The 138,923-nt window shown below is 60.6% G+C and overlaps 3 protein-coding genes across 4 annotated transcripts in view; 1 reads left to right on the top strand and 2 right to left on the bottom strand.

The window, feature by feature from the left end:
- The window catches only part of TBC1D22A (TBC1 domain family member 22A), a 260,473-nt gene extending 253,557 nt beyond the window's left edge, over positions 1–6,916 (bottom strand). For both annotated transcript variants that reach the window (XM_065945555.1, XM_065945561.1), the window contains exon 1: positions 6,673–6,916. In XM_065945555.1, the coding sequence (XP_065801627.1) occupies positions 6,673–6,734 (62 nt within the window). In that variant the 5' untranslated portion in view covers positions 6,735–6,916. The remainder of the gene's footprint in view (positions 1–6,672) is intronic.
- Positions 6,917–33,432: 26,516 nt separating this feature from the next.
- Positions 33,433–72,334, top strand: CERK (ceramide kinase). Its single transcript, XM_065938853.1, has 16 exons — positions 33,433–33,619; positions 34,007–34,125; positions 34,248–34,544; positions 34,698–35,430; positions 54,338–54,451; positions 54,868–54,990; positions 56,423–56,548; positions 57,771–57,834; positions 59,624–59,769; positions 62,095–62,169; positions 62,681–62,833; positions 64,655–64,760; positions 66,313–66,389; positions 67,062–67,267; positions 67,962–68,173; positions 70,298–72,334. The coding sequence occupies exons 1-16, from the start codon at positions 33,433–33,435 to the stop codon at positions 70,368–70,370; spliced, it is 2,811 nt and encodes a 936-aa protein (XP_065794925.1). The 3' UTR covers positions 70,371–72,334.
- Positions 72,335–74,660: 2,326 nt separating this feature from the next.
- Positions 74,661–138,105, bottom strand: GRAMD4 (GRAM domain containing 4). The gene is made up of 19 exons (XM_065945516.1): positions 137,919–138,105; positions 108,698–108,908; positions 105,748–105,868; positions 93,151–93,271; positions 89,524–89,585; positions 87,757–87,889; positions 87,349–87,374; positions 86,730–86,821; positions 85,214–85,305; positions 84,066–84,114; positions 82,849–82,920; positions 82,456–82,499; positions 82,275–82,384; positions 80,175–80,329; positions 78,894–79,038; positions 78,285–78,378; positions 77,583–77,667; positions 76,891–76,959; positions 74,661–76,718 (listed from the first exon to the last, which is right to left on the bottom strand). The coding sequence occupies exons 1-19, from the start codon at positions 137,945–137,947 to the stop codon at positions 76,614–76,616; spliced, it is 1,815 nt and encodes a 604-aa protein (XP_065801588.1). The 5' UTR covers positions 137,948–138,105; the 3' UTR covers positions 74,661–76,613.
- Between the last annotated feature and the right edge of the window lie 818 nt (positions 138,106–138,923).

The following is a 138,923-nucleotide window of genomic DNA, read 5'->3' as shown; positions in this document are numbered from 1 at the left end:
AGGGAAGACGGAGCAGCCACAGAGGGCATGCTTGGGGGGTGCCACTCCCCAGCCCGGGTCTCCGAGCCCTCCCTCGTCTGAGCTGCTCTTAGCCAGGAGGGGTCCCCCGACGGGAGCGGAGAAGCAAGATGTGGGGAGATGTGGGCCCAGCGCTTGGCCTGTTCATTTCCACCCACGACTGCCGTGCACCATCACGACACTCGGAGGAGAGAAATACTTCCTCCAGCTCTTGTCTTTAAAAAGTTTAAAAAACAAAGAACAAGTCCAAAGTCATCAGGGATTTATTTTTCTTTAAGTCACTTTTGTTCTTATCTAAAAATTAACCCAAAAGGGTCCAGATTTCCTACATTAGGCAGAAATATAAGGTGAGGAGGAAGGGAAATTTTCACTTTAAATTTAACTTTTTCAAAATGTTTCCAGACAAAACAAAAGGCATTTAATAACATAAAATGTGACACTGGAAAACAAACCGTATATTTAGCAGAAGCCCACCCTCAGGTGTGTCCACGGCGCTCATCAGAGCAAGACCACCTCCACTCACATGGGGGTGGGGGGCAGCCAGAGAAACCCACTCCCCTGGAACACAAAGTCGCTGCCAGAGCAGACTCCCAGGCTCCCCGTGACGGGAAAACAGGGACAGACAGACAATCCGAACAGCCGCTTGGAAAGCACAGCAAGAAAACTGCCCCAGTTTATAAAATTTCAGGCCGGGGGCTGGGGAATCGCAGCTCGGCACCCCTGAGGAGACAGGCAGGGCCTCCCCGTGGCTCCTGGACCCCAGAGGACAGAGCAGACCCCTCCCAGCTCAGTCCCAGGCCCTGAGGACTGAAGACGCTTTGCCGAGGTTACCAGCGAGGGCGCAGCCCGCCCAGCCTTCCCACTCAGCCTCCCCAGCACATCTGCTTGACCCCTGACCGCCCCCACGGGGCTTTCCTGCAGCCCCGGGAACAAATGACCACAAGCTTGCTACCTTACAACACACACTCATCATCCCAAAGCTCTGGAGGGCGGGTCCCCCAAGACTAAAGTCATTCTGGAGGCGACCCTCAGAGACCCACCTCCCGCTCACCTGGTGTGTCAGCAGAACTGTTCTCAAATAGATGCAGGACCAAGGTCCCCATCTCCCTGGTGGCCGAGAGCAGAGGAGGCCCCCAGCTCCTAGAGGCCCCCACGAGCCCTGCCTCGGGGCCCCCTCCTGCACCCTCCAAGCCAGCAACCACAGATCGGACAGAGCCACGTGCCCCGTCTCCGACGCCTTTAGGAGCTGCTGGGACTACAGTGAGTCCCCCGGAAGCTCCAGGACAACTTCTCCATCTCAAGGGCAGCTGATGAGCGACCGTAATTCCACCTACGACCCTGATTCCCCTCTGCCATGGAACCGATGCTTCACAAGCTCTGGAGGGGAGGACGCGGACATTTTGGTGGGGGGGGCGGATCATTCTGCCAACCACACTTCCCTCCTCAGGCCAGAACCCTGGGGGTCACCCCAACCCAAGCACCCTGCCCATCAGTGACCCCTGCAAGGCCCGTCACAGCCTAGGCCCTGAGCCTGCTCTCAGGAGGACGATGGGGCCTCACCACTCACTGATGGAGGCCAGGACCCAAGTCCTCTCCAGGCCCCGCTCGTTCCCTCCTCACCTCCTCCGCCGAGTCTCCCTACAGGAATGCCCTGACCCTGACCCGCACCTCCACGTGCCAGGCTTGCCCCTCCTCCAGCCCTGGGTCCCTGCTTAGGCGAGACCTCCTCTGGGGGACCCTGCAGACTGACTGTGCATCTGATGTTCGCCGGCCCCGAGGCCCACGTCCCTCTGCTCAGCGCGGTCCCTGGCACGTGGAAGATGCTCCCGGCACTTTCTGAACGAGCTACCTGCTCAACACGCCTCCCTGCAACTGCGGTGGCCTGTGGGATGAAGGTGGAGCCGGCTGGCCCATTCGCGCAGGGCCCCCTCGTGGCTCTGAGTGCTGAAAGCCGACGGCCGCCAGAGCCGGGACACTGAACTGTCTTCCGCCCCAGATCCAGCCGAGCACCATGACCATTCCACCCGCAGTGGGGGCCCTGAGCGCCCCCCACTCACAGACGTCGCCCTGCACACTGTCAGCAGAGCACACCAGGCAGCGGGCGGGGGGGCCAGGCCGAAGGGCAGTGTGTGTTCTCACACCCGTGTGCGAGGGCTTCGTCGTGGCATTTAAGGTTACATGTGGCAAGAACGCCAAGGCCAAGAGCAGGAGCAGCAGCGCCGCGCCTCCTAACTGGGCCCCGGTTCGCCCACAACAGGGCACGCAGGCCAGGCCACGCTTCGGGCAGAATCCTCCGAAGGCCCCTCGCTCAGAAGGAGAGACCCAGAGCCCCGCCTCCAGGCCTTGCACCCCATGACCGTCCCCCTGAGCCCGGCCCACGGCAATGGTCATACGGCCCCCGCGCCTCCCCCTCAGACGCACACGAGCGTCGCCCCCAAACCAGGGCCTCTGCACGTGCTCACGCCTCTACCAGGACCACTCCTTTCCGGCCGTCCCCGAGGCCTGTTCCCGCACCTGCTGCAAACCTTGCTGAGATGTCACCCGCTCTGGGAGGGCTGGCCCGGCCCTCGTATCGTCCTGAGACCTCCCTGCCCCCCAACCGTCTGTCCCTCTGCCCTTCGTCTGGACTCCAGCCATCACCCCCGACAGTTAACGCGCTCCGTAACGCATCACTCTCCGCCTCTCCCATTCAGCTGTGACGCGCTCCGTAACGCATCACTCTCCGCCTCTCCCATTCAGCTGTGAGCACACAGGTTCTTTTGTTCACGGATGCATCTCTAGTACCTAGAGCTGTGACTCACACGTAATATGGGTTAAATAAATATTTGCTGAATCAGTAAGTTATCAGGCTCTCAGAACGGGTCCAAGAGGCCCCTCTCCTTCTCACTTGAGAGATCAGGGCTCGGCCCAGCAAATGTCCTCCTGGAGGTCACAGGCACCAAGGTCTAGTGCAGCTCCCACGTCACACAGGAGGCCACGGACGGCCCAGAGCAACAGGGCCCAGGCGAAGGTCACAGAGATGGCTGAAACCCGAACCACCCAGCTCCTAGTCAAACGTCTTCCCATCCTTCATCCAGAAAAGAACTTTCTAAGGAACCACCAGCCAAACACACAACCTAAGGCCCAGAGCGTGCGCAGAAGAGGGAGCTCTCCCAGCAAGACCAGCGCAGGCAGCGTGAGACGTTGGCCAAATCACTGGTTCTCTCCAGGCTCATGTAGGAAACAGTTCAGATCAACCACCACTTAGCTGATTTTGCAGTAACAATGCAAGGGTGAGTAAGGAACGCTCCCTAAGCGCGCAGAGCCCACTGGCTGGTAGAGAAGCCAAGCCCTTTCCAGCAACACTGAGTGTGATGCACGAAGGGGAGCTTCAGTCCAGACCGCGTAAGACAGGCAGGCTTCACCGGGAGGCACACCGCAGCGAGTGTTTTAAATCCTTAAACAGAAAGCTGGGCAAGAGAGGGAAGGGAGGGAAAGAACATGCCGGTCAGTTACAAAAGCACGAAGCTGACAGAGGCATCACACAGCAGGTACAGCAAGGAGCCCCCAGGCCCGCAGCACCACTGGGGGCAAAGCTCAGAGCAGGGAGGGGCGGGAGACGCGGCTGACGGATCGAGCAGGCTCGGGTCATAAAGGGCCTTACACGTCCTGCAAAAACACCAAGGCTTCTCTGCACGGCACTTCCGGGAACACCACCACGCCTACCTCAGCGAGGCCCAGAGTGTGCTTGGAGGACAGAGTGCGTTTTATAAACTCTAAAACAGCAGAGAGGGACTTCCCTGGCGGTCCAGTGGTCAAGTCTCCACCTTCCAACGCAGGGGATGCCGGCTCGATCCCTGGTCGGAGAACTAAGATACCACATGCCTCATGGCCAAAAAACATAAAACAGGAGCAATATTGTAACAAATTCAACAAAGACTTTTAAAAATGCAATAAACTGCCAGGGAGACAAACACGTGCAGAGTGCTAGGAATAGGGCCTGGCAAACGGTGACCGCAAGATGAATATCAGCCACTACTGTCAAGGAATTGTTCATTATAAAGGGCTGTGCCATACAAAGAGCCTTTGACAGTTCTGTATTTTGTGGTGGGTGTATTCTTCCACCTTCAGGTTTCTCTGGGTTGGGGCCCACACTCAAGAAAAAGCTAATTACAGGACCCACTCACAAAAGCTGACACAGCGGCTGGAATTGGCGAGGATCTGACCACGCGGCGCTTGTGCAGGTAAAGCAGGTGCTCGGCCAGCGATCCCCAAGGGAAGGCTTTGGGGATCCTCCCTACATCCTCCCTACATCTGCTGACGCGGAACAGGCACACCTCTGCAGCTCCTCCCGACACCCGAAACGGCAGCACCGCCAGAGGCGAGGCCACAGGAGGCAAGGGGCCCGCGGCGGCCGTGCAGCCCTTTCCTCACAGGCCAGCCTCTCCTCCCGGCCCTGCCCTCTGCAGTGACGGCCGCAGAGGATCACAGACCCCACTCCGAGTCTGGAACGATCTCAGGGAGCTGTTCTCAACAGTGCCTCCGGCACAGCACAGACTCAAAACCCCAGGAACAGGCAGGCCTGTCTCTGGTGATGCAGGATTTCACAGAAGAACTGAGGACAGCATCAAGTTCCCGTGGCTGCCACAAGCAAGTACCACAAACCTACTGGCTGGAGACAACAGAAACTTATCCTGTCCCAGCGCGGGAGGCTAGAAGTCCAAAGTCAAGGCCACGGCCTCTCCCAAGGCTCTGGGAAAGGACCCCTCCCTACCTCTTCTAGCATCTACTGGCTGCCGGGAATCCGCAGCTTATCTGGTCTGTAAAGGCATCACTTCAATCTGCCTCCACCATCCGTGCCATCCTCCCTACATCTGTCTCTCTGGGTGCAAATTTCCCTCTTTCCCTAAGGACATCAGTCATTGGACTCAAGCTCTCCCTAATCCAGAATGGCCTCATTTCTCATTTGAACTCAATTCCATCTGCAAATACTTTGTTTCCACATAAGGTCAGGCTCACAGGTTCCGAAGACCTGAATTTTGGGAGGGACCCTATTGAACCCAAAGTAAAGTAAAGAAAAAAAAAAAAAAGTAAGTAAAGTGAAGTCGCTCAGTCTTGTCTGACTCTTTGCGCCCCCATGGACTGTAGCCTACCAGGCTCCTCCATCCATGGGATTTTCCAGGCAAGAGTACTGGAGTGGGTTGCCACTTCCTTCTCCAGAGGATTTTCCCAACCTAGGGATCGAACCCGGTTCTCCCACATTGTAGGCAGACGCTTCACCGTCTGAGCCACCAGGGAAGTCCCACTGAACCCAAGATAAGGACAAATACCCAAGAGACACAGTTATGGACCCAAAGGTTTATTCACCATTAGAACTAATACAGAAGCCCCATTACTCTCCTGCCTCAGTTGGTGGTTAAGAATCAGAAACCATTTAGACTGAGGAGGTACCAAAATCTCAGGACCTAAAAACAACACACAAAATTGTTCTGCCACGTGGCTCCTTTTCCCTGAGTCAGTGCTCTAGAGCATCTGTTCCTGTCACCACTAGGCCCTCCTACTCTCTCTTATTTCAGAACTTTCACATCATCTTGGACCCTAACACTGGTTGTGATGAAACCTCTTGACTGTTCTTCAAGGACCATCCTATACAGTAAAACAGGGTCTTTGGCCAACTTCAGTGACCCCTATCCAAAAATCACTGTTCTGGGCAGACAGTAACTCAGCTCCTGCTAACTCCCAGACCACTCTGAAAATTAAGCCTTTCTGACTGGACACAGTGAATTCCAAAGTTTATAATTCTATCACTCCAACAAGTGCTTATTATGCAGCCTTAAAAATAAACTGTGCTCATGAATGATTCTACTTGGAGTTAAGACCACAATTCTTCACTTTCAGTATCTGAGACTTTTAGTTTGCAAACGGGACCGTGTTTAGAAATCCCGTAGCTTGTTTCTCTCTAATCTACGTTCAGCAGCAGCTGATTTCTTCCTAAGTGCTTTCCGAGTCATGTCTCCCTGTTTCCTTGGGGCCCTGGCTGGGCAGGGCCACACATCAATTACAGGAGGACTTTGGAGCAGTACAGCTTCCAAGGTGCACCCAGGTCACTGCTGGCACTTATTTCAAAAAAAAAAAAAACGTTTTTTTAATTGTCTTCCTGATGTTGACTCAAGACAGGAGTTGGGTTTTGAGGCCAGAAAGCTGGGAAGGTGGAAAGTCACAGGGAGCCTCAGAGTACTTTTCCTAGCCCAGGGCAAAAGCAACAAAACCCACAGGAGACTAGAAGGCCAATCCAGTGGGTCCAGGCCACCACGCCCCTCTGCAGAAGCTCACCCGCCCTGCGGGGGCAGCCACCCGGCCACTTTCCGCGTCCCACCGACTGCTCGCGGCTCCAGAGATGAGGTCTCTCCTACGTGCAGCCCTGGCGGCCGAAGAGTTTCCGAAGAAGTCAGCCTGCCGGTCTCAGGACAGACACCCTCCCCTCTGGCCCCGCTCCTACCTGCAGCCACGGCCAGCTCCCAGACCCCACGGTCCGCGCCCCTGGACACCCTGGGCAGTCCCCCCGGAGCTCCGATCGCCCCTTCGCACCCCCGATTCCTCTCGCAGCCCCCGGGGAGCCGACGCGCGCCCTGACCTCTGACCCCTGACCCCGACCCGGGGCCCCGTCACACCCACCTGCCCGGGACCTTGCTGCTGCCGCGCTTCCAGAACTGCTTCCTGGCCCCGTCGCTGGCCATGGCCGCTCCTCATCGCTCAGACCCACGGCCCCGACACCCCAAAGGGCGGCCAGCCCTCTGCGGCGGCCCCTTCCTGTACCCCGTTTGGCTTCCCCCTCAGCGGTCCCCGGGAGTCCCCGAAAATGTAGAGCGGAGAGGCTCTTCCACCTCCCTCCGGAAGTTGTGCCTCCGCACGCCCGGAAGTCCCGCCCCCGTCCCCGGAGAGCGTGACGCACGACGCGGGCGCCCGATGTCACTACAAGGCGCCTGCTGGGGGCGGTGCTCTGGAGACACTGGAGTTGGGCTGCTCGTTAGTCAGGACGGCTAGAGGCCCCGAGTTCTTCTCCTGAGAGTCCCGCCGGGCGGTGGTCCTCACCAGAGGGCGAGACAACGCGGGGACCGAAGGCACCCGTCCGCGGGGGGTGGGCGAGGGTGTGACTGTCGCGCGCACTCGAGGGGGACCGGTAAACACCCCGTGGGTGACTAACTCCTGCAGGCACGGCAGGTGTAAACCGGTGGGTGTAAACTGCAGTCACGGCCGGTGGGCGAGAGTCGTGGCGAGGGGGACGGGCTTTGTGAGGGTCAGTGGGGGTGGGGCCGGGGCGGGTGAGGGACTGGGGGGCTGGGGGCGCTGGGCGGGGAGGAGGAGGGATGGGGGTTGGGCCAGGCTTCCCGAGTAAGAGGTGCCCCTGAAGCAAGAAGATGCCCCACCTCAGCGTTGTCCACGGGCAGGTGAAAGACATTCTGGTTTCAGAGACTCGGTTCAGTTCAGTCGCGTCCGACTCTTTGCGACCCCATGGACCGCACCACGCCAGGCCTCCCTGTCCGTCACCAACCCCCGGAGCTTGCTCAAACTCATGTCCATTGAGTTGGTGATGCCATCCAACTCAATGAGTCATCCTTTGTCGTCCCCTTCTCCTGCCTTCAATCTTTCCCAGCATTAGGGTCTTTTCAGATGAGTGAGTTCTTCGCATCAGGTGGCCAAAGTATTGGGAGTTTCAGCTTCAACATCAGTCCTTCCAATGAGTATTCAGGACTTAGTACAAAAGAAGAAATGAAGATATTAATCTTTATGTTGGTTACACGTTAAAGTAATGTTGTTTTGTGTGTATCGGATTCAATAAAATGTATTGCTGAAATTATTTTCACATTCCTTTTTCCTTTTTTTTTTTTTTTTTTTTTTAAACATGGCTCTCAGAGCATTTGAAATCACCTATGTGGTTTGCATTGTATCTCTATTAGCCTGTAGACCTAGCCTGAGAAGTCAAGGACTGGTATTTCCGACTGGAGCATGGCTTTGGGGAGCCCCTTGGCAGACCTCTGCCAGTTCTTGATTAGGTTCTCTGATTGACATTTTCCTTGCTTACTGATAAGTAACCTTGATTTAGTACTTGCTGTGTGGAGGGCATTGTTGGGTACTATATGTGTATTATCTCAATCACATGACAACCAGCTCCTCAGGAAAGGCCACCACGGCCGGCAGAGCAGAGTGGCTCTCTCAGATCCCTTGTGACACCCGAGTTTCCTATCCTGTCTTGCAGTAGCAAAGCTTCCCACTGCCCTTGTCCCCACCCTGCGAGTTTTCCAGGTACATGCTGATTCTGTGTCCCTTCACACAGAGCCTGTAAGATCCTGCCAGCCTTCTGCTGTTAGAACTAAGCAGTGAAAAGAAAGTGAAGCCGCTCAGTCGTCTGACTCTGCAACCCTGTGGACTGGTAGCCCAGCAGGCTCCTCCAGCCACAGGATTCTCCAAGCAAGAATACTGGAGTGGGTTGCCATTTCCTTCTCCAGAGGATCTTCCCGACCCAGGGATCGAACCCAGGTCTCTCACATTGCCGGCAGACGCTTTAACCTCTGAGACACCAGGGAAACCCTACAGCTAAGCAGTAAGGCCTCTCTAAACCTTTGTTAAAGGGATGACAACCATGCGAACTCTCCAGGGATCCCCTCCTGTCACAGCCATAGCATCTCTCTGAGGCAGTGCTGATGACAACGTCAACAGACCCTCAGGGCCCCTCTGCTGCAGAGCCTTGGGAATGCCCACACACACACCCCCCGCCCACTCCCCGTCTTGTGCGTGCATGGCCTCTTCTAATCTCCAGAGAGCTCCTGATAAAGCTCTGCGGATGTGGAGGGACCCCTCCTGGACAAAGCCCCCTGGGACCCTCACCTGGCAGGACTTGGGGAAGCCCCAGGGATCTCTTCCAGCCCCAGAGCCTCCCCAGAGATCTTTCTCAGAGCTCAGCTCCTTGTCAGGATCCCCTCCCGACGGAATTTTCACCAACTCAGTATAGCTTATTGCACAAATCAATGATCAGGGCCACAACGGAACTAAGATACTAGCGTTTAAGAAGGGAAACACAGCAGTCAGCGACTGGTTGGGTGTAACAGAACATTTTGGGTTTGGCCACTCCTCATGACTTACCTCATGCTTTCCTGGCTGCTGCGTGCTAGGAGAGGAAGGCACAAGGAGAAACAGGCTGACTTGAAGGCTTCAGGACTGTCTGAGTTACTAGTGCCGCCAGCGGAGACCTCAGGGCAGGCCAGGTTTATGGTTGGCTTAGGACACGTCGGGTTTGAGGTTGAGACCTGAGGCCTCAGCCAAGCAGTTGGTGAGAGGGCCTGCTCATCTCCAGATGAGGAGACGGGGTTACCCAGGGGAGGATGGGCCGGGGAGAAGTCCCAGAACCAGTGGTCAGACGTAGATCAGCATCAAGAGCAGCATAATTGAAAACCGAAGTCAGGTTAGAGGTCGTCTCCAGAGACGGGTTCAGACGGGGGCCATGGTAGCGATGCATGTGCAAGGAGTATCTGGAAGAAGGCCCAATGGGGAGGGCGGAGGCGAGGAAGGGGACCCGGGCAGGCAGCACCCAGGACAGCTGCACAAGCGCAGAGTGAACGAGTGAGCTTTTGTTCATCTCGGCAGCAAACATAAGAGGCTTCCTCTCTCTGAGGTTTAGGCAGACATAAAGTTAAAGCCAGGGACATAGCATTTCACACTTAACAGATGGCAAAGTATTTAAAAATCTGTCAATGCCAAAATCAATGAGCTTGTGGATTTATGAGCAGCACATAAATCAGAATACACTGATTCACTGCTGGTGGGCGCGCAGATTCATTCAATAATTCCGGACAGACATTAGGCAATTTCTAGTAGTTGCAGGTGCGCGTATCCTACAAGCCAGGTGTGTACCCTCGAGCGACTCGCCTGTGTTCAAAGGCAGGACTGTTCATTACAACGTTGCTGCGGGGGAAAGCTGATCAACTATACAGTTATCCGAAGAATGCTCCATGGCAGTAAAAATGAAAGATTACTTACAGCAACATAAATGGATCTCACAAGCAATGTTGAGGGAAAAAAAGTTGAAAATGCATGTGGTATGATACCACTTAATTGCCTTTTTTTTTTCCTGCAAGTAAAACCATGCTAAAAGTGTAGTTGCCTGTGGGTGTTGGTGGGGACTTTGATCATTGAGGAATTTATAGAGCCTTCCTTGTTTTATGGGCTTCCCTGTGGCTCAACTGGTAAAGAATCCCTCTGCAATGTGTGAGACCTGGTTTGATCCCTAAGCTGGAAGAATCCCCTGGAGAAGGGAAAGGCTACCCCCTCCAATACTCTGGCCTAGGACTATACATGGGTCACAAACTGAGCGACTTCTCACTTCACTAGGGCTTCCTAGGTGGCGCTAGTGGTAAAGATCCCACCTGCAATGCTGGAGACATAAGAAATATGGGTTTGATCCCTGGGTTGGGAAGATCCCCTGGAGAAGGAAATGGCAACCCACTCCAGTATTCTTGCCTGGAGAATCCTATGGACAGAGGAGCCTGGTGGGCTACAGTCCATAGGGTTGCAAAGAGTTGGACACGACTGAGCATGCAGTGTAACCCTGCTGACTTACAGCCACCTCGTTTTATGCTTCGTTTCTTAAGGCAGGTGGACTATGGTTGCTTGTTTTACTCTTTATGACTTTTTGCATGTATAAATTGTTTCATAGAGCATAAAAATACAATGACGAACGTCTTACTCTGTCACGCACTGAGCCACCTCAAACGCTTTCTTGGAGAAGGCAAGTGTAAACAACACAGGAATGAAGGAACGGCACTCACTGAGGCCCGGAGGAGTCGGGGCCACTGATGGATCTGTGGCTGCCGTCTCAGGCTGAGTAGGTGCGACGGGACGAGACGCAAGGAGCCTGCTAGATTCCAGGTCGAGGGAGCATTGTTGCTGAGGCCAGAGGAAGCTGGGTGCTCCACAACAGGTGGTGGTTGGGGGTAGCTAAATCTGTGACGAAGGTTGGGTTCCCCAGCAAGCAGGCGGTGAGACATATTTGCATGCAGGTGGCTTGTTGGGGAGAAGTTGAACTGGGAGGGGCTGCAATGGAGTCCCGGGCCAACCCCAAAGGATGGCCCCCGGAGATGTCTGAATTGAAGGAGCAAGAGGAGGCTTGCTGAGAGGGTGCTGTCCCCAAATGCCTTCTGCCGAGGGCAGTTCCCGAGGAGGGTCTTAGCTCCCAGCCATCAGCAGCCAACGCTGCCCCCGACGAAGGGAAGCGAGAGCCCGGGTCCTCGGGGAATCTGGGTGTCGCGATGCTCTCGAATCCGCCGCAGCTCGCCCTTTGCACCGCTCAGATCTGCTAGCCTCACAGAAGTTCAGCATCTAGGAAGACGTCTCCAGGACTCCAGTTGGCCCTTTTTCTGGTAAAGCTTCCAAGAGGAAGATTGACATGATCCTGAAGCCATGGCGGCCACTCGTCCTGTCCCTCCAAGTTACCTGCTGTAGACTCCAGCCTCCCCCCAGAAGCACCTCTGCTGTTCTAGGTCCACCACCTGCTGGCGTGACCAACTCTCATCCTGGAGGCTTCATTTGGAGCCAAGGTGGCCGAGGGCGCCCTTTCAGGCCGTGGCTGTTCCATTTGCCCACCTGCCATTAAAGGCAGAGAGACACCCCAGGGGTCCCTGTAGGTGCCAAACACGTCCTCGCTGCCCCTGCCACACAGGAGCATCCCTCCCTCCCCCAGTGGCCAGGGGGAGACCTGTTTCCTTGCCTGCTCATCTCTGGCACAACGTGGGGCAGAGGACGCAGCTTGAATTGTAGTGAGGCTCTGCTTGTGTCTTTCTCTGGAAGCGTTCCCACTCTGGAATCCGGGTCCCTTCACGGGTCAAAACTCCACGCAGAGCGGACACCGCATCCCGAAGGCCAGCGCCCAGGGCTTCATTCTCCGTCAGGACGCAGCCCCTGGGTGGTGGGAACATGTAGGACCGGGGGTCTGGTGGCCTTGGGCTCACTTCCACCCCATTCTTGGCTGTGAGGTGGGACCCCTGGACCAGTGCACAGCTGTGCAGGTCTCCCGTGGATGCATCAGGCACTCTGAGAGCCACACACGGGAGACGCATGCAGATCACACACAAAGACCAAACTTGAAAATGCCCTGAGCAGACAGAACCAGTTTAGTCACACACGCAAAGCTTAAATTTAGTTTATTTTCCAAGACAGGCAAGACTAACATGACCTGGGTCACTTCTTGCTTGCTCATCTGAGAACTGTAAGCGAAACCTAAGCTGTTCCCCAAAATTGAGATGAGGTAACCACAGTTCAGTTCAGTCGCTCAGTCATGTCTGACTCTTTGCAACCCCATGAACCGCAGCACGCCAGGCCTCCCTGTCCATCACCAACTGCCAGAGTCTACCCAAACACGTGTCCATTGAGTCGGTGATGCCATCCGACCACCTCATCCTCTGTCATCCCCTTCTCCTCTTGCCCTCAATGTTTCCCAGCATCAGGATCTTTTCAAAAGAGTTAGCTCTTCGCATCAGGTGACCGAAGTACTGGAGTTTCAGCTTCAGCATCAATCCCTCCGATGAACACCCAGGACTGATTCCTTTAGGATAGACTGGTTGGATCTCCTTGCAGTCCAAGGGACTCTCAAGAGTCTTCTCCAACATCACAGTTCAAAAGCATCAATTCTTCAGCGCTCAGCTTTCTTTATAATCCAACTCTCACATCCATACGTGACTACTAGGTAACTGCAGGAGACATGAGTTTGATCCCTGAATCAGAAAGATCCGCTGGAGGAGGAAATGGCAACCCACTCCAGTATTCTTGCTTGGAAAATCCCATGGACGGAGGGGCCTGGTGGGCTACAGTCCGTGGGGTCGCAAAGAGTCAGACACCACTGAGGACTGAGAAACAAACCACTAACCAACTCCCTTTCATGTAACAAAATTGTAACCAATCGCCATGAAGAATAAACAGTCGAGCCTCCAGCGAGAGGTAAGCTGCTTTATGACTGCCTGTGGTCACAGGCACCTCTGCTGGCCTGCGTGTACCAGCTGCCTCCCCCAAACCAATCCTGAGCTCTGGAAATGCCACACTAGCCTGTTAGTAAGCGCGACCCTTGGTAGGCTGGCAAGGGAGAGGAGGAACAGCAGCACCTCTCGCCCCACCAACCCAACTCTGGCAGGGGCCATCTGACAAAACGGATTTGACAACCTAAATATGCTCCATTGTTTAACAGTATTTTTTAATTGGACAAAATGTATACCATGTCTGACACAGTGTTAAAATGTGTTAACATGGTGCTAAATCTTATCAATGAGGAAGTAAAAGACCCTAAGAGGAGACAGTCTGATTTTATAATTAAGTATATGTTTTAAATATATACAGCAAAGGACACAGTCAAAGAAGAAATGCAAGTGGTAAATGAACAAATGAAAACAGGACTTTTTAGTAATTTTTGAAATAAAAAAATAAATACCACTAATCAACAGGCCACCAAAGATGGACAAGGGTGATGCTGGTAACAGTGTCAGAAAGAGGTGTTGGTGGAGTGTAAACAGATGTCCCACTGGTGAAGCACAATTTGATAAGATGAAGGAAAGGCCCAGAGAGTACACACACGCTGTGATGCTCTGACTGCTCTTCTAGGGATTTATCTAAAGGAAATAGCTGGACAAACGAGTGAAGATATATACAGGCTCTCTGTTAATTATTGAAAATGGTGAAAAGCTGGAAACAATCTAAACGTCCCACTCCAAATGAAATGGGTTAAATGAATTATGAGACAACCAGTACAACAGTGCAACCGCTAAAAATCCATCTTCATTTTTTTTAACAAGGTTGACAATTTATTGTTAAGTGTAAGAGGCAGGTTACAACATTTATTGGGAGAAGTTTAGCGTGTAGACCCAGAAGGAAAATTCTAGAAGGTCACCGAGTCAGCTAAGATGCTTCCAGGTGAAGAAAACATAATTCAGCTGATGGAAACACTAAAGAGGATTGATCAGTTCAGTGCCTAGAAAAGTCCAGGTGTGAGAAAGGCCTCTGACCCCATGCAATCCAGGTGGCAGATCCGTTTCTCTGCGGCGGTCTGGATCCTGTCCCCGCTCTGTGGGCAGCCTTGGGTCTCAGGCTGACTTCCGTCATCGTCACAACTTGGCTACCGGCAGCTGGCACGGCTACAGGCGCCCTCGTTCACAGCCAGGGACGTGAGAGCTCGGCCCCGCCCAGCTGAGACCTGGGCGCCTGCTCTCCTGTAAGCAAGCCCTTTGTAAAGGCGGGTGGCCTCGCTCCGGTTGGCTTAGGTCAGTCAGGGCCCACGCCTGGAGCAAGGCTTGCGGTCAGCCGCCCCCAAACTCTGTGACCCTTACAGAGCGGGGCGTGGGTGGGGCGGGTGACCGCACGACATCCACCGCAGGAAGGCCCCCAAAATGCTACAGGGACTGCCCTGAGCAGAGGGACCACAGGGAGTTGTTTGTTTGGAAGTGTTTTGTATTTTAAGAGACTCAGAAATATCTTTCAGAGAGGCTCGCCTTGCTGTGAATTACTCACCCAACTTTACGCCAAGAAAACTCCCTCCTATCTGGTTCTAGCCATACCTTTTATGAGCTTCAGGGAAGCTTTGTGTCTCGTAGGAGTCCTTCCCTCACCTTGCTGGGTCTCCGTGTGTTTTATGTAAGTGGGATTTGGATATTTTTGCCTCGGATGCAGTCCCCTCCGCCCCATGAGATAATCTCTTGTGAGTTCTGAGAGTTTGTCTTCCTTTTTTTTCATTCATAAAAGAAGGTGAGAACTTTTTTTTGATGTAAACAAAGTAAGAAGGCTAAGATCATGGGGGCCTTGGCTGTTGAAGAGCAGGGATTACCAGTGGACTTTAGGAAAGAGAGTGACATGAGCTGATATGTGACTTAGAAATGACCCTCTGGCAGTGGAAAAGGCCCCCCGAGACCGCCCAGCACCCCTTCTCCTGGGGCCCCTTGTCCCCACACACAGTGTCTCTGTGGGTTGCCCTATCCTCTTAAGACCCTGCTCCCTGGCCATAGCCCTGCGGGGCAGCAGTGGGCATCTGACCTGACCTGGGTCGACGTATCCCTTCCCCAGGACGGCTCTGAGATGGGAGCAGATCACGGGCCTCTTTCTCATGGCAGAAGCTGAGAGAGCTCAGAAAGGCTGAGGCCGTCTTCTCTGCTGTGCAGGGGGTGGGCCGGCAGGTGAAAAGACAGAAAAGCAGCGATGACAGCTTTCAAGACCCTGGGTGCGGAGGTCTCAGAGCCCCCGCTCGCCCCCTGTGCTACACTGACATCCACCACGCCTGCAGCGGTGGCCCTGGGAACAGCGACCGCCCCACTCGGAGGAGAGCGTGACGCCAGTCCTGGACGGTCTCAGAGCCTGGGATGCATCAGACTTAGTCCGGAACCCACAGCCACGGTGACGCAGTGGGTGTGGGGGCAAAGACAGCCGAACTTCCCTGTCCATTTCTCTTGTAGCTGAAAAAAAAAGGCAGATTGAATTTTGCTCACATTTAGCATATGAACTAATAGAGGTCCTTGCATCATATATCATGTGTGTGCTCAGTCGTGTCCGACTCTCTGTAGCCTCCTGGACTGTAGCCCTCCAGGCTCCTCTGTCCATAGGATTTTCCAGGCAAGAACACTGGAGTGGGTTGCCATTTCCTCCTCCAGGGGATCTTCTCAACCCAGGGATCAAATCCGCATCTCCTATGTCTCCTGCATTGGCAGACGGATTCTTTACCAGTAGCGCCACCTGGGAAGCCCTAGCATATGAACTAATAGAGGTCCCTGTATTTATAAATCAGCATGCACATTCTGGGATTTCTGTTCTTTTTTTTCTTTAACTGATAGGGAAAATAAAGTAGGAAGACCCCTGCTATAAACTGCTCTTTATTTCTACATCATGTTTTCTAATCTGCAAAATGCCTCATCCACCTCCTGCCTGCTGTGTCCTCTCTGGCCAACGGGAGTGCTCCAGCTCACACCCAGCTCAGTTCACTCGCTCAGTCGTATCCGACTCTTTGCGACCCCATGGACTGCAGCACGTCAGGCCTCCTTGTCCATCGCCAACTCCCGGTGTTTACTCAAACTCATGTCCAACGAGCCGGTGATGCCATCCAACCATCTCACCCTCTGTTGTCCCCTTCTCCTCCCACCTTCAATCTTTCCCAGCATCAGGGTCTTTTCCAATGAGTCAGCTCTTCACATTGGGTGGTCAAAGTATTGGAGTTTCAGCGTCAACATCAGTTCTTCCAGTGAACACCCAGGACTGATCTCCTTTAGGATGGACTGGTTGGATCTCCTTGCAGCCCAAGGGACTCTCAAGAGTCTTCTCCAACACCACAGTTCAAAAGCATCAGTTCTTCAGCGTTCAGCTTTCTTTCACACCCAGGATTCCTCATTATCTCCCGGAAGAAGGCTCAGTGTGGACGCCGTTCCCCGAGCAGGGTCTGAGCCCAGTCTTGCTCTTGCAGCTGCTCCGAACATTTGACAATTTGCTTGAATTGATGGCTGTGGAGTTTTCTTCGATGCTGTTTGCAAAGGCCTGGGTGGTTCTTCTTCTGGGAGCCCCCAGAAGTAGGTGAAAGCTGGGGGAGGCTGGTGGGCCAATGTGTTTGCCTCCAGGCTCCAAGGTTGGGGTGAACTTTACACCCTGGAAACTTCGATCTGACCAGGTATGTGGGGGAGGGGAGGCAGAAGGACAGGAGACCTGCCAGGCCAGACAGGAGACACTCCCGTGCGGGGAGCAGGACACCCCTGGGAGTGTCATTTGGTCCCTTACATCCAGACACCGGGAACAAAATTAAAATCCTAGGATCAGGTCTTTAACTGCCCAGTTCTGCAGTTAGAGCAACAAGTCCCCAGGGATGCGTTGTGGGGTCTGCACCACCATTCCTCATCATCCTCCCGCTTTCCGGACGACCTGGTTCTTCCAGAGGAGGACAGTGGCTGCCCAGCCAGCTCCCACCGGGACATCGCGGGGGGACGGGGACCAGCCCTTCTGGGGCAGGGACTCCCCAGTGATGGATCCGAAGGCAGCCCTGCGGCACGGCTGCTGTGAAGTGACCCGAGGGCACCCTCCAAGGGCCTTCTGCCCACTTCAGCCCCTCCTTCACCGCATGGCCCAGGGCAGACTGGACCTGGGCTGGAGGAGAGGAGCCCAGGGTGGCCTCGGTGCAGGAATCCCGGGGCGCCGCCTCGAGCGGAGTGAGTTGGGTCCTTCCCCTCTCTCCTGTTTCCACATCCTCCCCCTCCCCACCCCGCTCCACCAGGGCCCCCAGCCCACACTTGTTTCCCAGACCCAGGATGCACGGAACCTCTGCTGGAGGCCCGTCTCCCCTGTGCAACACCTTCCAGTCATCTCTAGATGGCGCAGAGTGAAGCAAAGATTCGGGCCACCGGCAGGCGGGGCATGAGGCGGGGCGGAATCAACAAGCCGGGAGGCTGCTTGGGGTGCAGCCTGGTCAACAGGAACGTGCCTGTGTTTGAAGTGAGACACCTGGATGGCATCCCAGGGCCCTTGCCAAAGCCCTCCAGGCATCCCCAGGTCCAGCGGCCTGCTCTGCATCCCTGAGCCCAAGACTGGGCACACTCCTGCCCTGGCCTTGAGCATCAGGCCATGGCGGGGGGGGGGGGGGGGGGGGCGGTGACCCCGGCCGGAGTCCAGGCCCGAGAAGGCGGACAGAGACGGGACTCCAGCCAGAGTCCACGAGGCCAGGCTTCCTCTCACCTGGTGGGCCTGGCAGCTCCCGAGGGCCCCAGGTGCCGCCTGCAGAGCCTCCTCTGTGCCCCTGGGCTCGAATTTGTGGGTCCATGATGCGGGCGTCTCTGCACGCCAGCTCCCTCTCTTCCCGTGTCACTCTGCTAAGGGGTCATGAGGGCTTTTTGGTAGGACCACCATCCCGGGTGGGCTGCATAAGGCTTGGAACCCTGTCATCTCTTTCTGGACCCTCACCCCAGCTTGGCTGGGGTGGATCTTGGCCGTGGCAGGATCTGCTCGAACGCAGAGCTCTTGCTCCCCGATCAGGCCACAGAGTTTATCATTCTCAGCGTGGAGTCTAGGAGAAGCTTCTCCGCTGGGGCAGGAGGTGGCGGTAGCACAGGGCAATGCCTGAACAAGTCCCAGCCCTCTCTGGCCTCACCTTCCCCATCTGTAAAATGGGGTCATAATCACCACCCTTCGTGTCTCCCTGGGCTCTTCTTAAGATCAAGGGGAGAGGGAGGGAGCCGGAGGGAAGAGTGGGAAGGCTCAGGGGGTGGAGTCGGGATGGAGGGAAGGAGGGCTGGGAGCAGCGGGAGGCGTCCTGCTGGGTCCTGGTTCACACCTGCTTCACTCGCCTAGCATCCCAGCATCCCGGCCTCGCTGCCCTGGGCTTTCAGCCAAGGCCAGCACCGTGGAGCCTGGTGGAGTGCGGCCCTCCCCTGCCCAGCCCACTCCCCTGCTTCCTCATTTCCTCGGTGACCGCTGTCAGTCACTGACCCCAGACGCTCCTCCACGGCTGCCCGCCTCAGCCACACCCAGAGTTCCCCAGCCAGGCGTCCAGCCCGTGGCCTGTGGGAGCCCAGACGGGTCTGAGTCACTGCACCCACAGAACGGAGGAGGAATCCAAGCATTCAGAAACTGGGAGGAGAGACGGTCGCGCTTCCCCCAGCTGAGGAATCCGAGCTTCCGCACATTAACCACCCACGGAGGCAGCGCTTGCCTCCCCAGCCCTGGTCCTGGGCCCTGGAAGGGACCCTGCCGTGCGGGACACCAGGAGCCCAGAGCTCCCCTCGCTCCTCTCCCCTCATCTCCTGGGCACCCCCGAGTCACCCTGTGCGGCCAAACCTGTGTCACCTGGCCATGCCCCAGTCCCTCTCTGGGCCTCCCCTTCCCCATCTGCAAAATGGGCAGGACGACGCACAGGTTCCTGTACAGATCAAAGGAGGCAGCAAGTGAGAAACTGCCTTGATGAGACGCAGGCATCCCCCAAAGTCAGGATTCTGATCAGTTTGGAGACCTGGGCTCTAGCACTTGGGAGGTGCTCTGTGAACACCAGAGAAGTCAGTTTACACAACCCTACAGCCCTCGCTTCTCAACTGCAACCAGATTGTCCTCGACCAGGCCAGGCTCTCCGGGAATTCCTGCCCCGCCTGGGGGGTGGGGCTTGGTGGGGGGTGGGGGTGGCAGTTGTGATGGGGGCGGAAATCAGCTAGCCCAGACTTGCAGGCCACTCACCCCCGTGGGAGAGGGGCCCCCCAGAAAGGCCCCTCCTTTACACGTCTTCCTGTGGATCTGAATTCACGCTGTGACACGTGGTCGTACCAGCTTCAGCCTGTTTTCTTGTTGGAAGAGGAAGAGGGTAGTGAAAGGGTGGATTTCCTTCTGCAGAAGTGCAAGCCGGAGACAAAGCAAGCCCTGTGCCCCTGGCCTCAGCGCCCCCCACGCGCCCCGCCCAGGGGAGTCATGGAGCACAGAGGACAGAGGTGTTGGCAGACAGTGGGCCCGAGGCCTGGGAGACTTGGACTGCCAGAGCCCCCGGGGTGTGGGGGCGCCTCCGAGTCCTCACTCTGCACCCCCACTTTGTGGGTGGGCGACTGGAGGCCCAGAAACCAGTGCCACGGCTCAGTCTGAGCTGGATTCCCCCCAGCATCTCTGACGGCCCACCTCGAGCTGTCTCTGCTGCCCCTCCTCCACTCTGGAGGAGCAGCGGGGGAGGACGGGCAGAGGACCGCGGGTCGGAGAGACATGGCAATGGCCCCAGGTCCCCGGCCGGCCAGCAGAGCAGCTTGGATCAGAGCAGGTCCTCAGCCTCTAGCAGGGGTGTCTGCCCACACCAGCTGCCGTGGGTCCCTACGAGGCTACGAGGCTGGAGACAGTTGGGAAGGCAGAAACTGGCTCCCGGCAGCAGTGACCTGGTGCCGGCTGTGTGCCAGGCCCCGTCCGGGCATCTGCTCCTCAGCCAGCCTCTAGGGCAGGGCAGTGAGCAGGGGGTCCCCTGGGCCCAGGTGCAGGGCGTGTGCAGAGCCCGGACCCCAGATTCTGGACGGGACGGGGAGAGGCAGGGCTCACCTCATCTCCCCCAGCAGTCTCACCCGGAGAGTGTGAAAGAACGTCAAAATCCCCCCCCACTCCGCCCCCCACTGAAGAAAGCAGGGTCTCTGGGGTCCCGCCTCCCCTGCCCTGAAAGGCTCTCCCCTTCCCAGGCCTATGGACAGGCAAGAGGTGAAGCCGGAGCGTTCCCAGGGATGGGGCGTTTTCACAGCCCCACCCTCCAGGGAAGGAAGACTGCGTGTGGAATTTTCCATGACCCTCCGGCGTCCGTCCTCAGGGAGGCAGCCATGGATTTGCTGGCCCCGGCTGCACGAGCAGCTGCTAATTGGCGCTGCCGGTTCTATTTCTGCTCTGATCCTAATGAGGTGACCCGACCGTGCCGCCTGCAGGGATCCCAGCTGGCGAGCTCGGTGGCCCAGGGCCTGGCTGCACATACCTGGACTGGGACTGCCAAGGTGGCCGCCTGCCCAGGAAGGAGAGATTCGCCGGGACCTGGGGCTTCTAGGGCCAAAACCAGGGCATCGCAGGCCAGCCGGGGGGTGGGGGGGGGAGGGTGGGAACAGAGGATCCCGGGAGCCTGCTCCGTGGGGCAAGTTCCTGGCTGAGCTGGGGTTGGGCTGCTCAGAGTAGAGACAGGCAGGGGGCAGGAAGTCATGAAGCCCACTCCTCTCAGCCTCACAGCAGACCCCAGGCGGGCGCTCCCCCAGGTTTGCTGCGGAGCCAGGCTGGGGCCTCCTGAGTGTGTGATGGCCCAGGGCACAGGCATCAGCAGCGATGATGTTCAGAAGAGGTTCCTGAAGGTTTCTCCCAGGGCCGCCTTGGGGTCCTCATCGCCTGCCCTGAAGCCAGCCTCCCAAACCCAGGGCCTTGCCAGCCCCGCTCAAAGTGACACCTGCTGGGTTCCCGCGCCGGGCCTGACGCTTCACACTCCTCTTACTGTCTTACCGACCGAGAGTCCTTATGATGCACCACCTGCTCTGGTTATGAAATTGTCTGAACCTCACTGCGTCCCAGGAGGTGGGCTTTAGGGCTGCATCTGCAGTGGAGGAAACCAAAGCCCCGAGAGAAGTGCTTTGTCTAAGGCAGCGCTCTCTGCGGAGGTGACATTTAGCAATGTGGACATCTTTGATTCTCATACCTGGGGCGGCTCCTGGCCTCTGGCAGGTAAAAGCCAGAGATGCTGAACATACTGCAGTGCACAGGGCGGCCCCACCGCGGAGAATGACCCCAGAATGACCCGCTTAGCGTCAGTGCCAAGGTGCAGAAGCCCGCCCAGACTTCCTAGCTCCTCCGGGGCAGAGGGGCGGATCTGAACCCTGAGCCTCCGGCCGCTTCACGCTCATCACCCTGGAGACACCTGTGTGCAAAGTGTCAGAGCAGGCAGGTGGCGCCGGGGCTCCATGAGGCCAGTCCACCCTCTGCGGGCTCCCCTCCCTCCCCCTCTGGTCGGGCCATCTCAGTTTCCTTCAGGGGCTCCTCTCCAAAGCCCCCTCAAATGTGCTCAGTGACCACACAAGTCCTCACCCAGCAGGGAGCCTTCCGAGAGGGGAAGGGGCGCCTGCTGCAAGGTGGAGTACAGTCAGGGTACCCCAGGATTGTCCCCAATCCTACTCCTGGCCCCCCTCTCTTGCTCGGGCCGGATCCACTCCCATCTGTTCACCGAGGAGTCTGGCCGTGACCTCCAGCCCAGACCCACGCACACCATTGCCTGCCGGAGCCCCACAGGGGTCGCCGTGTCCAGACTGCTCCTCCTGCGTCTGCCCACCCACGGGACAGGCGCCCGGCCACCCTGACGCAGGGCGCGGTCAACCCAGAGCCTTTGCTCTCTGTCCCGTCAATCACCGTGTCTGTCACTCCTGTCTTTTGACCACCTTGACCTGAATCTACCTGTCTCCATGTCTGCTGGCACCCTGGGGACGGCCTGCTCTCCTGTATGGACAGCTGTAGGAGGAATCAGCTCTAATTGTGATCAAGCATGCGTAGCATAACATTCACCATTTTAGCCATTTAAGAGTATATGACTCTCGGACTTCCCTGGCAGTCCAGTGGTTAAGGCTTCATACTCCCAAAGGAGGGGGCAAGGTTCAACCCCGGGTCAGGTAACAAAGATCCCACGTGCCACACAACGCGGCCAAAAAAAAATAGTGTACAATTCAGTGACATTTGGGACATTCACAACGTTGGGCAACTCTCACCTCTATCTAGTCCCAGAGCATTTTCCCCAAAAGCAACCCTGAACCCAGCAGCAATGACTCCCCATCCTCCCTTCCTCAGCCCCCGTCAACCACTGATCTATTTCTGTTTCCCTGGATTTGCCTTTTCTGGACATTTCATGTCAGTGGGTCATACAATATGCTGTCTTTTGTGTCTGGCTTTTTTTCACTGAGCATGTTTTCACACTGCATCCATGTTGTATCAGTATTTCATTCTTTTTATGGCTGAGTGGTATCCCATTTCATGGATATGCCACATTCTGTGTATCCGTTTACCTACTGATGTGCTTTTGGGTTATTTCCACCTTTTGGCTACTGTGATTAGTGCTGCTCTGAACGTGAGTGTACAAGTATCTGTCTGAGTCCCTACTTTCCTTTTTTAAAGTATTTATTCATTTGGCTGGGCCAGATCCTTAATTGCAGCACGCAGAATCTTTTAGTTGTAGCATGCTGGCTCTTAGTCACGGCGTGTGGGATCTAGTTCCTTCTTATTGCTGTTGTTCAGTTGCTGAGTCGTGTCCAGTTCTTTGCGACCCCATGGACTGCAGCACGCCAGGATCCTCTGTCCTCCAGTATCTCCCGGAGTTTGCTCAAATTCATGTCCACTGAGTCAGTGATACTATCCAACTATCTCATCCTCTGTCATCCCCTTCTCCTCCTGCCCTCAATCTTTCCCAGCATCAGGCAGGGTCTTTGCCAATGAGTCAGTTTTTCGCATCCCGTGTCCAAAGTACTGGAGCTTCAGCTTCAGCATCAGTCCTTCCTGTGAATATTCAGGGTTGATTTACTTAGGATTGACTGGTGTGACCAGTTCCCTGATCAGAAATCAAACCCAGGCCCTCTGCATTGGGAACACAGAGTCTTAACTGCTGGATCACCAGGAAAGTCCCTAGTTCCAGGTTTCAAATAATTGCTGAATCATATGGAAATCATGTGTTCCTCTATGTTTAACTTTTTGAGGTACAGCCAACCTGTTTTCAACAGTGGCCGCCCCAATTTATATCCGTAGCAACAGTGTATGGGGTTCCAATTTCTCCTTAGCCCAACCAACACTTGGTATTTTCCATTTTTTAATTATAGCTTCCTAGCAGGCTCAGAGGTTAAAGCATCTCCCTGCAATGCAGGAGACCCGGGTTCTATCCCTGAGTCGGGAAGATCCCCTGGAGAAGGAAATGGCAACCCATTCCAGTATTCTTGCCTGGAGAATCCCATGGAGGGAGGAGTCTGGTAGGCTACAGTCCATGGGGTCGCAAAGAGTCGGACACGACTGAGTGACTTCACTCATTCACTCACTCAGCAGATGTAAAGATATATATGAAAGTGAAAGTCACTCAGTCGTGTCCAACTCTTTGCAACCCCATGGACTATACAGTCAATGGAACTCTCCAGGCCAGAATACTGGAGTGGGTGGCCTTTCCCTTCTCCAGGGGATCTTCCCAACCCAGGGATCAAACCCAGACCTTCCGCGTTGCAGGCAGATTCTTTACCAGCTGAGCCACAGAGGAATGTGGTATTTCACTGTGGGTTTGATTTGCTTTTCCCTGAGGACTGATGATACTGACCGTCTTCTGGCCATTTGTAAATCTTTTTTGGGGAAATGTCAGCATATATTTGAGATCATCTAGCCCATGACTCTTCATGTGGTGGCTATTTCAGATCTCAATCCAGACAAGACCAGTGTCAATCTGGTTTTGTGAAAGCCTTTCTACAGACCCCAGCGTCAGACTCTGGAGCTGAGCTTCCTGGGACTCTGACTCACCGCACCTCCCACGTGTGTGCTGCCGCCCTGGCCCCTGCCGTGGACAATGGCAGACATCACCAGTCAATCATGGCACTCTTCCCCTGCCGTGGACAACGGCAGATGTCACCAATCAATCACGGCACTGGAAAGCCCAGGGATTTTATTGCCCAAGCAATTGGGCAATTGGACTGCATTCCTGCCCGGGAGGAGTTCATCCAAGAGGAGAAGAAAAAGGCATGAGTGGACTCCCCATTTTCGGGTACCGAGGCAGGAGTCTACACTGAGGACAGCAGCCCCCAAAGAGGGGGTCTCTCTTGAACCCAAGGGGGCACGGAGGCCGTGATGGGATTTAGTGGCTGGTTGATAACATCCTTCCCACATTCTGAACCACGTGAGAGACAAGACACAGAAGTCTAACAGATGAAACTGTCAGCTTCATTACTGATAAAGCCAGCCTGACCCCCAAGGAGACAGCCCTTCCTACCCACTGGAATGTGTTGACTATAATAACGTTCACAGCCCTAAAATTGAGAGTTATGCTCTATTTGGTGGGAATCTTTGGAACTTCAGGCTCAGGAGGCAGCATCTCAAGTGACCCTGAGAGAACAGCTCTGAGTAGACGAGAGGAAGACCCAGGTTAAATAAAAGCTTTACAACAGGGGGCAGGTAGCCTGAACATCAAAAGATGATGGTTAGTTAAGGAGAGCCAGGTATCCCAAGTCAAGGAGCTTAGTGCTTTTCTGTATATGGGAAGATGCAAGAGCCTGGGCCCCCTGACATCATTCCTCGCCTCTCTGGGGCCAGTATCCTGGGCTTCCCCTGACTTTCCTCGGGGCTCTGCTTTGGGACTGGCTTGCACGCTGGCAGGTATTCTTTCCTTCCTGAGTTTGCTCAGGGCCACCAGCTCGTGTTGAAGCGCTGCAATCGCTGGTGACTGGGACGTCCTTTGTTTACTGCTATGGCAAGAAATAGTCCATTTCTCAGATGGCTATAATCAAAAAAACCGGCGGCAGCAAGTGTTGACAAGGACGTGCAGAGTGTGGAAGCCTTGTGTCCTGCTGGTGAGGATAAAATGGGGCAGCTGCAGTGGAAGAGTCTGGCGGGCTCCTCGGCAGTCGGGCACAGAGCTACCACGTAACCCGGTGATTCCACGCCTAGGCGTGTACCCGAGAGAAGTGACAACATGTTCACATAAAAACTTGTCCATGAATGCTCACGGCACCACAATTCACCGCCAGTGAAAGAGTGGAAACATCTCAAATGTCCATCAACCGATGAATAAACAAAATGTGGGCTAGTCATACCATGGAGTATTATTTGCTTATAAATTACAGTGGGATTTATTTTATAAAATAAAATAGAATGACACAGGCTACTACATGATGAATCTTGAAAACATTACGAAAGGTGAGAGAAGCCAGTCACACAAGGCCACGTATATTATGTGATTTCATTTGTATGGAGTATCCAGAACAGGCAAATTCATAAAGACAGAAAGCAGGCTAGTATTTGCCTAAGGGTGTGGGCAGGAAAGGGAAGGAAGTGGGGGTACACCTGCGGGGTAAATAAAGAATGCTCGGCCATCCACCCAACAGCCGCTGGGGCTGCTTGCCCTCCCCCACAGAGCACCCTGCAGGGATTCATAGTTAAGATGCGTATCTAAGGACAGATTTCCGTGAGCCCAGACTCCCTCATCTCCCCATACATAGAGAAGAGCTAAATTTCTTAAGATGTCTGATTTGGGGCTTCCCTGGTGGACTCAGTGATGAAGAACCTGCCTGCCAATGCAGGAGAATGCAGGAGATGTGGGGTCAATCCCTGGGTCAGAAAGAGCCCCTGGAGGAGGAAATGGCAGCCCACTCCAGTGTTCTTGCCTGGGAAACCCCATGGACAGAGGAGCCTGGTGGGCTACAGTCTGTGGGGTCGCGAAGAGCTGACTTAACAACTGAGCACACACACAGACACTGAGGACTTGAGTCTAGAAGGCAGGCTCTCGGATGGTTCTGAACAACTGTCTCAAAGAAGGTAGGAAGGAGCCAGGATATATAGGAGGTTTTGCACAAAAAACAAAAACAAAAAACCCAAGTAGTCAAACATCGAAAGATTAATGCTGACTAAAGAAAACCAGACACCTTAGGTTTTGAATTGAGCACTTTACTAAGATTGGAAAGATGTAAGAGTCTGGGCTCAGGGAAGTCACACCACTGATCTGCATCTTAGCGACCTTTTCTCCATCCTGAATCCTGTCCAGGCGCTCAGTGTTGGGGGCAGGGCTGCAGCGGCCGGGGGCTAGATGGTCACAGCAATCCTTCGCTTCCGTAGAGGGCAGGCAGCACGTTACCTCCATGCTCTGCTTAACCCAGACTCTCCCTCCCATCTGGGGCCCTGGCTCCCACGTGGCGTCTGCCCACACCTGTGAGCCCGGCAGCCTGGACTTTGAGCCACGGCCTCTGGCGTGACCACCAAGCCTCCCTTGGGCTCTGGCTCTTGTCCAGGCTGAATCCGTCTGCATGTAGTACATTCCTGAATGTTATTTTGTCCTTGCCTCTCTAGAAACCTTTACAGTCTTCTCTCTGCCACTGGGGGGCATATATACCTACTGACTGCAGCTGTGTACTCATCAATCTCTATCGTTGAATAATGACTTTTAAAATCTAGCCTCACTTCTGTGGTTTTCAGTTAGACGTCACAAATGGGCTGGTCTCTGAAAGCCTCCAGGCTTTCTTGTCCTGCCAAAGGTTTTATATTTTGGATTGAAGTTAGTAGTCAATATTTAAAAACCATAAGGTTACACACACACACAAGTGTGTTTCTGGCTTCTCTCAAAAACACCAGCAATCTGACAGCAAGAGTCCCTGTTTCACAGGAGCTGAAGGGCCCTGTCATCTTTCAACAGGAAGGTGAGTCTGGTGTCTCAGTCCCCACCACGCCCTAACGTTTGCCCCAGCCACTGTTTCTATATACAACCTCTGATTTAAACTCAAATTTGCCTCAAGTTGAAATTGCTCCATTGACTTTCCCGTGCTCGCATTTTCATTCACTCAACAAACACTTATTTGAAAAGTAGAGAGTTTGCCGAGGGCTTCCCAGGTGGCTCAGTGGCAAAGAATCCATCTGCCAATGCAGGAGATAGAAGAGACCCAAGTTCTATCCCCGGGTGGAGAGGACCCCTGGAGGAGGAAATGACAGCCCGCTCCAGTATTCTTGCCTGGAGAATTCCATGGACAGAGGGGCCTGGTGGGCTCCATGGGGTGGCAGAGAGTCGGACACGACTGAGCGACTGATGCACAGAGCTTGCCAGGTGCTGTGTGGGCACCAGGGAGACAAACGTGAAGATGAGGCCCTCGCCTGGTTCACCCCCAGCCTCTGCCCATCCGCCCTCACGCCTTCTCACAGCCTCGCCCTTTACGATGCAGGTCCAGTAACCTCCCCTGACCAGGAGCTGAGTCAAGAGCAGAGAAGCAGCTGGGCCCTGAGGGGAGACAGACAGAATTCAGAAGACAACTGGATTTCCATTTGAAAAGGGTCCCTTTGGCCGCTGAGCGGGAGCTGGAAGAGCAACGTGTCCAGGAGGCTCGTTGGATGCCCTCTCCTCCCCAGGTTTGTTGACTCTTCTGACGAGTCTGGACGGAATTGTGGATCTCAGCTCCTAAAACCACAGTGGTTTCCTGCAAGGAGTCCTGGGGATAAGATGCAAGACTTGGACATCTCCCTGGACTGTCTGCCCACGTCCCTCATCACCTTCACTCTGAATGGCAGCTTGGCAAGAAAATGACCCCCGTGGGGACAGCTGCCTTTCCCCCCAGCCACGCAAACAGAGCTCTGAGACTTCGTAGCATCTGAGAAAGAGTTTAAAGGGTTCTTATGTATCTTTTTGTTTGGTTGCTTGAGGATTTTTTTTGGATGTTTCCCTAACACAAACGGATGTTACAGCACTCTGGCGGCTGATGCGGGAGTCTGTCTATAGAAACAGACCATGCCTATGTCTTGGCTCAGACAAAGCAGTGCTCACATCCCACTGAGCCTCAGGCCCCTCATCTGTAAAATGGGCACAATTGCCTTCATCTCCAGGGAAGGCCATGAACCGGGTCCCGACTGACACAGAGCAGGCTATGAATAAAGGTGGGCATCGCCGCCGCTGCAGGACTTTGTGACTTCCCTCCGTTTCTTGTTATTAGTCTCAGTCGTGTCCAGCTCTTCGCGACCCTGTGAACTGGAACCTGCCGGCCTCCTTTGTCCATGGGATTTCCTAGGTAAGATTACTGGAGCAAGTGGCCATTTCCTCCTCCCAAAGATTCAACCCGCATCTCCTGCATCTCCTGCATTGCAGGTGCATTTCCTGCCTGTTCTGCAAGTTGTGAAATGCATTACTCCATTTGGACCTTCATCCCTGATCCTTCTCTGGGGCCCACAGGGAGGCTCGTGCAGGAGGCCCTGCCGGACTCTGCTCCTGGGTTGGGTCCCTGCACCTGCCGGGGCCTGGCTCACAGTAGGGCCCAGTGAGCCTGCGTCAGTGGGATGGCCGCTTGCCTGGACTTCTCAGAGGTTGCTGCCCGTCTCTGGCCTCAGTGACTCCATCTGTCAAGGAGGTGGAGCACAGTGGTCCACGGTCCCTGATCTGAGCCTCGCGCCCTGAGCTCACCATTCATGCCCCCTCCTCCCTGGTTTTCCAGCTTCTGCTGCACACAAACCGTGCATGCGAGCTTTTTATTTGGTGTCCTCCCACGCACGCCGTCCTCTGGCCAGCTGCCACTGCTCAGCGACGTCTGGCCGGGTTTGTCTTGGTTCCACTGACTTCAGTCGTTCTCTAAGGTGCCCTGGCAATTCAATGTCGTCTCTGATTCTCCTTCTCTCCCCACCTTTTTTGTTTGTTTGCTTGTTTGTTTTGTTTTGGACTCAACAGTAGAATCTTTGTGCTGCAGAACTTCCGGACTGAACTCAGACTATGTTTGTTTTTTCTTCATCTTTAAGATCGCCTTTCCTCCAGAAGGCATTACTTGCGTTTTCCTGGGTTTATCTAAAGCCAAGTTTTCTCCTCCCCCCTCCCCACCTGGGTTCACAGGCTCCAAACACAGCCCCATCCCCTGACTTCTGTCCCCAGACCCACCCACCTACTCCTCCTGGTTCATGGACATCACCGTCGCCCTCCCCTACTGCGTGGCTCACTCAGATCATCTTTCCCCCATGTCTTTGCAATTTCCTCTAATTTTTTACGGAGCTTGGATAGAAAAAGACAAATACAGTGTCTATCCAGGTGCGCTCTCCAGCCTTTCCCAATCAGACTGAAGATCACGGCAGACGGCTGTCCTGTGCTGTCACCGCCTCCGCCACGTCCCCAGCAGCCCTGGGCGCCACGACAGGTGTTCCCTACCCCAGTCCACTCCACCCGATCAAGGCCACTCTGCCAGCCCGGCTGCATGCTGGGCCATAGATGTCACCTGACCGGGAACCTCCCAGGGTCCTCCTCCCCCGACCCCCCAAGGCTGGACACTGTAGCAGCCCCCCTCCAGCACACACACAGGAGTCAAGATCACACTGTGGGAATCAGAAGTGGACTCTCGGCAGACCTGGGGGAGGCCTCCCACCGCCCTCACTGAGCTCACACTGCCTCTGAGGAGCCCAGCCAGCCGGCAGGCTTTCCCCCCTGCTGCAGAGATGGGGAGGGGGAGTCTCCCCAGAGTCCAAGACCCTCCCCATGGGGGATCTGGACTTTTCTCCAAGACAGCCTACTGCAGCGCAAACAGCACACCCCCACCTCTGACAAGGCGGACCCACTCTCAGGGCCTCTGGGCCTGGTCCCCCTGGCAGAGAAACCCAGATGTTGCTGACAGGATGGCCGGGTTGTCTGAGGGCACCTTTTGGGCTGCCACCGCCCCGCGTGTCACTCCGTGTTCCTCCCCTCACTGCTGGGTAACCCTGGCCCTGACCCCGCGGAGGCCGTCCCCTCCCCCGCAGCGCAGGCTCATCCTGGAGACGAGATGAGCTACTGCTGAACACGGCCAGGCACCCTGTCAGCGCCTGACCCAGCTGGCTCACCTGAGCCGGCCTGGGGGCCCATGGGGCCCAGACTGAACCCCGTCCTGGCCTCAGAGCCCTCCCCTGGCACGCTTCTCCCCATGGTGCCCAGGGGTGCAAGCGGCCTTGATCCTTGGCCATTGTGGAGTTATCCTCGGCTAGCCCCACCCCCCAGCCAGCCCTTCCAGCTCAGGTCCGCCCTCAACCACCACCCCCGAGGGCCACCACCCCTGAGGTCACCACCCCCGAGGACCACCCTCCACGCCAGCCCAAACTCAGGGCTTTCCTGGGTGGGCAGACAGCCTCGGCAGTCCGCCCTCTGGGAGTCTGGATGAAGACCCACAAGAGCAGGTCAGGCAGGACGGTCCTGTGTGCCTCCAGGGGTGGCCCTGCTGGAGTGCCAGGGTGGGACCCACCGGGGCACAGGCTGACCTGGAGTGCCCTTGTCCTCACATTCCAGAGTCTCCTATGTCGGCGTGGCCCTGGGGCTCCCAGCCGGCTGGTTACCTTTCCGTAGAATGTGAGCAGGCCAGGTTAGTTCGCGGCCTCAGTCTTGCCGTGTGTAAAATGGGGCTGATGACTCCCACTTGCAGAGGTTGTTACTGTGTCACAAGAGCAACGTGCGTGCATGCATGCTAAGTCGTTCAGTCATATTCAACTCTGTGCAACCCCGTGGACCGTAGCCCGCCAGGCTCCTCTGTCCATGGGATTCTCCAGGCAAGAATACTGGAGTGGGGTTGCCATGCCCTCCTCCAGGGGAACCTTCTCCACCCGGGGATTGAACCTGTGTCTCTTACAGCTCCTGCATTGACTGGTGGGTTCTTTACCACCGGCGACACCTGGGAAGCCCCCACAGGAGCAATGTAGGGACGTGCATGTTTGTAACTTATCAGCTTACTCTCCCCTGGACATTTCTTCCCGGCAGTCAACCTTGACCCGCAGCAGTTGGAAGCTCTTCCTCCAGGACGAAGGGCACAGGGTGGAGGGTGGAGGGTGGCAGGTGACCTTGCTGGCAGCAGGTGCGGCTGGGGAAGGAGTTCCCTCCACACCCCGCAGGGTTCTGATGTCAAGTCAGGTGCCGACTTCGTGGGGAGGAAGCCTGGGAAGATAAGCAGGCAGCTGTCGCGATCCACACAGCCAGGGGCTCCCAGGACAGCAAGGAAGTCGGTCAGAGGTCATGGAGTGGGTGGTGCTGGAAGATGCTGGTGGTACCAAGTCCCCGCAGGTGGCCAGGGCTCAGTGGGCCTTGGGCAGGAATGAGCCGGCGGGCAGGACGCTCGTGGGCCCAGACAGTGCCCCAGAGACCAAGCATCCCACGAGTGAGGTGACCTGGGCAGGCACAGAGCAGTCCAGGGGGCGCTGGCCAGGGCTGGCTGAGGCGTCCAGCCCAGACAAGCTGGCCGCTGCGGGCTGCAGGGCAGATGGGCCACCAGGCAGCCGCCCAAGCTGGCAGCGGGGACACGGGACAGGGCAGGTGGCGGGGCCTGGAGGGCCAGGGCTGCAGGCTGCCGGGCTGAACCCTTGCCCTCTGTCCCAGCGGGCTGCCAGGGCTCGTGGAAGCCCCGCCGAGGACCGGCCAACTGTGCACCCAGCGAGCCAATGACAGTGTGCCCGGCAGAGCTGCCGCGGAGAGGGGCCAGGCATGGGCAGCCCAGAGGCGGCCCCCGCGGAGAGCCCCACTGATTCAGTCGCGCTGGAGGAGACCGCCAGCGGGACTTCCCAGGCAGACGGGCGGGAAGGGCATCCGCCCAGGGCCCCGCACGGGACAGGTGAGCGGCGAGGCGGCCGGAAGGCCAGCCAGGGAGCTGAGGGCACTTCCTGAGCAGAGGGCCACGCCGCCCCGGCCGTGCGAAGGTCCTAGCTGTCTGCTCCTCTGATTCCTCTCTGCAGCCAGCTCTGGGGGGCACATCAGGGCCTGGGGCACAGCAGGGGTGGGGGCGGGCTGTCAGTGGCTCTGGAGGTGAAGCCGCCTCCTTCTTCCCGGCCCCCAGCACTGTACCCTTAGGGGGGGCCTGACCCCCAGCCCAGCCCTCTCCCCATGCAGCTCAACCCCAGGAAGTGTCTTCTGGAAACCTTATTTCTATACTTTCTCCCCCATTCAAGCATGGGGGTCCTGCATTGGCCAGGCCCCTCTCCAACCTGAGGAGGACAGCTCCCTGGCGTGGAGGGCCCCAGGAGAGCTTCGCCAGGGCTGCAAGATGCCACAGACTGGGCAGCTTAAACAATAAAAGTTTATTTCCCCAGTTCCGGTTCAGAGAACCTACAAGTCTGGGGTCAAGGCGCCAACAGGCTTGGCTCCTCTGAGGCCTCTCTCGGTGACTTGCAAGTGGGGCCTCTTGTGTTTGACCCTCTGGGCACCAGCACACCCAGCGGCAGTGTCCAGATCTCCCCCTGCTAAAGCCTCCGGTCACGCTGGACGGGGGTCCACAGGCCACATCTCACCTTAATCACCTCCACACCCACCTCCTGAGGTCCTGCGGGGCTAGTACCACAGCGTGTGGATTTTAGGAGTCACAGCACCGCCCACAGCAGCCACTAGGAGGCCCTGGCCTGGGCTGTGGTCTACCGAGGGAGGGGGAGGCGGTCCCTTGGGGCCCCCCCAGTGTTCTGTACTTGATGCCGGGACCTCCCCAACGGAGGAGATGAGGGTGGGGGGCAGGGGGACCTGAGTCCTCTCTGGGTGCCCCCTTGGCTGCAGGACTGTACGAGCTGACCCATGGCATTCAAGGACCCTACATGAGTGGAGGGAGGCCCAGGCAGAGGTCCCACGGCGGGGCTGGCATTTCTGCGTCCCTGCCCACCGGCTGGTTCCTGCCATAGCTCTTCACGGTTCTTGCTGTCATTCAGTCATTAAGTCGTGTCCAACTCCTGTGACCCCGTGGACTGTAGCACACCAGACTTCTCTGTCCTCCACCGTCTCCCAGAGTCGGCTCAAATTCATATCCATCGAGTCGGTGATGCCACCTAACCACCTCATCCTCTGTTGTCCCCTTCTCCTCCCCTCAATCTTTCCCAGCATCAGGGCCTTTTCCAGTGGCTCTTTGCCTCACATGTCCGAAGTACTGAAGCTTCAGCTCATCAGTCCTTCCAATGAATATTCAGGGTTGATGTCCTGATTACACTTCAGGGCAGCGGTGCAATACCACCCCCGCCCGGTGCTGGCGCAAGATTTCCAGAGAAGTTTCATATCCAGGTTTTCAGAGCTGTGGGAGGGAGGGGGCAGGACAGGCCTTGCTGCCAAGGGCCCTACCAGGCTGGGAGATCAGGTACCGCATGCCCAAGGGAGGGGCTAGAACCCGCCCCCGCCCTCTGCCCTGTCCTGGCTCCTGACTCCCTGCCCCAGGCTGAACGGGGGCTGGGCTCCAGCAGGAGTGAGTCACAGGGAGCTGGCAGGATAAGACCAGTACGTGTGGCTCCCTGGTGCCAGGCATGGGCAACAAGGCCGCGTGCCCGCCCTTCTGCCATCTGAGGGAAGACGTGTGCAAGAGCAGCCAAGGAGAGCTGGGGGCAGGCGGGGATGGAGCAGCACAGGTGGTTCAGGCCTCTGGAGCCAGACCTGTCACTTCGGAGTCTGCTGCTCTGAACAGCAGCTTCTTCAGTGATGAGTCTGGGGCAGGTGCACTCACGGGACAAACGTGGGCACCCCTATTACGTGCCCCAGTGTGTTCAGGGCTGGCGCCATGGGGCCAGGCAAGTCCATGTCCTCATGGGGCTGAGGGCAGGGCGGGGGGCGGGATGTGCTCTGAGAGCGGGGCTGGAGCCCCGCTGGGCTGAGGGGGTGGTCAGCGAAGGCCCCCAGTGGACAGGGGACGGTGGAGCTGAGCAGGAAGGTGAGAAAGAGTCCGGGGGTGCCAGGGTGGTGCCTTCTGGCTCAGAACAGGAACCCCCTCTCCCTGGGCCTGCTCAGGAGGGAGGGGAGGGCTCAGCGGCCCCCTCCAGCTTCCTCCCAGGTCCCTGACGGGGAGACCTCCTCCAGGAAGCCCTCCTGCCTGCCGGCCTGCAGGTCCCTCCCCTCCACTGGTTCCCCAGCACCCCAGCCTGTGCAGGACGGCTGACCTCGAGAGCCTGGGCTATGGGACCCTGAGCTGCTCTTGGCAGCCCCCAGCCCAGACACATACCCCAGTGGGCAGGAAGGCTATGTGACCTTGGCGGTCAAGACCCTGGCGGGCCTCTGAGCCGCGCCTCTGCCATCTGTGACCAGGACAGGCCTCCTCAGGGGCCCTCTGTCCCGTCTGGGTGTGCAGGCCCGGCAGGGCCCTTTGACTCAGACTGCCAGCCTCACACGCTGGCTCCATCTCTTCCTGCTCAGCCCTCAGTGCCTGAAACTGCCCCCCTTAGGAATGGGGGGTCCTGGAGCACCCCGGGTGGTCATGATGATGGCCCCAGAAGCAGAGGAGGTGGTGTCCACTGCCAGGCTGGGGCCAACAGCGTCCACACCTCCCGAGGGTGCCTGCCAGGTCTTCAGGTTTATTTCCAAGAGGAGAAGACGGGGATCCAAGGTGCGGCCCGACGCCGGCGGCCAAGCTGCCCAGCGTGGCCGCGTGAGGAGGGGCAGGTCAGTCTACGCCCACCCGAAAACCAGGCCCCTCCCGCCGCACGCTCAGGACCGCCGGGAAGCATCGTCTGCGCGCCTGGAGGGCGCCGCCTGTCCCCACGACCGGCCGGGGAAGCGCTACTGAGCTCCACGCCCCCAGGTCACTCTGACCCCGGGACCCTACGGTCGGCGGCCAGGGGACGCCGCCTCCTCCCCGGTCAGAGCTAAACCCCAGAGCTCGGCCGGCCCCCTGGCGCCTCGCCGCAGCCCAGCGGCGTCCTCGATCGCCCGCCCCCTCCTCTTTCCCCGCACCCCGCCCGCCGCCTTCGCCTCCCTCCTCCTCCGCGCAGGCCCCTCCTCGGCTCCTCTGCCGGGAGCCCCGCGCCCCCGGCCGCCTCCCTCCTCTCCCCGCCGCCGGGCCCCCACTGGATCCCGGAGCCCTCCTCGTCCCCGGGGTGTGCCCCGCCTCCCGCGGCCGCCCCCGTCTCTCCGCGTCCGGCCCCGGCCCGGCCCTCCGCCCCGTCCGGCCGCGCTCGCCGTCCTGCGCGCGCTGCCCGTGGCCCCTCCTCGGTGCCCGCGGCCGCTCCGCGTACGGGGTGACGCAGCGCCGCCCGCCCGCCCGCGCCCCGCCCGCGCCGCGCCGCCGCCGCCGCCGCCGCGCCCCGGCCGGCTCCAGGGGGCCGCTAACGGTCCCGCGCCCCTCGGCGCCGCGCGCGCCCCCAGCCCGGCGGAGCAGGCGGCGCCCCGGGCGCCGGGCGCGATGGGGGCGGCGGAGCCGCTGCGCTCCGTGCTCTGGGTGAAGCAGCAGCGCTGCGCCGTGAGCCTGGACCCCGCGCGGGCGCTGCTGCGCTGGTGGCGGAGTCCCGGGCCCGGAGCCGGGGACCCGGGCGCGGGTGAGTGTCGCCGCCGGCCCACGGGCTCGGCCGGGCTGGGGCGGGGGGTAGGGCCCCAGGGAGGCCGGCGGGCGGGAAGGGCCAGGACCCGATGACAAAGAGCCGGCGCTGGGGAGAGCCGGGGGAGGGGGGCGGCGGGGACGAGACCCCCGAGGGCGACGGGCGCGGGGTCGTGACGGCCCGGGGAGGTCTGCGGCCTGGGAGGTGTCGCCCGGACGGGGCCGCCTCTCTGGGACCCGCCTGCCGGCGTCTGAAGGGCACCATTCGGATCGATTGTGAGGTTGGTGACGGAGGGACCCCGAGGGGGTGCCGGCGGCCCGCGCCCGATGTCAGTTTAACCCGATCCAGAGCGGGGTCCGGAGTTCCTGTCCCCGCAGTGAAGCAAGGGCTGGTGACCTTCAGTCTGGGATGTGCTCCCTGGGGGGAGGGAGAGGGGGGAGGGGGTGTTCATTTTGCTGCAACAGGCTGGACACACGACCTGCGGAGGCCCTCTGATTCGGGGAAGCCGTGGTTTAACTAAACAGGGCGCTGTCTGTCCCCAAGGAGAAGGGGCCAGTGGGTCCCCTGCCGAGCTGCCCCGCGGCAGGAGGATGGGCAGCGGCTTATGGAGATGTCAGTTGGCCCTGGGCAGGAGGGGGTTACCTGATGGGCCTGGTGGGACAGTGACAGCTGGGAGGCCTGCCTGGCAGAGGCAGCCAGGGCAGGGGGCCGGGGGTGGGGGTGGCGGCTGGCAAGCCTGGGTGTGTTCCCAGTGGCTGGAGAGCGTGGGTGTATTTCCATCTCATTGACTCCTCTTCAGCAAGTTTTCGTGGAGGGCCTGTCGTGGCGGGCAGGGCAGCGCGCTCACCCGGGCTCACCCCATCGCAGTGGGGCAGTCTCCATCAGAGGGAGAGACGGGGCGTTCCGGGGGGGGGGGGGACACAAGGCCATGGACGTGAGAGAAGGCGGTGGGGCGGGGGTCCCGGGACTCCTCACCTGCAGGGCGGCCCTGAACCAGAGCCCTGCCGGGGCCTGTGCACCCCCCGGCGAGACGGTCCAGGCAGCAGGCCCCCAGGGGCCATGGCCAGAGGCTGGCCCGCAGATCCGCGCGGGAGGTGGGAGGTGGGGAGGGGGACAGGGCTCTTTGGGTGGCAGGGGCTGAAATGGGGACCCCGGAGGGCTTTATCCATCTTCACCTGGTGAAAGGCACCCTGTGGGCCTGGCGGGGGGCAGACAGAGGCGGGACAGGGACCCGCAGGCGGGAGGCTGCTGGCCTTGCCCAGCAGAGGGGCGCTGAGCAGGGCTGGGTCTGTCCGCTTAGAGGGGAAGGGCCAGCGGAACGGGGGTCCAGGCTGGTGCTTACTGGAGTTGCAGGATGAGCGGGGGTTTAGTTCTTAACTGGGGTGCGGGGTAGGTCTGGATTCTCTAGTGGACATGGTGCGTTTGGATGCCCTTTAGCTGCCTTGGGGGCAGTTGGGCTGCTGCACTGATCTGCGGGGGCTTTCCCGTCCCTGAGGTGGTATGGCTCTGGTGGGGGCGGGGTGGGCAGACCCGGCCAGTGTGCTGGGGCCAAAGTCAGGGTGGTCTCGGGCTCTTGCTTTGCAGCCTGGGGGTCACCGGAAGCATGGTCTACAGAGCGCTCCTCTGTGGCCAGTGGTCTGACTTCACCCTTCCTCCAGCTTTCTGTTGTCCCCTGGGGAGGAAGTGTCATCCTAGAACATCAGCCCCAGCCTCCTGGCACCAAGAAGCAGGTCTAGGTCTCCCCTGGCCTGGCCCCGAGGGCGTTTGAACTTCCCTGTGAATCTCTCTGCCTCGGGATGGAGCGCTGCCACTTCACGGGGCTCCTGGTGCTGCCGCGTGCTCTGTCCTATGTCACATTCACACACAGCGCATTCCTGCTGGGCAGCTTCTCCTGGATTTTACGGAGGAAGAGGCCGAGCCTCAGGAGTGTCAGAGACCGGCCCAGCTAGTGGCTGAACCGGCGTGTGAAGCGTGGTGGGTCCGATTTCAGCCGCTGTGCCGGGTGCCGTGGCCTCCTTCAGGCCGCAGCGGCCACGTGGACACCGAATGCACCCCGCCTGTCTGGGGCGTCTGGGTGGGGGACTCGCGTTGCCAGGCTTTCAGCGTTGGCATCCTCGGCCAGCTGTCATTATGGTTTCCGGCCCCCAGATTCTGGGTTTTGTGCACTTTGGGTCAGCCTGCTTTTCCGAGCTCCTCACTTGCACAGCGGCCCGCCTCTTTCCTGAAATGGTGGTTGCTTCCCTCTTGCAAACCCTGAGGGCCTTCGTGTATGGGTTCACCTGGAGCTTTCCTGAGTGGTGTACAAGAGATGGGTACCTCCTCCCTGGAGAGGCTGGCGCTATCAGAGCCCTGCTCCCCCCACCCCGTGCCACCCACCACCCTGGAGGCCCTGGGTCAGCTGCTGCAGCTCAGGGGGCTCCTCATAGCTGCTCCCCGAGAGGAGCCAGGCCCGAGACAGGTGACCCCATGGCCGAGGGCAGACGGCAACCAGTCCAGGGGGCGTTTCAGAGTGGCAGCACCCGGCCCCGCCGCAGTCCCAAGTGTGCCTGTGTGCGGGGTGGATGGTGGCCTGGCGGGGGAGGGAAGGGGGGAGGGCTGTGCAGAAGCCGAGTGGACTGAGACCGCCTCAGAAGAAGGACCGAGGGGGTCCCGGGGCTGGGGCCACCGTGGGCAGCGGGCGCGGCCGCCTTGTCTGACCTACGCAGCTTCTCCAGCGTCGCTCCTGTTTCCAGAAGGGGAAACACGGGAGTTGTGAGTGGGTTGCGATGGACAGTATGTCATGTACACAAGGGAGCCGGCGTTTAATCCAGGTCCAGGCTTCCTCCTCGGTGGGGGGCTCTGAGCAAAGGTAGGACCAAGAACCGGGAGGCAGCGCCTTCTGGACCCCGCGAGGGCTGCTCTCTTAAGGAAGCTGCGAGGCTCCCCGGCACCAGCCCAGTCGGAAGTGCGGCCGACTGAAAACAGGAAACGCGAACCAGCCTTCTCACGGTGGCTCGGGCTAGCTGAACCTGAAACAGGCTGAAACTGTACCCAAGTGTACCCCAGGGCCACGCAAAACACGCTCAGAGAGACTCTGGAAGCGTTCCTTTGGAGTTGGGGCTGGGACGTGCACGCGTGTGTGTGTGTGTGTGTGTGTGTGTGTGCAGCCTGGGACGTGCACGCGTGTGTGTGTGTGTGTGTGTGTGTGTGTGTGTGTGTGTGTGTGTGTGCAGCGTGGGGTGGAGCTGGCGCTATGCCCACCCTCCTCCAGCAGCTTCCCTCTCCCACTGAGGATGCCCCGGGTTGCTGGGAAGCTCCTTGGACAGGTTACCGCTGTATTTACAGTCCAACACCCCTGCACCATGCTCATGAAAACAGGAAAGCCACGGACACTTAAAACTATTTTTTTTCCTGCTTATGAAGGTAATTCATGTTGGTTTAATAAAATCCAGAAAACACAGAAAAGCACACAGGAAAAGAATCACCTGCAGTCTTAACCTCCAAGAGTTAAATAATATTTGGTGTTGGTCTCTATGTAAGTGTGCGTATTACTGTTTACTCTCTTAAAACATGATTTTTTTTCACATTAGCTTTATTGAGGTGTAATTTGCATACAATGAAACTCACGCGTTTTAAGGATGTAATTTGGTGAATTTTTGAACATTTAGCCTAAGGAAAAAAGACTAGTATTTAAGACTGTGTTTTATACTTTAGGAGATATATTTTCTGTGTGTTTGTTAAGGTACTGATGGCAGGTTTTTTTGCTTTCTGTCCCCGACCCAGTTTATTTATCCTCTCGACTGGTCTAGAGTTTTGCACAGCAGACGTTTCTAGAGAACCTAGTTGCTCTCTGCCTTTCGCGTGCTGTTTTGTGAACATGTGGATGGGTCCGGGGTAAGGTGGCCTTGGGCATCCTTGGTGGCTCAGCTGGTAAAGAATCTGCCTGCAATTAAGAAGACCCCTGGGTCAGGAAGATCCCCTGGAGAAGGGCATGGCAACCCACTCCGGTATTGTTGCCTGGACAGTCCCCATGGACAGAGGAGCCTGGCAGGCTACAGTCCATGGGGTCTCAGAGAGTCGGGCACGGCTGAGCAACGGCACACGAGCTGGCTTCACCTTCGGGATCGTATCTCACCCTCCTGAGCGCAGCGCCCTGTGCGTTCTCCTCCCGACTCACCTTCCGTCCCAGTTCTCCTGAGCCCTGGTTCCGAGTTTCTGGCACGGCCCACAGGAGACAGCCGGCCGGCTCCTGGGTCTGCGAGCCCCGGCCGTGTCGGGGCTCCACACTCTCCGCTCCCGTGTGGTTCTCGTTAAGCCCCGGCCGGCTCAGGTGCCTCCTGCAGCCCTGCCTCCGGGCTTGCCTTGTCCATCCTTGCTCACTCTAGCCCCTCCCTCGAGCACCTTCTGATGGGTGACCCCAAGGTTAGCGGATGGAAGTGTGGAAAGCACCATGAAGCCCGTCTAATGTAGCCCCAAAGCCCCTGGCTAGGCACTCTCCCCCCTGACCCCCTCCTGGGATGCTTGCCCTTCTAGAAGATTCTTTCACGTGCTGGGCAGCTTGCCGACTAGCTTGCAAGCTGCCTGTGCCTGCCTCACTTTCAGGGCTCCTCGGCTCCAGCCTCCTTGACTCCTGAGGCCCCCGCTGAGCCAGACCGGAGTCCCCACATGACAGGCCTCCTCTCCCCCCGGCCCTCCCCCCACCCCTGTGTTCAGATCTCACCTCTGCTCAAGGCCCAGCTCTGCTGGCACCTGGCCCTTCCCTCGTCTTTCTTTGGATATTTTTGTTTGTCCAGCTGTCTGACCCTCTGTGCCAGCTGTTTCCTTCTGCTTTGTGTTACGGGTTTTCCCTGTTTTCTTTTGTAGGACTACCTGCCTTTTCTCCGCTGTGCTCTCCCGGGGCAGAATCCAGCGTGGGACGGACTCCCTTCCCTGTTTCTCCTCCCCGTTTTCCCGGAGGGCCTCGCGTGTCTGTGTGCGCAGCAGGTGCTGACCGAGCGCCGTGTGAGTGGCTGGCTGAGGGAGGCAGGGCCCGGCCCGCCCCTGGCTGCCTGGAGAGTGGCGGCCAGCTGGGGACTGCGCCCCGGCCGTGGGGGGACGACGGGGTCGCTGGTGGAGAGCGTGGGGGCGAAGTGGCTGCTTGCTGTCCAAGCGTCTGTACTTTTCTCTGGAGGAGTGAGTTTAAAACCACTGGGAGGGGCTGGGAAGCTGAACGGTTTGGGTAGAACCCACAAATCCTACAGAATCCCCTAAACCGTCCCCAGCACACGTCCTGTAGCCCTGTGCTCCAGGGTCTCCTGATACGTCTTACTTATGCCCGGTGATGAGGTCAGAAGTACTGCAGATGATATCAGATTATGTTAAGCCAGCAACCTGCAGAGTTAGATAGGAATCTCAGGATATTTGAATAGGAAATAAATGGCTATCTTGTTTACCTATTTCAGAAGAAAAAAAAAAAGTCTCCTTCCAGATTTGCATATGACTCACTTATCGGAAGAGACATACAGGCTTTTGTGGTTTTGAAAAGCAGCTGTCAGAAAAACAGCCGTCCTGCCTGCCCTCCGTCTCTCTAGGCACCTGCTTCAGCTATGCTCAGACTAGGTGGCTTCAGAGCAGCCGAATGTGGCCATAAATAGCGTAATTACGCTGAGATAATTCCCAGGCTAACTTTTATTTGTTACTCCAAAGTAGGTCAGCAGATGTTTCCTTAAGAAGTCAGATGGCAGAGCTTCTCAAGTGGCTCAGTGATAAAGAATCCGCCTGCTGGTGCAGGAGACTCAGGTTCGATCCCTGGTCCGGGAAGATCGTACCAGCGCAGAGCAACTGCGCATGCGCACTGCCACTGAGCCCGTGCTCCGCAGCGGGAGAGGCCTCCACAGTGAGGGACCCACACCCCACAGCTGGAGGAAAGCCCCTACGTCAGCAAGGACCCAGCACAGCCAGAGATCAGATCGGTGGATAAATAATTTAAAAAAAAAAAAGCCAGATTGCAAGTACTTTAGGCTTTGTGGGTCCCAGCCACTCAGTTCTGCTGCGTTAGTGCAAAAGCTGCTGCAGACAGCATGTGAGTGAATGCACGGGGCTTCATGCCAATCAACCTTTGTTTACAGAGGGGGCAGCATGCTGGATTTGGCCTGCAGTTTGCCGACCCTGCTGTAAACCATTATTCATCACCGCGTTTTCCTGCTCCCTCGTTTGGCGCGTACACATTCAGGATGTGTATTGATTTGGATCAGTTCGTTCTGGATCGGCTCTTTCCGTTGTGTAGTGTCCATCTCTGTCTGACTCTTCTGTTTGTTCTAGAGTCCACTTTATGGGGTGACAGGACCACGCCTGCTCCACACGTCTTTTCTGTCCTTTTACTTCCAACCTGCTCACAACCCTTAGATTTGAAGTGCGTTTCTTTAGACTCCGTAGGGTTGGCTCATGTTTTTTAATCATCTAGGCCAGTCTGTGTCTTTTAAATGTAAACCTATTAGGCCTTAAATCTGCCATTTAATTTTTTGTTTTTTAGTTTTCATTTCTCTGCTTTTTCCTGCCTTCCTGCGAATTGCTTAAAAATCTGTTTATAGGCTTCCATATTGATTTGTCTGTACATCTTCACCTGTTTTTAAACCAGCTGTTTGTGGTGGTAAAAGGTCCTTGCTGTTTTTGAGTGCAGCTCTGTGTATGGCCCGCGGTGTTGGTTTGTGTGTACGAGTCTCATCCCAGTCTAGCGGGGATTTTGCCATTTTACCAGTTTGAGGAAGTGCAGAAACCTCCCCTCTCTCGGCATCACTTTACTCTCCCGTTTTATAGTAAAATTGTCTTAATTATTTCCTCCACATGCATTTGGAACCACATTAGTGTTATAGCTGTATCTTCAACCCTCAAACATAATTTAGGAAAGTCAGGAAGAGAAGGAAATACTGTTGTGATTTCACGTATCTTTACTTACTGTATTCTTTCTTCTGTTTTCATTTCTCTTTCAGGGAATCTTGTTTTATCATTTCTACTTCCTGTATCTGTTCTTTTAGGACAGGTCTACTGGCAATAAGACTGTTAGCTTTTCTTCATCTGAGAATGTCTTGATTTCTCCTTTAATCCCCAAAGGATATTTTTGCTGGGTATAAGATTCTTTTCTTTTCAGTCCTGGAAGAACATTGTGCTGCTTGCTTCTGCCTTCCATGATTTCTGAGGAGAAATCCACTGTCATTCAAAATTCTTTCCCCTGTAGGTAAGGTGGTATTTCTCTTTGACTGTTAATTTTAATGTTTTTTTCATTGTGCTTGATTTTTGGAATCCAGACTTTGATGTGTCTTGGACTGGATTTCTTTGAATTAGTGATATTTGAAGTTTTCTCAGAACTTTGGGGAAGTTTTCAGCCATTATTTTTTGAGCACTTTTTCATCCCCTCTCCTTCTCTACTTCTGGGCTCCAGCGACACATGTTAGATCCTCTGCCATGATTCCACAGGCCCTGAGGCTCTGTTCAGTGTTTTGTTTTTTTAAATTATTTTCCTCTGTTGCTCAATTTGAGTAATTTCTCTTGTCGCATCTTCCAGTTAGTTCACTGATTTTCCTTTGTCTCCATGCTATTGTTGAGTCCACCCATTTATTTTCTGTTTTGGTTATTGTATTTTTTCAGTTCTAAAATTCATTTGGTTCTTCTTTGTAATCGTCTATTTCTTTGCTGAGACTTTTTTCTTTGCTGAGTCTTTGTATGTCTTCATTTAAGTGTGTAGCTGTTCGTGAAGCATTTTCATCATGGCAGCTTTAAAATCCTTGTCAGATAATCCCAACATCTTTGTCATCTCAGTTGTGGCATCAAGCGATTGTCTTTTTTTCCTCTCATTTTGAGATCTTCCTGGTTCTTGGCATGATGATTGATTTTCGACTGAAACCTGGACATTTCTGTCTTACGTTATGAAAATATGGATCTTATTGAACTTTCCTCTTTTAGCTGACTTTCTCTGACACTGTGCTGTCAGGAAGGAAGGGTACTAGTTACTGCCAGATTGGGGAAGAATTCCAGGTTTCCCTCGGCCTCATCAGCAGCCAAGGGGGGTGCTCCCCATTGCTGCGGGGTGAACCCCCCACCCGGCCTCCACTGAGACCTCCTGGCTGGCAGGGTAGGGATGCCCCGTGACGGCGCCATGGACGGCGGCTGGAGGTTGGTGCAAGTCCTGACTCCCCTTGGTCCCCTGACAGCAGCCCAGCAGGGAAGGTGAGGGGCCCCCCACTCGTGCTGGGAGGAGGAGGAAGTCCTCTGAGCCCTGTGGGGCGTGAGGCTCGCCAGCCGCTGGCCGGGGTGAAAGTGCTGGCTTCCCTCACGCCACCCTGGGGGGAGTGTCAGGTGCCTCCCCCGACCCGGGGGGTGGAGGTCTAGACTCCCAGGCAGACTTTGCAGGCGGGGGGCGGGGGGCAGGTTTTCTGGGTGTTTGCTGGAGGAGGGCAGCTCTCGTCCAGAAGTTTCTTGTCTCACTGGGCTCTCCCGCTCCTGGTCCTTTGGCCAGAGAGAGCGACCTTGGTTGGAGGTTTTTGTTTGTACCCGTTGGCATTTCCAGTTGCTGAAGTCTTCAAATCTGAGGTAACGTGAGGCAGGAGGAAACCCAGAGAACTCTCCGCCGTCTTTCCTGCCCCCGAGGGCCCCGGTCAGCCTCCTCCTCCCGCCCGCCCTCCAGAGTCTCCCGGCGTTACTGTCACATGGGACTCCCGGGAGGAGCAGTCTCGCCCTTCATCTCAGAGCAGAAGGCCCCTGTGCTGTCTTTAAAGCATTTTTTCCTCCCTGTTACTCAGAGCAGGTTATTCCTGCTGAGCTGTGGGGCTTCACTGACTTCCTCGTCATAGCCACTCCGCTCCCGATCCCAGCTAGTGGCTGTTTTATTTCGCGTGTTGTCCTTTCAGTTCTAAATTTCCCATTTGGTTCCTTCCGGTCGCCTCTTTTTGTCCCGGGAACTTCTGCCCTTCCCTTCACTTTAGGAGCGTTCAGAGCAGCGTCTCACCGGACCTGGCTCTAACGACCACACTGAAGCTTGTGTCTGATGCTCGGACGCCTGGGGCGTCCCGGGGGGGCGTCCGCCGCCTGGCTTCCCCTGGGCCTCTCAGGGTCGCCCGGTTCTTGGAGTGCTGGTTAATTTTGCAGGCTGCGTATTTTTGATGTTACGTTGTGAGTCCCCTGGAGGGTTTTCTTTTCTTAGGCGGGTGCTCAGCCAGGTTGTACACAGATGGCAGGGGGTGGGAGGGGGCTTTCACACCAGTCCAGCTCTTAAGGCCTCCCTGGTGTTGGTCACTCGGGTGAGGCTGGCACCGGGAGCTGACAGACTCGGCGGTTCAGCTCCCAAGGCCCCTCTGCACGGCCCACGTGTTCAGCTCACGAAGGCCGAGAGGGAGCCGGCACGTGTCCGTCCACCACAGAGCCAGGACGCCCTCCCAGCCCTGCCGGCCGCGCTCTGGCTCCTCTGGACGGAGGGGCGGGCTTTCTTTCTCTGCATCCGGCGAGCTTGGGCTGCCCAGGTGGCGCTCGTGGTAAAGAACCCACCTGCAGGTGCAGGAGACGTGAGAGGATCCCCTGCAGGTGTGGAAGATCCCCTGGAGGAGGGCATGGCAACCCTCTTCAGTATTCTTGCCTGGAGAAGCCCATGGACAGAGGAGCCTGGCGGGGTACAGTCCAGGGGGTCGCACAGAGTCGGACATGCTAAAGCAACTTATCCAGCGTGCAGTTCCAGACCTCAGGCTGCCCTTGGAGCAGAGGTGGAAGTGAAAGTGAAAGTCGCTCAGTCATGACCCCAAGGACTGTACAGTCCATGGAATTCTCCAGGCCAGAATACTGGAGTGGGGAGCCTTTCCCTTCTCCAGGGGATCTTCCCAACCCAGGGATCGAACCCAGGTCTCCCGCACTGCAGGCGGATTCTTTACCAGCTGGGCCACCAGGGAAGCCCCAGAGGTGGGGATGGAGACAAAGGGAAGGCCTGCGAGGGCCGCTCCTTCTGCGGGGGCGCCGCTCCGGCCAGCCGGCCTGCTGCTGTCTGCTTTGGGCTCCTCAGTTAACTGTCTGCCTCCCGTCTTGCCCAGACCTCTTGGTCCCAGGCAGCGGGAGAGGGTGGCCGCAGGCAGCCCTAGAGTCTTGGGCTCGTCCCGCTGACGCCGGCGCTCTGGAACCTGCCGTGCTGGTTGCCGCCTCAGCGGTCGATCTTGGCCGCAGTAAGGGAGCTGTCCTCGAGTTGCCCCATTTCCGAGATGGCAGTCGGGGCCAGGTGGGGGCTCTTCTGGAGCCCAGACCCCGAGATGCTGGGGCGTGCCCCCTGCGAGGACGCAGGTTCTGGGGTTCCTCTCAGCGGTGCCCACTGCCTCCCCTGGCGGGGGGCGGGGAGGGTAGGGATCTTGGCGCAGGAGTCAGGGGTTGCACCTCAGGGGCCAGGGGCTGCCGCTCAGGCCCCCGAGCTCTCAGTCCCGATCACTCGGCCGGGGCGCTTCCCCAGGGTGGCCTGTGCTCAGAGGGGCGCGGGGCTGCAAGGTCGTTGCAGCCTGTCCCGGGAGCCCACACCCGGGGACCCACAGAGAAGCCTGTCCCGAGCAGGTGCGGCGGCAGCGTTTCCCGAAAGGCCCGGCCCCGTCCTGTCGTGGGCGCTGATGCAGAAAAGCCCTGGGGGGTGGCCGGGCCACCTGAGCCCGACGCTGGGGCTGGGGGCACCCTGGCCCCCGCCCACCGCCGTCCGGGTTGGTGTGCGCTGTGGGGTGGGCGGCTGCGCGCCTGGCCATCCGGGACCTTGTAAGAGAAGCGACCCTCAGATGGTGGGGACGTTTCTGCTCCATGTCGCAGCCCTGAAGCCCCCAGTGTCCGCGGGTCACGGCCGGCGCTGGGAAGGGCAGAACGGAGCTGAGACTGGCGTCGCAGCCGCCCCGGGAGCCTCTCCTGGGCAGCCTCTCCCCGGCCTCGTCCGCGGTGCCTCTGGAACGCGCGGCCCCTCAGCCCCCACCCACGAGGGAGGGTGACCGCCTGTCACACCAGCAAGGTCACACTCCCTGGGATGGGGAGGGGAGGCCAGAGAACCGCGTCTCTTGTCGGCAGAAGCCTTGAGGCTGCCAGCCCAGGTTTGGTTACAAAATTTCGGTCCATTTCTGGAAAGGACTGTGTTACAGGAGAAGAGTGTTCAGAGTTGTTAACAGTGATAATATCTGCTAATGGCTTGTACTAATGGCCCTAAGAAATAGATTGCTCTGTTATTAGAAGAAAAATTAATGCTGTACTGAAAGGCGCAGAGAGAGGCACCTTCAAGTTTGGCCGAAGGACCTGAAAGTGAAGAACTGGGGGCAGGTCTCAGTCTCTGAGTCGCCAGGTGTCGGTCACTGAGCCACGTTCCTGGAGAAATGGAAATCACTCACAGTGTGACCTTATGCAGGCTTCCCAGGGGGCCCGGTGGGAAAGAGTCAGCCTGCCAACGCAGGCAACCTGGGTTCAATCCCTGAGTCGGGAAGATCCCCTGGAGGAGGGCATGGCAACCCACTCCAGTCTTCTTGCCTGGAGAATCCCATGGACAGAGGAGCCTGGCGGGCTGCAGTCCGTGGGGTCACACAGAGTCGGACACGACTGAGGGACTTAGCACACACGCATGATTTTATGCAAGGCGCAAAGCCTAACAAGATTACCTGCCCTGATACACCGTTGATAAGGATGGTCTTGTAAGTGACAGCGTACGTCCTTCACCATTAGAGATATCCCAACCGTTTGCTGTACGTGGCTGCTTGATTATTGCTGTTATTTTTTTAAGGTCTTTTTCTTCACCGATCTCTGAGTGGCCCTGTGGATGTTCACGTCCACACCTGGTTGGCGCTCCCACATCCTGCAGTCGGGGGCATGACTGTGGGTGAGGGCACGCCTCGCTTCAGCGTGCATGTGGTGTGTGTGCATCTGGGTGTGTGGCTGTGTATCCAGGTGTGATGTGTGTGTACCCGGTGTGTGTGCGGGGCGGGTAGCAGGGGTGGGGACCAGTGGCTTGGCTGAGGGACAGCAGAGGCCCCCTGTGAGTGTGTGGCAGAGCACACTTACTGAACATCCAGGCAAGTTCTTTGTGATCATACGTTCCGGTAAAGCCTTATAAATCCATCCCTTACTTCTCTTGTGATTTGTAGTGTGTTAGATAAGTTGTAGAATTCATCGTCAGTGAACAAAAATGACCAAAATGAGGGTCGTAGCTGGACCTTAGGTTTTCAAGAGGTTTAATGATATAGAAAAAAAAATCAAAGATGTGTTCAAACGAGAGTTTTTTTCCAATTTTATGAGAAAGTTGCCTCTTCTTTGTCTTCTTTTATTTTGAATTTGCTTAGTTTTTACAGCATTGCAAAAGTTGATACCACTGAAGATTTCCATTTTAAACTTAAAAAATGCGATCCTAAGCTGCACTTCAATCACACAAACCCTAAACTTCAGCACTGTGCCACGTGCAGCTTAACCCCCCAGGGCAGGAGGGCGGCAGGGAGAAGCACTTCTGGTGAGCGAGCGGTGGTTCTGTCTGCCGGGCTCGTCGTCCGCTCCTGCCCTGCGTCCTCCAGCGGGTGATGACTCCTGACCGCATCACTCACGTTTACTCTTGGGACACAAATGGCTCTTTCTGCACGTCCAGCTGTTTTCTTTCTAAACACTTTATCATGGAGGTAGTACATGCTGTTCCATGGAAAGATGGTCTTGTCCTTAATAAACAGAAGCTCTTTAGTTCTTTGTTTTATGACCGAGTTGCCTAAAGAGCTGTTTCTCAAAATCTGTAATGTCTGTAGAGAGTAGTTAAACAGTTTGCTTCTGTTGGATTCCACATTGAGTCTTCTTAAGACCACGGGAAGTGAAGCCGCACTGGGATGAGGACAGAGGACACTCAGGGTGGATGTTTTCAGCGTCCCCGCGGTGTGCAGCAGCAGAGCCCACTGCCCACGCGGGAGGACCAGGTGAGGGCGTCTCTGAGCACGTCCGGCGCTGCCCGCTGGGCATCTGGGAGGTGGCACAGAGCGCGTTCCGTTAGCTCCCTCGATGAGACTTTCTCTCTCAAATGTTCAAGGCCCTTCAGGCTGTGACGGAACACAAGTTCTCACAGCCTTGCGGACTGTCCCTCAGATCACGAGCATCCTTTCCAAGTGCCAGTGTCAGGGCTGCCTTGTGGCTTTGGGTCAAAGTATCTCCCCCAAGCGCGCTGGTAAAATACCTGTCCAGTGGGGACCTTGCTAGCGTGCTCGTCGCTCAGTCGTGTCCGACTCTTTGCCGCCCCGTGGACTGTAGCCCGCCAGGCTCCTCTGTCCGTGGGACTCTCCAGGCAAGAATACTGGAGTGGGCTGCCATGTCCTTCTCCAGGGGATCTTATCGAACCCGGGTCTCCTGCATTGCAGGCAGATACTTTACTCTCTGAGCCACCGGGGAAGCCCAGGAACCTTGCTGCCTGTGGTTTTAAACTCTGGAGACTTGTGAGTTCCGAGCTGTGGCAGGGAATTCTTGGGGAGCCATCGGTTTGAGACGACAGGAGAATATTTTCGCGGCGGTTGCGTCCAAGCCCTCTTGCTGTTCGTTGGTTTTCGCGGTGGTTCTGTGGATGGCTCCGCCACAGCTGGCTCACGAGGGTGTGCGGGGAGCCCAGGTTGGGGGCCCGGGCAAGAGTGTGGCAGGGCGGGTCAGAGCTGGGGGTGCAGCTGAAGGCCCCGTGTGTCCTGTAGGACCCGGGGGACGGCTCTGCCTGGAGCGAGCCGTGGCAGAGGGTGTTCGTTGTTCCGTGACTCCTCAGCTGCACGGCACACGGGTACACATCACACAGATGCACGCGCACGCAGACACGCGCAGAGCCGGGAGGGAGCTCCCACGGGGCCTGGGGGCCGAGCGGGAGGGACGTCTGTGCCATCGGACAGGCGGGGGTGTCAGGGGGTGACACGGGGGGTTTGAGTCGGATCCACTGCACCTGCCTCCATAATTAAGGTGGTTTCACGACTGCACATCCTCCGGGCAGCGCAGAGCGTAAACAACACAACGTGTGCCCGGGTGTCTCCCGGAGGCTTGGGGTCAGCCATGTCTGGTCCCTGCGCCTCGGCTGAGACGAGACAGGGCCGCTGACTGTTCAGCTGGGCCCGCGCGAGTGTGCGCTCAGAGACTGTTATTTTATTGAAGGATGATTGCTTTACAGACTTTTGCTGTTTTCTCTCACACCTCAACGTGAATCAGCCTCAGGGATACATACATCCCCTCCCTTTTGAAGCTCCCTCCCCGCCCCGCCCCTCTCGGCTGACACAGAACCCCTGTTGAGTTTCCTGGGCCATGCGGCCAGTTCCCGCTGGCTGTCTATCTGACATACGGTGATGTAAGTGCCCGTGTTCCTCTCTGCACACATCCCTCCCTCTCCTCCCCTCTCCCCACGTCCGTAAGTCTACTCTCTATGTCTGTTTCTCCATTGCTGCCCTGTAAATAAATTCTTCAGTACCATTTTTCTGGATTCCATATATATGTGTTAGAATATGGTATTTATCTTTCTCTTTCTGACTCACTTCGCTCTCTGTAATAGACTCTAGGTTCAGCCACCTCATCAGAAACTGAGTCAAATGCGTTCTTTTTTGTGGCTGAGTAATATTCCATTGTATGCATGCACCACACTTCTTTATCCATTCCTCTGTCGATGGACGTCTAGGGTGCTTCCACGTTGTAGCTGTTGTAAATAGTGCTGCAGCGAACAGTGGGATACATGTGTCTTTTTCAATTTTGGTTTCCTCAGGGTATATGCCTAGGAGTGGGATTGCTGGGTCATATGGTGGTTTTATTCCTAGTTTTTAAGAAATCTCCATCCTGTCTCCCACAGTGGCTGTACGCTCAGTGGCCTATTAACATCACAGGGCCAAACACTCTGCCCCGGGGGGAGCTGAGCGCCTCCGTTTCTGACCTAGTGGAGGCCAGCGCCTGGTTACCCAGTGCACGGTGCTGGACCTTCCCCCACGCTGCCGCGCCCTGGAGGCCCTGCGGCTCCGTCCCCTGGGGACCCCAGCCCCTGGCCTTCGGGGAGGCGTGCCCGAGGCTTGCTCTTCATGCTGTCGGAGGAAAGCCTCTCTCTGCTGCCGAACTTGGCTCACTGCGCGCCCAGCAGGACGAATGGTGAGGCCCTCTGTCCCTCGAGCCCCGGGGTCTCACAGTGGCAGGGCTGTGACCCAGTGTGGCCACTGCCAGCCCGCACGCTTGCTGAGTCGCTTCTGTCGTGTCCACCTCTTTGCGACCCCGTGGACTGTAGCGTGCCAGGCCCCTCTGTCCATGGAATTTCCCGGGCAAGAGTACTGGAGTGGGTTGCCATGTCCTCCTCCAGGGGATCTTCCTGACCCAGGGATCAAACTCACGTCTCCTGCAGCTATCTCCTGCCAGCCTGGGAGGTCACTGAATCCGAGCTCCCAGAGCCTAGAGCTGAGCAGGGGGCTCCTGCCTGGGTTGGGTAGCCTTGGGGGTCTTCTGCCTCTTGAGTGGTCTTATCCAAGCGTGAAAGGAGGTGGAGGGAGCCCTGGTCCTCCTCCCCCGACTGGTCCCCGGGAGGACAGAGGACTGGCTGGTGGTAGGGGGCAGTTTCCGTCTGCCTGACCCAGTCGCAGGCGCCCCCTTGCACCATTTGTCCCCGGGGTGGCCGTTGCCACAGGCAGAGTCCTTTTCTTCATCTCAGGAAATTAAAAAAATCACCCTGAGAATGTCACTTCGCTTTAGTGGTTTAGTAGAGCAGAGGTTTTAGAAAGGCTGCCAGTAAGACTGCCGTCCCAAGGCTGCTTGACTTGACTGAACCGTGGTTGAAAATCTTTGACTTCTGCTGTAGGTGTGTGTGTTGGGCGGGGCGGGGGGGAGCGATTATCCAGAGTTAAAAAATCCTTGTTTGACCAGAGCAGGTGTCGGCGCTGGGCTCGGAGCCTCAGCTTGCTTCCTGCTTCATGTTTGGAGAAGGGTCGCTAAGTCCACCAGCCCTGGAGGCAGTGGGAGATGCTGGCCAACCTCTGGCAGAACCGGGGCGGTGGGCAGGGGGCGGCCTGAGTGACCGGACCCCAGGGGTGCTGCTGAAACCCTCCAGTGACGAACGGCCCCACCACGAAGAGGTGCTGGGGTGGGGGCGGGGGTGCCCTGGGCCAGGGAGGCGCCCAGGGAATCAAGCGTCCGTTCCAGAACCTTCTGTTCAGAAGTTTGTTTGAAAGGGGACATTGGGTTGTGACTTTATAAGAGGAGAGGGGACGCCCAGGAGCCTCGGCCACTGATCCTGCAACAGGACACAGCCGGCCAGTGACTACGAGGCCGCCTCCCGCTGCGGCAGGAGCAGCTCAGGGAGCGCCGTCTGGGCGTGGATGCCACCCCAGTGGGGTGGGGGGCGCTGCTTGGGGAAGCCGCAGCGGCCAGCGTGGGCGCCGGGCCCTTCGTCCGCCCGGCGAGTCTGGTGCCGGCCTCGATTTGGTTCCGTCTGGTCTGAAAGCAACTCCAGCGCCTTGCGTCACTTACCCTTTCACGGAAGACTTTGGACTTTTTATCTAATCTTGTATGCAGTGCAGGATTATGCGGAATGCAAGCCAAGGGAGAGAAATGCTAGTAAGCGCAGAAAAGGAAAGTGGCCCCAGTTCCCACCATCAGCTCTGCGGGTGTGCTGCCCGGGTCTGTCTCTAGGCCTGAACGGCCGTTCCCACGTGTGTGTTCACACGACGGGCACTGCTGAGCCCGGAGGCGCCTCCGTGCCAGCGCAGGCAGGGTGACCCGGGGACCACAGTGCCACTTTCCCTGACCGTGCCTGACCTTTCCCTGACCCTGACCTGTGGCTCCAAGAACCAGTCACGACTGGTTCTTGGAGCCACAGGCAGCCAGCAGCACCGGAGACAAGTGACAGGCTCTGAGCGGGTCATCCCGCCAGCCCTGCGTGACTTAGGACCGACCTCCCCCAGGCTCTCGAGGCCCCCTCACCAGAGAGGACGGTTTTGAAGACGAGGGTGTGACACGGACCTGCAAACGTGAAGCGACACGCAGCAGGCTCCGAGGTCCGGGGGCAGCAGGTGAGCGAGGCGGGAAGGGACCTGCCGTCTGTGCCGGACCCCTCCCTCCTCGCCCCGGCCAGGTGGCTTCCGGTTTCAGCTGCCGGCCCACGTGTCATCGGGAGGTTCGGGCTGAACTCTCGGCCCAGCAGACAGAGGGGCCGAGGGAGCCAGCTGGGACCGGCCTCTGTTCCAAGCCTGTCACTCACCAAGTCCTGCTTTCTGATTGCCGCCCTGCGGGCCACGCTTCCCAGGTAGCTCAGTGATAAAGAATTCCCCTGCCACAGCAGGAGATGTGGGTTCCATCCCTGGGTCGGGAAGATCCCCTGGAGAAGGAAATGGCAGCCCACTGCAGTATTCCTGCCTGGGAAACCCCACGGACAGAGGCACCCCGTGGGATCCAGTCCTTGGGGTCACAAAGAGCTGGACATAACCTAGCGCCCTAACAATAACAACAACCCCCAGCACAGGCTCACCCAGGACAGCCTCCATCCGGGTCCTGGATTCTGGGCTTGTCCTTCCTCGATCAAGCAAGATGTAGATAGTGGTTTTTTGTTGTTGTTTTTTTTTCAGATCCCCATGATCTCTATCCCTTTTTAGAGAAAATAGTTCTGTTTGTCACCGCGTCTGTTAACATGTACAAGCGGTGCACGTGTAAGAGATTGTATCCTGCTGACGTGGTGTTGTTTTTCTTCTCACCCAAGCAGCAGATGAAGCTGTGGGTGAGCTGAGTGTAGCAGATGGCGAGAGTCAGCCTGGAATTTTACCCTGTTGGGGTGTTACAGCCCCCCGCCCCACCCCAGTGAAAGCACCTCAGTCTCAGGCCCTCTGCGAGGCTCCACCCCCGAATGCCCCCACCCCCCCCTTCTCTCCCGGGCAGCCCCTCCCAGCCTCCTCTGGTCTGACCGCTGGCAGGCCGGGGGCAGATACCCCTCGGGAGCACAGGGCACGAGAGGGGTCACAGCTTCGGAGAGTCAGAGCCTGGGAGGGAGGCCCTAGGTGAAGGCTCTACTGGGTCGGGTCTGCCCAGCCAGCTTCCAGCTCTTCTGCAAGAGTGTCCCTTTCCTGCCCCACCCCGGCACCCCGACCCTGGGGACACCCCGCTCTCGGAACTTTGAGGCGTCTGAGCTGGTTCTTGTGACTTGATTTCCTTAGGCCACTAGGCCACAGGCGATGCAAGGTCATCCCACGTGTCCCAGCGCCGTCGTTTCATTTAGCTTTCATGGGTCGCCGAGCCAGCCCAGGGCCGCGAGGAGTCGCCGTTTGCCTCTGCATGCAGGTGGACGGGGACCCGCCTCGCCGGCGGGCTTGAGGGACGCAGCCTGTTCTCGCCGGGGCTTGACCTCAGCCGCCCTGCTTCCAGGTCATGTCCTTGGCGAGCTCTTTCTGGGCCCCGCGCTGGGTTACAGGCTGTCACCGCGCGCTTCCCACGGCTGTGTTTGAGTCCTCACCTGAGGCCCTTGGTGACGACTGGGTCTCCAGTCGAGGGTGTTCCGTGCTGTCCTCCCCCGCCCACCCAGGTGCCCCCTTCTCCTCCTGCGCCCGAGTGGGTGGTTGGACCCCGAGCCTCCTGCCGTCCCCAGCTTGGTGTGGCCCTGACCCACCGCACACTGCGGGGTCCTGGTCTGTCCCGGGCCTCCTTCCCACTTCATTTCTGAGCAGACTGAACCACAGGTGCTGGGGCGTGAGCACCTTTCTCCGGGTTCGGCACGTGAGCCGGCCTCAGAAGCCGCAGCCCACTTCGGTCCCTGTGGACGAAACACCCCGTCTTCAGATGGCACGGACTGGGGTCCCAGCCTTATTTAGCGCTGAGGCTTAAGATGACACGGAGCTTGTCCTCTGCCTTCGGGGCGCCTGCTAAACTGAATGCAGGGCGCCCCAGCGCCGTGGAGCCGCTCTCCTGCCGTCCAGGTGAGCCCCGCAGCCCGTTGAGTGAGGGCCTGGTGTCTTTGCAGATGCCTGCTCTGTGCCTGTTTCCGAGATCATCACCGTTGAGGAGACGGACGTTAACGGGAAACAGTACACCAGCGGAAAATGGCAGAAAATGGAGAAGCCATACGCATTCACAGGTGATGTGCCCGAAAGTCCTCGCAGCTCCAGGCAGCTCACGTGAAAGAGAACTTCCTTGTCACTCGCTTACCGGACTCACTGTGTCCTTGGTTTATCTTTATAGAAAGGTCCTTATGTCATTTTTCCAAGCTCTGGTTTTTTTTTTTATTGAGGTACAGTTGGTTTCCAGCCTGCGTTCATCTCTGCTGTAGAGCAAAGTGGACCAGTTATGCATACCCAAGCTCTGTTTTTAATGTTTTGTTCATCTTTTTTATTTATTATTTTTTTTCACACGGGCTAAAAGAACTCAGGGGTAGGATCTCTTCCCTCACGTACGCTGGAGGGGGTGAACCAGTCAGGACAGGGGCGCGTGGGGGAGCTGGGTGTGGCCCGGGGTCGCGTGCGGGGCCGCGCTCACGCGTGTGTTCTCTGGCAGTGCACCGCGTGCGGAGGGCCCGGCGGCACCGCTGGAGGTGGGCGCAGGTGACGTTCTGGTGCCCGGAGGAGCGGCTGTACCACCTGTGGCTGCAGACCCTGCGGGAGCTGCTGGAGGCGCTGAGTACGTGCCTGCTTGCGCTCAGCGCAGAGGCGGGCGTGGCGAGACGCTGTGACTGCTGAACAGTTTGCTGGTTAGAGGACCGCGCGGGGGGTGCCCGCAGCCTGGCCCCCGGGCGCCGGCGCCTGCACTTACGGACGCCAGGCTGGGGCAGACCCCTTGGTGTGGGCCTGGGTTTCTTCTCCTGGGAAGTGGGGTGGTGAGACCTGAGCTCAAGGTGGACGGAAGACTAACCCAGGTGCCCGGGGGGCACACCTGTGTCCACGTGGGGGTGTCTGAGCTGTGAATTACTGCTGGGTAATGAGGGTCCGTCTGTCCCACTCAAAAAACAGTAGGTGTCAGCTCGTTTTGTACCTGGAGCACACGTGTTGTTTGGGTATATATGTTTTTTGAATCGAAGAATAGTTGATTTATAGTTTAGTTCAGTTCAGTCGCTCAGTCGTGTCTGACTCTTTGTGACCCCATGAACCGCAGCACGCCAGGCCTCCTGGTCCATCACAAACTCCCGGAGTCCACCCAAACCCATGTCCATCGAGTCGGTGATGCCATCCAACCATCTTATCCTCTGTCGTCCCCTTCTCCTCCTACCTTCAATCTTTCCCAGCATCAGGGCCTTTTCAAATGAGTCAGCTCTTTGCATCGGGTGGTCAAAGTATTGGAGTTTCAGCTTCAACATCAGTCCCTCCAATGAACACCCAGGACTGATCTCCTTTAGGATGGACTGGTTGGATCTCCTTGCAGTGCAAGGGACTCTCAAGAGTCTTCTCCAATACCACAGTTCAAAAGCATTTGATTTACAAGGTTGATTTACAATGTTGTGTTAATTTCTGCTATACCGCTCAGTGACTTAGTTATATGTGTGTGTGTGTGTGTGTGTGTGTGTGTGTACGTATATTTTCCTTCAGATTCTTTTCCATTATGGTTTATAACACGACACTGAATATGGTTCCCCTGTTCCATGCAGTAGGAGCTTACTGTTTATCACCCTTTATATGCTATTTTGCTAATCTGTTGTGGGTATAGTCTTAATACACACTCTCAAAAACTCAGTACAAACTTCAACCACCGAAAAGAAAGCATGTGTTTAGGTAGATTTTCTATCATTTAAAATTAATTTGGCATCTAGATCAAAAAAGTGAATTTTAATGTATTAGAAGACAGCATTTCCCACGTAGCAGCTTCAGAGCAGCTTCCTGGCTTGGAAAAAGCACGTCTTTGGCTTCACATCTGGGCGGTGGGACTTGGTCTCTGCATTTCACCGTCTAATTCTGCTGGACGGGATGGGTGTCTACTACCCGCCGTCTAACCAGTGCGTCCTGACCTTCCCCCGAGTCTCAGACCGCGGGCGCTCCGTCCGCTGCTCGTCCAGCTGGACCTCTGGGTGAGTCCGAACGCATCCCCTCACTGTGACTTACACGCTGCTGTTGTTCTGTAGCATCGAGACCGAAGCACTTACTGGTGTTCATCAACCCGCTCGGAGGGAAAGGACAGGGTAAGCGGATCTACGAGAAGAAGGTGGCCCCGCTGTTCACACTGGCCTCCATCACCACCGACATCATCGGTAAGGCATGAGGTCTGCGCGGTGTGCGGAAGTGAGACTGGGAACGATCCAGGGAAGGTTTTCGATGGATGAGACTTTGTGTGTGTGTGTGTGTGGCCATACCATGCCGCTCGTGGGATCTCGGTTCCCTGAGCTAGAATCTGGACCCTTGGCTGTGGAAATGCAGAGTCCTAACCACTGGACCGGCAGGGAATTCCCTAAGAGTCTTTCAACAAAATAGAATGTCGGGGTTTTGGCATGCCAGAATGAGAAGAATGCAAAGTAAAGAGCGTAGACTGTTCCAGCAAACGGTTGGCATATAAATCCCTCAAGAAAAACACTACGAGGGAAAAGGACAAAGACCACAGACAGAAAGATGCAAGGCAGGAGATGCAAGCAGTTAGAAATCGTTTCTCCGGTGAGTGGCATTTTAAGAAACACGTGCGATACCACACTTGTGGCGCCGAGTTTCAGAGCAAGTTCTCGGTGCCGGGAGGCCGTTGGGAGACAGTGCCTCTTGTTCAGAGCCTCAGAGGTTTCGTGTAAACTTATTAAAGGGCCCCTCGGCAGTGCGGGTCAAGAGTCTTCGGGTTTTTTAAACTTTCCAGGGGAAACCATCAGCTGTGCAGAGAGAGAGACGTGCAGATGTGCAGACGTCTGTTGCCTCATTTTTATAAAAGCGAAACACTGGAAACCGCTGATGCCCCAGACAGGAAACGGATAACATTGTGGTGAATCTGGAGGAATAGTTTATAGTTCTTTAAAATGGTCTTTACAAGGAAATTTTAATGATAAAAAGGGGGTTGTGATAAGATGCTGGGGGAGAAAGGACACAAAATCGTGTGCACAAGAGAGATTTAAAAATTATAGTGAGTAAACAGACTGCGGATTGACATTTTCTACATTTGGCATTCTAAAATTCACAAAGTCTTGTGGCTGCTAAGGGAAAACTATGAAATAAAAGATGTAACTCTTCCCCCCAAAATCATTATTGGTTGGCAATCAAGTGCCAATAACGGGACGTCTTACCTGTGGGGTGTATTCTGGGAGGCCGTGCTCCCCGAGGCCGGCTCCATCTCTCTCTGTGAAGGGGATTTGGGGAAGACTAAGGAGGATTCCTTACAGCCAACCCACCTGAGGATTTTACAGGACCTCATTTTAAAGTGGTTTAACCCGCCTTCACTTTAAACGGATTCTCAGACTTGAGTGTAAACGCTACAACCCCGTGTTGTTTCTCCCACAGTAACTGAACGTGCCAATCACGCCAAGGAGAGTCTGTATGAGCTCAGCATAGACAAGTACGACGGGTGGGTGAGCGCCCCATCCGCTACTTTCAGTCCGTCCTCGCCGGCCCCGTTCCCTCCCTCCCTCTTCCACCCTCCCTGTTCCCTCCCTCCCTCTGGAAGCAAACTTGCTTCCCCTGCAAACTGGGCAAAGCAGGAATGTGCAGAGGACCCTGCGTTCCTCTGTTCCTCAGAGGACCGCCGTGGAAGTTTGCTTTCCCTTCTGTCTCACTGCCTCATACGGAGATCTTTTCATTTGAAGGTGATCCCCTCTTGTCCTTAAATATGTGTGTGTATGCCCTAAAATCGAGGATGTCCTTCAGAGCAACGATGCGGGCATCACTGCCCACGAGATGGGCCCTGACGCAGACTGTGTCAGCACTCACCATGACCCGTGTGCTGTCCTCAGCCGGTTCTGCCCGCGCCCCGTTAGTTCCCTAGAGCAGAAGAGCCCCGGGGCAGGCGTGGCCTTCAGACGCAGGGCCGTGTCTCTCTGGCCTCCTGTAACCCCGCGCGGGTCCTCGGCTTTCCTGGTGGGGCCGACTGTGGAGAACCGGCCAGTAACTGCCGCCCATCCCTTGGTTTGGGGCCCGAGGCTTCCTCGGTCGGGACCCGGGTGTGCGTTTCTGGCTGCGATGGCGCAGGGGCGCAGGGCTGGTCCCACAGCAGGAGGGGCCAGCCCCGGCCGGACTCTGCGTCTCTGCTGTCCCCGTCCGCTGGTCAGCTCCTGCAGACCGGCCTCCTCTGCCTCGGCCACAGCTGTCCCCATGCCCGGCACAGGGCTGGCACGTGGCCGGGGCCTGGTGGATGAGCAGAGAGCGGGGAAAGGTGGTGAGGAGACGGGAAGCTCACACACTGCACCCCTATGGGCGGGGGAGTGTTGGTTGAGACCCAAGTGGCGAATAGCACGGAGGTGGGATTGGACCCGGGAGGCCGCCAGAGCTTATAGGTCCCGGGCAGGAGCGGCTGGACGCTGGCAGAGGGCACGGGACAGGGGGATGCTCTCCAGGACGTCTGGGGGAGAATCAGCTAGTCCCCATGACCGGATCCTCACCAAGCGTCACCCAGCAGTGAGATGGGCTGACGCAGGTTTCGAAGCCCATGTAGCCAGCCGGGGCGCATGTCAGCTGAACTGGGGGCCCGGCCCGTCCGGTCACGGGAAGGCTCAGGGCCCGGGCGGCCAGCGTCTGTCCGACCCTGGTCCCTGTCTTTCCAGCTGTGTCAGGGCCGCCGGCACCGTCTCTGCTGGTGCTTGGCGTCCTGAGTGTCACTGCTCCGGGTCCCAGGGCCCCGAGAAGGCTCTCGGGTCCCCAGCGGGCGACTGTGGCCCTGGGGACGTCAGGCAGCTTGAGGGTCAGCAGGTCCAGGGTCACACGGCGGGAGTGGGCTCTGGTGGGGGATGGCCCGGGAGGGAGCCGAGTGTCACCTGCCAGAGGTTCCGAGCTCCTGGGGGCCTTGATCAGGGGCTGGCAGGGGAAGAGGGGCCTGTGTGGGTCTTGCCCGCTTACCTTTCAGCTGCCAGGCTGGAGGGCAGGGGCGTCCTCTGAGGCCTGGTTCCAGCCCCACCTTCACTTGGTCCCCCAGGCCCGGCCCTTCCCGGCCTCTCAGAGCCCAGCCTGTGGCTACAGTGGGTCCGAAGGCTCCCCTCCTTAGACACAGGGGGTCTAACGCCATCTGGTGTGGGAGCAGGAGCAAAGTGGGTGGGTGGGGGCCAGCCGGCCCAGCAGCAGGCAGGTGGGAGGGCCCTGCCTGGACCCTGGGGGAGCTGGGAGCCAGCGTTAGGTTTTGATTCCGCCCCCTGTTCCGCCGGCAGCATCGTATGCGTGGGCGGAGACGGCATGTTCAGCGAGGTCCTGCACGGCCTGGTGGGCAGGACGCAGAGGGACGCTGGTGTGGACCAGAACCAGCCGCGGGCCACGCTGGTACCCAGCCCGCTCCGCATCGGCATCATCCCTGCGGGTAAGCCGCCGGACGGGCTCTGTCCCCTGGGGGCAGGGTGGGCGGGGTCTGTCCACTGGGCGGAGTCGGGAGGAGGGTTGGGGGATCTAGTCTACTGGGGGTGGGTGGGGAGGGTCTGTCCACATGGAGGGGGGTGGGGGGGAGTGTGGGCGGGGTTTGTCCACAGGTGGGGATGGGTGGGGAAGTCTGTCCACTGGGTGGGGTCGGGTGGAGGGTGGGCAGGTTCTGTCCACTGGGGGTGGGGTGGATGGGGTCTGTCCACGGGGGGTGGGGGGTGGGGCGGGGGCGGGCTGGGGGGTGGGGTCTGTCCACTGGGGCTGGGGTGGATGGGGTCTGTTCAGTCGGTAGAGGCCAGGCGTCCAGGTCTGTCCACTGGGCAGGGCCGGGTGTTGGGTCTCGCCCCTGGGCACGCAGGCCGGTCGGGGTGTGTCCTGGGTGCAGGCCGGTCCCCGTGTTTGCCTTCAGGCTCACTCCATTTCAGGCGTGCCCTTCTCCCCACGCACCTGACGGGGGGCCACGGCTGCGCGGAAAGGGGTACTACCTCCTCCCCGGGCCCCAGGTTCCCACCAGGTGGTGGCTGTGGTCTGTGTTCTCAGAGAGCTGGCTGTTGGTGGAGGGTGGGTAGTGGGGGCCCAGAGCACAGTGGAGGAGAAGGGGAGCCCGGGGAGCAGGCGGCAGCCTGGAAGAAGCGCCTGGTGCCTGGAGCCGGGGGCTGGGTGTCAGGGCGGGGGCCTCGGGGTGTAAGGTGGCTGGCTTGTCCCGAGTTGGCTGCCTCAGCGTGCTTTGTGACTGGAGAAAGCACCTCGTTCTCTCGAAGAACCCACTGTGGTAAGGGGGGAGGGGGGAGGCCGGGGCTTTGCGTACATCTAACCGGGAGGGACGCCCTCCCCACCCTTGTCTGGGCCGCAGCAGCAGCGACCCTGGTGGGTCAGGCTCGGATGTGAATGGTGCCGTCGCCCCGTCTTCTAGCTGAAGATGCTGGGGAGGTTGCACAGTCAGTCAGAGGGTACGTTTGTATGTTATGAGTTTGTTACCAGCCATAAGCCATCAGTTTGCTTAGATTAACTATTAACAGCTAAAGAGCCTTCACCCTGATCTCAAACTGGGCAAGATTCCGTTGCTCTGAGAGATGACCAAGGCCGCCTGCGATCCAGTGCGTCTGTTCAGAACCATGGACCTGCAGCTCCATCCCACGTGCCTTAGGCTGAGGGATGTGTAGAATGTTCTGGGGCCTGTGGACACAGCGTCTGGACCCTGCCTGTGGCCGGAGCTTGCGTGCCTGTTAGCACAGTGGTGACTGATGGGCCTCGGCCGGTACTGGTCACGTGTTGTGCAAAATTTATTGTGCAATTCTGGGCACCTTCAGTTTACTTTGGGGAAGTCTAGACTAGGCTTTTCAGCTGTTCCGCAGACGTGTTAAATTTCAGATTCAGCCCCATCCCCAACCTACTGAGTCAGGATCTTGGGGGCGAGGCAGGGCGCAGGAGTCTGCTAAAAATAAGCACCTGGGAGATTATCTGCCCACTCAGGTGGTGACCCAGTTAGAACCAGGACAGACCTAGGTAGCATCACTGATCCAGGCACTAGCTGGGTGCTCTGAGGTCACCCGCCCTTCACAGACAACCCAGGACTGGGCTGGGCTGGGGTCCGGGTCTCTCGCGACTCACGGGTCCCTGGGCTGCTTCTGTGACCCTCACAAGCTGTCCTGTGTGCGTTTCCCCGTGAGCCCCTTGGGTCTGGTGGTCTGGAGCCCCAGGGCTGCTGCTGATCTTCATAGCAGCCAGGCACTGCTGCAAGTCCTGCCCGTCCCCCCAAGATCCCACCCCACCACACCCCACACAGGGCCCAGAAGAGGTCTCTAAAAGCTTGTGAGGAGCTCACTGATAGTAGTCAAGGTCAGTCTCAGCATTCTTGATGACTCAACCTCAGTACTGTGGTCTCCTGATGCAAAGAGCCGACTCACTGGAAAAGACCCTGATGCTGGGAAAGATTGAGGGCAGGGAGAGAAGGGCACGACAGAGCATGAGATGGTTGGATGGCATCGCCGACTCAATGGATATGAGTTTGAGTAAACTCCGGGAGTTGGTGATGGACAGGGAGGCCTGGCGTGCTGCAGTCCACGGGGTCACAAAGAGTCAGACACCACTGAGCGACTGAACACCAAACAGTAACAACCTCAGTAACTAATTTTGTAGGTAGATTGTATTTACGCCGTACTTACTCCCAGTCTTTGGAAGAGAAGGAAGCGCTATTACTCCCCTACTTGGAGACACATTAGAATCTTAAGTTCTTGCAGTGACGTTAAGGACCTCTCCCCCGTCTCAGGGTCGACGGACTGCGTGTGTTACTCGACAGTTGGCACAAACGACGCGGAGACCTCGGCTCTGCACATCATCGTGGGTAGGCGCCCCGTCAGCGCCACGCCCAGGGCTCCAGGCGCACGCGGGTGTCCGTCTGTCTCGCCATTCGGGCGCCCCGGCCCGTCCGCCCACAGGGCCCTGTCTGCCGCCCTCCCCTGCCGCCATCCGGCTCGTCCAGCTGGGTGACTTTGAGAAACACAAGCGCTGCTCAGACCCTCCAGGGCCCTCAGCCAGCCTTGGGGCGCCTAGCACCCGTGCCCCAGCCGGCTCTCCCGCAGCCCCTGCACTGGCCAAGCACCCTGCCCACCCCGCCTGTCTGGAGCCCTGCTCTCAGCCCTCTTTCCTGCTTAGGACTTGGCCCCTTATCATCCTGGGGGGACAGACCCCCCCCACTCCACTAGACAGCGAGTCTCCTGGCCCCGTTGTTGTTCCCTCCCCACAGAAAAGCTTTCCAAGCCCCTTTGGGAAATCTGAGGCAGGTCCCCGGCCCCAGGAGCCGGTCCGGGCTGGGGCCCGGGCCGGGGGCGGCTCCCACACGCCTCTCTCTGCAGGGGACTCGCTGTCCATGGACGTGTCGGCCGTGCACCACAACAGCACGCTCCTGCGGTACTCGGTGTCCCTGCTGGGCTACGGCTTCTACGGGGACCTCATCAAGGACAGCGAGAAGAAGCGGTGGATGGGCCTCATCAGATACGACTTCTCAGGTAGCCCGGCTCCCGCCCTCCCGTGCATCCCCAGCCCCTGTCTCCTCGCTCTCCCTGGGGCGCGGGTCCGTGGGTCCCCAGATACAGGGCCAAGGGGAGGTCAACTAACTCCAGGCCGGATGAACCAGTGAGGGTCGGCAGTTTCAGGGCGTGTGCAGCACCAGCTTTCGGCGTTTAAATGCAGAGCGAAGTGAAAGGCGCTCAGTCCTGTCCGACTCTCTGTGACCCCATAAACTGTACAGTCCATGGAATCCTCCAGGCCAGAATACTGGAGTGAGTGGCCTTTCCTTTCTCCGGGGGATCTTCCCACCCCAGGGATCGAACCCAGGTCTCCCGCATTGCAGGCAGATTCTTGACCAGCTGAGCTATCAGGGAAGCCGCAGTGCAGAAGGGAGCTTGAAAGGATAAAGAGGTCAGAGTTTGACGCTCTTGTGGCCGAGGCGAATGCCCTGGCTGTATTTACAAAGTTATTTATTTTTATTTTTTGGCTGCACCAGGGGGCTTTCGGGGTCTTAGTTCCCCGACTCCTCAGGCCCCGGGCAACGGGTACGCAGTGTTCTAGCCACCGGACCGCCAGGGAATTCCCTCCTCTTTTGCTGTAGTTAATGTGCCATTTCCCTGGTCACTCCCCTTACGGTTCACCTTTGGGTACATTTACAGGCACACCTTGGAGACACGTAGGGCTCAGTTCCAGACCACCTGGAGAAGCAAATGTCAGCATAAAGCAGGTCACATGAATGTTTTGCTTCCCCTGTGCCTATAAAAGCTGTGTACACACTATAGTGTAGTACAGTGGGCTTCCCTGGTGCCTCAGACGGTAAAGCGTCTGCCTGCAATGCGGGAGACCTGGGTTCAATCCCTGGGTCGGGAAGATCTCCTGGAGAAGGAAATGGCAACCCACTCCAGTATTCTTGCCTGGAGAATCCCATGGATGGAGGAGCCTGGTGGACTACAGTCCATGGGGTCGCAAAGAGTCGGACACGACTGAGCGACTTCACTCACTCACTCATAGTGTGGTGTACTGTGTGCTGTAGCATTATATCTGAGAAAGGCGCGTACCTTAGTCTGAAAGTTCTTTGTGGTTAGAAACCGCTGACTGCCATCTGGGTCTTGTAAGTCGTAACACTTGTTGGGTAGAGGGTCTTGCCTCCGAGTTGATGCTGCTGACGGATCGGGGTGGGGGGTGCTGAACGCGGGGTGTCGCAATTTCTTAAAATAAGACAATAGTGACATTTGCCACATCGATCGACTCTTCTTCCAGGAGCGATGTCTCTGTAGCCTGCAGTGAAATTTGATAGTGCTTAACCCACAGTAGACCTTCTTTCAGAGCCAGAGTCAGCCCTCTCAGACCCGCCTCTGCTTGTCAGCCACGTTTGTGTTGTATTCTGTCTACATCCTCTTCGACGCTTCAGCCGTCTCCGTGGCATCTTCCCCAGGACTAGATTCCATCCAAGAAGCCACCCTCTTTCCTCATTCATGAGAAGCAGCTCCTCCTCAGTTAGCGTTCTATCATGAGAGGCAGACCCCAGAGACCCCAGAGTCGAGGACGACAGGGCCAAGCCTGGGGGTGCGCCCGGGGCTTCACAGGCGGACCCCGAGGCCACGAGGGATCCCTGGTGGCCGAGACGCCCCCTCTTCCAGCATGGAAGGCGGTCCTGGTGGCCGGGAGCCGGCAGCGCCCCGAGACAGTGGCGGTGGCTCAGCCCGAGGCCAGAGGGGCCCAGTCCTTCTGCGGACGCTGTCCCCGGCGTCCCCGGCGACCCGCCAGCCCCTCTGCGAGGCTGACGGCGCCGTCTCCTCTCCCTTCCGCTCCGTCCTCAGGGTTGAAGACCTTCTTCTCCCATCACTGCTACGAAGGCACAGTGTCCTTCCTGCCAGCTCAGCACACCGTGGGCTCCCCAAGGGACCGGAAACCCTGCCGGGCGGGGTAAGCACATCCCACATGTTTCTGTTCAGATGAGGAGATGGAAGCAGGACCGGCGGGCTGTGAGTGGGCGGTCCTTGCAGTGTCAGGTGGGGGGTGCTGTTTCATCACGTCCAGCGGCCAGGGTCCCCCAAACCCTGAAGGTGTCCCCCACACCCTGAGGGTTTCCACCGTGACCCCTCATGCTGGGTCCTAGGCCATCATCCACCCGGTGGAGGGCTCACGCCACGCTGTGCGCTCTGGTGGGGGGTGGTCTGCTGTCCCCCTGCTGGGGGTCTGAGAAATGATGAAAAGAAGCCCTTATAGAGAGCTCTGTGTGAGCCCTCCAGGCGCCCATGGAGCCGGCTGGACGGGCCACCCTGTGGTCAGGAGAGGCCGGGTCTGCAGCGGGGCCCCTCCGCCAGCTGCACTGACTTCTCACCCGGCGCGCCCCTGCCGTGACTGCACGTGCCCGGGTTAACCCGGAGCCGGGTCAAGGGGTCACCCTGTGCCCGCGGCACACCTGCCCCCGTCATGTCCCTGCTCCGCCGTCTGAGGACGCGGGAGGCTGCGGGGTTTGATGGACTCACAGTCCTCCTTCCTTTTTAAGTCATTCGCATGTAGGCCGTTCCCCCCGCCCCGGTCCTTTCCTCCTCTGAGTGAAGAATCTGAGGCCGTAGGATCCACCGGCTTGGGGGCGTAGCCTCGCTGGCTCGGTTTCCGATGAGCCAATTCCACCAGCGAAAGCGCCGGGCCCATTGGGCGACCGGAGCCCCGCGATGCCCGAGGACCCCAGACACCTCCTCGGCCGCGGCCGGGTCCCGCGAGCGCTGCTCTGAGCCGCCGACTCGCTTGTCACCCGCTGGACCAAACGGCCGCCGTGTTAGCTGTCGGGCGAAGGGAACAAGGGCTCAGGCGGGTCCGCGGTTGGAGCTGCAGCTGGTGTCTGCGCCCGCCGGTGCCGCACCCCGCAACTGCGGGCCGAGCCTCCCCTCCCCGCAGCCGACACAGGGCTCCCAGGGGATGCGCCTGGCTTTTTGGAACGTCCATAAGTTTCCGAGAAGGCTGTGTTGTTGCCTGTGCGATTTCTAGGAGCAGATCTGATTTTGAGAACTCAAATTAACGCGCAAGCGAAATATTTGTAAATGAAGCGTTCGAGGCCGCGCTCCCGCGCGGGAGGGGCTGACGGCCCGCTGTGCGCGCTCCCGCGCGGGGGAGGGGCTGGCGGCCCGCTGTGCGCGCTCCCGCCGCGCGGGGGGGGCTGACGGCCCGCTGTGCGCGCTCCCGCGCGGGAGGGACTGACAGCCCGCTGTGCGCGCTCCCGCGCGGGGAGGGGCTGACGGCCCGCCGTGCGCGCTCCCGCCGCGCTGACGGCCCGCTGTGCGCGCTCCCGCCGCGCGGGGGGGGGGCTGACGGCCCGCTGTGCGCGCTCCCGCGCGGGAGGGACTGACAGCCAGCTGTGCGCGCTCCCGCGCGGGGGGGGCTGACGGCCCGCTGTGCGCGCTCCCGCCGCGCGGGGAGGGGGCTGACGGCCCGCTGTGCGCGCGTCACCGACCCGGCGCTGTGGTTGCCGCAGGTGCTCCGTGTGCAGGCAGAGCAGGCAGCAGCTGGAGGAGGAGCAGAAGCGCTCGCTGTACGGCCTGGACGGCACGGGTAGGTGTCCGGGCCGTGGCGGGCCCCCGCCCTCTCTGCAGAGCACCTGCTCCACCGTGCCTCCAGGCCGAGCGCCCGTGGCCTCTGCCGGACCTTGGGGAAGAGCAGATTTTGTGGAAGGGCCCCTCTCGCCGCGCCCCTCTGAGTTACTCTGCGCCTATCTCCAGGACGCTCTAGAACGGGGGGTCAGCAAGTGGCCTCACTGAGGGCGTGCATGAAAGCCGCGGGCTATTTGTGGATGCCGAAATTTGTTTCATGTCTTTTTCATCCATCACGCAATACTTGCCTCGTTTGATTTCCCCCCCCACCCCAACCATTTAAAAATGTAAAACTCAGTCTTAACTCACAGGCCACACACACTCAGCTGCCAGGCCAGATCTGGCAACCCCTGCCCTAGGTGGTGGTCCCAGAGCCCCTCACCCTGGGGAGGACTTCCTCTCGGGAGGTGACTGCGGGCGGGCTGTCTGTGTATTGATGCCGAGGGGCAGGAGCCCACCGCCGCCTGCTGGGCCCCGATTTAACATGGTGTGAGACTGTTGGATGGACATGAGTTTGAGCAAACTCGGAGTGGGCGATGGGCAGGGAGGCCTGGCATGGGCCAGTCCATGGGGTATAGAGAGTCAGACAGGACTGAGCAACTGAAATGAACAGTGATGCTTCCTCCCGCTCCAGAGGAGGTGGAGGAGTGGAAGGTCCTCTGCGGGCAGTTCCTGGCCATCAACGCCACCAACATGTCCTGCGCTTGTCCCCGGAGCCCCCAGGGCCTCTCCCCGGCCGCCCACCTGGGGGACGGCTCCTCTGACCTCATCCTCATCCGGAAGTGCTCCCGGTTCAACTTCCTGCGCTTTCTGGTCAGGCACACCAACCAGGGCGACCAGGTAAGGGCGCCGCCGGTGTCAGCCGCGTCCTCCGCTGGGCGGCCCCGGGCGGGGAGACCGCGTGCGTGCTCGGGGCAGCAGGAGAGATGCCTCTGCCTGCCTTTCACCCACTGTGAACTCTTGGTCATACTTGCTCCTTATAAAGTCTACTTATAAAGTCTAGGCGGCATGAATGTTTCCACACCCTTCCCTGCTGTTTCTCTTCCCGTTTACAGACAGGACAGGCTGACGCACTGCCGTTTCAGCTGCCCTCGCAGGCCACTCACAGCACAGTCTTCAGGCTCCCGGGAGGCGTTCTGCTGAGGCCCTCCCAGCAGACCCACCCTTAGTCCCTGTCATGCGTGTAGTGACGTGGCGGGGGGGGGATCCCGGGTCTAACGGGATCAGTCTCAGATCAGTAGTAAAGTTCACAGCTGTTAAATTTTTTCTAAGATCTGATCCAATGGTGTTTTTAATGTGGCTTGTAAAGCACTGCTTGTTGAAAAGGTAAAGAATGGTACAGGTCACAGCTTGGGAACCACGGAACTCCGTAATAAGTGTCGCGCAGTGTGGCTGAGACCGGGTTTAAGAGCGGTGGTGACCGTTTCCCGTGCCCCCACGTTGTGGGGGGGCTCGCTGCGAGGCCCCTAACGGTGGCCATGCCCCCAGCGCAGCGCCGCTGAGAGCGCGTTCCCGTCTGGCTGTCTCTCGCTAGTTTGACTTCACCTTCGTGGAAGTCTATCGCGTCAAGAAGTTCCAGTTTGTGTCGAAGCCGGCAGAGGACGAGGACAGCAGCGTGCTGGGCCGCGGGAAGAAGCGGCTGGGGCAGCTGTGCAGCGAGCACCCCAGCGCCTGCTGCTGCCGCACCGCCAGCAGCGCCTGGAACTGCGACGGGGAGGTGCTCAGCAGCCCGGCCATCGAGGTCAGGTGAGCAGAGGGGCCCCGGGAGCCTGGCACCCTACCGCCCGGAGTGTGAGAGCCCGCCGTGTGGCGCGGGCATGCCCCGGGTGTCCTGGGAGCCTGGCACCTTACTTCCTGGAGTGTGAGAGCCTGCCGTGAACACACGGGCGTGCCCAGGGACAGTCCCCGGGAGACGCCCTTGTCTCAGTGCTGGGAAGATGCTGGGGGTGGAAGCCCCCCGTTTCACTTTCTCTGCCGCGTCTTGCACTGTTGTTCCCTCTTGTCTCCTAACGAGTTAAACTAACACACTCCCTTTGTGGGCACTTTCGGAGCCCTGGGTCCACTAACCACCAGGAGGTGCTCCGGCCCGAGGAACCCACAACCGAGCTAAGGTCCAGGTGCCAGGTCTGACCCTCCAGCTCCAAATCCATTAGGCCCATTGTATTTCGACTTGGGGAATCTGCAGTCTGGTTAAATGTATTACATAACCAGGTGAAACATAAGTGCCAGGAAAGGTTGTTGTTGTTGTTTTTTCTTTTAATATATGTGCCAAGAAAGGTTTTTTCCCCATGGAAGGACACAGTCAGACGTGTTTTTTTTTTTTTTTTTTTTAAAAAGGGCTGCCGATGGAGGTGTGGGTGTAAGTGTGCTAAGTCGCTTTAGTCGTGTCCGACTTTTGGCGACCCCGTGGACTGTGGCCCGCCAGGCTTCTTTGTCCATGGGGAGTCTCCAGGCAAGAATATTGGAGTGGGTCGCCATTTCCTCCTCCAGGGGATCCTTCCCACCCAGGGGTCAAACCTGTATCTCTTACATCTGTTGCATTGGCAGGCAGGTTCTTTACCACTAGCGCCCCCTGGGAATACCCCAAGAGATTGAGGGGGAACTGTTTAATTCTAGAAGGATTATTTCTATCCTGTTACAAATGCCTTTAGGATCTTGAGAGAAAAGTGAAAGCCAAAGTGTTAGTCGCTTAGTCATATCTGACTCTTTGCAACACCTTGGACTGTAGCCCGCCAGGCTGCTGTCCATGGAATTTCCCAGGCAAGAATACTGGAGTGGGTCGCCATTTCCTCCTCCAGGGGATCTTCCTGGAAGAACTCAGGTCTCCTGCATTGCAGGCAGATTCTTTACTGTCTGGACCACCAAGGAAGCCTACTTTAAGGAAACCAAACTGGACCCACGTTGACCATAGTGAGTGGGTTACACGAGGGAGGTGATCACGAGCAAGCACGTAGTCCCACCCCTGCAGCGTGGAAGGACAGGTGGGCACACCTTCCACATTTCGGCGTGCCACGTGTGTCCTCGCTTATAACCCCACTTTAGATGGCTTCTCAGGCAACCAGCCACTGACCCAGCCGATCTCTCTACCCTTAGCGTCCAAGCAAAGCCACGGGCGGGAGCAGGCTCTCCGGTCTCCCCGAGGCCCGGCCTGCTTCCCGCTGCTCTCACAGTTGGGGCGCAGCCAGTGTGGCCGTGTCTACCCACCTTGCATCTCAGGGCAGGGGGGCTCCAAGGTCCCAGGAAAACCCGTCCCGGGGGCCTGTGTGTGGGGCTCTGCCCTCGGTAGACTCATTTCACAAGTTCAGGAAATGGAAGTATGTTTAATGCCAGCTTAGGAACGGTTGACAGTTAGAAAAGGCGTTCTCTCAGGAAGTAGATCCTATGCATCTTGATAAAGATTACGGTGCCTGGAACAGCACGTCACTTTGGGGGTTTCTATGACGCAGCATCTCTGAGGCGCCTGTGACGTCACTCATAACCTGGGGAGGAGGCCCTGCCGGGCCAGAGGGGGAGCCCAGGAGCCCCTGCAGACCTCCCAGCCCCAGGCTCACATGCTGTGCCTGCGGTGGGAGGTGGGGGCCCTCGCCTCCGGGACTGCGTCTCCTGGCGCTCCGAGTGGCCCTCGTGGGACCCGCCCCACAGCCCCGTCGGCTCAGCTCTGATGAGCGGACCCAGGAGAGGCGGGGAGCTGGCCTGTGGGGCTGTCCCTCTGCTCATGGGTGGGTCTGCACAGCCCTGGATTTCCGCTTGGCCGTCACTGCGCTTTGCAAACTCGGTCTCTCGGGGTGCCCGGACATCTCTCCTGGCCCGAGGCCCGCCTCTCCCCGGGGCCAGGGGTCGGGGTCTCAGTGTGGCCCTCTGTCTCCGCAGGGTCCACTGCCAGCTGGTCCGGCTCTTTGCACGAGGAATCGAAGAGAGCCCCAAGCAGGAGTCCCGCGGCTGAGCGCCGGCCGTGGGGACCATGTCTCAGACAATGACGACAGACCAATTATGTTGCGATACATTCAAATTTAGAAATTTATTTTTGATAGTTGAATATTGATTTTAGAAAAAATAACGTTTTTGTCAGCAATTTTTGTGGATGCATCTGGCATTTTCGGTTCTGTGTGCGTCTGTGGGCTGCATCTCACGGGTCTCAGCCCCAGCAGGTGGCCCGTGCCGGCTGGGGCGCGCCGGCCCCTTAGACTGCAGCCGCGCTGACGCCCGCCCCGGCTCTCACGAGCAGCTCGGGGCGGTGCGCTCTCTCGCGCGCGTCCTCGGGGCCCCTGGGCTGCTCGGCAGGACCTGCTCTGGGGCGTGGCGGTCAGCGCCTGCCGAGTCGTGGTTCTCTTTGTAGCCCTTGCCTCTTCCCTCGCGATGAGAGCGGCCCATCTGGGCCCTTCCCGTCTCGCACGTCTACAAGGCAATGTCCTAGTCCGCCTCCGGGGCAGCCTGGTCCTGCGAGCGGGAGGGACTCCCCGGGTTGCTCTCCCGTAGCTGTGAAGAGCTCAGTCCCCTCTCCCATCATGGCAGTGCTTCTAGACAATCCGGTGGGAGGACAGGTCAGGCGCCCCGGAAGCCGGCCACTCGTGAAGCCCTGGCGAGTGTCTTAATGCTTAGACGCCCCCAGCGCTGTCCCCATGGCGGGGGCTGCCGTGGTTGAGCTCGGTGGGCAGACGGGAAGCAGCCCGTGAACCTCAGACCGAGCGCCCCACCGCCCTGGGGAGAGGGTCCCAGGTCCCGGGTGCCCTTCCCGCAGCCCCGAGTCTGTTCGCGTGACCCGGTCCACGCCTTTGTTGTCTTCACACGTCCTTCCGTGTATCTATTGCAAGGTTCGTCCTGTAAACCAGAAGAGCACACAGCGTCCTCGCTGGCCGTGTTTTCCCTTGTTTGCTGTGCAGGTGCGGGCCCCGCCCTGGACCGGGGTGGGGGGCGCCTCGCTCGGCCCAGCTGTGTTTGCGTTTGTGCTTCTGTGCGTGGACAACGCGTCTGCAACAGCTTCATCTGAGACCTAAGAGGATGCTGCCCCCACTTGGACTTGTGAAAAGGGAGCTCGACTGTTACAAGAGGTGGTCTGAGGGCTGCCAGCCGCCATACAGGGTCCGGCGGGCACCTCGCATCTAACAGATGTCGTTCATTCTCAGAACTCGTACATGTGAAATGTCCTGTCTCATCCCTCATTCCCACCCAGGGCAGCTTCGACGGGTTTTTCGGGAGACCGTGTTCCTACTGGGTCCCCGAGACGGTCTCCACAGTCTCGATTGTCCCTGGGAAACGTCAATCACTGGTCTGCCCCGAAACCCACTGCCGTTTCTAGAAAACCAGTCTAGGCTGAGAGTAAGCATGTTCTGTTCAAGAAGGAACCCCTCACCCCCAGCCCCGTAATGCCACGTGGTTCCCCAGTGGCCTTGGCCACATCCACCAACTGCTTGCTGACCTACAAATCCGCAGATTCTGGAACTGTCCCTGGGGGTCATGTGATTGTCTGAGCCCCCACCCTGACCCCAGGAGCTGCGGACGACCCCACCCCGGGACCAGAGCACCTTTCCGACCTTCCCACGAGCCAAGACTCTGGTGGAGCAACCGCAGCACCTAAACTCCAGGATTTTAAGGAAAAATCAGAACTGATGGCTGGATGGAGAGAACCCAGGGTCGCTGGAAGCGCCGGTCCGGTCGTGACCTCCCCCATGCCCGGTGGGGCCGCGGTTCCCTTGCTCCCGGTTATGCGGAGGCCAGGGCGGCCGGCGCCGGCTGACGCTGCCCTCACTGCGGCCCCGTGGAACTGGCGGTGGGAACGGAAAGTGGCTTAACTTCCTTTCTAATCTTGCTGGCTTCAAGGTTAGAAAACGGCGAATTTGCTCTGATATGTTTGAGAAGACAAATAAAGTTGTTACTTTGGGCAGAATGTGGCCTTTTTTTACCTCTCTTACAAATTCCTGTTGTCTTTCAAAGCAGAGTATTTTTTTTGTGTGTGAAAACAGGTACAATTTAAAGAAATTGAGCAATGGTGAACCTACCACCCATGCCAAGGAATTGATCTTCGCCCCCAGGCTCCTCCCAGTGTGCCCTTGTGGATGGAGCCTCCCCTGCCCCCACGGAGGGGGGAACTATGGTTTTAAAACTGGAGTGAATCCCTTGCTTCTCCATGTCAGGGGGTCGGAACACAGTGCCCCACGTGGGCCACTTGGGCGTGAAGGTGTTCTGAGCAGAAGACAGTGAAGCAGCCACCAATGCAGACAAAGCTGCCTGCCCCTCCCCACGTCTGCCTGAAGGGCGACGCCTTCCCGTGAGTGCAGGAGAGCCCCCCTTTTCTCGGGGGCCACCCGTGTCCCTGGAGACAGAGTCAGCACTGAGCTGACAAACCAAACTGAATAATGCAACAGCCCTTCTGTTCCGTCAGCCAGCCCCTTGTGGCTCAGCTGGTAAAGAATCGGCCTGCACTGCAGGAGACCTGGGTTCGATCCCTGGATTGGGAAGATGCCCTGAGAAGGGAAAGGCTCCCCACTCCAGTACTCTGGCCTGGAGAATTCCATGGAGTGTATAACCCATGGGGTCGCAAAGAACCAGACATGACTGAGTGACTTTCACTCTGTTCCGTTAATTTCCCCCCAAATAACATTCCTCAATACCTTCACTTTACCCAAGAAGCCAAGCTCCCTTTTATCTTGTCACTTCTTGACAAATTTGTTGCCCTTTATTAAAATGACATATAAAACCCTGAGTCTGACCACCTCTTTGGGTCAGACTCTTTGCTTTTCTTCAAAGGCCTCCAGGAACATAAAAATACTTAAATATTAGCTTTAAATAAAAACTCCATGCCTTTTCTAATTTGCCTTTTGTTGATTTAACTTGCCGACCCTAGTAACTGAACACAGGAGGGTAGGAGGAAGGTTTTTTCCCTTCCTCTGTGTTTATATCCTCAGACAGTGTATTTACTTTTGCAGGTTTTGCTCTTTACATAAAGGCATCATATTGTGTCATTTTTCTGTAGCTTGTTTCGTTTAGCGGGTATTAAGATGTTTTCATCATGAAACGGAATTTTCCAGTCTATTAACATTGCATATATTTTCATTTACGTCAGTCCTCATTGATGTCTTTAATGCAGCTTTATAATTTTTCCATCTCTCTCAATTTTATTTAGATTTGTCCTTAAAAACATCATTATTGTGAGGCCACTCTCCTTCAAGTAGAAATGCAGTTATTTTTTATGAACGAGATTATATCCAGAAAGCTGGCCTCATTTATCTGCAGGCCTGGGGACTGTCTGTAATCACAGATACTGGAGTATCTTCCTTTACGACCTTGTGGGTGGGATGCCAGCCCTCGACCGTGGAGGACGCTGGGTCCACAAGAGGAAGGGGCTGGGCTTCCTGTCCCAGTGTTTTGGGGGCAGGTCTCAGCGAGCCAGACACTGGGGTCTCCCTCGGGTCACAGACCGCAGCTGCCGGTCCCCAACACCCTGCAGTCTTCAGGGTCCCTCACAGGAAATAACTGGAATCGGCTTGGCCCGTTGGTTACTGCGGGGCCAAGCGGACTAGACCCAGTTCCTGGCTCGCCGTGAGCGCCCCCCGTGGCCAGTGTGTGCGTTTACCTGTCCGTCAGTCGTAAGACCCACTCCCCAAATGCCGTGTAGTAAACAGCACCGGTGGAGACAGCCCCAATTCAAGAACAAGAACGTTCATTTCACGCCCTCTGTGCTCCCGTCTCCCCCTTCTGCCTCCCAGACCCCCCGCCCCGCACCGCCAGGCCCCCAGCACAGGTCAGAGCACGGCCCCCGTGGTTGCAGAAGCCAGGCAGGTCCCTGCATCCGTGTCTGGGATTGGCGAGTGGATCCGCGGAACCACATGTGCTACTGAGGACCCCTCTGCCCAGGGCTCCGCCACCTCCCACCTCTCAGCCTCCGGGGAGGGGGGGGGGGGCGCCGCAAGCAGCACCCGGCCCCCGAGATGCCCACGGCCCCCCGGGAGGCCAGGCCTGAGCTCCCCCCACCTCCCCGGTGTGTGCCAGCCCCTGGACACCCCTCCCCGCCAGCCACCACTCATCACCAGCTTCCTGCCTCCCTCTTCCCAGCCTGTCCGTGTGCACAGCCCGCTGCCCTGCCCCCCACGACCCACCCCCGGGGGACCCGCCTCACCCCGCCTCACCCCTCGGACTCGGCACCAAAACCCCCCTGCCCTCCAGCGCTGCTGGCCCCGGGGCCCTGCCAGGAGAGACACCCGCGCCCTCCCCCACTGCGAGCACAACACATTCCAGGTTTATTTAAATAAAAATTTATAATTTATACAAGACTTTTTTCTTTAAACAAGGTTTTTTTTTTTAAAAAAATTTTACAGGAGGATTTTTTTTCAATCAGTTCTTCATACAGTACAATCCTTTTGTTGAACAAAAGTCACACTGGTAACGAGTATTTACAGGTTGAAAAGAGACTCAAGCTTCGGACATAAAAAATGTTAACATTCATTCAGTTCCAGGATTAGTCGCGGAAACCAAACACCTGCCCAGATTTACACGACTCAGTAAAAACACCCCCGGCTCTCGCCGACAGGGCGTCTGCTCAGGCCTGTGTCCTTCCCGGCAGAGGCCCCGGGCTTCCGAGCAGGGCCCGCCGCGGCCCCTACCGGCCGCCCCCAGCACATGGTCAGTTTTCATCTCCCTTCCTCCTGGGAAGGGACTCAAACCAAGCCACGCAGCTCTGAAGACAGCAAGCTCACTCCCCTGCAGGGCCCCCGCCCCGGGCTCGGGGACAGTGCCAGTGTGCTTACAGGGGACGCACGCTGGCCACGCGGCGGCCCCAGCGGTGGGGTCCGGCAGCACCCACGCATGTCGCCCCCGTAGTCATCCTGGACCAAGTCCAGGGCCCACCCAGCCTGCCTCGGGCCCGGAGGGGGTCCCCACTGGCTGTGGATGCTCACTCAGCCCGAGACCCGGTCCACCTGCGCTGACCAGGGGCCAAAGCCCAGGCCGAGGAGGGGGGCTCCGCCCACGTCTGTTCAAGGTCGACCTGCAGAATCCCGAGACCCCAGCGCTGGGAGGAACCGGGAGCCGGGCCGGCCCCGCACATGCGGTCCCGCACATGCGGTCCAAACAGGGGCGTGTGCTTTGGGAGCTGGTGGGGGAGGCTCCCCACTGGGAGTGGGGGGGGCCCCCTCCGGGGGTGTGACCGGAGCAAGGCCACCGTGTCGCTCACCCGACCAGCAAATTAGGAGCAAAGGTAAAAATCACATCTGAAAAATGATACAAAAATAAGAAAAACAGCTTGCTCTCTGTAAAAAATATAATCTTCTGTTTCTTCAAAAAACAACAAACCCAGTGTCTCCCGGGGGGACTCAGGACAAGCTGAGGGCTGGCGGGGCCCGTTGTTGGAAGTGCGGAGTGGCTCAGCATGTCCGTCCCCGAGGTCTCGGGCCAGTCCCGATGCCTTGCCGGCTTCCGATGCCAGGCGTGTGAGGACCCAGCTTCCCTCCACCTGGGTGCACCCCGGTGCGGGCCGGCCTCCGGGCGTCTGCTCTGCGCCACCGCCAACATCAGGCGGGCTCAGCGCCTGTCACAGCCTGCAGGGGAAGGCCACCGCAGGCCTGGGGCGCCCCCGTCCTTCCTGCTCCAGCCCAGGAGCCCCTCACCCAGCCGGCCCTGCAGCCTGGAAGCCGGCATGAGCCCCGAAGCTCGGAGCCCCCCCCCCCCCAGCGGCTGTCATCCTGGGCCTCCCTGCATCCCCCCGAGGCCGATCGCGGGTCCCCGAGCAGCCGGCCGGCAACGTGCTCCCATCACGGCGCGGGCCCTCCTTGAAGGGCCAGCCCGTTCACGGAGGCTGGCGGGGCCCCCCCTCACGCGTCGCGGACGTCCTTCTCCACAGGGAGGCCCTGCGCGCTCCTCCTGTGGCTTTGGTGCAGAAGAGCTGCTGGCGCCCGGGACCCGGGCTGGGCGGTCTCTGCCCCGCGGGGACCGAGGGGGCCCGGCCGTGCCTGGCGGCGGGTCCCGTGTGTCGTCGTCCTTCCCGGCGGCCCCCGCGTCCACGGGACAAGCCTTCGAGAGCCCCGACCCCTGCACAAAAGGGTCTACAAAACGCGGGGTCAACACAACGGAAACCACACATCCGGGGGGGATTATTGCAAAAGATCATGAGGATGTCCGATTTTTTTTCCACTACCAAATTGTTAAGAAAAAAGAAAAAAAAAAAAACTTCCAGCGGCGTCCAGGTGAGTCAGCGCTAGCTGTCACTGCCGGCGGCCGCCGCCGACGTGATCTTCATGTACTGGCTGAAGATGGCCTCGAACGCCTCGTCCCTGTGCACCATGGCGCCGAACACCAGCGGCTGGCGGGGGGGCAAGCGGGTGAGGCGGAAGTCCGTGCCGGTCAGGGCCATGCCGGAGCAGGCCACGCAGGCCGGAAGACAGCAGGCCTGCCCCCACCCAGAAGCCAGCCCCCCCAGCCAGAGCCACACCCCGAGCCCACCCCCCGCCTCCGGGACCCCAGCCAGCACTTACCTTCTGGGTCGACGGCGTGGACACGGCAATCCCCATGCCCGACCCCGGCAGGACAGAGAGGACCTTGTACTGAAAGCAGACAGTGGGCGCGTCACCTGGGGCCTCGGCCGCCCTCCCTGCACCCCAGGACCTTCTCCTCCATAGAGCCCTGGATGGCAAGACTCCCACGGGCCCGGGCCTGGCCAGCCAGAGAACGCGGGCAGATCGAGTGCCTGAGACGCCAGAGCTGCAGACACTCCCGAGCGAGGCTGAGGGTCCCACTGAGGAGCACTCGAGCGGGAACAGGCCCCCACGCCCCATCTCACCTGAGCCCAGCGACCACATGCCTCTTGGGGGAGGGGGGGGGGACCGATCATAGCCATGGGGCGCTCCTGACACACAGCGGCATGGAAGCAGTGCCCAGCTGTGCCCTGGGTCCCCCCAGGGTGCCCAGAGGGGCTGTGTGCAGGCTCGGGCGCCCAGCTCACTGCCCCCCGCTCCGTCCACGGGAGGATGCCGGGCACCGGCCCACTATGCTAGGAGGGGCCCAGCCCGCGGTGCGGACCCCCCTGCACGGACGGGGCCCAGGGACCCAGCCTGATGGTCTACACGGCCCCCCACGCTTCGCCCTAACCGCCCCCCACTCCCAGTGTGGCTCCCTGCGTCACGAGCCCTCAGCCGCCTGCTCCTGAGGCGAGGGGGGGGGCACCCACCTTCTGGATGTCCGTGATGTCCATCAGCTTGATGACTTTGTTCCTCTTAGAGGAGCCGGACTTGGAGCTTTCGAAGCACAGATAACTACAGGGCGGGCGGGGGAGTGGACAGAGCCCGGCCGGTGAGCCAGGGGGCCACGCCTGCAGCCGCCCCCCTCACTGGCCAGGACATGCCAGCCTCCCACAAACAGCTTCGCTTTTACAGGGTCTCACGGCTTCTCGAGTCTAGAGCCCAGCACTCCCACCGAACCCCACTCACGGTCCCTCAACGAGCCCCGCAGGGCGCCCAGCAGGAGATGTTTGCACCCGAGGCCCGGGGGGGTCTATCTGCCAGAACCTCCAGCGAGGGTGGGGGGGGAGGGAGGCGTGGTCCTTGGCAGAGGGTTGGGGACAAGGTGTTCGGGGACCCCCCAGGCTGAGACCGGGCCCTCTCTGGGCCTGCTCCTCACCCCCCACCCCCACGGGAGAGCTGGGCCGCCTTGTCCCAAAGGGAGATGAACAAGGAGCCTGCCGGCCGCCCTCATGTGGGTTCCTGCCACATGACGAGCGCGGCAGACCAGGGCAACCCGGGGTCCGGCGTGTCGGACTCCAGGGCCGGGGCCCGGTGGCTCTGGGCGGGCGCTGGACCGGAGGGATGCCTGCTCGGACTCCGGCCGCCCCCGGGGGTCACGCCTGCCTGCACCCCGCTCACGGCTCACTCACTTCTCCGTCACGTACAGGACCCCGTTCCTGATGTAGTCAGTCGGCATCTTCCGGTCGCGGTTTATCAAGCAGCACCGCCAGCCGTTCTCACACACTAACGGGGACAGAGCCGGACAGGACTTGGCCGTGACGCTCCCCCCGGAGACGCCCGCCCTGGACTCGCCTTGGGAGTGTCAGCGCTGGCTTCTCGGGAACGTCCGAGGCACGCGCTCCACTATCAGAGAAACCCATGGGGTCGGGGGCAGTGGGGGCTGACGCCGCTGGGAAACGGGCATCCCCTCCCACGTGAGCGGGCAGGGGCATGAAGGCAGAGCCCGGTTCACGGTCCAGGTCAGCAGGAAGAGGGCTCGGGAGAAGGTCAAGGCTGAAGCTCTGCAAAGGTCTTCCGTGGCCGGGGTCACGCACAACAGAGGCCACAACGTCTAAGCCGCCCTGACCACGCCTGCTTACCTTTCTGCTGCCAGACCACCTGCCCCAGACGTGCCTGGCCGCTCTAACCTCTGCCCCTGGGGGCCCTCCCCCGGCCCCCACGGTCCATTCCGCACTTTGGGCCCCAGCATCAGGGCGGGCGAGCCGCCAGGCCTGGCCACGGGGTTGGCACACACATACCCGCCAGCGGACGCTCGTTCTCCGTCAGGTTGAAGATCTCGTGGAAGTTGCCCTTCTTGGCGCCATGCAGGCGGCCAGCGTCCTCGTCCCTGTTCAGGCCGGCGGGCGCGCTGGACACGCAGCTCCGGGAGGAGGCCGTCTGCAGCTGCAGGGGCCCAGGCGCCTGTGAGCACCACCCGCCGAGGCGGCGGGGGAGGCACGCGGTCGCCCCCCACCCTGGGCTGGCCGAAGCCCCGGCCATGGAGAGCAACATCAGTCATCAGAGTCAACCAGAGCCACGCACAGCCCCGGGGCGGGAGGGGCGTCCATACGGACACCGCACCTCGTCGCGTCCCGACCGCTGGCCGGAAGGGACAACGCACACGGGACCAGGACAGAAGAAGGGGCGGGGGCCGCGTGACGGGAGGCCGTGACCACCCGCTGAGTGAGCCACGTGCCAGTGGGCCGCCCGGCGGGGTCACCCTCCGCCCTGGGCAGCCCCCGCCCCGCTCTCTGGTTAAGACTCAGGGAGCCTGCTTGTGGGCCTCAGCCCCGGGTCCACCTGGGTCTGTGACCGGAGCCCACTCGAGGCTGCGCACCTGGCCTGTGAGTCCCGCCCCCAGCGAGCCTCGCGGCCCCCGAACCCAGGAAGCCTGGCCTATGCTTGACCCAGCGCTTCCCTCCCAGACAGAGGCATCAAGGCCGTCACTGGACACCCAAACACAAGGCTGAAACCCAACGTCACCTCCTCCGGGAAGCCGTCCTACACCTCCACGGGAGTCCTACTGAGCCCAGATCCTCCCCACTCGTCTGAGACCCCAAGAAGAGCAGCAAGGCCAGCAGGCCCTCAGCGTCCTGGCTCTGGACACGGTGCCCGATGCCCTCACAGCCTTCTGCCAGCCTGTGAGCGCTGACTGTGCCGTCTCAGCCCTGCTGCCCGAGGCTGACCAGGGAGCGGGGACCAGGCCCCCCCCGGACTCCGGCTTCCAGCACCCTGAACCCTCCTGCCTGGGGCCTGGCGGCCCACCTGGCTGGGCAGGGCCTGCTCGCCAGCCAGCATGGATGGGCAGAGGTCTTCAGGCGGGTGGGGACCTCCCCCAACAGCCGTCCCCTGCCCAGGGCCACCCGGCCCTGGGATAGTCGCCCTGGACCTCTGGGACAGCAGAGCCGGTCACGGGAACTTGCCCCCATAGCTGTCTTATTTCCAGGGCCCCACGAGACCAGAGCCACCAGCTTTCCCAGGAGCGGGCGCGAGGTACAGCAGGTGGATGGGCAGGCCTCCCCAGCTGGGACGCGGCCTACCCTGCGTGACACGGTGGTGCTGGAGCGCTCCTTGAGCTGGGGGTCCGTGGGGAGGCTCTTCCAGATGATGTAGGGGGTGTCGTACTTGGCTCGCAGCCTCGGGCAGCGTTTAAAGATAAAATCGATGAGGAAAAACTTGACTCCGGCGTAGAGGCCTGGGGGGCAGACGAGGTCCCGTCTCAGCAAGACCCTGCGGCCCCGTCCGAGTGGCCAGCATGCAGTCTCCGCCCCGCCTGGGGGCCCCGGTGCTCCCTGGAGGGTCTCCTGGGACCCAGGTGCCGGTGGTCCTGGGAAGTGGACACGCAGGGCGGGGAAGGGACTCCAGCTGAGAGGGAGGCCTCTGCTGGGAACCATTATCTCAAGCCCAGAGGTGGCTCAGGCCAAACGATAAAACTGTCCCTAAAAAGAGCCAGCCAAACAGAACCACGGGTCACCGTCTTCCGAGGGGACGTGAGCAGGACTTTGGGGGACCCCTCCCCAGCCTGCCCACCCCCATTCACGCGCTGAGGACAGGCCCAGAGTTAGCTCCAGGCAGGGGACGCCGAGGCTGGGAGAGTCTAGCCCATGGCCGGGCCTGGGGGTCGCGCCTGGGGAGGCGGTGTGACTTCCCGGGGGGCTGAGCTAAACAGTGGCGCTGGGCCGGGCCAGGGGCTGGGTGGCCTCAGGGCCCCGACCTCAGCCCCGGGGCAGTCTCTTCACGCCTGTGCCCCCCTCCCTGTCCTGCTACGACCCTCACACCGGGGCTGAGCATCCGCACCCACTGGGAACTTCAGGGATGATCCCGACCATCAGAACCCCCAACCCACAGCTCCATGCCCAGCTCAGCCCACCAAGCCAGGCTCCACAGGCTTCCGCGTTCCCCACCAAGCCCCCTCCCAACCTCCGAGGGGCTCACAGGGCACCCCTGTGGCCCCCTCTTGCCCGCAGTAGCCCATTTCCCCGCCAGGCCACCACCCGGGTCCCCTCCCCCATCTCCCATCTCCCCGCCACCCTGGACTCCAAGCCCAGCCTTGTTCTCTTGGGAACTCAACCTACAACCAGGAGGTTTGAAATGCGGGTGGAGGTTGGTCCTGCACACCACCCCACCCAGGATTAAACGCTAATGCCCCCACCCCACTGCCCCTCCCACCTCCCTGGAGGCACCGAACAGCCCACCCAGCCACTCAGGGCAAAACTGACCCCTGCCCCAGCCCAGCCCACCCTCAAACCCTGACAGCGATGCTGTCAAACCCGCCTGGGCCTGAGCACACCCGACTCACTTCACCCCAGCCCAGGGACGGCCTTGATGCGCCCGAAACACAGGTCAGAATCGCGCCCCCTCCAGCCCCAGCTAGAGTCCCTACACCGCCACAGGACCTGAGGCCGCCTGTCCACAGCCCCGCCCCGACGCCGGCTCCCACCCGCCCCCATCACACCCCTGTACCCTCTGGCCTGTCTCCCCCACCCCGGGAGCCCAGGAGCGCTCACAGAGAGCCACGGCAGACACCCAAGTCCAACGGGCCTGGGGTCCACCAGCCCCGCCCGCCCGGCCAGCAGAGGACGGGCTGGATTCCAGAAACCAAACTCTGGTCTCTAGGTTGGATGGACTCCATGTCTCCTGAGTGCAAAGGTTCTGAAGAGCCACTGGGGGAGGGGCGCAGGGAGACGAGGGCACGAGCTGCCCACCTGAGAGCTGCGGGGGGGTCGGGGGGGGGGGGGGGGCGCGTCCTGGGGCGCAGGTGGGGGTCAGGGTGGGGGTGCGTCCTGGGGCGCAGGTGGGGGTCAGGGGGGGCGTCCTGGGACTGCGGGGGAGTCAGGGGTGGGGGCACAGGTGGGGGTCGGGGGTGGGGGCACAGGTGGGGGTCGGGGGGGGGCGTCCTGGGGTGCAGGTGGGGGTCGGGGGGGCGTCCTGGGACTGCGGGGGAGTCAGGGGTGGGGGCGCAGGTGGGGGTCGGGGGTGGGGGCACAGGTGGGGGTCAGGGTGGGGGCGCATCCTGGGGCGCAGGTGGGGGTCGGGGGGGTGCATCCTGGGGTGCAGGTGGGGGTTGGGGGGGCATCCTGGGGGCGCAGGGCCCCCGGCTCCCGCGCGGGTCAGAGGGCCGGGCACCCGCAGCTCCTTACCCAGGGCCAGCCCCACCAGGCGGAAGGGGAAGAAGCAGGAGGCGAGGAAGGCGGCCCACAGCGCCACGTACAGCTTCTGGGTGGTCTCGGGCTGGACCCACATGAACAGGCTGGAGGGAGAGGGCAGGCTCAGAGTGGGCGGGCGGACCCCCAGCGGGCGGGCCCCAGGCACACGACTTACTTCTTGATCTTTTCCAGAATGTCTGCCATCTTGCCAAAGAGGTTCTGTGTGAAGATGGAGCTGTGGTCACGACAGAGATCCCCGGGGCAGCACGGCGACGCTGGAGACGCCCAGAGACCATGGCCGGAGGCGCCGCGGCCCCAAGCTCCTGGATCGCTCCCAGGGCCGGCGACGGGGCTGAGCCCAACCGAGGGTGAAAACCCCGCCCGCTGGAGACGAGGGACCTGGCTCCACGCCCTCCCGGGAGCTCGCCCGGGGCGCCGGTCAGGAGGGGCTCCACCCACCGGGACGGGCAGACAAGGCCACGCCAGCGGGCTGTCCACACCGAGGGGGCTCTCGGGCAGGCCGGGCTGGAGTTCCGCGGGCCCCCACCCCGAGTCCGGCAGCACGTACCTGGGCTTTCTGGGCGACGTCCAGCACGAGCTGGAACTTCTCAGACACGGTCAGGTCTTCCTTCGGAGGCTCCTTCAGTCAAAGGAGAAAGAGAATTTCCACTGAAATTTAACAGTTCAGAGAAATTACCGATGTTAAACAGGACGAGGCCTCCCAGCCCGGGGACCAGGGTCTCTGCCGCCCCGACAGAGGGACGGGCGTCCCTGGGGGGCCCAGCCCGAGGGCGCGGCATGGACAGCCGTTCCCGCTGACGCCCCCGTGGAGCCCGAGAGACAGCGGACAGCCCCCCAGCTGACTGCTGCCCAAACAGGCCGCCTACAGAGGGGCACCTGTGAGCACACAGCCCCCGGCCCAGCCCCGCTTCCCAGGCGCGGGGACCAAGGCCCCAGTGGGAGTGCCTGACCTCGTCCAGCCGGCCTCGGTTTACTCAGCAAGACCCTCCTGAGGACCTCCAGTGCCAGGGCCAAAGGGCGCGGGCCCACCTCCCCGACGCGCCCCCCCCCCCAGGTGACCATCTAAGGGGACCCTGCAGACCCACCGTGCCGCGCACCCTGCCTGGTCCATGCTCAACCCCCAGGGGCTGCTCAACACCCCGCGAGGCCCATGGAGGCACCGCAGCTTCCCCTCAGCCCGTGCCCAGCAGTTCTGCCCCTCGGGCCAGGGTCCCCTGCAGAGCAGGTGGGCAAACTGTCTGCAAAATGCCAGGGGGCAAGCGGGTGTGCCTCCGCAGGCCTGACGTCTGTCACGGCTGCTGCAGCCCCAGAAGAGTCACAGCATAAATGAGTGGGCGTGACAGAGACCCATAAAACTATTTACAAGAGCAAGCGACGGGCCACAGGGAGCTCTGCTGACCCCGCTCTACATGTCCACTGCTCCAGCCCACTCATCGTCCACCTCCCTCCTCGGGACGGGGGGGAGCGGTTCCTAGGGGCCCCCTCGCTGCCTCCCCTCCACACCACGTCCCAGCTGAGGCGGGCAGGCCAGGTCAGGCTAGGCCAAGTTGCTTCCCACACAGACAAGCCCAGGCCAGGTAGGGGCAACTCGGGACGTCAGCCAGGGAGGGCTCTGGGTGGGAGCAGCCAGCCGTCTCCTGTCTGAGCGCTCCCCGCCGGGCAGGGCTCCCTGCTGGCACCCACGCAGCCAGCCCTGGGGGCCTCAGGGGGCCCGCGCCCTCCCACACAGCCCGACCCCATGATGGAGCCCCTCCCGGGACTTACCACCACTTCGGACACTTCGGGCACGATACTCCACTGTATCCTCCAGCCCCTGGCGAACAGGAGACAACACACCTTTACCAGAGCATCGTCTGCAGGCGGGGGATGCCCAGGGGGGACGTTGGGTCACCAGCCCTGTGCTCCCAGCCAGGAGGCGTCCCCTGAAATGCCGACCATGGGGACAGGAGCCTCCGAAACACCCGGCCATCTGCCGAGACCCACCAGGCCCCTCCTGGGCTCAAGAGCAGACGACCCGGGCCGCCCCCACCAACCCCACCCTGGGAGCCCTCCTGGGCGGGGGGCACATGGCAAACCCAGAGGGGAGGGGCCGCCCAGAATAAGTCGGGGGGCGACAGCGGCAAGGGCTTCAGTAACCACACCAGTCTGGGCACGGAGAACCCTTTCGGAAGCAATTAAAGGTTTGCTTTTTCACCAAGAAACGTTTTCCAGTGAAGCAACTTATGCAGGTACACACAAGCACCTAGAAACACTGGTGTGTGAAAGTGAACGTCTGAACGGCCGCGTGAAATCACGGGAGGCAGGGCCTACTCTCAGGCCTGACGTGAAACCGGGGTTCATTCACTCTGCGGGGCGACCTCAGGGCCACACAGACCCAGGCAGGCCGGCTTCCAACGTGGCCCCCCACCCCAGCCTCGAGAGGAAAGGGGGCGCTCAGAGGGCAGGCAGGCCCTGGGCCCCAGGGCTGCTGAGTCCCGGCGCCTCTGAGGCTTCAGCTGGGACCCCGAGGACACAGGCTCTGCAGCTCCGCCAGCCCCCCACTGGGATGTCACTGCTGCGGTCTGGTTACTACTCTGCCAGCAAAGCCTCCTCCAGGAGCCCAGGGAGTGCAGAGAGCCAGTATGAGTGAGTGTGAGCCCCCAGTCGTGTCCCACTCTTTGCTACCCCACGGACTGTGGGCCGCCAGGTTCCTCCATACGTGGGATTCTCCAGGCGAGAGCATTGGAGTGGGTTGCCATTTCCTTCTCCAGGGGATCTTCCTGACCCAGAGATCCAACCCGGTCTCCCGCGTTGGAGGTAGATTCTTTACTATCTGAGTCACAGGGAAGCTAGAACGAGCTCCCGAGATGCCAGCATGCGACAGAGCCGGCCGCGCAGGAAAGGCGGGGAGACGGGGCAGCCAGCACACCTACCGGGCTATGAGGTAATTGAGAGACAACCGCAAAATCGCGAGGAACAAGAACATGGGGATGGCCCAGCCGTGCCACACGGCGTTCATGTACACCTGCGGGTGCGGGAGAGACACGGGGGGTAGGCAGGTGACCGGCCAGGCTCCCTCCCCAACCCAGCGGGAAGCCGGCCACCAGCTCAGCCCGAGACCCCGCCCCGAGAACACTGCGTGGGGGCGCTTCCGGACACAGGGAGTCCCAGGGGCCAGCCCCACGCTGCCCCCAGAGACACCTCTCTCGTCCTGAGGACCCCACAGAGCTGCCCGGCACAGCAGGGGGGTCCCCCTGGGAAACCTTGGGGTGGGGTGCACGCCCCCCACCCCCACAGAGAGCACAGCTCCCACCCATCAAGGAGCACAGCCCCCACCCCAATGGGAGCACACCCCCCCATCCTGCGGGGAGCACAGCCCACTCCCATTAGGGAGCACACCCTCCCCACCCTGCAGGGAGCACCCCCCCACCCTGCAGTGAGCACAGCCCCCACCCGTCAGGGAGCACACCCGCCCACCCTGCGGGGAGCACAGCCCCCACCTGTCAGGGAGCACCCGCCCACCCTGCGGGGAGCACAGCCCACTCCCGTCAGGGAGCACACCCTCCCCACCCTGCGGGGAGCACAGCCCCCTCCCATCAGGGAGCACCCCCCCACCCTGCGGGGAGCACAGCCCACTCCTGTCAGGGAGCACACCCTCCCCACCCTGCAGTGAGCACAGCCCCCACCCGTCAGGGAGCACACCCGCCCACCCTGCGGGGAGCACAGCCCCTACCCGTCAGGGAGCACCCCCCCACCCTGCGGGGAGCACAGCCCCCACCCGTCAGGGAACACACCCGCCCACCCTGCGGGGAGCACTCCCCCCACCCTGCGGGGAGCACAGCCCACTCCCGTCAGGGAGCACACCCTCCCCACCCTGCGGGGAGCACAGCCCCCTCCCATCAGGGAGCACCCCCCCACCCTGCGGGGAGCACAGCCCACTCCTGTCAGGGAGCACACCCTCCCCACCCTGCAGTGAGCACAGCCCCCACCCGTCAGGGAGCACACCCGCCCACCCTGCGGGGAGCACAGCCCCCACCCGTCAGGGAGCACCCCCCCACCCTGCAGGGAGCACAGCCCCCACCCGTCAGGGAGCACACCCGCCCACCCTGCGGGGAGCACCCCCCCCACCCTGCGGGGAGCACAGCCCACTCCTGTCAGGGAGCACACCCTCCCCACCCTGCGGGGAGCACAGCCCCCTCCCGTCAAGGAGCACACCTCCCCACCCTGCGGGGTGCACACCCCCCCAACCCGTCAGGGAGCACAGCCCCCACCCCACTGGGAGCACAGCCCCCTCCCATCAAGGAGCACAATCCCCACCCTGCAGGGAGCACAGCCCCCACCCCACTGGGAGCACAGCCCCCTCCCATCAAGGAGCACACCCCCTCCTGCAAGGAGCACAGCCCCCACCTGTCAGGGAGCACACTCCCCCACTCTGTGGGGAGCACTTACGGTGAAGGCGATGGCGGACGTGTAGACGGAGTACCAGTCGGATAAGGCAGAGAGGTTCTTCACAAAGCTGGTGACAGGCTTGGCGCCGCGCTCTGGGGACAAATCAGACCGCACGGTCAGGTCAGTGCTCGCCCAGCCCTCGGACACACCTGGTGGTCTGGCTGCTGCACCAGCTGGAGGAGGGGGATGGGGGGCGGGGGGACGGGGGGACCAAAAGGAGCCGGGTGACCGCAGCCATCACGGCCCCGGTGGCCTGACCCCGGGCCGCTCCACGTTGTCCCTGTCCTCCGCCCCGGCCGTGTGTGGACAGGGTTGTGCTCCCACACCGCGGGCCCTGACAAGCATCTCGGGGAAGCACCACGTTTCGCTGGGGGAGCCCAGACCTGGAGGGAAACCCTGCTTCCGGCCCTGGGCCAGCGGCAGACAGACAGACAGACGGCATGGGCCTGGGACATACCTCCCACGGCCTGAGGAAGAGGGTGGGGAAGTCTTGAAAACCGTCCTTGTGGCAGGAAGCCCTGCCCAGTGCTGGGGCGGCACCCCCCCCCACGCAGCCCAGACCGACAGCGCACGCAGCTGAGGTGAGCAGGTACTTACTAAGTCCACGCTGGGTACTTACTGAGTCTCCTCATGTTCTCCGTCAACCTGACCGGGAGGGAGGGGAGGGCTGAGGGCCAGCACCCAGCCCCGGCCCGCAGCGCTCCGCAGCACTGGGGGAGACCCGCAGGCCAGGCCCCCGGGGGCACTCGCTGGGGGGCAGGCCCCGTCTCCCGCCCCCGCGCCCCCACCGTCGCCTGAGCCGGGCCTGGCCCGTAGGCACTCTCATGGTCCCCGGGGCCCACCGTCCCCACGAGGGGCCTGTCAGCGCACGACTACGGCCACGGCAGGGGGACGCGGCTGTGCGGCTGCCCCAGCTTTGCCGGCTGCGCAGGCAGGACCTCCCCTCCAGCATGGCCGTGAGCCACACCCTGGGGGCCCCCGGGCGGGCCAGCCGCGCCCCGCCGCCCTGACCCCGCCAGGGCCCCACCTCCGGGCACTGAGGGGCTCCTCTGTCTCCACGGTGCTCTCCTCGGGCTGGAACCGGAAGTCCTCTACGTACTCCCCGAACTTCTCGTAGAACCACTTCTGGACCCGGGGGCACAGCCCCTGGCTCCGCCGTTCTGCAGGACGGGCGGCAGGCCTCAGTGAGGGGCTCACAGGGAACTGGGGCGGGGGCTCGGTGGGGGGGTGGTGCTCCCGGTGGGCTGCTGGGGGCACGTCCACGGCAGAACCAGGAGGGGCTCCGTGTCCTGAAGACGGCCTGAACCACTTCAGCTCACGGAGCGCAACAGCCAGCCACGCAGACGCCAGGGGTGCCCCGCGGGCCTCATGCCGACCCCCAGCTTGCCGGAGGCTGGCCCCATGGCAGGCGCCATCCAGGCAGGCGCTCAGCCCAGACGGGGCTGTGCTGACCCCCCCAGCCTGTCCTGGGCACACAGATTTGCCTGGGAAGGGGCCAGGTGGGCGCACGCCCCTGGACACCCCAAGCCTGAGGACCAGCCAGTGGGGGCGGGTGTCAGGGGCGGTGCTCTGCTGCGGGGGGGGCCCTGGGGAGGGAAGTGGTCTCTGCCTTCAGAAAGCCACAGCATCAGACAAGAAAACCAGCCCAAATCCAGGGGATGAGTCTGTCCCTTCAGGGGGCGGGGCATAGTCACCCGCAGGGGGCGCCATCGGCCCACGGTCAGAGGGGGATGCAGGCGGCCACGTGTCGGCTCAAAGGGACCGAGGCCTGGGGCCGACCCGAGGACCGTGCATGGGCCACCAGCCCACAGCCATCAGGGTGGACCTCGGATTAAGGGTGGGCGGAGGTGGGGGCAGGGGGCTGGGGGGACCCCTGGGGGTGGGCGTGGAAAGACTGCCCCTGCGCACGTGTGCGGGAGGCCCATCAATCGCCACGCACAGCGGGGGTCTTTTAGGAAGGGGGTCACCTGTGCTCCTGGCCTGGAACCTGGGCCTCCGGTCACGAACCGTGAGGACCCAAGGAGAGGATGACCCATTGGACACCCGGCCAGCCCAACGGCACATCCCGCACCCGGGGCCCTGGGGAAGGGGCAGCGCCCTCTCCGAAAGGCAGGCGCAGGGGCGCTGCACGGGGAGGGAGTGGGGGCTGGGAGCCACTCTGGTCCCCGAGCTCAGCCCCACCCGGAGGTCACCTGGGAGGCCTCCCCTCTGGACGGCGGTCTCCGCATCTTTACCCCGCACTGGGCTCAACTAGGGGTCCTTCCGGGGTGGCTCTCTGAGCCTGGGCACAGGCAGGCGGCTTCCTGTCAACAGTCAGCCTGCGAGGGCCAGCGACCGCCGCGGACCTGGCCCCTCCAGAGCCAGACGGAAGCCCGGTTCCCTCGTCCACCGTCCTTGTAATGACAGCTCCGGAAAGGGCCAAGCGTGGACAGAGACCAGGAACGCGAGCCCCGGGGGGGAAGGTCCTGTGTCCTGACCCGGGGCAGGGGGCCTGCAGCACGCCGCCCACAGCCGCCCCCGCCGCCCGGCACCCCAGGCAGGACGGCCAGCCTCCGGGAAGGGGGCCCGGTCAGGGCCACGCGGCCAGAGTGACCACACGACCGTGGGGAGGGGCGGGCAGAGAGACCGCCTTGTGTTTGGGCAAAAATAAAGTCAAGTTCTGACAGAACGACTTGCACCTGCTACAAAGAACCCCCTAGTGGGTAATCGGGAACATCCCGACGGGAGCGGGTCCTGCGGGTGAGCGGGTGCCCCTGGGCACAGAGCTGGCTCCCCTGGCTGCCCCCAGGCCTACCTGCTCCATTATTGACCTGGGCCTGTCCTTTCGGGGGCTGCTGAGCTGGCACCTCCTCGGCTCTTGGGGGGCGGGGGAAGAAAAGCAAGATCTCCGTTAGTTCACAACACGGCCTGAGTCTGGGCTTGGCAAAGCCAGGCCCAACATGCTGCTGCCCAGTCCCATCTGCCCGGCTCCCTCTGGGGTCCTGACCACCCCACTCAGACACGGGCCGAGGGCAGCGGGGCGAGCGCAGGGCAGCATCCCTGACAGGCACACAGTCTGCAAATGCAGAACTCTTTCTTCCCTATTAATTTTGACTCCTCTGTTTATCTTTTATTAAGCTCAGAATAAGCAACTCTTATACCAAGTACTGGGGCTTCCCTGATAGCTCAGTTGGTAAAGAATCCGCCTGCAATGCAGGAGACTCTGGTTCGATTCCTAGTTCGGGAAGATCCAGTGGAGAAGGGACAGGCTACCCCCTCCAATATTCTTGGACTTCCCTGGTGGCTCAGCTGGTAAAGAATCTGCCTGCGATGCAGGAGACCCTGGTTCAATTCCTGGGTCGGGAGGATCCACAGGAGAAGGGAAAGGCTCCCCACTCCAGTATTCTTGGGCTTCTCTTATGACTCAGCCCACAATGTGGGTAAAGAACCCGCTTGCAATGAGGGAGACCTGGGTTCTATCCCTTTCGCGGTCAGGAAGATCCCCTAGAGAAGGGAACAGCTACCTACTCCAGGATTCTGGCCTGGAGAATTCCATGGACTGTACAGTCCATGGGGTTGCAAAGAGTTGGACACGACAGGGACCTTCACTTTCATGCTGATTCCTGGGCCCAGTGAAAAGGTACTGCTCAACACACACACCACGCAAGGCCACAGGCTGGGTGACCCCCGGCTGGCAGGCTGTGCCCAGGCCCTCGCTTGGTCCGTGCCGGGCTCCCTGCCCTCACAGTCTACCTTGCTGCACCTGACCACAGCGGTCCCCGGCCTTGGCGCCTCCCCGGGGCCCCCGTCCACCAGCGGGCTCCTGACCACTGACCTGACTTTCGGCCGCAGGCCCTGACGGCCGGGCCCCCACCTGTCCCCCTTGCCCTGCGCTGGGCTTCTGACAACCACTCTGTCGCTATGCTTCCCAGCCCGGCGGAGACCCCAGGACGTGGGGAAAGTGGAGCCCCAGGCAGACCTCGGTGGGACTGGGGGTACTGGGGCCCCCAGGACAGACAGTGGGGCCCGGAGACTCCCAGCAGGTACACACCCTCTGCATCCCGCTGTCCACACGACTGATCTGTTTTTAAAATTTTTTTATTTATTTGGCTGCGCCGGGTCTTAGCTGTGACATGTGAGATCTTGCAGCAAGTTGCAGCATGTGAGATCTCGTTCCCTGACCAGGGATGGAGCCTGGGCCCCCCTGTGCTGGGAGCACGGAGTCTTAGCTTGGACCACTGGGGAGGCGTTGTCCCCCCGCGTCCCACGATCTTACAACAGGGAAGAACCTTGTGAGTTTAGTCACAAGTTAATCACTAAAGGATGTTGCCTATAAGCTTTAATTACACATAGTGGCCCATCTCTGGGAACCATGCCTCCTAGGAAATGAGCATTAGGCTAAAATACTTTTGTTTACGTCACTGGAACCCTCCGGACCAGGCCCACCTGTGAATGACTGCAGGAGGCAGAAATTCACACATCCCCTCCGGAAACTGCGGGGAAGTGGGAAGTGTCTGACTCAGGTCCCTCCCCGTTTAGTGTAAAAGGAGCCTGAATTCTAACTTGGGCAAGGTGGGTCCTTGGGGGCATATGCCCCCGCCTTCTGAGTCTGTTGGCTTTTAGGATAAAGTCATTATTTCTGCCACAACAACCTGTCTCTCGATTACTAGCCTGTCGGGTGGTGAGCAGGACAAGCTCGGACTCGGGAACAACCCCAGTCCAATGTCTCCGGGAACCGACCCGGTCTGTAGCTCTGTAACCGCAAGCCATCGTGGCCATGCGGTGCCGGAGCGGGATGCACAGCGGACCAGCTGGAACAGAGGGCAGGGCACGCAGGGGCCGCGGGTGCAGCCTTGTGAAGCGACAGACAGGGAGCCAGCAGACAGACGTGGTCCCAGAGAAGGGAGCCGCGGTCAAGGAAGAGGGGCGAGGCCTCCATGCCCACCCCTCCCGGCAGCCAGGCTGCCCAGAGGACCTTCCGTGCCCAGGGCTCCGGACAGATGGGGGTTTACTGGGAACGGAGCGGGGCCGGGGCACGCAGGGGATCCATTCCCGACCCGGCTTCTTCTGTTCCCGGGCAGGGGTCCAGGCCTTTGCCAGGATGGTCCCTGAACCGGCCAGGGGTCCCAGACACGGGTTGCACCCAGGAAGTGCTGACGGCAGGTTCCCGGGGACGGCTGGGCCCAGGCGTTGAACTGGGCACGCGCGGGCGCAGGGACACCCAGCGCCAAGCCACAGGCGGCCGCCGGTCTCCTCCGATGATACTGACCCCGCACAGACACTGCGTGGGCAAACTCTCCAGCAAAGTCACCCGCTGAAACCAACATGCAGGGGCCGAGCTCGCGGGGGCAGACACATGGGAGCCCACGGCACCTCTCCAGAAGCGGGGGCAGGACACCTGGCCGCTCCGCAATGGGGGGACCCTGCGGGAGGAGGAGCTGGTCCACGGCAGGCTGGCCCTGAGGTTTTGGCGGGCGCGGGGCGTCTGCCACAGGCAGTGATGCCAAGAGTGCGGGATAGGGAGGTGTCCAAGGGGAAACAAGGGCAGCGGGCGGGGGGGAGCGTGGAAAAGCGCCAGGGCAGGCTGGCAGGGTCCCAGGGTCCTGGGGGACACACGGCAGCCCAGGGCTCTGTAGCCGCTCTGCAGCCCTGCTCCTCCGGGGCCCCCAGGGCTCAGCTGAGACTCCTCCCCATCCCCCAGTGTGGAAAAGGAACACCTGCACCCCTTTCCAAACAAACGCCCCAGGGCACAGGAGGCAGCCACCTTCCCAAGACCTCAGCTCCTCACGGGCACAGGCAGGACACAACCCGGAACTTCGGGGCCGGGCCCGCCCACCCCGCCCGCCCCGGGCCCTCGTGATGCCCTGGGTGCGTGGGGGCCGGCAGGGCCTCAGAGGTGTTGGAGGGCACCCCCTCACCAAGGACCCTGCCTGGGGCACCGGTGCACACAGCCCCAGAGTAGGGAGGGCGACTCGCCATGAGTGCTCTGTGAGAACAGAGGCTGGGGGCGGGGGGCCCGCAGGCCTCCTGGGAGGGCCGAGACCGCAGCTGGAGGCGGGCACACGGGGACAGCAGAGGCCACAGCGCACGGGGGCTGGCCGCCTGCATCTGAGCGGGGTCTCGGCTCGGGACCCCGACCAACAAGGCGCAACGCTACCTGGCTCTGCCCACCCCCAACACAGACACCTGGCCCTCCACGCCTCCTGCCCTGGGGTGGTCCTCACTGGCCCTCCCCGCCTCCCGCCCTGGTCCTCACTGGCCCTCCCCGCCTCCCGCCCTGGTCCTCACAGACCCTCCCCACCTCCTCAGTGGAGGTGGTCCTCACGGCCCCGCCTCCCGCCCTGGGGGTGGTCCTCGCTGACCCTCCCTGCCTCCCGCCCTGGTCCTCACTGGCCCTCCCCACCTCCCGCCCTGGTCCTCAAGGGCCCTCCCCGCCCCTCACCTGGCCTTCAGCACTTCCTGGACCTTCTGCTCCAGCTCCATCCTCCGCTGCCGCTCGCGGTCCAGCTCCTGCCGCAGCATCTCTGCGTTCGTTTCCTCTCGCAGCTTCCGGAGCTCCTCCTCTGTGAGGGAGAGGAGCCAGGTGGGCGTCACGTGGCCTGTCCCGCCGCCACGCAGAGGTACCACGGGAGCGCTGAGACACGGACAGCGGCAGCTGCCCTGCTCCATCCCGGGGTCACCCCACACCTGCAGGAGTGTATCAACCGGAGCTCCTCCTACAACCATCCAGGCAAGGCCTCGGTCAACGCAAGCTGAGGGTCTCTTTACTTTACTTAACTCATTCAAGATAGATGCACAGAAAGGCCCTTCACCAAACCCTCTCCAGGGGCAGGACCCCCGAGGAAGGGATGCTGGCGGCGCCTGGTCACCCCACAGACGCACATGCAGTGTGACACGTTCTGGGAGGCCTTGGCCGCTTAGCAAAGCCACTGCGAGGGGCAGAAAGCCTGCCGCTGGCTGCTGACCACCTGAAAACCAACGGCGGGCAGATGAGAAATACGGCAAGAGAACGAGCCGCTGCTCATAACAAGTCGCACCAAGAAGATGCACCTGAGTCAGGACGTGGACGGGTGCACAAAAGGTCGGGGATCCTGGCGGGAGAATTGGGTGGGTGGGGGGCAGCCTGGGGGAGGCCGGGGTGGCAGGGCCTCGGGGTGAGCGAGCACATCCCGATTACAGGGTGGGACCAACGTCGTCACGATGGAGCGAGCTCGGGAGGAGGCAGGGGGTCAGGGGTCAGAGGAAGGAGGGGGCCCACGGGCCTGGGAGCAGGGGCAAAATGAGCAGCTGAGGACGCGAGGACACGGGGCCCCCCTGGGCCCCCACAGGAGCACTGCCTGGGACACAGGGGCCCTGGGCCTCCAGAAGAGGGGCCAGGAGGACTCCACACCCACTGCACAGGGAGCTGGGCACGTGCGAACTGGCTCCAGTTCAGTTCAGTTGCGCAGTCAGGTCCGACTCTGTGACCCCATGGACTTCAGCACGCCAGGCCTCCCTGTCCATCATCAACTCCCGGAGCTTGCTCAGACTCATGTCCATCGAGTCAGTGATGCCATCCAACCATCTCATCCTCTGTCGTCCCCTTCTCCTGCCTTCAATCTTTCCCAGCATCAAGGTCTTTTCCAGTGAGTCAGCTCAATTCATCAGGTGCCCAGAGTATTGGAGTTTCAGCTTCAGTCGGCATCAGTCTTTCCAATGAACACTGAGGGTTGATCTCCTTTAGGACTGACTAGTTTGACATCCTTGCAGGCCAAGGGACTCTCAAGAGTCTTCTCCAGCACCTCAATTTGAAAGCATCAATTTTTCGGTGCTCAGCCTTCTTTATGGTCCAACTCTCACATCCATACGCGACTACTAGAAAAATCATAGTTTTGACTAGACAGACCTTTGTCAGCAAAGTAATGCTCTGCTTTTAAGTAACTGTTTAGGTTTGTCAGTTTTTCTCCCAAGGAGCAAGTGTCTTTTAATTTCATGACCACAGTCACCATCTGCAGTGATTTTGGAATAAAAATAAAGTCTGTCACTGTTTCCAATGTTTCCCCATCTATCTGCAATGAAGTGATGAGACCAGACGCCATGATCTTAGTTTTCTGAAAGCTGACTTTTAATCCACCTTTTTCACTTTCCTCTTTCACCTTCGTCAAGTGGCTCTTTAGTTCCTCTTTGCTTTCTGCCATAAGGGTGGTATCATCTGCATATCTGAGGTTATTCATATTTCTCCCAGCACTCTTGATTCCAACTTATGCTTCACCCAGTCCGGCATTTCGCATGATGTACTCTGCACATAAGTTAAATAAGCAGGGTGACAATATACAGCTTTGACATACCTTTTTCCCAATTTGGAACCAGTCTGTTGTTCCATGTCCGGTTCTAACTGTTGCTTCTTGACCTGCATACAGATTTCTCAGGAGGCAGGTAAGGTGGTGTGGTATTCCCATCTCCAAGAATTTTCCACAGTTTGTTGTGATCCACAGAGTCAAAGGTTTCAGTGTAGTCAGTGAAGCAGAAGTAGATGCTTTTCTGGAATTCTCTTGCTTTTTCTATGATCCAACGAATGTTGGCAATTTGATCTCTGGTTCCTCTGCCTTTTCCAAATCCAGCTTGAACCCCAGGGCCCCCAGAAACAAGTCCCTGTGGGGCCCTGGACCCATGGGAGGCGGGTGTCCTGTCCCAACACAGGCAGGCCTCTTCTGGGAGGACTGGTCCCCACTGGCGGTGGGAGAACCGCGGCTCTGGCTCCAGGTGGAGACAGTCTGCCCTCCTGAGCGCCTACGACTCCACTCAGCCTCCCACGGGACCCACCTCTGAGGCACCCCCTCCCCCGGTCAAGGTGCACGGGCCTAGCTCCCAACAGGTATTCCATGCAGGCTCAGTGGAGGAGGGGCGGGTGAAGCTTCCCGGTGAAGCTTCTCGGAGACCTGCCCGCCTCTCCCGCTCCTGGCCTCCAGCCCCTTGCAGGGACGAGTGTGTCCCCTGGGGGAGCAGCCTCCGGCTTGGCTGGGTTGGGCAGGGGGGCTCCCACAGCCTGGCCAACCACCTTTCAAGGGCAGGCCAGGGAGCTCCCCGGGGGGAAATCAGGGGTGGACGCTCCACACCATCGCACCCTTGCTCCCGGGGCCACGGGCGGGTGTTGCGTGCTTTCCCATCTGCTCCTCTGGCCCCCAGTAACCACACACACCCCAGCTGCCTCCACGGACCTCGGTAGTCAAGCTCCAGAGACCTCCTCTGCCCATGGCGCCTTCAGCAGGAAACCCGTTTTCCTCAACGCGCCTGAGCTCCCTCCCTGCCCCTCAGCCGTGAGAGGTCAAGAGCAGGCAGGGCGCAGCGCGCGGGAGCATGTGTGGTCACTCAGCTCCTGTCCCGAGCCCGGGGGTGCTCTGCGTGTGGCTGCAAGTGCGCACACACGCTCACATCCCCAGTCCTGGAGGCCGGGGCCTCGGGCAGTGACCTACCACCCTGGGCCCCTGACAGAGCCCCTCGGCCCTCTCCGCCTTCCCACAGCACCGCCCCGTCAAGTTGGGGTGGGTTCCTGGTGGGGGGTGCCCTGCGGAGCCCGAACCGACGGCTCCTCCCCCCTCCCTGGAGCCCTCACAGCCCTGCCCACCTCTCTCCTCAAAGCCTCCACCCCCCCAGGCCAGTGCGGAGACGGCGGCCCTGCAGACAGGGACCTTTGCACACACCGCCGTTGACAGCAAAGCCAGGAGAAGCCTTCCCGCCTTTCCAGGAGCCTCCTCTCCTGGGGCATGAGGAGAGCTCACCTGAATGAACCCCATCGGCATCCTGATCACGCCTCTCCCTCAAGTCCTTCCTCCGAGCACAGGCCTCCCGCAAGGCCGCGCGACTTCCAAGCCTAAGATGATGATTAGACCCCACGATGCCGGACACTGCGGGCCTGCTGCCCCCCACAACACAACACAACACAAGGGTCTCTCCTCGGGCCCCCAGGACACCCTCCCACCCCAGGCCCAGCTCGCGGCCTGTCCCAAGGCAGCCTGGCCTTCTGGCCACAGGCCCCGGACACCCCTGGCTGGAGCAATCGGCTCCCCACGCGCTCCAGCTCCATCGGCCAGGGGGCCGCGAGGGTCTTCACGCGCAGGGCCAGTGGGAGGAGCCCCTCAAAGAGCCCCCCGGCTGACATCCTCCTGCTGCTGGAAGGAGTCACCGCTGACCACCGTGGCAGGCTGTGTCCTTACAGCTCTGCGCTCGGAGTCTGAAACGGCGCTCAAGGGGCTCGAGGTGAGGCGGGGGCAGGGCTGGCCTCTCTGGAGGCTCCGGGGGAGAACCCACATCCCGGCTTCCTCCAGCTTCCAGAGGCGCTCACATTCCTTGGCAGGTGACCCCCCGCCATCGGGGCCACCACCCCGACCTCTGACTCCATCCTCACGTCTCCTCCTCTTTCTCTGACCTCCCACCTCCCTCTCCTGAGGACCCTCGTGATGCCCCTGGGTCCACATGGTTACTCCAGGCCCATCTCCCCATCACAGACCCTTCACTCAATCACCTCTGCAATGTCCCTTCTGCCACGAAAGGTGACACAGTCACAGGGTCTGGTGATGAGGATGCAGGTGCTGGGACTCTGCCCACCAGACACCACGCAGACACAACTCTCTTCAGCCAAGGAGGCCGAATAGGGCCTGGGAGGAAAGGACGATCACCCTCTTTTCACTTGGCCCAGAGAGGGTCTTCCTACTCCCAGGAATCCGGCGATCTTTGAAGGTTCAGGGCTTCTGACTCATGTCCCGGGCGGGATCCTGGCTCCCCTGGCCTCCAGCAGACGTCCTTCCCGTCCCCCAGCTGGACCTGGCCACCTGCCGGGTCAGCAGATGGCACCAGGCCTTGCAGAGGCGAGCAGAGGCCAAAACGCAAAGAAGAGCCCTCCTCTGGCAGGTCATGGCCTCTGGGGGTGCGGGGGCCCTGCCAGCCTCCTCCTCCCACCTCCACACACCTCCCGTGTGTGTGTCCCCGGCACCCAGAAACAGGATTTGCGGAACGCCCCACTGATGGTGCTTCCACGGACTTGGCCAAACTCTCCCAGTGAGAAGCACCCACGCAGAGGGCATCCCAGAGTCAGCCTGCCACGAGCCCGGGGCTGGCACAAGCATGTCCCACTGGAGGCACGCCCGCGGGCGGCTCTCGTGAGCCTCTCGGCACCTCTGCAGCCACGCAGGTGGGCCAGGACAGGGACCTTCACGCCCACCGGTGACTCGGTCACAGGCGGGGGGCATCCCCTGGAGTAGGAGCCACGCCAGGCGGTGGGAAGGCCGCCGCACCAGCCGTCACAGGGCTGCCCGGGTCATGGGGCACGGCTCCCAGCCTGACACTGCTCTCCTCTCCAAGGCCTTGTGCCGTCTGCTGACCTGGCAGGTGGCCATGGCCGGCCGGGGGACGGGAAGGACGTCTGCTGGAGGCCAGGGAAGCCAGGATCCTGCCCGGGACACGACTCAGAAGCCCCGAACCTTCTGAGATCACAGAGCATGCCCAGGGAGAGGTTAGCACTGTAATTTCCTCACTGTGCCCCCACTCAGCAGGACAGGTGAGCAAAGCCAGCTTCCTGGTGCAAGGCTCTGAAGGGGAGCCAGGACCGGCTCCCGGGGGCACACGGCCCACCCCTGCCCACCTCCCACGAGAGCAGAGAGAATATAACAGGGAGGAGGCGGGGGCGGCGTGAGCCCAGAGGGACCCTCAGATGCACAGGTGCCGTCCTGACTTCCGAAAGCGTGGTTTCTGCAGCCAAAATGCCCCCTTGGTGCAGCCCAGGGGCCACACAAGCCAGGCCCTGCTCCGATAGGAGCCTTCGGGGCCCCCACCAGGGCACCTGACAAACCAGCGCTTTCAAAGGAATGAGGCTCCCCGAACACAGGACCACAGCTCCCACGGCCGGCCTTTCCTGCCGCACCGCCCGCTGGGACCCGGGTGGCCGGCCCACGCGGTCCAGCCTCCCCGCCTCCCCGAGATACGCAGGGACAGCCCGTCTGGGGGAGACGGTGGGGGGGGCACCTGCGTTCATGCCCACCCACGCCCAGCCCACTCCCCAGTCCCCGGCGAAGATACGGCGAGAAAGGAACACGGCTCTGAGGCTATTTTTAAACCTGTAAAAGTAGAACTCTCAAGCGAGAGTCCTCCTGGCACACAATTCAACAAGCCCAGCCACCACCAAAAATAAAAAATCAAGTGATAATCCCTAAATAAAACGCTTCCCACCGGCCAGGTGTGCAGACGCAGGGACCACCGGCTGCGCTGTTTCTGGGCCGCGGTCAGGGAGCAGGCTGCCCACCTGGAGTCCAGCCGAGGGTCCCAGGCCCCGCCCTTCACCTCCCCGCTCAAGGCCCCTCGAGTTCTCCCGGCCTCTGGCCTCCCGGCCCGGCCCCCCGCTCCCCCAGCCCAAAGGCACGCCTTCCCCAAGCGCCAGGTGGTCGTGAGCCGGGACTGCGCTTGCGGCAATGCCCCCGCGGCTTCCTGCACCCTCTCCCCTCAGGGAAGCCAGCTCATCACAGGCAAGGCCCTGCTTTCACGGCGAACTTGCATCTGCCTCTCCCCAGCAGCGTTCACTGGCCCTGGGCACAGAGGTACTGCCTAGGGAGCACTGGCATCGCCCTGCCATGCCGACGGCCCGGCGCCAGCAGGCGGCGTGGGGCTCAGCTCTGACACGCCCACGAGACAGGCCGCACACCACCGCCTTTCAGACACGTTTCGGGAAACCGACCGGGGTTTGGGGTGAAGCAGCAGAGCATGAACATGTCTCTCATCTAAAATAAGATCCCAGGCAGCGCTTCCACCCAGAACAGCCGATTTTCAGGAAGCAGAGACCGCCTTTCTGCAAGAGGTGGCAGGCTGACCTGATGGCCCCGGTCCGGGCTCTGGGGCTCAGGCCCGGCCAGCGCTGAGCCGGGGAACGTGTGCGCCCGACCCCCACCCTGCTCCTCCTGCCAGCCGAGCGAGCCCTCGGGGCCTGGGCGGGGGAGGCGCCCAGCCGGGCATGGGGCCAGGCCCGCCTGGCGGGGCCCGCTCGCCTCCGTCCAGTGGGGAGGCAGGACTGGACATCCGCAGGGAGCAAGCAAGAAGCGGGCTCTCAGCTCAGAGCCGGCCCTGTGGGTCAGACACAGGCACTTCAGGGCCCATTTCATCTCTTCCCAGGCCCCTATGACACGCGCAGGCAGTTTCATCTCGTCTTCATCCGCTGGTTACCTGATCTGTTCACTCCCTTCCTGCCCGTCTGGGTCACCCAACTGCTGTCTTCCCAAAAGGGCAGAAACCACTCAATAAACGCATCCCCGCCAAGCGGAACTGTCCGACCCGGCCTCTGGAATGGAGAGTTTATCCTCTCAGCTCAACACTGCAGAATAAACAGGAGGAGCGGGGTTGGGTTTTTTTGGGTTTTTGTTTGTTTAGATTCAGAACCCCAGAGAGACATCTGCAGGGCGGGTCCAGAGGTATCCGACCAACGCCACACCGGACCCCGAGCCTGGCTGGCTGTGGGCGGCTGCCCCGCCGGACGCCTCCACCAGCAGACACCAGGCAGCTCCAGGCCCTGCCGTTTTCAATGGTGAGAAAGGGCTTCGTCGGCCGGAATCACCCAGACTGACGCCCAGAAACTTCCTTCCTTCCAGCCTCGGCTTCCAGAGGGAGGCTCTTCAGGCAGCGGGAGGCTGATGGCCGCCCTCCTGCCTGCCTCCGCAGCCACCTTCTCCTGGAAGCCCCCCGCCACAGGGTCAGAGTCGGCCACACAGTCCCACTGCTTGTCGGAGCAGGAAGGGGAGCTCCCAGGAGCATCGGGGCTCAGGGGCAAAGGGCCCCCCAATGCTGGAGCCTCCCTCCCCAGGAGTGACCACAGTGGTGCCCGGAGGGCTGAGCCACACACCCCTGGGATCACCCTGCAGCCCACCTAGGTAGGACCCCACGGGCCTCACATCCATCCGGGAAGAAGGAAGAGCTCGGCAGTATGGACCCACACCCGGCTCAGGAACCTGGGGGCTTAGCCGGGCAGCCCTGGGGCCCCAGAAGCAGTTCCCTCCAAGCTCCAAAATCCGCGCAGGTCACTCTGCGAGGCGCCTGCCCATGCAGCTGACGATGGCGGAGCACCTCCCTTCCCAGAGCCCGTACCCAGCAGGCGATCGATATATGCATGCTCCGGCTCAGAAACCGCACAGCAGTGGGCGTGTGTCCGTGCCCAAACAGCAGTAGCAGAAATGCATTTCAGCCGAAATGAAAATGGATGGTGGCTTTTCATTTATTTATGTGCTTCTTTAACAAATTTAGCCTCCTGCCCCCGGTCCTGAGCCAGGACGCGTTGCAGTCTCCCATTCTTCATCCCTCTGCCATCTCCTCCCAGGAACACTTGTACTCTTCAATACTTAATAACTGAAGGAAGCTGCCATAAACCTGGGCCATTTCCTCCTCTCCGAGAAGAATAACAGTCTGCTTTTGGAGAGAGAGTACTACAGATAATTGAATGGAACTTTAACACAGACCACTCGGACGCTTTACGGATGGCGGGGGGCCAGGCTCTGCATGGTGGAACGTCCACAGCCACCCGCCACTTGGGGCTGAGTCAGGAGCCAGAAGCCTGGGGCCAGCTCTGAGCAAAGCTCCCCGCCACCACCGCCCCCTGCAGACCCACGCCAGGGTGGCCCGCCCAGCACACAGGTGCAGGCGCAGAGGCACCAAGAAACACCTCGTGGGTCCACAGGGCGCCAACACCCTTTCTTCCACACTCTGCTCCCCTGGGTACCGGGACAGAGGAGACAGCAGGCAGGGACAGGCTCTGCGCAGATGCCAGCTCTGAAGGGGTTTCCCTGCAACACCACCCTCCGAGCATGGAGCTCCGATGAGGGCCTCACGTCAGACGCTCAGGGCAGAGGAAGAAGCGCAGCCCACCCACTCCAGACCTCCTGCTAAGAACCACCTGTACCTACGTAAGAGGCTGGAGGGATGCAGTTACCACCTGTAAGCACGTCACAAGGAGCAGGGAGCAGGCGGGTTACCCGACCACAGCCTCAGGGCCGACCCGCGTGGAACACGGGAGAGCGCTGAGAACCATTCGGAGGGACCTCCAGGATGTGACCTCAGTGTGGAGAAAGTGAAAACATGCCAACATTTACCTAAGGGGTGGTCTGTTGTTGTTTAGTCACTAAGTCGTATCCAGCTCTTTGTGACACCGTGGACTGCAGCCTGTCACGCTCCTTTGTCCACGGGATTCTCCAGGCAAGAATACTGGAGCAGGTTGCCATTTCCTTCTGCAGGGGATCTTCCCGACCCAGGGACTGATCCTGTGTCTGCTGCTCGGCAGGCAGACTGTTTACCACCGAGCCACCTGGGAAGCCCATCTAAGGGGCACAAATACAGACATGTTTGCTTTTATAAAAATTCGATGGAAGGATGAACCGCACAGTTAGAAGATGACTGGTCATCTGCCCAGGAAGAGAGGGACTGAGGGGCCCCGGGAGAGACAGCTGACGTCTCTGACTACACCCTGACTCTGGAAATGTGGAAAGAGTTCAGACAACCGCAACACTGGATCTAATTGTAGGATGAACTCGGCAGTGTGCGTGTGGGGACAGAATGACATCCCAGACTTCCTGAGGACACTCTGACCTCAGCCTCATGCTGAGGAAACACCAGACGAACCCAGCCCGTGGTGGGGCCATCTGAGCACCAGGGAGACGGGACCACGGCGATCAAGACTCGTGACTATGTTTGTAAGTCCCCGATCTCGTGAGGACACCAAAACCCCACGCAGAAGCCCAAGATGCTCTCAGTAGAGAATCAACTCGCTGCTTTGAAAGCTGGAATGTCAAGCACGTCTCCGCCTCTCTATACGAACTGTGACTCGGGGCAACCGAAGAGTTAAGCTTCCAGCATCATGTTGGTCAACAAATGAAGAAAGAAATGTCGGAAGTCGAAAATTACCATCTGCAACCTCTAATGAGATGATACACGGAAGCCATAATGACAACCGGCTCATGATACAGAAGAGAAATGGCCTCAGGGAAGCACACGCCATCCACCACCCCCACCGAGGAGGGGCCTTCTGCAAGATCACCCCCATCCACCACCACCGAGGAGGGGCCTTCCACAAGATCACCCCCCATCCCACCCCCACCGAGGAGGGGCCTTCTGCAAGATCACTCCCATCCATCACCACCGAGGAGGGGCCTTCCACAAGATCACCCCCCATCCCACCCCCACCGAGGAGGGGCCTTCCGCAAGATCACCCCCCATCCCACCCCCACCGAGGAGGGGCCTTCCGCAAGATCACCTCCCACCCACCCCCACCAAGGAGGGGACCTTCTCCAAGATTACCCCTCATCCCACCCCCACCGAGGAGGGGTCTTCTCCAAGATTACCCCACCCTCACCCCCACTGAGGAGAGGGTGTTCCTGAAGATCACCCCCACCCACCACCACCGAGGAGGGGCCTTCCGCAAGATTACTCCCATTCCACCACCACCAAGGGACGGAAACACGCCAGCTCACATGTTGGGACCGTGGGGATGCCCTGAGCAAGGTCCGGGGTGGGCAAGATCCACCCACCAACCACAACTTACAGGCCCTGTTCGTGATTTCAGAGACTTGCCCTGAAAATGACCAGACAGCTGGGGAACTTTGAGCCTCAGCTGGAATCTGATGCTACTCAAGAAAACCTTGATTTTTCAGTTTACTAGACTGTGCTTAGTCACTCAGTCGTGTCCAGCTCTTTGCGACCCCACGGACTGCAGCCCACCAGGCTCCTCTGTCCATGGGGATTCGCCAGGCAAGAGTACTGGAGTGGGTTGCCATGCCCTCCTCCAGGGGATCTTCCCGACCCAGGGGTCAAACTCAGGGCCCCCGCACTGCAGGCGGGTTCTTTAGTGTCTGCGCCACCAGGGAAGCTCTAACTCGTTTTTAAAACATAATCAGGGTTTTCCCTGGCAGTCCAGTTAGGACTCTGCACACCCACGGCAAGGGGCGCGGGTTTGATCCCTGGATGGGAACTGAGATCCGGCACGCCGTGCCCTGCAACTGCTGACCCCCTGTGCTCCAGAGCCTGTGCTGCAAACCAAGAGAGGCCACTACAGCAAGACCCCCACGCACCGCAGCTCGAGAGGCCCCGCTCCCCACAACGCGAGAAAGCCCACGCATAGCAACAAGTACCCAGTGCAACCAAACAGAGAATTATTTTTAAAAACGCCCATCATCTTACCCCAAGCCGTCAAAGGGGAGCTCTGCACTGTTATGACATGAGCTGCCCGGCATTCCGCTCAGTGATAAAACACTCAGGACAGAGCGCAAGGACAGGCCTGGGCAACGCCGATCCAGGACCAGGCGGCTCTTCTCTTCTCCCCTCTTCAGCCCCACACGGGCCTCCCTGGGGGTCACGGCCGTCCTGCACCCCCCTCTCTGATGGATGCTCGCTCCCCACCCACCCTGCCTGGTAACCCCTCTCCTGGAGGCCTCCCGCTGCCCCTCCCCAGCAGGGGTGGGGCTCCTTGTCTGACGCCCCCAGACCCGTCCCTGCCCCAGAGCACCGGGCCTGGCTGGTTCCTCCGCTGGACCCACGAAAGGCAACTGCACAAAGCATCGCCCACGGGCGCTGCCCGGGCCACCCAGCACGGCCACCACACGGCAGGCCCGCTCCGCTCTGCAGAGACGGCCTGGCTGCCCCTCTGTCTGTGCGGCCGCCCCGGGGGAGCCAGCAGGGACCGGGGTCACAGGGGCAAGACCGCGCGAGGCGGGCCCCTCTCGGTCCACGGAGCCTGCGGACCCCGCCTGGCCCCGTCTCCCCGGCCCCTCCCTCAGACTCCCGGGGAGACCGAGTGCTCAGACCCGGGGCTCAGACCCTGCGGGCGGGCGAGCGCGGGCCGGCGGGGTGCAGGCGGGCACACACACGGAGTCCAGGCCCTGTGCACACGTGTGTGCACACACGTGCGTGTCCAGGGAGGCACCGACCAGGAAGAGGGGCCTGGGGGAAGACGGGGCGGGGGCACCTGGGCCGCGGCGGGACAGTGCCCGGAGAGGCAGCGAGGGCCACGCGGCCCACCTCCCGGGAGGAGAAGGAGGGCCCAGCCTCACCCACCGGCTTCCCCCGGGGCGTGTGCCTGCACACTGCATGGGCGCCTGTGGCTGGAGCTCAGACCACGCTGAGCACACACACGAGGGAGACACAGGGAGAGAACACGCGTGGGGACAGAGGGTGAGGGCACCGCCTGCCTGGTCCCACCCGTCAGCGGGGGACCCCGGCCCGGCGGGGCCCCGGGAGGAGGGAGGCGCCTTGCCCTGCACCTTCCCTCCGGGGCCCAGGTGTCTCCGCTCGTGGCTCAGACGTGACTGGCTCTAGGTATACGGGGCGAAACGGATTCCCTCTCCCTCTGTGGTTCTCCCCCTGGAAGCATCGGCCCCACGCTGGTGTCAGCTGTGAAAACAGCCTGCCACGTGCGTGGGCTTCACAGTGAGTCTGCCTGGATTAACCTCCTTCCTAGTCGGAGGACTTAAACCACCAGGAGGGCCACTTTTCTCAGCTCTGGAGCCCCTGTTTCCTCGTCTGTAAAGGAGGGGGACAGAGGGGTGGAGAGGGGACCAGAGACAACACAGCACATGGGATCAGCTCTGGAAGGAGGCCCTTCCGGAACCATCTCTACTGTCATCACTACCCAGAGGCCAAAACCCCCAGGTACCCAGGCCCACCGGCCCCTCGATGAGCAAACTACACAGGACAGGAAATTTCAGATCCCCCCAAAACCTCTGACGGATTTTGATTAACCACAGCAGCGTGCCAGACTCTGAAATGACGAGAAAACCTCTGATGGATTCTGAGTTAACCACAGTGGGGCACCAGACTCTCTGAAAGGATGAGGATTTCCGGGGACATTTTACTCCTTCCTCGTGTCTGTCTTAGAAAGTAAAGACACTGCAGCCGTGCAGACGGGATTCAGACTCGGGAGGCGAGGGCCACACCTGTCCCCACCGCCAGCCTGGCAGCCCCACGTGACCCCTGTGGGACCCGGCTGCGCTCCTGCAAGATTGTCCTCTCTGCCCCGCACCCCCACCCCTCCACCGGCACTCACGTAAAAAGTGCTTCTCCAGTAAGGCGATTTCCAGGTGGCCTTTGATCTCATTTAGGCGATCAAACTCTGTCCGGCTGAAGTCTGGGACTCCTGCAGCCATGATGAGGGTCCCTGGACCAGCCTGGAAGGAAACCACCAAGAGAGAGCTCAGAGGCGCCTGGGAGCACCCTGGGTCCACGTCACCTGGTTCTCTCATCACCTGGTACCTCGGGGTATCCCGAGGACCCCGTGGTCTGGAAAGGCTGGTTCCCAGAGCCCCCTGGCCTAGGAAGGCACCGGCCAGGTGTTAGAACCTGCATCAGTTCACCTCGGTTTCATCTGCCGGGGAAGGGACATCTCGGGCAAAGCGGACATCCTCGGAGCCCCAGCGAGACCAACGTCCAGAAATGACAAACTACGACCACAAGTGTGGCGCTGAGCCTCCGGAGGGGCCACAGCGCAGCTCTCAGACCACAGAGGGGAGGAGCTCGTGGAAACCCACCCCGGCCTGGGTGCTGACTTCCCAGGACGGCGGCCTCGCCACAGGGCCTGGTGTCCTGCCCAGGGAGCCGGGCTGGCGCCCAGGGAGCCGCAGCAACAGGACTCCGGGGAGGGTGCATCCATGGGCCGGGTTCCGGGGGAGCGAATTCCAAACAGGGCCCTGTCCTGGCCCATGGTGGCTCATTAAAGCCACCGCCCACTGTCCCGCCTGGCTCAGGGCAGGCTCCGGCTACAGGCCGCCGCTGCCTGCCAACATGGGGCGTATGTATCGGCACGGCCAGGCCTGCCAGGCATGTCCTGGAAACTCCCCTGGTCACCCCACAACTGCACCCCGCCACGCAAGAGGGCCATCTGACTCCGGGTCCCTCCCAAACTGGGGTAGGGAAGGAAGGGGACTCTCAGCCTGGACAGGGTCCGTGACCGGCTCCCGCACACGTCGTCTCGTCCGGGGCCACAGCCCTGGAGGGAGACGCGGACGCTAAGGCTCTGGCCCGGGGCTGCCCTGTCCGGGCCCCGACCTCCTGGACCATCAGCTGCTCTGCCTACCGCAGCAAGAGCTCCCAGATGGCAGGGACAGGCCGGGTTTATGTGCCTGCCCCGTGGGCCTGGCAGGGGCGGGCACAGGAGGGCTGGGCAACAGGCGAAAGACAGGCTCCCCCCCGGCCTGCTCGCCCACTCGCCTCGCAGACGACGGTGCCCCTCCTCCCCTGCCCAGCCCCGGCCTCGGGGGACAAGGTGGTGGCCCCAGGCCAGAGGGCGGAGGCTGGCCAGGGAAGGTGGCCCAACAGGGATCCATCTCTTCAGCAACGTCCCCACCCAGATGGCAGGGCGGCCCCTGGCTCGTGGCCCCGAGTGACAACCCGTGATCCCACGTCCTTGGAAGGCTGAAATGCAGGTCGATCTCCAAGCAGCTGGAACTAAGCCCGATTGGAACTTTTCCCGGAGCTTTCAGATCCCTTCCAGGGGCCCCGGGTCTGAGAGAGGCTGGGATCACATGGCTGTGGCCGGCTCGGAGCCGAGGCCCCTCAGGGGACGGCAGAGGTCACGGGGCATGTCCGCGGTAGGCGCTGGTCACTTCCATCAGGACGACACACGGCCTGCCCGCACCGCAGCGGTGGTGCAGGCCACGTGGGCACGAGGCTCGCGGCAGTGACCCAGCGTCCCGGGGCAGAGGTGACAAGAAGGACAGCGTGACCCGCTGTAGGATGCTGGCCTGTCCCCCCCAAGGAGAGAGAGAGAGAGAGAGAGAGCCCCTTGGGACTGGGCATGCGGGCTGGAGAGTCGTTCACACTCACAGCCCTGGGCTCGCCCCGCCCCGGGCCCTCACCGGCCGGCTGGGCGCACCCCCACAGGAGGCGCCCCCTTCCCGGGTCAGGCCTGTGACCCCCACCGTGTCCCACCCAGCAGATGCTGCCGGCCTGCCAGGAGACACAGCAGTGAGGTCCCAGCCCACCCCTGACCCGGGGTCGGGAGGTCAGCCGCCCACTCTGCGGGGGACAGAGGCCGTGCCCAGGCAGGGCGCTGCCCTGGGGCCTCCGCAGCGCCAGCCCGCCTGATCGGATGCCGGCTCTTAAGAGGCAGTGCCGATAAATTATTCATTACCGCCAGAAGCGAGTGAGCCCGTCCCTGTTCTATTACGAAGCATTAATAATACACAGGGCCAGGCGGGCGGGCGCTTGTGGCCACACCTGCAAGGAAAGCCTAGCTCAGGTGCTCAGGCAGGAACCGCAAGGCCACCAACCCTGGGGTCCACGTGGGCGCGGTTGTCCACAGCTGGTGGGGCACGGGGACTCCGGGCTTCTTCGCTGACGACAGGGAGATGCGGGCAACTGTCCCCAGAGCAGGGAGCCAGCTGTCACCCCTGGCCGGGAGGGGACCGGGGCAGCCTGCCCCACCAGCTGCCTGCCCGCTGACCAAACACAAGCTTCCAGAAGGCAGGGCCTGCTCACACCAGAGCCGCCGAGCCCCTGAAGAGACCTGCTGGCCAAGGGAAGGGCGTCCACAACCAGCCCACAGGGGCCACTGTCCCCACCTGGGCTCGGCCAGCAGCCAGGGCAGTGACACGCGCCCTGCGACGGCCAGGCGCCCGAGGTGCTGCCCTCGGGCTAGGCCAGCGGCTTCCAGACATCGCCCAGCGACCCCCTGCATCAAATTCCCGGGGGTCAGGCTGGGGCCCTGGCATCACTTCTGCATGAAAAGTTTGCCGATCACCCAAAAATCCAAGGACGGAAAAGAAACCCTGCTGCCGGACAAACTACCCTCAATCTGGGCACGAGCCCCCGCCAGGAAGGTTGGAGGGGGAGAGATGGGGAGCAGCCTCCTCTCTGTCCCACCGGCCAGGAAGGACACGGTCCACCCAAGGCCACGCTGGGCTTGGCAGCCGCGGATGGGGACATGCCACGCCCCAGCGAGGGGCCCGAGACCGGGGCCACGCGGCCGGGGTCGGGGCGGGGGACACTCTGGTACTCACAGGGTCCCTGAGCTCCTCGCTGTCCCGGGGCGAGGTCCGAGGGATCTTCAGGGGAATCTCGTCTCCGCATTCGGTGTCCGAGGCGTTTGGAGACTCGGCTAGATCGAGGAAGTCATCTCTCTTGTGACCTCTGAACCTGATTTTGTCCAGCTTCCTTAGCATGTTCAGCACTGAGGCCCTCTGCTTCACCTTAACATGACGCTCGGGGTCCCTGCAGGACAGCAAGGGGGTGCAAGGTCCCGTGGTCAGTCACCTGCTGGTCGCCCGCCGGCACACCGCCCCCTACAGGCAGCTCCAGGCCCCAGCCCAGGGCCTCCACCCGGCCCTGCCCTCCGGGATCAGCCAGTCCCACTACTCAGGGACCTGGGGGCACATAGGCTTCCCCCCTGCCAGAGAGGCTAGGGCCTCGGTCACCCCACCCAGCTGGGCTGGTTACTGAGCTCGGGCCCGTCGTCAGGCCAGCCCTCTGCACCCCTCAGGGGAGAAGGGAGCCCTGGTTCTCAGTGGGACTCCCAGCACCAAGGGGGGCAGCCTGGAGCTGCAGGGGAGCCGCTGACCCCGTGGGGGTAGGGGGCACTGCGGTGAGAAGGGCGGAGGGACCCTCCCGAGCTCCAAGAACCTGTCAGGAAGCACAGCCACGTGCACGCCCGGGACAGCCGCTAGAACGCAGGGGCTCTGGGTGTCAAGATTCCCTCTGGACCCCTGTCCCCTCCCTCCGCCTGGCCCCGCTCCCAGGCACACGGCCAGGCTGCCCCATTGGCCCGAAACCCCGTCCTGCCCGCCTGTGTGCCCTGACTCAGCCCCCAGGACCAACTCAGCCTCACTGGGTCCCAGAGGTCTTCCCAGCACAGCCCCCAGGCTGCAGGCATGGGATCCCCTCAGCCAGGAGCGAGGGCGGCGAAGGCCGGGTGTGGGGTCCTGCTGGGCGTGGGGGGAGCGGTGTGTGCTGGTATGGAGGAGACGTGTATGTCCGAGCACGCATGCACACCAGGGGTGGCATGCAGTGGGGCACCCACTCCCCACGTCTCTGGCCCAACCCCAGGAAAGCCTGGGGGTGGGGTGTGGGCAGCCCTTCTGGACGTCCAGTCAACCTCACGCTGAAGTCCACGGCCCCAGTACCGGTGACGCAGCTCCCCAGCCCCCAAGGTCTGCAAGAGGCCCTGGTTCCGCACGGGACAGGGGCTCTGAACATGCCCAGGCTCAAGGCCTCCACTTCCCACCATTCTGAGCCCCAGCTTCCACCTCTGAAACAGAATGAACACCGAAGAGAATGAGCACCAATCCGGCAAGAGGATCCCAAGAACTTAAGACGACGCCCAGGCGCCAACACCCAGCCTAGACCCAATAATCAGAGCGGTGACTTCACGTAGGGTGGGGAGGAAGCAGGTGAGCAGGGCAGGATCCACCCCAAGCCGCCCCAGCGGGGACAGTCCACGCAGAGCCACGACGGCAGGGAGAAGCGCTTCCTGTTTTGGACGGTGCGGGCTTGGAGCCGTTAGACCTCGGTAAAGCACCGCCCAGGATGCCCGGCTGCAGCCCTGCACGCCTGCCCCGCCCTCCAAGGGCCGCCGCCCCTGGCATCATCGCTCAAAACAAAGCCTGCGTGCAGTGGGCGCCCGCAGGGTCAGGATGATACCCGTGGGTCTCCACGGACAGCTGAGGCCGTGCCCGCCGAGGGCGGGGCTGGAGGTGCTCCTGGGACAGGGGCTTCTCGGGCTCTCTGGAACCCTGAGCTCTAGACACCCTAGAACCCTGAGCTGGCCCGATGTGGCCCGATCTGGCAGGATGGGGGCGGGAGGCCGGCCATCCAGTAAGCTATCCCGTGAAGGAGCTGTGAACTCCAGATGAACTAAAAGATTAAGTAAATTTAAAAAAAAAAAGAGAGAGAGAGAGAGAGACTTAAGTTCCTAACGGGAGAGAGTGATGGTCTACATTAACAGACTAAGGGGAAAAAAATCAAAGTTTAAAAACAAAAACTCAACCACACAAAAGTAAACTGACGTTTTGTTTAAAAAATGCAGTGAAACAGGAGACACATGGAGCAAACCGGGCATGTGTGAACTCATGTCTCTGTTGTGAGACAACTTGCATGAATTGGTAGACTGGAGGACCTTGGTACACAGATGTGCAAACCAGCCCCCCACCACCCCGAGCAGAGGAGGAATCTCAGCAACAGGGGTCACCCAGCCCTCGTGCAGAAACCTCTAACTTCACCAAGAAGGAAAAGAAGCCAGCAATGTGGCTAAGGCCGCAGGCAGCAGGGACACCAACGCCCTGGGTCCCCATCTGGAGATGCGTCCCAGGGCAGATCCGGCACGGGGAGCGTGACTGGGCTGCACTACGGCCAGCCGGGAGCTCGGGCGCCACGCACAGGGCACACGGACGTCCCCGGGAACCTCAGAGTGGTGACCAAGGCGGCTGCCCCAAGGTCACCGCTACGGACAACGGGCGTCTGCAGCCCCACAGGTGACACGGGCCCCTGGGTGGAGCTCCTGAGAGGCTGCAAAACTTCTCTCCATGTGCTCTTTCCGATTGCTTTTCTAACTTGAAAAATAAAAGCAAACGGGATGGGAAGCGCCACCAGGTAAAACCTCCTTCCTTCCATTTTCAAAAAGACCCGGGGGACCCCTCCTCACCCAGCCACGGGCAGAAGTGGGGCAGACGGTGGGGGGGCAGGGGTCCCGCAGCCAAGCCTCCCTCCTCACCATTCATCGGCGTTCTGGGACTCCCCGCCCCGCAGGCCAGGGCCGCCTTCCCTTCAAATTCAGCAAGAGGCCACCAGGGAAGGGGACAGAGCACAGACGGTCCGCCCCGCCACCGTCAGGATGCCGCTCACAAGCGCGCGGCCCGCGCGGCCCCCACCCCGCCCAGCAGGGCCCCTCCTTGCAGCGCCAGCTCATCTCAACATCTGCCCTTGGGGAGGGCAGGGGTGGCCCCGCCGCCCTGCCCCCAGCCCCTGGGTTCACACAGCTGCCGGACCAAGACCAGGTGCCAGGAAACCTGGCCACTGCCCGCCCCCCACTGCCAGGCGGGTCTGGGCTGGGAGGGGCGCTCTGCCGTCACCCATACCCCCAAGGCTGAGAGGTAGCCCACCCCACCCCAGGACCATCTCAGCTACACCGGCTGACCCAGTCCTCCCCAGCTTTGAGATGACGATGGGAGACTGGCACGGCCGTGGTCCACGGCCAGCGAGAGGGGGACCGGGGCCAGCCAGGCACCAAGCGCGACCCAGAGCAAAGCTTCCCCACAAAGCCAGTGTCACGGACGCCGTCTCCCAAACCACCCCGCTCCTTCCATCTGGGTGCTGCCACGTGTCCTGCCCTGCCCCAGCCCCCGCCCAGCCCCCCCTTTATGCGCCAGCCCCCGTTCCCTGCACACCCACCCCGCACTCCCCAGGGCCCACGGGGAAGAAGCCTGCATCCACAGACCAGCCCCTCCTGTGCACCCACAGGCCCCGGCCAGCTCCCCGCACACCCGGCCTTCTGGGCGCAGCCGCCCTTAGAGCGGGACGTGGCGCCCCGGCCCCCGAGGCTCCTGGAGGGGCCCCCCTTGTACCTCCATGCAGAAGCAGACGCTCCGAGTGACACCTGCCAGGCCCTGCAGCCTGGAGGCAGGACGGGGCGACAGGACAGGGGGTGCCTGGTGCAGGGGCCCGGCCACCACCCCCGCTCGGGGCGGCGCCCACTGCGCTGCGGGGCCTCAGGACGCCGGAGCGAGGCCAGCGCTGGCCCCGGGACACAAAGCACGCTGCTCTGGAAACGCGCTGAATGGCTCCTGGACACACAAAGGCCGCACTGTCTGGGGAACACTGAACTTGGAAGCCACAAAGGACGCTAGTTCCCCCACCAGCCTGAGACTCAGAAAAAAGTGGTTCCCAGCCTGGCGTGCGCCACGTCCCGGGTCCCAGCCGTGCTCCTTGCCACCCCGGCTGCCCTCAGACAGCCGGCTCGGCCCGGGGCCTGGCGTCATCCTCCTGTCATCTGGCGGCTCTTCCACCGACCCCAGGATAAACAACGTCTGTTTCCCCAAATGAAGCAATCCTCGTCCTAAACTGTATTCCGGGGAGTCACAGAGGTCGAGCGAGGCCAGCCCGAGCCAGGTCTCTGTCCTCCAGAAAGGCGCCCAGAGGCCCACAGCCCTGCAAGATGAGCCCCCAGGACCCCAACCTGCACGCGGCTCCAGCCAGCGTGGGGGCCCCATGCTGGGCGATCGTGGAGCAGTCTGGATGACCGCGGTCCGGGAGGCATGGTGACCACGCCCACCCCCCGCCGCTGCCCATGCGGAGCTTGACGCTGGCTCCCACCGAGAGTCAGCGGGTTCCCCCAACCTCGAGGCTGGTAGGGCAGCCACCCCCCTCACCCAGATGCATGCCTCAGTCAGCGGGACCCCGAACACTTAGATGCTCAACTGATTCCCTGCCCACCAGCCTCCTGTGCCCGGGACTCCAGTTGCTGACCTACTGTGTGAGGATGCTCATCAGTAGCAGGACCCTCCGTGGACCTCCCCCCAAGACACCTGAATACCAGCCACTCAAGTCAAACCCAGAAGGAGCCCCCGACCACGTGACCACAGCCACCTACAGCGAGCCCAGCCCCCCCCAAGCCAGGGCTCCCCACCTCTAAGCCAGGAACCCCTCTCCAAGCTGGGGGGCCATCTCTAAGCCAGGGCTCCCCACCTCCAAGCCAGGAGCCCCCACCTCCAAGTCAGGGCTCCCCATCTCCAACCAGGGACACCCCACCTCCAAGCCAGGGGCCCCTACCTCCAAGTCAGGGCTCCCCATCTCCAAGCCAGGGACACCCCATCTCCAAGCCGGGGCCCCCCACTTCCAAGCCAGGGCTCCCCACCTCTAAGCCAGGAACCTCCCCCCCTCCAGGCTGGGGGGCCATCTCTAAGCCAGGGCTCCCCACCTCCAAGCCAGGTGCCCCCACCTCCAAGCCAGGGGCCCCTACCTCCAAGTCAGGGCTCCCCATCTCCAGGCCAGGGACACCCCACCTCCAAGCCAGGGACCCCCCACCTCCAAGTCGGGGGCCCCCATCTCCAAGCCAGGGACCCCACTTCCAAGCCGGGGACCTCCACCTCCAAGCCAGGGGACCCCGCCAAGCCGGGCCCCACAGCTGTGCTCCCGCCCTCCCCTGAGCCGGGTCTGGCCCACACACCTCACACAGTCTGCAGCAACCCGCTGAGACCCCTCCTGGGGCTCTGCCTGCTCCCCGACACTGGGCTCCAGCCCTGCTGACACCTCGGGGGTCCTCTCGCCACCACACTGGTTACCGTGGGGCCCAGCACTTCCCGATCTGGGGCATCCCCATAGTGGCTCCTTCTGCTCCAAGTATATCCTCCCACCCCAAATTCCACCTGCCCGTCTGGTCGGGAGTCCAGGCTAGTTCCCTGGTTTAGGATTTGTCCCCCAGCCTCGAGGGCAGGTCCCGCAGGCGCCGGGTCTGTCCCAGCAGGGCTGGCACGGGCTGGCCGTTCAGTGAGGGAGGGGACGGTGCATGAGGCGGGGCCCCCACACTGGGCCCTGGTGCCAGGAGGGCCAGGCCTGCCCGCTCGGAGCCGCCCAGCCACAGGGGCCTCACGGCAAGGCCGTGGACTCTGCCCTCGAGGCTGGGGAATCACGCGCTCCCCAAATCCGGGAACACTTACGGCACTTAGGTCCAAGGTTTCAACAGCCTGGGAGGTTCTCCGGGAGGAGGTGGAATTCTTCAGCGGATTTTCCTCCTACAGTCGGGCCAGAGCTCCCCGCGCCAGGAGCTGAGTGTTGTGCACTGTAACAGCAGAGCCGCCTGGATCCTGCTGGCTCTGTGACCCCGCCGGGGCCACGGGGGCGCGGGAGAGCCAGGCAGGAAGCGCAGGAGGGCTGGGGGGTCGGGGCGAGCCGCCACCCCCTCCTCTGCGAGCTAGGACCGTGCAGGCCCTCGCGACACCCCACTCCCGGACCTCTGGGGTGACTAAGGTGAGCTGTGAGTCTACAAGCAGTAATAAAACGCTCAGCACTCTTCACTGGGAACTCTGCAAAGCCAAGTGACGCCCAGGGACGGGCTCACAGATTCTTGCTGAAATCCTCCCCCACCCCGGTCAACCAGGACCGCAACCGACCAGCGAGCGTGGTTCCAGCATGAATCTCAGTTGCTGGACGCGCTCGTCTCTGTTAACAGGACAAACCAAGGTGGGAGAGGAGGCCACGCATGAGAAGCCGACTCGCTGGTCCAGGAGAGACATCCTCGCGGAAGCAGGCGGTCGCTTTCCAACAGGAGGGGCCCCTCACCTCCCTGAGGATGCGGACGCCATGCCCCCACCTCCACCCATGAACCAGCGTCTCCCCGTCGCCTTCTCAGGACGGACAGTCAACGCAAAGAGAGGCGAGGCCCTGCGGAGCCGCGTGTACCCGTTTTCGCGCTGTGACTGCGTCCCTCGTGGCTGTCCTTCAAGCCACCAAAGGACGTCCGGGAACCAGGAGCGCGCGGTGGGCCGCACTGCCTGGGGACCACCCAGATGATGCCCACTGTCCAGACCCCAGGGACGCCAACCGCCTCGGGACCACAGCCCGTCACACAACCCAGGAGGGAGCACCTTTGGGCACCCAACCCCTCTGCTTCCGACGTGATTTATCTGAGTTCATACACTCTCGTTTCACTAGTGGCCAGCTCACAGAATTCCTGACGCCTTCACAGGCAGCCTTTTGCAGGCCCACGTGAGCGGTTCTAACGCACTACTGTGGGGAGCAGGGCTCAGGGAACCCCGTGCCCCCCACACCCTCCTGATTCCCTGGCACAGCTCAGGGGCAGAGGTCAAACTGAGAGTCCCTGAGACGACCAACGGGCTTCCCTCGTGGCTCAGCTGATAAAGAGTCCGCCTGCGATGCAGGAGACCCTGGTTCAATCCCTGCGTCGGGAAGATCTGCTGGAGAAGGGACGGGCTCCCCACTCCAGTATTCTTGGGCTTCCCTGGTGACTCAGATGGTAAAGAATCTGCCTGCAGTGTGGGAGACCTGGGTTTGAGCCCTGGGTTGGGAAGATCCGTGAAGGAGGAAAGGCTCCCCACTCCAGTATTCTGGCCTCGAGAATTCCAAGCACTGTACAGTCCGTGGGGAAAGGCCACCCTGGGAAGCAGGACCCAGACCACCTCGTTCATATGGGTGAGGTTCCCAAAAGAACACGCCAGACCCAAGCCTCTGGGGGGGACCCCGACCCCAGGGTCAGTGGCAGGGACGTTGGGTGGGCACACTGTCCTCACGCCCTGCTCATCACCTTCCCAGACCCCTTGGGTCCCCAGGGCCACTGGGTGACACTCCGTATGCGAGCCCACCAGTCCCTCTGCCTAGGAGACTGAGTGGGCGGGCAGCCCCGCACGCTGGCCACACAGCTGTTTAAACCAAAGAGGGAACCTAGGGCTTAGATTTCTTCAAACCTGTGATGCATAAACACACTGAGCAATAGGAAACGCACTCAAGCACTCGTTTCTGGTGGAAGCGCTCTGCCTCCAAGCCTCCCCACCGCCCTCAGCATTCAGAACAGCGGCGATCCTTCCAGCTGGCAGGAAACGCCTTGTGGATTCCCAGTTTCGTCCTGACTTCCTGCCAGCGCCCCGGCCCCGCCCCAGGGAGCAGAGAGGGGCTCCGGCCCGCAGCTGTCCACGAGCCAGCTCTCCTCCAGAGGCTCCGTGGCCCACAAGGCTGCCCGGACAGAAGGCGCAGGCCCGGGGACCCGGGCGGTACGCGTCTCAGGCATGGCGGCCACAAGCCTCCCGTCACAAGTCCTCCCTTTGTGTTGCAGTGCAAAGCAGCTATGGCTCTGGGCCAAGAAGGCCATGTTTCTCTGTGGCTTTTGTGGGATCTCAGTTCCCCAACCAGGGATTGAACCCGGGCCCCCAGCAGCGAAAGAGCAGAGCCTTAACCACTGAACCAAAGGGACCTCCCCAATAAGACACCATAAACAGAAACAGGCAGCGGCGGGCAGGCTATCCTTGACGCGGTCACGGCTGGCTGCCCCTGGTCTCAAGGTGATCAATGCCCAGCAGAACAAGGACTCTCAAATGGGTCTCGTCACCCACCGGCCCCAACAGGGAACCAGGCCCTCCCTCAGCACCAGGGTCCCCCTCCCAGTGGTCCCGCCAATCACACACTCGGACGTGGACCTCACCACCGTCAAATCTCCTTTAGGAAAGGGGTGAGGGGAGGTGCCGTCCCTGGAGGGGCCGGCAGCATGGACTGGCTCCAGGGTCCCCGGGGCCAGGAGGATCTCAGGGAGGGAGGACCACCCCCTCCAAGTCGAGAGCCACATTCTTCTCCCCCAACCCCGGGCCACGTATCCCACCCGAGCAGAGGGGCCGGCCTGCAGCTCTGAATAAGCCGTCACTGGAGGCCCCCGTCCACATTCAGGGCCCAGGCAGGGCCCCTCGCTCTGCAGAGACAGCACCACAGTGAGAAAGTCCCCACGAAAGCAGGACCAGCCCTGCTCCCGCCCCCTGCCTGGGACCCCCGGCGCCCCGCAGTGCTGTGCGCCGCCCCTCCCCCGGAAGGGCCCAGCCTCAGAGCCGCTCTGCTCGAGGACGAGGGTTCCAGGCGGGCCCCATGTCAGCAGGCAGGCCCAGCCTGCGGCCTGGCAGAGAACCAGGAGGGTGACAGCGGTACACTTCAAAGGACATCCCAGCCCCTTTACGTAAACCCACGTGGCCTCTGACGGTGCCCGGGGAACAGGCCCTTGGCGCCTCCAAAGCCCTGGCCTAGGGCTACTTCTTCCTTTTTGGAAACGTGGCCCAGTTGAGGCCACGGGTCCTCCCAGGGCCCATCCGAACTCACCTGCAAACCGAGCCCCGGGACACTGACAGGCCCGGGGCGGGGCCGCCGAGCACATCACCGCCACAAACGGCTTTCCGCGTCTGAACACCGCCCGGCACGGGGAAGGTGGAACCCACATTTCCTGCTGGGCCGGGCGAGAAGGGAGCCCAGCCCTGGGCAGGGCCTGACGGCACAGGGGCCTGGCTGGCCGCCCTCACCTCACACCGCCGCTGTAAAACCCGCATCCAATGACACAGAAAAAACCCTCGAGTTCTTTTCACACCTGCTGCCCAGGTAACCGCCCAGCGTGGTGGGCGATCCAGTCTTACACACGATCTCCCAGCTGGGCTGACACACGGCGGGCCATGCAGTAGGAAGGGATGAGCTGGTCTCATCCCCGCACCGAGCGTGTCGGGCGCAGGGGACTGCCCAGCTTGGCCCCCCACCCGGATCAGACTTGGAACAGAGAGTGATCAGCGGGCAGAGGCCGGAGCAGAGGCCGTCAGGGGTAACAAGGACCGAGCTATTGGAGCATGTAATGAGCGCCTACTGTGTACCATGTGCAGCTGGAAGAGGGCCGCAGAGCAGGCAGCTCTGCGGGGATCAGGCTACGCCTCGGGCTGTCAGCTCCACAGAGAGGCCGGGGCCGCAGAGGAAGGCCGCCCAGACGGAGCACCCCCGCTACCCCGGGGTCACATGCCAGAAGGACTCGGAAGTCACGGGTGGGAGTGGACAAGGCGCTCGGGTCCATTCAGGGTCACGGTGTGGGGTGGCGGGGGAAAGAGTGCTGAGCTGGCTGGCAGGTGCAGGGCCGGCGGGCGTGGACCTGTGCAGGGGCAGACACACCTGCGGGAGGTGAGGGTGGGGATGACCCAGCACAACCCGCGCTTCCCTCCAGACACCTTCTGGAGAGCAAGCACAGCAACGCTCCCCATCCCATCTCACTTAACCCTCCCTCAGCCTCCGGGCCTGGCGCAGACTGAGCTTAACAAACAAGTTCAGTTCAGTTCAGTTACTCAGTCGTGTCCGACTCTTTGCAACCCCATGGACTGCAGCACGCCAGGCCGCCCTGTCCATCACCAACTCTCGGAGCTTGCTCAAACTCATGTCCATCGAGTCGGTGATGCCATCCACCATCTCATCCTCTGTTGTCCCCGTCTCCTCCCGCCCTCAATCTTTCCCAGCATCAGGGTCTTTTCAAATGAGTCAGCTCTTCCCATCAGGTGGCCAAAGTATTGGAGTTTCAGCTTCAACATCAGTCCTTCCAATGAACAGCAAGGACTGATTTCCTTTAGGATGGACTGGTTGGATCTCCTTGCAGTCCAAGGGACTCTCAAGAGTCTTCTCCAACACCACAGTTCAAAAGCATCAATTCTTTGATGTTCAGCTTTCTTTATAGTCCAACTCACACATCCATACATGACTACTGGGAAAGCCATAGCTTTGACAAGGTGGACCTTTGTTGGCAAAGTAATATCTTTGCTTTTTAATATGATGTCTAGGTAGGTCATAACTTTTTTCCCAAGGAATATGTGTCTTTTAATTTCATGGCTGCAATCACCATCTGCAGTGATGTTAGAGCCCCCCAAAAATAAAGTCTGTCTGTGTTTCCACTGTTTCCCCATCTATTTCCCATGAAGTGATGGGACCGGATGCCATGATCTCAGTTTTCTGAATGTTGAGCTTTAAGCCAACTTTTCCCCTCTCTTCCTTCACTTTCATCAGAAGGCACTTTAGTTCCTCTTCTCTTTCTGCTGTGAGGGTGGTGTCGTCTGCAGAGCTGCTACTATCACTATGTCTCCCCTTCTTAATGTGACGGGGAAAGCGAGGTTCAGAGGGGCAGGTCACAGCTTCTAGAGTGATGATGGAGCCCGGGGTCCCCCCTCTCCGCCCCCGCCAGCCCATCAGGACCTGCCCGTGGGACCAGGGACCCAGGCTCCAGAGGCCCGGCCTGCTCAGCTACAGGGCTGGGCGTTCGCCGTGTTCTCAGCAAACACCCTGCTTTTCGGCATGCACGCCCAGAAACATAAACCACAGCCATGGAGACCACAGGAAACACGCAGCAGTTCCTCAGAAAACTAAAACCGGGACCACCGTATGATCCAACAATTCCGTGCCTGGGTATAGATCCGAACGAACTGAAAGCAGGGACTCAAACAGACACTGGCACGCCCAAGTTCACGGCAGCCAGAATGAGGAAGTGACCCGAGGGTCCTCGGCCCGGGGCGGATAAACAAAACGCCGTCCCTACCCACGAGGGAATATTATTCAGCCTCAAGCAGGAAGGGAGCGCTGACACAGGTCACAAGCTGGAGGGACCCTGAGGACTGCAGGCTCGGTGAGATCAGCAGGTCACAAAAGGACAAGTACTGTGCGATCCGCTTACAGGAGGCGCTGAGGAGTCAGGGCCCCCAGGACGGAGAGCAGACGGCGGGGGCCGGGGCAGGCGAGGGGGAGTGAGCGCTGAACGGGGACAGAGCTTCAGCTTGGGAGGAGGAAGAAGTTCTAAAGATGAGTGTACATTGACTGTGTAGCAAGCACAACGTGAATGCGCTGAACCGCACGCTCTGCTTCATTACCAGACACGACGGAGGGGCTTCCCTCGTGGTCCAGTGGCTAAGACTCCACACTCCCAGCGCAGGGGGCCCGGGCTCGATCCCTGGTCAGGGAACTAGATCCCACATGCCATAGCTAAGACCCGACCCAGGCTGATACATAATTAAAAAAATATATAAGACACCACACAGCTACAGTCAAAAGTTCAAGTGTGATGACAGCACGTGAATACTGGGCAAGGCCGTGAAACAAACTTGCCAAAACAGACCCAGACTGAACTGGGGTCAAAGGGGCCTCCTAAGCCGGAGGGAGACACACAGCCTTCAGCAAATGAAGACGGGACATCCTGAGCTTCTTGGGAAAGATAACCCTGGAGCCTCATCTCACACCCTCCCCAAAAAACTCAAAATAGACCAAAGACTTGAGAGTAAAATGAGGAAGGCTGCAAAGGAGCCGGGGCTGGGGGGTGGTACTCAGAACCTGGGGCTGGACAGGCTCTGGCCAAGCAAGACACACAACACACAATAAAGGAGAAGACAGATGACCCTAAAAACACATTTCTGCAAAAAGGCAGAAACCTCCACCAGTAGTCAAATACACATACCAACACAGAGAAAAACATCTGCACCACATAATATGAAAGATTCATTTGTCTAACTTTGAAAAACAGCCCTGGGGGAACACAGCCAGGAGATATAGAGAGTCCACAGCAAAAGAAAACAACCAGTCCTCCAGCACATGGAACGGCGATTAACCTCCACTCACAAAGAGAAAAACAGAAATTAAGATTACACGGGGAAGCCATTTCCCGAACAGATTGGCGGAGACCACGGCGCGTGGGTGAGACCACGAGGAGGCGGGGTCCCCCAGCGGGGGGTGCAGCGGAGGGCAATTCTGCAAAATCCAGGGAAATCACACTTCCGCTTCCAGGAGTGTCTCCTCTCACACTTGCAAAATGACGTGCGGCGAGGCCGTTTCACACAGTGTGCGCGAGCTACCTGCCCGGAGCGGGGTCCTTGAGCGTGGGTGTCCCCCAACCCGAGTTCTGGGGCTACGTGGGGGGAGGGGGCATGCGGGACGGAGACCCGGTGGTGGCTTCAGCCCCTTCTGAACAGACTTCCTGCATGTGTGGACCAGACCATGTCAACGAGGTTCAAAATTAAGGTTTTTAAAATGAAAGAAATAGGAAGGATTCAAACGAAACAGAGAAAGAACTAAAAGAAGCCCTCACTCAGCACGGCAGGGACCTTTCTCTCTCCCACTGCTCAGAGCGTGGTCCAGGAGCCTGGGGGTCCCCAAGATGCTTTCAGGACACCCAGGAGGCCAGACCTACTGAGCGGCAATCCTGACACACCATGTGCTTCCCAGACTGGTCCTGCTGATGGGTGCGGGGGTGGGGTGGGGACCGGAGAACCCAGCCATCTTCAGTCGACCAGACCCTGCCAAGGCCTGCAAAAACCACCACCTGCAAAACCCTTCACTGATTTCCCCCATTTGGGGAAAACTACTGACTTTAAAAAAAAATAAAATTACACTATTTATGTTAACGTGTAGTGGGTTTGCAGTGGGCAGTTTTTAATAAATCAGCACTTGTAAATTTCCTAGCTCAATTTCCAACAGGGGAAAGAGCAGGCAGCACAGTTACAAGCTGGAGTCGGGGTTCTCCGACCCCCGGTGCTGCCGCCTGGAGAAATCGAGGCAGGCAATATCCCATTTCCAAAAAAGGTGCTCTGGAAAGAACGATTCGGTGGCTACAGGGTTCCTCCGTCTGCAGGACCCTGGGACAAATCATCTTGTAAACAGCAAGCCGTTCCCAGAGCCTGACAGCTGAGATTGCAACTCTTCACTTTACCTGCAATTCCACAGGGAGAGCGCATCGCTGGTAGCAAGACGCACCTGGGATTCTCCCGACCCAGCCTCGAGCGGAGGGCCCCACGTGACAGCGCCTTCGGACAGTCGCTTTCCTGCACGGGGGATTAAAGCAGAGTGAGTCCTTGCTTTGGGAGGACAGACGTGGCGGAAACCACTGGCCTATGTGGCTACGAGGCTCCAGGCAGCTCAACTGTGCACACACTTTCAGCTCCGTCTTCCGGAGAACCGAGTGACGACACGAAGTGCAGGTTACAGCACTGGGAGACATCAGCGCTTAACAACCCACAGCATAGCTTGAAAACGATGGCTCAAGGTCTGAAAAGCTAACAGCTGTCTACGTCCTACATAACTAACGATGCGACTGCTCACACACACAGGCTCCTCCACCGGTGCCCTCGGCAGCTCCAGGGCAGGACTGACCACACAGGACTGGTGCCCCAGGTTCCACCAATCTGCGGGGGATCCGGCAGTCTCGGGGCGTCCTGTCCTGACCCCACCTCTCAGCCGGCCGTCCCCGCACGGCCTGTGTCACGGCGCTTCATCGTAAGCAGGGCAGGGGCATGTAAAGGGTCTCGTGTCAGGCGGTGCACAGACAGGGCCCCACACCTTGTCAGTTAGAATCCTCGGGCAAGGAAAACCAGTGAGCAAGACAGAGACCACCCCCGCCCCGCCTCCCCCCCGACACCGCGTTCCCGGACTCCACCTGCCGCGGCAGAAGAGAGTCAAACAGCTCCCTAGCATTTTCAAAGCCTGACCGCAAAAACACGGCCACTGACAAACCCTTAATGCACTAAAAAATCATGCTCATCGGAATACGCCACGTCCTGCTGCATCCGAAAGACGAGTTGCGAAAGCAGATAAAATGGATAAAAGTCTCCACTCTCTATAAACGTGCCCCCAGAAGAGTAGCCTGCAAATACAGCTGCCCTTGTTTTCGTCCTAATTAAACCCGTCAGAAACCCGAGGGCGCTCACTCAGGGGTTCCCCCAGACCCGTGTCAGAGCTCAGCTCACCACACGTCCTCACCGCGGGGGCTCCAATCGCCTCTCGAGGAAAACCCCACACGCCACGGAAACAGATCCTGGGGAGCCTGCGGGCGCCAGGCTCCTGACCTTGCCGGGATCCGCCGGCCCTGGGCGGCCAGGTTGGTCTGCCCAGGGGGCTCCCGCGCCCACACCCGGCCAGGCCACCAGCATCAGAGCACCAGAGCACCTGCTCGTTGGTCGGAGCCACTTCAGAACCCTCCCAGACTACGGCCAGCTGAGGGGCCGGAAGGTCTGGCCCTGGATTCCCCAGGGAGGGCAGGACCTGGGGAGAGCAGGCATGGACGCCTGGCTTAACCAGACGGACAGGTTTCCAGTCCCACCTGGGGAGGCGGCTGGGCCAGCCTGCAGCTCAATCAGGAGGCCTGGGCAACAGTGGGAAAGGCCCTGAGATGACAAGACAAGGCTGCCTTCCGGGCCTCACCTCTCCACTCTGAAAGGGAACAGAATCCCACCAACTGGCTCAGCGGAGAAGGCAGGAAGACCCACAAAGCCCTGCCAAGCACCCTGGCACCGCCCCCCGCCCCCAGGAGAGGGGTGAGGCGCCCGCAGTTACCACACAGCTGCTGCGGCAGCAACCCGCGACCCCTCAGCAGAGGCTTCCCGGACCTCCGTCAGACCCTCACACGCACCTGGGCAGGCTGACAGCTCTGGCCCATCCCCGCGATGGAAAAGGGAAGAGCCGAAGGCTGGGTCTCGTCGTGGGGAGCTGGGCTGGGCACCCAGCGGCCTGTCGGGGGAGGCGTGAGGGACGCTGCGGCCACCCGGCCCCCAAGCCCCACTCGGAGCGCTGGAACCGCGCGCGTGACCCGACCGTGTCCACGAGAGCCCTGCCCGCCAGTCCAGCCGCCGGGGACCCGGGCTCAACGCGAAGGGCAGGGGGTGGCCGGGCCCCTCGCCAGGAGGCCGGCTCAACCTTCCCCACCGCGAGGCCCCAGCCCGCCCGCCCCTTTCCCGGATGAGCCCATGAACAGGGCAGCAGGAGCATCTCACACCAGAGACCCGGGAGGCCCGGCTCGGCCGCTGGCCGTGGGCAAAGGGCCCATCGCCCGTCACCCCCGCGGGGCGGGCAGTGCCGGGCGGTGCTGCAGGCCGGGGGTGCTCTGCGTTCGCATCTCAGCCCCCCCGAGAGCACAGCGAGCCCTCGATGACCCGGGTGCGGGGAGCCAGGAGAGCTGCTCCCCTGGTGACCGCCTGCGTGGCTCAGGCTGGGGGTGCACACGGGGGGGGTGTCAGCCCCCGGAGACGAGGGAGCTGGGGGCACACGGCTGAGGTCTCAGGCTCAGCGACGGCGGGGCGGGGGGGAATCCGGAAGGCCCCAGCTTCAGGCGGGGAACTCGAGGGTGCCTGTTACATTAAAAGTCACTAACTAAACAGACCAGAGGTCCTGCAGGACCTGAAAAGGCTGCAGACCGTGACCCAAGGGCTACGACGTCTCCAATTCAACGCACCTGCGGTCCAAAGACAGGGAAAAAAGAAGATCTGGCCCACAAGTCTCCCCTGAAAAGTCTCCTCGAGGCCCACACACGCCGCTCCGGAAACCCGGTCTCGGAGGCAGCGCGTCCTGCAACCTGCCCCCCGCGTCCGGCGGCCGAGCAGCTGAGAGGCCCCCGGACCGTCTGCTGGAGGGATCAGAGCCTCACATCCCTCTACTGCGTCCTCCTGAAGGCCTCACGTTAAGGATGCTCACAGCCCTGCTCACCTGCAGGGAAACTTCTGGCTGAAGCTGTGTTTAGGGGGAAAAAAAAAGAGTTGGCAGGTGGGAATCCAGCCACAGCTTGTCAGAATTCAGCCTCAAGTCAGAATTCACAGGGAGTTTTTAAACGTCTCCACGAGATTTACTTCTGCTCGGGGTGAAGTCTGTGTGTTAGTCGCTCAGTCGTGTACAACCCTCTGGGACCCTGCGGACTGTAGCCCCCCAGGCTCCTCCGTCAGTGGGATTCTCCAGGCAAGAATACTGGAGTGGGTTGCCATTTCCTTCTCCAGGGGATTTTCCCAACTCAGGGATTGAACCCGGGTCTCCTGCAGGCGGATTCTTCACTTTCTGAGCCACTAGGGAAGCCCCTGGGTCAAGACAAGGGTCTGCAAACCAGGCAACAAGGTTTCCATGTTACTCAGGCAGAAACAGTATTTGTAACCATCTGAAAAGAGTGAAGATAAAATCGATTCCTTTATGTTTTTGTTGCAATGATTTCTTTTTAAAAAACCCACACGGAGAGAATTCTAATTTAGGTTGTGCTGGTACACAAAAATAATCCCAGAGTAGGGTTTGTATCTTCTAATTACACAGAATTTAGGACGAAATATTCATGCAAGTGACTCTGAAATACTTTATAAATAGGTCATCACCGGCTCTTTCTGTTGCCAGGAGTTTTAAACTCAGCAGAGCAGGGTCAGCCTGTGTGTGCAGACCAGAGACACGCAGGGGCCTGCAGAACCCTCCCGTGGTGCCAGCCGCGTCCTGGGCTGGCTGAGGACTGGACTGACTGTTACAGCCAGTGGGAGGGCTGGTCTGAGAAATGTAAGCCTAGGGCTTCCAGGTGGCGCCAGTGGTGAAGAACCCACCTGCCAACGCAGGAGACGTAAGAGACGCGGGGTTCAATCCTTGGGTCGGGAAGATCCCCGGAGAAGCGCATGGCAACCCACGCCAGTATTCTCGCCTGGAGAGTCCCAGGGACAGAGGAGCCTGGCGGGCCACAGTCCACGGGGTCACAGAGAGTCGGACACGCCTGAAATGACTGGGCACGCGTGCAAGGAATGCAGAGACCGTCAGGAAGGAAACCTGCTGGTGCAGAAGGCAGCGGCCCTCCCTGTCTGCTCCCAGCCCAACAGTGAACACGAGCAGGAGAGAAACCCAACCCGGCCGGGCCCCACCCTGAGTGACCGGGTCCGCGTGAGGCCTGGGCTGGGCGTCCTCGCTCCAAGGACCCAGGGCCAACAACTCACTCCAGTGATTGTGCTTTCTTAGGTTTTTTTTCTGATTCTTTAGATTTTTTTTTTTCCTGATAGGAACCATGTTTAAAGTCTTTATGCAATTTGTTACAATACTGTCTCTGTTTTTCACATTTTGGTTTTTCGGCCAGGAGGCATGTGGGATCCCAGCTCCCCGACCAGGGATTGAACCCACACCCCACGCACTGGAAGCCAAAGTCTTAACCGCTGAACCACCAGGGAAAGCCCTACTTCGTATTTCTAATCAGAAAGTTAAGGAGCTAATTATCAAAGATACACACTCGCGTAACTTAAAACGAGACGGATGGTCAACTCAAGTAAGCAAGGTGGGGGGGGACAGGCGCCAGCTGGTCCCCCAGCACACCCCCAGCACACCCTGATGCCCTCGGCCAAGCGCTGGGCACACGCTTAAGTGTCCCATCAACGCCCTGGCCCGCCCCCTCCCTTCGTGGCGGGCGGGGCAGGTAGGCCTCTCGGGGGTCTAACCAGGGACGTCAGCCTGGCCCCGTTCAGATCTGTCAACGTGGGCCCAAACCACATGGTCCACCATCAGATACAGCAGCAGTTCCGTCCCGAATCAGATAACCAAGAGGAAGAGGCTTTCCCACCTGCATGACCCAGATAAGGAAGGACCACCTTTACCCACCTCGGCCACCGGCCGGGCCCCCGCCTGCCCCTGCAGCTTCTCTAAGCTGGAAGCCTCGTGGTTAGGACCCTGCACGTCCGTCCCCGGTCGGGGGGCTAGATCCCACGTGCCGGGATCCCACCTCATGTGCCAGGTGGAGCCGGCTAAGGAGGCTGGGGGCGCCTGGCACCTGCAACTGAACGGCTGTTGTGGGCCAGAGGTGGGCGCGGTGGTAAGGCCCCTTGGGCACACACAGAAAGTGGGGGTGGGTCACCCAGAGCCCGGAGGAGGGGACCAGGGGCAAAGGGTTACGGGTCTACACGAGGCCCCACGTGCTTACCAGAGAGGACAGCTCTGACCTTCAGAAACACTCAAACCCAACAGGAGTGAGCACGTCAGCCAGGGACAAGGCCGTGGGCCTTGTGGGCAGCAAGCGGCCAGCCCCTTAGCGGGACTCTGACTCCCACTCACTCATCTGCCAAGCGGGGACAAGGCGGCCCCTTCCGGGGTGGCCGTGGGGGTGGCAGCCATCCACAGACACCCCCTGGCCCCTCCGAGGGGGATCCTCGCCCGCCTGATGCCCCCTGGCCAGCCCGGGCCCCGCCACTGTCCCTCTGGGCCGGTGAGGAGGGGGCCCCGACATCCCCGGGCTCCTTTGAAGACAGGCGGTTCCCCCACAGCAGAGGAGGCTGCCTGATGCCAACCATCAGCTGAGGCTCCTCATAGCTGGCGAGCAGCTGTGTCTCTCCTCCCGCCTCCAGTAGGCTGGCCTCTCACCGATGCTGGACGGACCCTGGCACCCAGGAGGCCTGACCCCTCTTCCGGGCGCTGCCAGGGGGCCTCCCCAGAGGCCTCCGCTCCTTGCCTGCCAGGCGGAGGCGGGGATGGGGGCGGTCACGTGGGCTCCCGGGCGCGCTCTGTCCTCCCCACCTGCAGGCAGGCACTCGAGGCTGGCAGCCCACGAGGGTTACTGGGGCAGACACGCGTGCCAGGCCCTGCCCGCCCCAGAGTCACGGTCCTAGATGTCCAGCTTCAGAGGCAATGTCCAGCACCTCGCCCCCCAGACCATCACTGGTCACCGTCCCCCGGGGACGAAGGCTGCCACAGCGGAAGCAGCAGGCACAAGGGTGGTCCCTGCAGCCTGGCCCGCCCTCCCGGGCCATCCTGCCAGCAGCTCCGCCCGTGACCCCACCTCGAGCCCAGGGCTCTCTGCCTGTTGACTCATGTTTTACTTCCTCTCCCCCAAACCTGCTTGGCGGCAGTGAAGCCACACATCTGCTGAAGAGCAGGATGAACCTCAGTCCTCGAAATCCCCCCTCCCGATCCAGCACCCATGGGTCCCTGCCACCACCCCGCCCCTCCAGCCCTCCCCGACTCTTAAATGCTGACGTGTCCACACATCTCCTGGCCGCCTCAAACAGTGGTGGTGAAACAGGACGCTTTTCCTCCTGATCCAGAAGGTACTCACCTAACAGGATGGGGGTGGGGAGGGCCTCCGGGCAAGCCGCAGGGGAACACACCCCCACAGCAGGCAGCACGGGGAGGCCCTCGGGGCGGGGACGGGGGGGACTCCCATCCAGGCAGTCTCCCCCCAACCTTCCTCTCTGGATGGACTCGGAAAGGGCTGCAGACACCAGCCTCTGGACACCTAACCTGGATGCAGAGGCCGGCACAGGACCCCAGGGGCACGCCCAGGGGAACGGGGAGGGGGACACCGCAAGGCTCAGCCTGCAGAGACGGGGGCGGCGGCCCCCACCCGGCCCGCCCCCGGCCCGTGCCCCCCAGGGCCCCACCTGCGGGACCCCGCACCTGCGAGGTGACAGGCACAGCCATCAGCAGCGTGGTGCTCCGTGGGACCCCGTGGGCATCCTAACCCGGTTCTTCTCGGAGGGAAATTCCGGTGATACCGGAGGTCGGTGTGTTTTCTCAACGAGTCAAGTTGCATCGGAGTTCTAAATGCCAAGCTCCCGCCCGAGGCCACCGCTGACACCCGTCTCCCGGTCTCTGCCACCCCAGGAGCCCTCCGGGCATGGCCCCCCTTCCCTCTCAGCCGTCACTGCTCAGACCGGGCTCAGCCCAGGGGTGTGGCACGCCCCCAGCACACAGACCCCGTCCCAGATGGTGGCTGTGACCCCACAGATGACGGCAGTCAGCCCGGAGCTCCGCAGTCAGAGACGGGGAAATGTGTGTCCAGCTGAGTATCCCCTGGCGGCTGCCCGCGGCCGTCACGGGGGGCCCAGCAGACCCTCAAACATGAACCAGGAAGCAGAAGGGATGGGGGTGGCACCCAGCGGGGGGTGGGGGCACCCAGCGGGGGTGGGGGGCGCGGCAAGCAGGGAAGCCGGCCAGCAGGACGGCAGCAGGCGGCCTCCAATAGGGCAGGGACTCACTCCCAGGGCAGCCCTCACCCACTGAGCCCCTGGCCAGCTCCCCCCACTTCCTCAATGCTTCCTGGCAGGACCAGGGGACACGTGGCACACCCTGGTGAGGGCCCAGCCCCACAGCGGGGAGACGAGCGCTCTCAGGGTGCTCAGCTGAGGGGGTGGCAGTGGGGCAGACGGCCACGTGTCAGCCACATGTCCCACCGTGGCCGCCCCCGGCGTGGCCCGGAGCCCAGTCCTGCCAGAGGGCTGACCACACTCTAGCAGGATCTCCAGGAGCTTTGGAGAGGGGCTGACCTTGGGTAAACTGACCCAGGCCAGCCCCCGCCTCTCCCAGGGAGGGTGACATGGTGACCTGCAGGTGTAGACGGCAGCGTCCACACCCAGCCTGGCCCATGACACGTGGTGCGAGGGAGCCGGGACGCTGAACCACGCACAGAGGCCCAGCCGGGGTCCTGTCCACGGTCCCCACCATGTTATCAAGAGGGACAGCCGTGGCTCCAGGCATCTTCCGAGCCTGCCCACGTGGGCAGGGCCCTCTGCTCTGAAGTGCGAAGCCAGCAAATCCCTGGCCGGGTCTGCTCTTGGCCTCCTCAGCCGGGACCAGGGTGCCTGCCCCCTGCCCACCAGTTTGGCCCTAAACAGGTGGGCACCCGGCCGCCGCTCACTGCCCCACCTGCCCAGGGTCCGCTCAACAGCCTCCAGCGGCAGCCCACTCCACCCCCAGGCCCACACACGGGCGGACGGAGCCCTGCCCGGAGCTGGCGTGGGGCCCGAGGGAGCCAGAACAGAACTCCCCCAGTCCTCTCCTTCCCAGAAAGGGACCCGGCCTCTAAGCCCCGGCCCTGCTCCGCTGTGTGTGCCCGGGCCCACCAGCATCTGAGTCAAGCTCCAAAGGGTTCAGCTGGCAGCCCTTCTCCTCGGGCGGTGGAGGCTGGGTCTCCAGGCTATGTTCAAAGCTGGCTCCGCGTTCACGTTTCAAAGGGATGCCACGACTGTGCCTGTCCCCACAGGCAGGCGGGTGACCGGGCACGGCTGGGAGCCCCCTGGTTCCCTCTCTCCCTGCAGACCTCCTGGGGGAGGCAGCGGCCCCCTAGCCTCTGCAGGGTGGTGCATCGTGCAGAGAACACGCAGCGTCCCGTGTTCTGGGCCGAACAGCGAGGATCTGGAGGAGCCGGAGCTGCGTGCACACAGCACTCCGGCCCTTGAAGCCACTCCCCAGGGCCCGGGACAAGGCTGACCCCGCTCCGCAGGTATGCTGGGACTAAGGGGTCATGTCACAGGATGGCGAACGGGGGGCCGGGTCTCCCACTGCTGGAACGAGACTGACTCATCAGCGAGCGGAGAAGGGTCCACAGGCTGGATCACTAGAAGGAGCTCACGTCTCGCTGAACGCAGACACGGGGGGTTACACACAGGAGCGGCTGCAGGTGTGTGCACACCCACACTGTGTACATCGCTCCGCCAGCGGAGCGGGCCCAGAACGACGCCGCCCCGGCAGCCACGAGCTCGGGCCCAGCCCGGATGTGGGCTTCTGAAACCGTCCTCCAGTGAGAGGAGAACTGGCTGATTCCAGGGCTGGGAGCACCCGTCGGGTCAGGAGGAAGGAAGGAGCGGCCCACATCGCCCCACATTGACGGGGGCGCGTCAGCAGAACCCAGGAGCCTCCTGGAGGAGTTCCCGGCAGCCACAGCCAGGACAACTGGACCCACAAAAGAAGTAAAGTGGCACTGCGCTGGAATGCGAAGCATAAAATAAGCGCACGTGAACCCACACTGACATCAGAAACGACCGAACAAACGAATAAACGAGGGAGAGAGACAACTCCCCACTCAGAAGACGCCAAACCACTCACAGACAACCCTGCCCTCAAACCTCTCCCTTCCTTCCGAGAAGATGGCACTGACAGAGGGAAAAGCTTCCGTTTACATCAGCCCGGCGACCACGGCCAGCTTCACAGGGACCAGTCAGTCACGTTGACGGCACGTGCCCTGATGGGGGAGGAGGCTCTTCACCTCTCTGCTCTTCCTTCCAAAACCCACAACCCCTGTCTAACCCGGAGGAAAACATCCAATTCCAACAGGCGGGTTCCAGCTGTCCAAACTCCAGAGGAGATGCATCTGCAGTGAACCTAATACCCCTGACATTGCAATTCCCTGGTGGCCCAGTGGTTCAGAACCTGCCTGCCAACGCAAGGGACGCGGTTCCATCCCTGGTCTGGGAAGATCCCACCTGCTGCTGAGCAACTAAGCCCGAGCACCTAGAGCCCACACTCTGCAACCAGAAGCCGCGGTGCTGAGAAGCCAGGGCCCACTCTACAGAGCAGGCCCTACCCGGGGCAATTAGAGAAAGCCCGCGCACGGCAACCCAGACCCAGTGCAGCCAGGAATAAACACATAAACACATTTTCAAAAATGCCTGAAGACTGTCAAGTCATCAAACACAAGAGAAGTCCAAGAAACCGTCCCAGTCCAGAGAACCGGGAAGAGATGTGATAACTAAACATAACATGGTATCTCAGGTAGGGTCCTGGGATAAGAAAAAAGGACATCCAGTGAAAACTAGGGAAATCTGAACAGACAACAGACTTCAATCAACGATGTATCCACACTGGTTCATTCATTAATGGTAACGCCGTCCCACACTAAGGCATAAGATGTAATGAGAGAGGCCGTGGGAAGGGACAGGCACAGGGGCACGCTCGTGTTATCTCGGTAATGTTGCTATGAATCTAACGTGTTTCTAAAAACCACAGTTGATTATTAAAGAAAAAAAAAAGAAAACCAAACACCCAGCATGTACTCAGTGTGGGGCGGGGCGGGCGGGGCGGAGGTGGGGCAGGTGGGGCGGGCGGGGCGGGGCGGCCCACCACGCTTCTACCATCACCCCCAGGACACCCACAGTCAGACCCGGACCTGCCCTTGAGCAGGACACACAGGACGCAGAGTTGCAAAGTCAAGTGATTACACACGAACAGAAGGTGATCAAGTGAGAGAGACGGCGGGGCAGCCAGAGAGAGCACCCCGTGGGACCCACGCCGTCACAAACACGCCCCCTCCCCACCATCTGCAACCCTTCACCCCCAGACCCTGTCTCCAACGAGGCCAGCCAGGGAAGGGATGAAAAGGGGGACCCCTGCCTTCCAGGAGCTCAGAAGGCAGGCGGGTAAACAGAGGACCACACACAGGACGACAGGCACAAGGGCCCTAAATGCGGGGGCAAGGGAAGGCCAGGAAGGCTTCCTGGAGGCAGCGACTTGTGTGCAGGTCACATGAGTGCTAAATGTGTTGAAGGCCACTGAAAATGAGTCACATGAAATGGCTCATGGTGCCAGCAAGGAGTCCTCAGACAGCCATGAACTCTGGCCTGACCCCAGGTGCCTGGTGAGGCAAGAAAAGCCACCCCAGATTCATGAGAAAAGGTGGTCCAGGGTCACCTGGGGTTGGGAAGAGAGGCTGCCCTTCAGAAGAGGCGCCCAGCACAGTTCTGCCACTGCGCGCTGCCACACGGATGAAAACGCACTCCGCTAAGTGACGGAAAGCAGAGTCCAACGGCCCCAGAGCGTTATGATTCCACAGATATGAAAGGTCCAGGACAGGCAAATCCGTGGAGACAGAAAGCAGATTAGTGGTTGTCAGAGGCTGGAGAGAAAGAGGGAATGAGTGATTGCTGAAGCGGGGTGATGAAAACGTTCTAAAATTAGATTGTGGCGACGCTTGCACAATTCTGTGGATCCGCTGGAAGTCGGTGAACTGCACTTGCGATGGGTGGATGTCACGGCATGCGAACTAAACCTGGGTCAAGTGTACCCCTCTCACTGTCCAGGCCTGCCCTCTGCCCTCGGGGAGCCTGGCCCCTCCCCACCGCCAGGCCCCAGCTTAGCTCAGCCTCAGGTGGGCTCCCCACAGCCAGTACCCCAGGACCCGAAGCTGCTGGCCCCTGGAGGCCAGGCTGCAGAGGGGCCCCCCGAGGGCAGAGCAAGGCCATGGCCTCGGCTCATTGCAAGGGACGCCTCCACCCAGTCCTACCCTGGCTGCTGAGAACAGGACAGACGGGGGAGCCAGCCCCTGCCTCCTGGGAGAAGGACAACGGCTGGCCAGGGAGGGGGCAGCAAGTGAGGGGGGCTCTGTAGTCAGGGTGTCCAGGGAAGGCCTCCCCAGCAGGGCGGGGCGGAGCAGAGATGTGCCCAACGCAAGGGTCTGCCGTGCCAACAGCCCTGCAGGTGGCGCCCATCGACCGAGGTGGAGGGGGGAGGGCTGGAGAGGGAGGCTGGGCCTCTGGGACCCAGGTCTGGGCTCAGGTGTGCCCACCCCGTACTCCACGCCAGGGGACTAGGAGGCCTCCTGCCTCCATGTGCCACGTACCCCGCCCCCTGCCCGCAGGAAGGGCTGGAGGCAGCGGTGCTTCCCACCGAGGGGGGGACCTGATCACAGAGGGGTGAGTGTTTCCCCGGGGGCCCTGATGGCGCGGGCACACTTGGTTCTCCCAAACTGGGTCTGGCAGCACTGGGAGGTTCTGGGTAGGCATGCCTTCCCCCCAAAATCCGTCGCCAAGGGACAGAGCCAGGCTCTCTGCAGGCCTCCCCACTTCACAGAGGGAACCGCCCAGGCCTGGCATCAGGTGTCGCTGCTGGGGTGTGGTCTGAGCTCCCAGGGGACAACCAGGGGTGCCCCACCCAAACCAGCCAGTGCTGGGGGGGGGGTGCGCTGCCCTTCGTAACCACGACCCTCCTCCTGGGGGAAGCCGCAATGGCTGGGGCCCCCACCCAGGGCCTTCCTGGGGGAGGCAGTGCAGATGCCGCCAGTTTGGGCCAGGGCCAGTTTTCGGGCCTCTGGTTTCTGTATTCCACACCAAGACCCCTGTTTCCCGAGTCCCAGAGAGGTTAAGCATCTTGCCCAAGAACACACAGCGACAGACCAGGTGTTTTCCCCACTTGACCCCACCTTGCGTATGGTACTCAGCTTAGGAAGAAGTACCCAACTCTGCCGCTCACCAGTGTGTGGCCTCAGGGAAGTTACTTAACCTCTCTGTGCCCAGGCTGCCTCATCTGTAAGAGGGAGCTAATAACAGCCCCAAGCTCCAGCTGTTATGGAAATCAATCATGTAAAGTGCAGGGAACACGATCAGGCCTGGGGTAAGAGATGCGCTTGCTATTAGCGCACCTGTGAAGGCAGAGAGACTTCTCATCGTGACCGTAGACTTACTCCTTATGTTTCATTCACAAACCGCCACAAAGTCCACTGATCATCAAGAGCGCAGCCACGAGTCACACAACCCAAGTTCCCGTCCTGGCTGAGCCACCTAGCTCCCTGCGGGCTGAGGCCAGCTGCCCGCCTCTCCGGACATGTCTCTGCATCTGCGGGAAGGGTGAGAGCCAGGCTGTGAGAACCACGTGGGCAGTGGGCGAAACACACTGCGCACGACGACGTCTGACGCTGAACTGAGTGATTTCTGTTACCGTTCTTTTTTTTTTGGACAGGCCAGTACTTCCTGTCTGCCGGTGTAACCGCTGGGGACTTTAATCTCAGGGCTTAAACACAGTCACAACCCTGATTATAACTCAAAGGCCAAACAGTCTTAACGAGAGCCCCAAGACGGCGACTGTCACTAGTGGTGAATTACAGCCCCGAGCCGCCGCCCGGCCCCTCGGTTCAGTCCACGCGCGGACGCCAGAGGCCGGAGAACACGGTTTTCTCTAATTAGGGAAACCCTCCCTTTCCTGCTCCATCTCTGTCTGTAAGAGAAGTCGGACGGCCTGCCTTTACGTTCTCAAGTGAACCGATCGCCTTTCTCCAACGGCGGCCAGCTCCGAGCCGACGGCCAGGCCGCCCCTCCACCGGGCTGGCTGGGCTTTCACCACCCTAGTCATGAAGCGAGCCTCCCCGGCAGGGACCCGGGCCTCCTCCTTGCCCAGCGGCCAGCACCTGAACTCTCACCCCCAATACGAGGGCGTTTTCTGGATTCTGCCCAAGATAAAGACCCAAGGAGAGCCACCGCTGCCATACCAACCAAAAGCCGAGGAGAACTCAGACCTCGACCCTCTGCGGTGCCCCAGGCCCCCAAGCCAGCTTTCAGTTCCCCGACCAAAGGCCTTCCGAGCACCACCTGAGTGGCAACACCGCAGGTCTGGGCTCATAAACAGAAGCTGCTCCCCCTGGGCCAGAGCGTCCGTAATCCTCCTTGTCATCACCTTCACAGCCCACGTCTCATTACCGCCCGATTCCTTTTTAAATTCTTTAAGAACAGGAAGGCTCTGCTACACACCCCAAAGCTGTCCACAGACCCTCTGGGGAGCAACCCTGTACTAGGCTTCTAAGATTGTCTCCTTCCTGCGGACGGCAAGTGAGGAGCCCCCCGCCCATCTCACAGGAAAGGGGACAGGCCGGTCACGCGGCCCCCACGGGGTCTTCCCTTCCTGCGGGCGCATGCCCTCTGCGGACCAGAACTCCCTAGGCACTCAGTGAGGCCTCAGCACGCCAACTCCACGGAAGCCCGCCATCCGGCCTCACACAAGGGCTCAAACGCCAGAAGCCCAGCGAGAAGGGTGATCAGCCCAGGTCCAAACAGGGCGCAGCCCCAGAAATGAGGGCCTGGCTGGAGGCACACCCCTCCACAACGGGAACCCGACCCCCGCGCAAAGCTCGGGCGCAGTCGGCTTCAGGAGGGAACTCCCAAACCGAGACGTGTGGGGAGCTGGAAGGGGCCCCCTGCCGCCCACAAGATGACCGGAGACAGACAAGTGTCCCCGTCCACCCATCTGCAGATGCTCAGAGCCACCTCCACAGGTCAGACACTGGAAACATCGAGGGGAGCCCTGCGCTTCTCGGATGACACTGACTTATGAGATGCGAGCTGGGCCTGGCGCTGGGATCCGTCACCCGTAACATCGCTCAGATACTCGGATACAAAGAGGAAGCGCGCTTCAGGCTTGCGGCCTCCCCTGGCGACAGCCCTCTCGCCAGAACCTAATAACACTGTGCTCATCATGCCCAAGCCGCTATTCTATTCCATCAGACAGCAAGAAACAGTGATTCAGGAAAAACGCGCCCAGTGCTCCTTGTTTCTGGCTAGCGAGGGTGAGGCCCCAGAGGGCAGGGGAAGCAGAGGTCACACGGAGCTGGCGACCATCGGCTTCTTGACGCCCGCCCTGGCTGGAGAGGTGAGAGGAGCGCCTCACGGGCCAGTGGCTTGGAGAGACCAGCAGGTTCTCCTCTCACGAAAGGCCCCTGCCTGCCTTGGTGGGAGATGCAGGCTCAGGGGGGCCAGGATCACGCAGGACACTTGCGGAGACTTCCCTGTGCCACTTCCAGGAAATGCCTCTCCGGAGCGTGGGCGGACAGACAGCATGGGGACAGGCCCTGCCCATCCCCAGGCCACACCGCTGGGACGGCCACACCCCGCAGCCCATCAGCCACAGCAGCCCAGCAGAGAGAAGGGCAGAGGAGGCGAGGCACCCATGTAGATGCCCCAGGGTGGGGAGGGGAGAACCCACCTCCCCAGGCCCCAGGACCAAGCTGGCGCACCCCGCCCCCATGAGTCCAGCAATGTCCAGATCATGGGTCAAGACCCCTGCCCACGGCCACAGTGCTACAGAAGGAGCAACATCAAGGCGGAGGGCAGAGGGAAGGTCAGGAAGGCCAGGCCCCCAACCTGGACCAGCAGGGAGTCTTAAGAGGGGCGGCGGCAGAAAGGAGTGGCAGGTTTACCCAGGTCTCTGATCCCAGGGGTCCCAGCTAACTGTTGTGAGACTGTGGTTTCATCCTAGCAGAGGACAGGGCAAACACCTGGAACACATTCACCCAGCCGAACTCTGTGTCCCCAAATGGGCCTGGGACACACGGGCAGAGTCAGGGCAACAACAGCCACCCGGAGGGGAGGGCTCCGGGGCCTCTCCTGGTGTTGGGATCTCTGCCCTGGGTGTGTCCAGTCCAGGAGCGGGGTGGGGGCTACGCCATCTAATGCTCTCGTCAGCCCCCTCTCTGCTTACCGCTGGGGAAACTGAGGCAAGGGACGGCTCAAGGCCTTCCTGCCCAAGGTCACTGAGCAGACGCCATGCAGACAAGACCCCAAACTTCTCTATCAACTGCTGCACAGCCCTGCTCATCCTGCCGGGCCCAGGCCTGAGACAAGCCCTGAGGCGGGGCTGCGATGGGGGCTGGGGCCCAGGCACCTCCATTTTTATGGGGGATGGGGGGGATGCACAGAACTAGGAAGGCAAGAAAGGAACCCGGCGCTGCAAAAGGTGTCGCCCAAACCAAATCCTCCCCGCCTCCGGAAATGTAGGGCTGGCAACACCCCCAGAGCGGGCTCCGCTTCCAGCGGGTAAGCCTCAGGTCCAGGGCCCGGGGCCCAGGCCCGGGCGCTGCTCCCCGGACAGACAGGTGCCCCAGCCCACCTGGTGGTAGGCCTGCTCAGGGATGCAGGGCCTGCTCCGAGGCAGGGGACGCCCAGGCTGGGGACTGCTGCCCTACGCCTCACCTCCCAGCGAGGCTGGGCCCCAGCAGAGCCCCGCCAGCTAAAAGTCCGGAACAAAAGGAAAGGAGACGGGGCAAATCGCGGGGTGCGGGGAGGGCAACTTTTTGGCGGGGTCATCTCCGGGGCAGAGGGGCCGGGGTCGCCCTCCACCGCTCCTGTGTGGCCCAGGAGTGAGTTCCTAAGACGACATTCACCGCGCCCACCCGCGCCCCAGCCTGGACCCGGGGACCTGCGCCCCACCGACCACCCTCCCGTCTCAGGCTTCGCGCCCACGGGACGCCCTCCTCTCCCCGGCCGGCCGGGCACGACGCGGACCCGGAGACGCCGGGGCCCGCGCGCGCGGGCGGGGGGCGGCCGTGACGCGCGCCCAGGCCGCGCGGGACCCGGGGGCGTGTGTGCGGGGCGCGCCCGCGCGGGTCCTGGCTCGGAGGGCCGCTGCTGCGGGCGCGGGGAGGGCACGGCCTGGCTAAGGGCCGGCCAGCCCCCGAGCGGGTCTGCGTGTCCGGCGAGTGGGCGTCCGCGCGCGCGCGCCGCTTACCCTGCGCGGAGATCGGGGCCACCTCTCATCCACCCGCCGCCTCGGCGCCCCCCTCGCCAGCCGCCCGGCCGCGCTGCACCTGCCGCCCGCGCGGGAGCCGAGCGGCGCCGGGGAGCCCGGAGGAGGCGGCGGCCCGCTGGTCCCGGCCACGAGCGCGGAGGCGGCGGCGGCGGCGGCGCCAGGTCGCGCGCTCGCGTCCCGCTGCGCGGAGTCTGCGCGCCCCCGGCCCGGCCTGCGCAGCCGCCGCCCCGCCCAAAGCCCCGCCCCACGTCGCCCCGCCCCGCGTCGCCCCGCCCCAAGACCTGAGCCGGCTAGCCCCGCCCCGCGCCGCGCCTTAAAGGAGCCGCTCCCCCTTGCACGGCCTTGGCTGTCCCCTCCCGCCCCGGCGCGGCGGCTCCGCGGGGGCGCGCCTGCCCTGGCGAGTCCGCGCGCGAGAACGAGCGCGGTCACGCGACGTCGCCTTTGTTTGGGTGGCGCACGTGCGCCCCCGCCACCTGCACCCACGCGGACGCGCGGCGGCCCCTCCGGGCGGCCATCCGCCGCCTGCACCCAGGGTCCCGCGGCCGCGCGAGTCTATAGGGCGGGCGCCAGGGCACGCGTGCCGCTGTCCCTTCATCCGCCGTCCGGCGGCCACACATCCCAGGGGCGGCCGCAGTGGGACCGCCTGTGGTTCCGACCTGGGTCCAAGACGGCCACCCTCCCGTGGCGACCAAACCGCCTTTATCCTGACGCCACGGTGCCCACGAGGGGAGGGAACCTAGAGCCTGCGGAGGGGGGTCGGTGCGGGGCACGCACTAACTCTAGGCTGGCATACCTGGGAAGGGCTGAGCCCCGCGCCAAGGGAGGGGACTCCCCGTCCTCCTCGGGATCTAGACTGCTTTCTCTAAGACGCACCTTTGTCATTCAAGAAATACCCTCCACCAACCCTCCACTCTCCTGCTTGTCCCCTGCGGGGAGACCGTGCGGGTGGGGTGGGGAGACAGCTAGGCCTGTCTAACTCTTGGC

This window comes from Muntiacus reevesi, chromosome 1 (assembly GCF_963930625.1).
Source record: "Muntiacus reevesi chromosome 1, mMunRee1.1, whole genome shotgun sequence".
In the NCBI taxonomy this organism is placed as follows: Eukaryota; Metazoa; Chordata; class Mammalia; order Artiodactyla; family Cervidae; genus Muntiacus; species Muntiacus reevesi.
This window is presented reverse-complemented; position numbering and strand designations above follow the sequence as displayed.

Bases quoted from the DNA above. Each gene is read 5' to 3' on its own strand.
- CERK (XM_065938853.1), top strand. From the start codon at position 33,433: ATGGGCAACAAGGCCGCGTGCCCGCCCTTCTGCCATCTGAGGGAAGAC. The intron at 57,835-59,623 runs GTGGGTGAGCGC...TTCCGCCGGCAG, and splicing joins AGCATAGACAAGTACGACGG to CATCGTATGCGTGGGCGGAG. The intron at 62,834-64,654 runs GTAGCCCGGCTC...CTCCGTCCTCAG, and splicing joins CATCAGATACGACTTCTCAG to GGTTGAAGACCTTCTTCTCC.
- GRAMD4 (XM_065945516.1), bottom strand. From the start codon at position 137,947: ATGAGAGGTGGCCCCGATCTCCGCGCAGG. The intron at 105,869-108,697 runs GTGAGTACCAGA...GTTTCCTTCCAG, and splicing joins GCGAGGAGCTCAGGGACCCT to GCTGGTCCAGGGACCCTCAT. The intron at 82,921-84,065 runs GTAAGTCCCGGG...CTTTGACTGAAG, and splicing joins CCGAAGTGTCCGAAGTGGTG to GAGCCTCCGAAGGAAGACCT.